Here is a 140,865-nt window from a genome sequence, read left to right as displayed (position 1 = left end):
ATGACTGACTTAATGCCATACAGGACCATTGCACAATACAACATGACTGACAATGCCATACAGGACCATTCAGCACAATACAACATGACTGACTTAACATACAGGACCATTCAGCACAATACAACATGACTTAATGCCATACAGGACCATTCAGCACAATACAACATGACTGACAATGCCATACGGGACCATTCAGGGCAATACAACATGACTGACTTAATGCCATACAGGACCATTCAGCACAATACAACATGACTGACTTAATTCATTCAGGGCAATACAACATGACTGACTTAATGCCATACAGGACCATTCAGCACAATACAACATGACTGATGACTTAATGCCATACAGGACCATTCAGCACAATACAACATGACTGACTTAATGCCATACAGGACCATTCAGCACAATACAACATGACTGATGACTTAATGCCATACAGGACCATTCAGCACAATACAACATGACTGACTTAATGCCATACAGGACCCATTCAGCACAATACAACATGACTGACTTAATGCCATACAGACCATTCAGCACAATACAACATGACTGACTTAATGCCATACAGGACCATTCAGGCAATACAACATGACTGACTTAATGCCATACAGGACCATTCAGCACAATACAACATGACTGACTTAATGCCATACAGGACCATTCAGACCATGATGATCAACATGACTGACTTAATGCCATACAGGACCATTCAGCACAATACAACATGACTGATGACTTAATGCCATACAGGACCATTCAGCACAATACAACATGACTGACTTAATGCCATACAGGACCATTCAGCACAATACAACAACGATGACTTAATGCCACAGGACCATTCAGCACATACAACATGACTGACTTAATGCCATAGGACCATTCAGCACAATACAACATGACTGACTTAATGCCACAGGACCATTCAGCACAATACAACATGACTGACCATACAGGACCATTCAGGGCAATACAACATGACTGACTAGAGACTTAACTGACTTAATGCCTACAGGACCATTCAGGGCAATACAACATGACTGACTTAATGCTCTACAGGACCATTCAGCACAATACAACATGACTGATGACTTAATGCCATACAGGACCATTCAGGGGCAATACAACATGACTGACTTAATGCCTACAGGACCATTCAGGGCAATACAACATGACTGACTTAATGCCATACAGGACCATTCAGCACAATACAACATGACTGATGACTTAATGCCTACAGGACCATTCAGCACAATACAACATGACTGATGACTTAATGCCTACAGGACCATTCAGCACAATACAACATGACTGATGACTTAATGCCATACAGGACCATTCAGCACAATACAACATGATGACTTAATTTAATGAGGGCTACAACATGACTGACTTAATACAGGACCATTCAGCACAACATGACTGACTTAATGCTATACAGGACCATTCAGCACAATACAACATGACTGATGACTTAATGCCATATACAGGACCATTCAGCACAATACAACATGACTGATGACTTAATGCCATACAGGACCATTCAGCACAATACAACATGACTGACTTAATGCTCTACAGGACCATTCACAATGTACAACATGAGGGCAATACAACATGACTGACTTAATGTCTACAGGACCATTCAGAGCAATACAAATGACTGACTTAATGCCAAGGACCATTCAATCTGTGGCAATACAACATGACTGACTTAATGCCATACAGGACCATTCAGCACAATACAACATGACTGACTTAATGACTGACTTAATGCCATACAGGACCATTCAGCACAATACAACATGACTGACTTAATGCCATACAGGACCATTCAGCACAATACAACATGACTGACTTAATGCGATACAGGACCATTCAGCACAATACAACATGACTGATGACTTAATGCCATACAGGACCATTCAGGGCAATACAACATGACTGACTTAATGCTCTACAGGACCATTCAGGGCAATACAACATGACTGATGACTTAATGCCATACAGGACCATTCAGGGCAATACAACATGACTGACTTAATGCTCTACAGGGCAATACAACATGACTGACTTAATGCCATTCAGCACAATACAACATGACTGACTTAATGCCATACAGGACCATTCAGCACAATACAACATGACTGATGACTTAATGCCATACAGGACCATTCAGCACAATACAACATGACTGACTTAATGCCATACAGGACCATTCAGGGCAATACAACATGACTGACTTAATGCCATACAGGACCATTCAGAGCAATACAACATGACTGATGACTTAATGCCATACAGGACCATTCAGGGCAATACAACATGACTGACTTAATGCCATACAGGACCATTCAGGGCAATACAACATGACTGATGACTTAATGCCATACAGGACCATTCAGGGCAATACAACATGACTGACTTAATGCCATACAGGACCATTCAGGGCAATACAACATGACTGACTTAATGCCATACAGGACCATTCAGCACAATACAACATGACTGACTTAATGCTCTACAGGACCATTCAGCACAATACAACATGACTGATGACTTAATGCCATACAGGACCATTCAGGGCAATACAACATGACTGACTTAATGCTCTACAGGGCAATACAACATGACTGACTTAATGCCATACAGGACCATTCAGCACAATACAACATGACTGACTTAATGCCATACCATTAGACAAGGACCATTCAGGGGCAATACAACATGACTGACTTAATGCCATACAGGACCATTCAGCACAATACAACATGACTGACTTAATGCTCTACAGGGCCATACAACATGACTGACTTAATGCCATACAGGACCATTCAGGGCAATACAACATGACTGACTTAATGCCATACAGGACCATTCAGGGCAATACAACATGACTGATGACTTAATGCCATACAGGACCATTCAGGCACAATACAACATGACTGATGACTTAATGCCATACAGGACCATTCAGCACAATACAACATGACTGACTTAATGCATACAGGACCATTCAGCACAATACAACATGACTGATGACTTAATGCGATACAGGACCATTCAGAACAATACAATACAACATGACTGATGACTTAATGCCATACAGGACCATTCAGCACAATACAACATGACTGATGACTTAATGCGATACAGGACCATTCAGCACAATACAACATGACTGATGACTTAATGCCATACAGGACCATTCAGCACAATACAACATGACTGACTTATTGCCATACAGGACCATTCAGCACAATACAACATGACTGATGACTTAATGCCATACAGGACCATTCAGCACAATACAACATGACTGATGACTTAATGCGATACAGGACCATTCAGCACAATACAACATGACTGATGACTTAATGCCATACAGGACCATTCAGCACAATACAACATGACTGACTTATTGCCATACAGGACCATTCAGCACAATACAACATGACTGATGACTTAATGCCATACAGGACCATTCAGCACAATACAACATGACTGATGACTTAATGCGATACAGGACCATTCAGGGCAATACAACATGACTGACTTAATGCCATACAGGACCATTCAGGGCAATACAACATGACTGATGACTTAATGCCATACAGGACCATTCAGGGCAATACAACATGACTGACTTAATGCTATACAGGACCATTCAGGGCAATACAACATGACTGATGACTTAATATATATTTGAGATCATTAGGGGTTCCACCGCACTTGTACTACAAACCACAGCACCGTCATCTTCAGTACAGCGCTACAACGAACTGGAATACCTCTAAACCACAGCACCGTCATCTTCAGTACAGGGCTACAACGAACTGGAATACCTCTAAACCACAGCACCATCATCTTCAGTACAGGGCTACAACGAACTGGAATATCTCTAAACCACAGCACCGTCATCTTCAGTACAGGGCTACAACGAACTGGAATATCTCTAAACCACAGCACCGTCATCTTCAGTACAGGGCTACAACGAACTGGAATATCTCTAAACCACAGCACCGTCATCTTCAGTACAGGGCTACAACGAACTGGAATACCTCTAAACCACAGCACCGTCATCTTCAGTACAGGGCTACAACGAACTGGAATACCTCTAAACCACAGCACCGTCATCTTCAGTACAGGGCTACAACGAACTGGAATACCTCTAAACCACAGCACCGTCATCTTCAGTACAGGGCTACAACGAACTGGAATATCTCTAAACCACAGCACCGTCATCTTCAGTACAGGGCTACAACGAACTGGAATACCTCTAAACCACAGCACCGTCATCTTCAGTACAGGGCTACAACGAACTGGAATACCTCTAAACCACAGCACCGTCATCTTCAGTACAGGGCTACAATGTCTCTAAACTGGAATATCTCTAAACCACAGCACCGTCATCTTCAGTACAGGGCTACAACGAACTGGAATACCTCTAAACCACAGCACCGTCATCTTCAGTACAGGGCTACAACGAACTGGAATATCTCTAAACCACAGCACCGTCATCTTCAGTACAGGCTACAACGAACTGGAATATCTCTAAACCACAGCACCGTCATCTTCAGTACAGGGCTACAACGAACTGGAATACCTCTAAACCACAGCACCGTCATCTTCAGTACAGGGCTACAACGAACTGGAATATCTCTAAACCACAGCACCGTCATCTTCAGTACAGGGCTACAACAGAACTGGAATACCTCTAAACCACAGCACCGTCATCTTCAGTACAGGGCTACAACGAATACTGGAATATCTCTACAGGGCTAAACCACAGCACCGTCATCTTCAGTACAGGGCTACAACGAACTGGAATACCTCTAAACCACAGCACCGTCATCTTCAGTACAGGGCTACAACGAACTGGAATATCTCTAAACCACAGCACCATCATCTTCAGTACAGGGCTACAACGAACTGGAATATCTCTAAACCACAGCACCATCATCTTCAGTACAGGGCTACAACGAACTGGAATATCTCTAAACCACAGCACCGTCATCTTCAGTACAGGGCTACAACGAACTGGAATACCTCTAAACCACAGCACCGTCATCTTCAGTACAGGGCTACAACGAACTGGAATACCTCTAAACCACAGCACCGTCATCTTCAGTACAGGGCTACATCGAACCGGAATACGTCTAAACAGTTAAACACAATGTAATACCCATAGAATTATGTACCATACACTTCTACAATTGGAGTGTAGAGCAAGATTCCGTCCGTCGTCTGGCCCGCCCCAACCGCTCACTTCACCAGTTCATGGCATGCATTTGTAGTCTACTTGTGCGCTACTAATAGCCCCCTTGAGTTCGCTAAATATTTTCATAAATAAACTGATTAAAAAATTTAAAAAACACACACACAGGTGCTAAATCAAGGTGACTTACAAGGACAAATAGCAAGAGGGTGATGTTGTGTCCATTAGAGGGTGACCGATTAATCTGAATGCCCGATTAAATAGGCAGATTTCAAGTTTTCATAACAATAGGAAATCGGTATTTTTGGGCGCCGATTTGCCGATTTTAATTTAATTTTATACCTTTATTTAACTAGGCAAGTCAGTTAAGAACACGTTCTTATTTTCAATGATGGCCTAGGAACGGTGGGTTAACTGCCTCGTTCAGGGGCAGAGCGACAATGTTCACCTTGTCAGCTCGGGGATCCAATCTTGCAACCTTACAGTTAACGAGTCCAACGCAATAACGACCTGCTTCTCTCGTTGCACTCCACAAGGAGTGTTACGCGAATGCAGTAAGCCATGGTAAGTTGCTAGCTAGCATTAAACTTATCTTATAAAAACAATCAATCACTAGTTAACTACACATGGTTGATATTACTAGATATTATCTAGCGTGTCCTGCGTTGCATATAATCTGACTGAGCATACAAGCATACAAGTATCTAAGTATCTGACTGAGCGGTGGTAGGCAGAAGCAGGCGCGTAAACATTCATTCAAACAGCACTTTTGTGCGTTTGCCAGCAACTCTTCGTTGTGCGTCAAGCATTGCGCTGTTTATGACTTCAAGCCTATCAACTCCCGAGATGAGGCTGGTGTAACCAAAGTGAAATGGCTAGCTAGTTAGCGCGCGCTAATAGCATTTCAAACATCACTCACTCTGAGCCTTCTAGTAGTTGTTCCCCTTGCTCTGCATGGGTAACGCTGCTTCGAAGGTGGCTGTTGTCGTTGTGTTGCTGGTTCGAGCCCAGGTAGGAGCGAGGAGAGGGACGGAAGCTATACTGTTACACTGGCAATACTAAAGTGCCTATAAGAACATCCAATAGTCAAAGGTTAATGAAATACAAATGGTATAGAGGGAAAGAGTCCTATAATAACTACAACCTAAAACTAATTAACTGGGAATATTGAAGACTCTTGTTAAAAGGAACCACCAGCTTTCATATGTTCTCATGTTCTGAGCAAGGAACTGAAACGTTAGCTTTCTGACATGGCACATATTGCACTTTTACTTTCTTCTCCAACACTTTGTTTTTGCATTATTTAAACCAAATTGAACATGTTTCATTATTTAAATAGATTTTATTTATATATTATATTAAGTTAAAATAAATAAAATATCGGCCGATTGATCGGTATCGGCTTTTTTGGGGTCTTCCGATAATCGGTATCGAAAAATCTTAATCGGTCGACCTCTAGTGTCCATACTACATTGCAAGTGATGTCGTGTCCACAACTAAAATAACCATTGTTGAATCTGAAAAGACACGTCTCCTGAACACATGGTGTACTTCCTACAAGCACATGCTAGAAGAACGAGGCTGGTATATAACTAAGTGTGTCATTGTAGCAAAGTATTTATAACCTTAAAAAATCAGATATCTTAAAAACGTTTATTTTCATTTTCCATTCTATTATCTATACAATATGGTATAATTGATTTTGGCCCAATTGGCCTGGCATATTCCACGTCCAAGGAACTTTTCTTTTTTGATTGAGTTATTTTGCCTAAAAACCTTTAGGCCTACCTACAGAAGATTTTTTTAAATAACTCTGCATCTCTGCCCAGCCAGACAAGCGTAGCCAAAAGGGTGTTTAGCATCCCCAGTGGGTCTACAGTCAGGAGAGGATATTCTCTGCTCTACCATCCCATGAGCCTGAAGGCACAAATTGACCAAACTCGTGTTTATAAAAATGAATTAAAATGAGCACTAAATTACATTGGTGTTTAATTTTGTATTTAATTCTAAGTAAATCACAGACTATATGCGCAATGCATAGATTATTTAATGTAACTAAGATGTTTTGTGCGCAACGGACTAGTGTGTCACACTCGCAAATGCTTCTCAATGTATTTCTTTGAAGGCTATAGCCTTGAAATAAATAAAATAATGTAGCGACCCGCACAGACAGCTGTGTGTTATGTGCTAGGCTAGGAGGTGGTTGTGTTGTACTGACCAGTACCCGGTGTTCGCGGGGTCCGACATGTCAATCAACCTGCTATCTGCCAATCACGGGAATGCCTGGAATGTTCTGATGCCGGGCATCCTGGTGGTTGGCGGAGTGGCGTGGAGGGGGGGTTGGGCATTGGAAGTTAAGACCAGGTTCAGCCTTTGTTCTCTCTCTCTTTCGTCTGGGCTTCACAAGAGAAGGTCACGATTGGCTTGTGGGTTATCTGTCATCTATTTGGCGTGTGCTACGGCCCAAACAGTAGCCTGTGTAAAGTTGGTTCAATAAACCGTCAATTCGCAAACTCAAGCCTCTGTCTGGACAATTGTTCATTTATGATCTAGTCAGGTCATTACAATAAAAATACATTTCTGCACCTGGCTTATTTCGCATCTTTATATGCTGTTTAATATTATGTACAATACAGCTCAGCTTTTAATAATTATTTGATTGTTTTCATGCTCATCTTTAAGAAGCATTATCTAACGTTTGAAAATCGCCTCATCTGACTACTGCGTTCCGTCGCCTTGGTAACGTGTCATCAACCGAATACACATTAAATGGTTAGTCTGACAGGCAGCCCAGATGCATGTACAATGCATGTCTAGTAGCCTCATTGAGAAGGTTTTCATTTTGACAACAAAATTAAAAGTGACTTTATTTTTAATTTTTAAAGGCTATCCTGTTAAGAGACTAGCCAGGTAACATGGCATGTGTACTGTGCATCTTCGCTAGCTAGCTAGTGCAAAACCATGGCAAACTTGTCTATCATTTATGGATATTTTAGTAACTAGTGGACATTAGCAGGACAGCTTGCTACAGTGCAGGATTTGACTATAGATTTCACACTGGACATTGGCAGCATCATTTGGTAAGTCTCACAACTAGCTGGGATTGATTGAATAGGAGTGGACACTTAACTCTACATGTCTGTAGCTAATGCTTTCAGAACAGACACCTTCACCTGCGGGATCGTCGAGACCAGCCACCCGGACAGCTGATCAAACTGTGGGTTTGCACGACCTTAGTCTCGGGTGCTTGTCGTCACCAAGGTCTTGACCTGACTGCAGTTCTGTGTCTTAACTGATTTCAGTGGGCAAATGCACACCTTCGATGGCCACTGGCACGCTGGAGAAGTGTGCTCTTCACAGATGAATCCTGGTTTCAAACTGTACCAACACGCACAGCTGCATTTTATTGATGGCAATTTGAATCCCGTGATGAGATCCCGAGGCCCATTGTCGTTCCATTCATCCACCGCCATCACCTCATGTTTCAGCATGATAATACACGGCCCCATGTCGCAAGGATCTGTACACAATTCCTGGAAGCTGAAAATGTCCCAGTTCTTCCGTGGCCTGCATCCTCACCAGACATGTCAACCATTGAGCATGTTTGGGATGCTCTGGATCAACGTGTACGACATTGTGTTCCAATTCCGCCAATACCCAGCTACTTCACACAGCCATTGAAGAGGACTGGGGACAACATTCCACAGGCCACAATCAACAGCCTGATCAACTCTATGCGAAGGAGATGTGTCGCGCTGCATGAGGCAAACGGTGGTCACACCAGATACTGACTGGTTTTTGTTTAAGTATACATCTGTATTCCCAGTCATGTGAAATCCATAGATTAGGATCTAATGAATTTATTTCAATTGACTGATTTCCTTACATGAACTGTAACTCAGTAAAATATTTGAAATTGTTGAATTTATATTTTTTGTTCAGTGTAAAAATGTGAGTCACACTGCCAAGTCAAACCGGGGGGGATCCGAGTGGCGCAGTGGTCTAAGGCACTGCATCTCAGTGCTATAGGCATCACTACAGACACCCTGGTTTGATTCCAAGCTGTTTCACAACCACCCGTGATTGGGAGTCCCATACATAAGGGCATCGCACAATTGGCCCAGCGTCATCTGGGTTTGGCCGGGGTAGGCCGTCATTGTAAATAAGAATTTGTTCTTAACCGACCTGCCTGGTTATATAGGGTTACGGTTCCCACTCACTGCCATGATCTTCATGTCACAGTGCTTGTTTATGGACAACAGACAGAGTGGACTACTTGTGTTAATAAGCCAATATTGCGTCTCCTAACACCTGTGTTAATAAGCCATGTGCGTCTCTCTGTGTGTAAACGGAAGACTGACACCACTGAAAAATACTGTATAAAAAAATGGGTTTCAAAACAGTGTATTTAGTTAGCATTTGTGAAATTATTTTGATGTGATATGGACAAAGTAGAGGGCTTTATGTTTTTAGAGCCGTACCGTAATTAGGAATCGATTCACGTTTAGAAATTAGTATTTGCCTCGAGACGCAACAGGTAAGAAGATCCTTGGACTATAAGCAGTAACATTAGGATCCTTCTGTCCATTATTGGACTGATTAATCAGGCTGTAATAACCAATTAATTGATATATAAAGCCCGAAAGTAAAATTGTGTATATGTTCATTACGAGCCATAATGTTTAATAAAATTACATTTTAAAAAACACACTCTACCGGTTGTCTTTGCGGTGTGTCCAACTGCTCAACACTTCTTTTTTAATATCCTCCCCTGATTCCAAATATAACATTGTCATGGCATGCTTGGTTCAATAGCTATTGATGAGAGAATATTGTATATAAAACTAACTTTACCAAATCCCTACCAGATCTCTAAAAAGGTCAGGTAAACAATACATTCCTGTGGATATTTTATGTGAAATTTCAAGCCGCTGAAGGACAAACAGTACAGACAACTGGTAGAGTACATTTGTATGTAATTTTATTCAACATTCTGGCTTGTAAGGAACATTTACAAGACTTTGCAGGCATTAGTCTGTATACCAATTAAGGCTGTATACCAATTCATTGTTTCAATTTTCGAAGTCACGTGAAATGCGGTTCTTGGAGTTTTAAACCCAATAACAATGTAATACTAAAAATAAATGTCTATTACTACAGCATGATTAATCAGATTACCACACCCAATGAGACATAGGTGAGGTTTGTTTGCAATATACAGGCCGATGGGCGAGACATTGTGTCGTCGACAACACAAAGCTGATAAAGCTTTAAAAGTTAGATAACTCAAACTGGGTTGTTACTATTTACCACAGCCACAACGTAAGAATTGGCTCTATAGTCAAAAACTCCTGTAAACAAAAATTCGTTTTGGTCTTAATTTAAGATTTTGGCATAAGGTTAGCAGTGTGGTTAAGGTTTGGTTCAAAATAAGATTGTAGTTAGATACATGTTCAATATAGGCGGAGTTTAGACATAAGTATGACTTTGTGGATGTGGTAACTAGTGACGACCCTCAAACAGCTAGCAAGCAAGAATCTTGTTAGCATGACCTGATGATTGTTACAATAACGTTAGTTTTCAGAGCTGCCACCGAAGCTACATTTGACTGTCTTACCTCTCGCATTCGCCTCAGCTGCAACCTTCTGAATATGAGTCAGAGAAAATAAAACATAAGAGGACAACAAAGCGATGTTGACAAGAGGGGACTGCATATTTGTAGCTGTGTCGGCCTTTCTTCCAACAAACTAAGAGCGCGCACGGTGAAATACACCGGAAGTGATGTTCGGTTGGATGGGAAAAAGGGTTTCCACCAGTTACCATAGCAAAAAAATCTAAATTGGCTATAAAAAAATATATTTTGTGTAGCATTTTGGCTTTTAAGGTTGGACATAAAGTCAACCGTTTGGTTGTTAAGATTAAGTTTAAAATAATATTTTAATTGTAAAAAAATAGGCGGGTTTATGACTTTGTGGCTGTGTTAACTAGTGACGAACAGGAAAAAGTGAGTTGAGGTGGAGCGGTTCGAACTTCAAAATACAAGTCCTCGTTTCTTCTTTGTACAGTCTGCAGTGCCTTCAGAAAGTATTCATTCACATTGACTTAGTCCAAAAAATGTTGTGTTATAGTCTAAATTCAAAACGGATTCAATATCTATTTTTTTCTCACCCGTCTACACACAATAACCCACAATGTTCAGGCCAAAAAAGACTCCAGTCACAAACTGTTCTCTCTGCTACCGCACGGCAAGCGGTACCGGAGCGAGTGCCCAGTTTCGGCTCAAAAGGCTCCTTCACAACTTCTACCCCAAGCCATAAAACTGCTGAACAATTAATAAATGTCCACCCGGGCTATTTACATTGACCCTCCCTCCTCCCTTTTGTTTTTACACTGCTGCTTCTCGCTGTTAATTATCTACCTCTACCTATATGTACAAATTACCTCGACTAACTTGTACCCCGCACATTGACTCGGTACCGGTATATTATAGCCTCATTATTGTTATTCTATTGTGTTACTATTTTTTTTTTTTTATTCTTCTTTAGTTTTTTTTTTCTTAACTATTGTCTAAAAACTGCATTGCTGGTTAAGGGCTTGTAAGTAACCATTGCTGGTTAAGGGCGTGTAAGTAAGCATTTCACGGTTAGGGCTACGCTTGTTGTAATTCAGCGCACGTGACAAATACAATTTGATTCGATTGGCAAAGTGAAAACATGTTTTTAGACATTTTATCTAATTTATTGAAAATAACTTACAGAAACATATAATTTAAATAACTATTCACGTTTACATTTTTACATTTTAGTCACTTGGCAGACACTCTAGTCCAGAGCGATTTACAGTTTGTATATTCATGTTAAGATATTCAGTTGAAGTCGGGAAGTTTACATACACTTAGGTTGGAGTCATTAAAACTCGTTTTTCAACCACTCCACAAATGTCTTGTTAACAAACTATAGTTTTGGCAAGTCGGTTAGAACATCTACCTTGTGCAACGACACAAGTCATTTTTACAACAATTGTTTACAGACAGATTATTTAACTTATAATTCACTGTATCACAATTCCAGTGAGTCAGAAGTTTACATACACTAAGTTGACTGTGCCTTTAAACAGCTTGGAAAATTTCAGAAAATGATATCATGGCTTTAGAAGCGTCTGATAGGCTAATTGACATAATTTGAGTCAATTGGAGGTGTGGATTTATTTCAAGGTCTACCTTCAAACTTCAAAGTACCTCTTTGCTTGACATCATGGGAAAATCAAAAGAAATCAGCCAAGACCTCAGAAAAAAAAGGTATATCTCCACAAGTCTGGTTCATCCTTGGGAGCAATTTCCAAACGCCTGAAGGTACGACGTTCATCTGTACAAACAATAGTACACAAGTATAAACACCATGGGACCACGCAGCCATCATACCGCTCAGGACGGAGACGCGTTCTGTCTCCTAGAGATGAACGTACTTTGGTGTGAAAAGTGCAAATCAATCCCAGAACAACAGCAAATGACCTTGCTGGAGGAAACCGGTACAAAAGTATCTGTATCCACAGTAAAACGAGTCCTATATTGACATAACCTGAAAGGCTGCTCAGCAAGGAAGAAGCCACTGCTCCAAAACCACCATAAAAAAGCCAGGATACGGTTTGCAACTGCACATGGGGACAAAGATTGTATTTTTTGAAGAAATGTCCTCTGGTCTGATAAAACAAAAATACAACTGTTTGGACATAATGAGCATCTTTATGTTTGGAGGAAAAAGGGGGAGGCTTGCAAGCTGAAGAACACCATCCCAACCATGAAGCACAGGGGTGGCAGCATCATGTTGTGGGGGTGCTTTGCTGCAGAAGGAACTGGTGCACTTCACAAAATAGATGGCTTCATGAGGCAGGAAAATTATGTGGATATATTGAAGCAACATCTCAAGACATCAGTCAGGAAGTTAAAGCTTGGTCGCAAATGGGTATTCCAAATGGACAATGACCCCAAGCATACTTCCAAAGTTGTGGCAAAATGGCTTAAGGACAACAAAGTCATGGTATTGGAGTGGCCATCACAAAGCCGTGACTTCAATCCCATAGAACATTTGTGGGTAGAACTTAAACCCGTGTGCGAGCAAGGAGGCTCACAAACCTGACTAAGTTACACCAGCACTGTCAGGAGGAATGGGCTAAAATTCACCTGACTTATTGTGGGAAGCTTGTGGAAGGATACCCAAAAGGTTTGACCCAAGTTAAACAATGAAAAAGCTGAAATAAATCATTCTCTCTACTATTATTCTGCCATTTCACATTCTTAATATAAAGTGGTGACCCTAACTGACCTAAAATGGAGTTTTTACTAGGATTAAATGTCAGGAATTGTGAAAAACAGTTTAAATCTAATTTTATTGGTCACATACACATGGTTAGCAGATGTTAATGCAAGTGTAGCGAAATGCTTATGCTTCTAGTTCTGACCATGCAGTAATATCTAACTAATATCTATCTAAGTAATCGAACAATTTCACAACAACTAACTTATACACACAAGTGTAAAGGAATGAATAAGAATATGTACATATAAATATATGGATGAGCGATGGCCAAACGGCAAACCTCTTCCAAGATGGCATAGCAGTTCAGACGTCTTTTGTCCTCGTCTTGTCGTGTCCCGTATATATATATATTTACAACTTTTTTCACATACATTTTATTTTTATTTTCCATCAACTCATCTTCAAAACACTCTCCTGCAACCCGCCTCACCAATTTATATTTATAAAAAAGTATTATTTACCTCAAATCTGTAATCCTCCAAGAAGCTAGCCAGAAACTCCAAGAAGCTAGCCAGAAGCTAGCCAGGAGCTAGCCAGAAGCTAGCCCAGAAGCTAATCAGAAGCTAGTTCAGAAGCTAGTTAGCTTCTTTACTGGCAAATCGTTAGTATTCAACTAACTACGGTTTGTGGTCATCATCTATCCTTTAGCTCGAAAATCTATCAGCAGTTTTGTACGGCGCAGCACGGCTCGGAACGGAACATACCGGACCAATTTTTCTCTCCATGTCCCTGGATTTCAACTGCTCTCCGGACATTCATACCTGGATCTCACAGCTAGCTAGCTAGCTGCTATCCGTGTGACTATCGGCTTTCGTCGACTCCGGAGCTAGCCAGCTCCGTCAATCACTCCTGAGTTCCATCAATCACTCCTGGGCTGCAGTCACCTATCCGGACCCGTTTTACTGCCCCACCGGGCCTTCACAACTGGACTGCCGACGTTATCTACCCGAAGGAGATCCGGCTGGCTCTTCCGTCGCAACGTTACCTGAACGCCCATCTGCAGCCTGCTAACCGTTAGCTGTCTTACCGGCTGCTATCTGAATAGACAATCGGACAATTTATTTATTTTTATTATTATTATGTTTTCTTCTTGGGCCTCTATAACTATATCTATTGTTTTTATTTTTGTTGTTGTTGTGTGATTTGGATTAATCCCCTCTACCACACGGAACCCCACTCATCTACTGACGGAACGCAAGAGGTGGCTAATAACAGACCTCTATCCTATGCTAGCTTGCTACCGATGGCCTGGCTAGCTGTCTAAATCGCCGTGACCCCCAACCAACCTCTCCACTCAATGGACCCTTTTGATCACTCGACTAAGCATGCCTCTCCTTAATGTCAATATGTCTTGTCCATTGCTGTTCTGGTTAGTGTTTATTGGCTTATTTCACTGTAGAGCCTCTAGTCCTGCTCACTATACCTTATCCAACTTATTAGTTCCACCACCCACACATGCAATGACATCTCCTGGTTTCAATGATGTTTCTAGAGACAATATCTCTCTCTTCATCACTCAATACCTAGGTTTACCTCCACTGTATTCACATCCTACCATACCTTTGTCTGTACATTATACCTTGATGCTATTTTATCGCCCCCAGAAACCTCCTTTTACTCTCTGTTCCAGACGTTCTAGACGACCAATTCTTATTGCTTTTAGCCACACCCTTATTCTACTCCTCCTATGTTCCTCTGGCGATGTAGAGGTGAATCCAGGCCCTGCAGTGCCTAGCTCCACTCCTATTCCCCAGGCGCTCTCTTTTGACGACTTCTGTAACCGTAATAGCCTTGGTTTCATGCATGTTAACATTAGAAGCCTCCTCCCTAAGTTTGTTCTATTCACTGCTTTAGCACACTCTGCCAACCCGGATGTTCTAGCTGTGTCTGAATCCTGGTTTAGGAAGACCACCAAAAATTCTGAAATTTTAATTCCAAACTACAACATTTTCAGACAAGATAGAACTGCCAAAGGGGGCGGTGTTGCAATCTACTGCAAAGATAGCCTGCAGAGTTCTGTCCTACTATCCAGGTCTGTACCCAAACAATTTGAACTTCTACTTTTAAAAATCCACCTCTCTAAAAACAAGCCTCTCACCGTTGTCGCCTGCTATAGACCACCCTCTGCCCCCAGCTGTGCTCTGGACACCATATGTGAACTGATTGCCCCCCATCTATCTTCAGAGCTCGTGCTGCTAGGCGACCTAAACTGGAACATGCTTAGCACCCCAGCCATCCTACAATCTAAACTTGATGCCCTCAATCTCACACAAATTATCAATGAACCTACCAGGTACCTCCCCAAAGCCACAAGGGCACCCTCATAGATATCATCCTAACCAACTTCCCCTCTAAATACACCTCTGCTGTCTTCAACCAAGATCTCAGCGATCACTGCCTCATTGCCTGCATCCGTAATGGGTCAGCGGTCAAACGACCTCCACTCATCAATGTAAAACGCTCCCTGAAACACTTCAGCGAGCAGGCCTTTCTAATCGACCTGGCCGGGGTATCCTGGAAGGATATTGATCTCATCCCGTCAGTAGAGGATGTCTGGATATTTTTTTTAAATGCCTTCCTAACCATCTTAAATAAACATGCCCCATTCAAGAAATTTAGAACCAGGAACAGATATAGCCCTTGGTTCTCCCCAGACCTGACTGCCCTTAACCAACACAAAAACATCCTATGGCGTTCTGCATTAGCATCGAACAGCCCCCGTGATATGCAGCTGTTCAGGGAAGCTAGAAACCATTATACACAGGCAGTTAGAAAAGCCAAGGCTAGCTTTTTCAAGCAGAAATTTGCTTCCGTGCAACACTAACTCAAAAAAGTTCTGGGACACTGTAAAGTCCATGGAGAATAAGAACACCTCCTCCCAGCTGCCCACTGCACTGAAGATAGGAAACACTGTCACCACTGATAAATCCACCATAATTGAGAATTTCAATAAGCATTTTTCTACGGCTGGCCATGCTTTCCACCTGGCTACTCCTACCCCGGTCAACAGCACCGCACCCCCAACAGCAACTCGCCCCAAGCCTTCCCCATTTCTCCTTCTCCCAAATCCGTTCAGCTGATGTTCTGAAAGAGCTGCAAAATCTGGACCCCTACAAATCAGCCGGGCTAGACAATCTGGACCCTTTCTTTCTAAAATTATCTGCCGAAATTGTTGCCACCCCTATTACTAGCCTGTTCAACCTCTCTTTCGTGTCGTCTGAGATTCCCAAAGATTGGAAAGCAGCTGCGGTCATCCCCCTCTTCAAAGGGGGGGGGCACTCTTGACCCAAACTGCTACAGCCCTATATCTATCCTACCATGCCTTTCTAAAGGTCTTCGAAAGCCAAGTCAACAAACAGATTACCGACCATTTCGAATCTCACCATACCTTCTCTGCTATGCAATCTGGTTTCAGAGCTGGTCATGGGTGCACCTCAGCCACGCTCAAGGTCCTAACGATATCTTAACCGCCATCGATAAGAAACATTACTGTGCAGCCGTATTCATTGATCTGGCCAAGGCTTTCGACTCTGTCAATCACCACATCCTCATCGGCAGACTCGACAGCCTTTGTTTCTCAAATGATTGCCTCGCCTGGTTCACCAACTACTTCTCTGATAGAGTTCAGTGTGTCAAATCGGAGGGTCTGCTGTCCGGACCTCTGGCAGTCTCTATGGGGGTGCCACAGGGTTCAATTCTTGGACCGACTCTCTTCTCTGTATACATCAATGAGGTCGCTCTTGCTGCTGGTGAGTCTCTGATCCACCTCTACGCAGACGACACCATTCTGTATACTTCCGGCCCTTCTTTGGACACTGTGTTAACTAACCTCCAGGCAAGCTTCAATGCCATACAACTCTCCTTCCGTGGCCTCCAATTGCTCTTAAATACAAGTAAAACTAAATGCATGCTCTTCAACCGATCACTACCTGCACCTACCCGCCTGTCCAACACCACTACTCTGGACGGCTCTGACTTAGAATACGTGGACAACTACAAATACCTAGGTGTCTGGTTAGACTGTAAACTCTCCTTCCAGACCCATATCAAACATCTCCAATCCAAAGTTAAATCTAGAATTGGCTTCCTATTTCGCAACAAAGCATCCTTCACTCATGCTACCCTTGTAAAACTGACCATCCTACCAATCCTCGACTTTGGCGATGTCATTTACAAAATAGCCTCCAATAACCTACTCAACAAATTGGATGCAGTCTATCACAGTGCAATCCGTTTTGTCACCAAAGACCCATATACTACCCACCATTGCGACCTGTACGCTCTCGTTGGCTGGCCCTCGCTTCATACTCGTCGCCAAACCTACTGGCTCCATGTCATCTACAAGACCCTGCTAGGTAAAGTCCCCCCTTATCTCAGCTCGCTGGTCACCATAGCATCTCCCACCTGTAGCACACGCTCCAGCAGGTATATCTCTCTAGTCACCCCCAAAACCAATTCTTTCTTTGGCCGCCTCTCCTTCCAGTTCTCTGCTGCCAATGACTGGAACGAACTACAAAAATCTCTTAAATTGGAAACACTTATCTCCCTCACTAGCTTTAAGCACCAACTGTCAGAGCAGCTCACAGATTACTGCACCTGTACATAGCCCACCTATAATTTAGCCCAAACAACTACCTCTTTCCCAACTGTATTTAATTAATTTATTTATTTTGCTCCTTTGCACCCCATTATTTTTATTTCTACTTTGCACATTCTTCCATTGAAAAACTACCATTCCAGTGTTTTACTTACTATATTGTATTTACTTTGTATTTACTTTGCCACCATGGCCTTTTTTGCCTTTACCTCCCTTCTCACCTCATTTGCTCACATTGTATATAGACTTGTTTATACTGTATTATTGACTGTATGTTTGTTTTACTCCATGTGTAACTCTGTGTAGTTGTATCTGTCGAACTGCTTTGCTTTATCTTGGCCAGGTCGCAATTGTAAATGAGAACTTGTTCTCAACTTGCCTACCTGGTTAAATAAAGGTGAAATAAAAAAATTAAAATTAAAATAAATAAATAGGCCAGATGCAGTAGATGGTTTAGAGTACAGTATATACATATGAGATGAGTAATGTAGGGTATGTAAACAAGATGCAGTAAATGGTATAGAGTACAGTATAAACGTATGAGATGAGTAATGTAGGGTATGTAAACATTATATAAAGTGACATTGTTTAAAGTGACTAGTGGTGCATTTATTACATCCAATTTTTAATTATTAAAGTGGCTATAGATTTGAGTCAGTGTGTTGGCAGCAGCCACTCAATGTTAGTGATGGCTGTTTAACAGTCTGATGGCCTTGTATTTGGCTAAGGTGCTAAGGTAAACTTCCGACTTAACTAGGTGGGACAACTGTAGCTAGGTGGGACAACTGTAGCTAGGTGGGACAACTGTAGCTTGGTGGAACAACTGTAGCTTGGTGGGACAACTGTAGCTAGGTGGGACAACTGTTGCTTGGTGGGACAACTGTAGCTTGGTGGAACAATTGTAGCTAGGTGGGACAACTGTAGCTAGGTGGGACAACTGTAGCTAGGTGGAACAACTGTAGCTAGGTGGGACACCTGTAGCTAGGTGGGACACCTGTAGCTAGGTGGGACAACTGTAGCTTGGTGGGACAACTGTAGCTAGGTGGGACACCTGTAGCTTGGTGGGACAACTGTAGCTAGGTGGGACAACTGTTGCTTGGTGGGACAACTGTAGCTTGGTGGAACAACTGTAGCTAGGTGGGACAACTGTAGCTTGGTGGGACAACTGTAGCTAGGTGGGACAACTGTTGCTAGGTGGGACAACTGTAGCTAGGTGGGACAACTGTAGCTTGGTGGGACAACTGTAGCTTGGTGGAACAACTGTAGCTTGGTGGGACAACTGTAGCTTGGTGGGACAACTGTAGCTTGGTGGAACAATTGTAGCTAGGTGGGACACCTGTAGCTAGGTGGGACAACTGTAGCTAGGTGGGACAACTGTAGCTAGGTGGAACAACTGTAGCTTGGTGGGACAACTGTAGCTAGGTGGGACACCTGTAGCTTGGTGGGACAACTGTAGCTAGGTGGGACAACTGTAGCTAGGTTGGACAACTGTAGCTAGGTGGGACACCTGTAGCTTGGTGGGACACCTGTAGCTAGGTGGGACACCTGTAGCTAGGTGGAACAACTGTAGCTAGGTGGGCAACTGTAGCTAGGTTGGACAACTGTAGCTAGGTGGGACACCTGTAGCTAGGTGGGACAACTGTAGCTTGGTGGGACAACTGTAGCTTGGTGGGACACCTGTAGCTAGGTGGGACACCTGTAGCTAGGTGGGACACCTGTAGCTTGGTGGGACAACTGTAGCTAGGTGGGACAACTGTAGCTAGGTGGGACAACTGTAGCTAGGTGGGACAACTGTAGCTAGGTGGAACAACTGTAGCTAGGTGGGACAACTGTAGCTTGGTGGAACAACTGTAGCTAGGTTGGACAACTGTAGCTAGGTGGGACAACTGTAGCTTGGTGGGACAACTGTAGCTAAGTGTGACACCTGTAGCTAAGTGGAACAACCACACATCACAGGCATAGAAAGTACATTTTTCCTCAATAAAGTAGCTATCAGTAGAGTCAGAGTTAGAAAGGGGGAGGGTCAAGTGCAAGTGCTGGTTAAGGGTGAGACAGAGGATTATTTAAGACAATGTTTGAAGAAGTAGGGTTTAAGATGTTTTCAGAAGATGGGCAGGGACTCTGTTGTCCTAGCTTCAGGGGGAAGATGGGCAGGGACTCTGTTGTCCTAGCTTCAGGGGGAAGATGGGCAGGGACTCTGCTGTCCTAGCTTCAGGGGGAAGATGGACAGGGACTCTGCTGTCCTAGCTTCAGGGGGAAGATGGGCAGGGACTCTGTTGTCCTAGCTTCAGGGGGAAGCTGGTTCCGCCATTGAAGTGCTAGAACAGAGAACAGTTTGGACTGGGCTGAGCGGGAGCTGCCCTCCGGTAGGGGAGGGAGAGTCAAGAGACCTGAGGTGGCACAACAGAGTGCTCAGGTAGGGTTTGAACATTGCCCGAAGGTAGGGAGGGGCATTCACACCTCTGAGTCAATACTTTGTTGAAGCACATTTGTCTTTCTGGGTGAGTCTCTAAGAGCTGTCCACACCTGGATTGTGCAACATTTACCCATTATTTCTTTCAAAATCCTTCAAGCTCTATCAAATTGGTTGTTGATCATTACTAGACAACCATTTTCAAGTCTTGCCATAGATTTTCAAGTAGGTTTAAGTCAAAACTGTAACTAGGCCACTCAGGAACATTCATAGTCTTCTTGGTAAGCAACTACAGTGTATATTTGACCTTTTGTTTTCGGTTATTGTCCTGCTGAAAGGTGAATTCATCTACCAGTGTCAGGTGGAAAGCAGACTGAGCCAGGTCTTTCAATAGGATTTTTGCCTGTGCTTAGCTTCATTCCATTTCTTTTTATCCTGAAAAACTCCCCAGTCCTTAACGATTACAAGCATACCCATAACATGATGTAGCCATCACTATGCTTGAAAATATGGAGAGTTGTACTCTGTAATGTGTTATGTATTCAGGACAAAAAGGTTCATTTTCTTTGCCACATTACTTGCAGTATTACTTTTGTGCCTTGTTTTGGAATATTTTTATTCTGTACGGGCTTCCTTCTTTTCCCTCTGTCAATTAGGTTAGTATTGTGGAGTAACTACAATGTTGTTGATCCATCCTCAGTTTTCTCCTATCACAGCCATTCAACTTTAGCTGTTATTAAAGTCACCATTGGCCTCATGGAAAAAATCCCTGAGTGGTTTCCTTCCTCTACAACCACTGAGTTAGGAAGGATGCCTGTATCTTTGTAGTGACAGGGTGTATTGATACGCCATCCAAAGTGTAATTAATAACTTCACCATGCTCAAAGCGATATTCAATGTCAGCCCCAAAAAAAAAAAGTGGGCTCCCCGAGTGGTGCAGCGTTCTAAGGTACTGCATCTTAGTGGTAGAGGCGTCACTACAGACACCCTGGTTCGATTCCAGGCTGTATCACAACCGGCCATGATTGGTAGTCCCATAGGGTGTCGCACAATTGGCCCAGCGTTGTCCAGGTTTGGCCGGGGTAGGCCTTCATTGTAAATAAGAATTTGTTCTTAACCTGACTTGTCTAGTTAAATAAAGGTTAAAAAAATAATAATAATAATCTACCAATAGGTGTCCTTTTTTGCAAGGCATTGGAAAAACCTTGGTCTTTGTGGTTGAATCTGTGTATTTTAAGCACATTTTTACTCATGAACGTATTTAAGCTTGCATACTTATTGACTCAAGACATTTCAGCTTTTCATTTTTTAAATCATTTAAAATCATTTTTAAACTAAAAAAAAACAAAACATGATTCCACTTTTACATTATGAGGTATTGTGTATAGGTCAGCGACAAAAATAAATCTAAATTCAATCCATTTTAAATTCAGGCTGTAACACAACTTAAATATGGAAAAAGCCAAGGGGTGTGAATCATTTCTAAAGGCACTGTATCTTACTGAAGAACTCAGAGACTTTCAACGTGGCACCATCATAGGATGCCACCTTTCCAACAAGTCAGTATATCAAATTTCTGCCCTGCTCGAGCTGCCCCGATCGACTGCATTATTATTATTATTGTTATTGTGAAGTGGAAATTTCTAGGAGCAACAACGGCTCAGCCGTGAAGTGGTAGGCCACACAAGCTCACAGAACGGGACCGAGTGCTGAAGTTTGTAGCACGTAAAAAATGGTCTGTCCTCGGTTGCAACACTCACTACAGAGTTCCAAACTGCCTCTGGAAGCAACGTCAGCACAAGAACTGTTTGTCAGGAGCTTCATGAAATGGGTTTCCATGGCCGAGCAGCCGCAAACAAGCCTAAGATCACCATGCGCAATGCTAAGTGTCTGCTGGAGTGGTGTAAATCTCGCCGCAATTGGACTCTCTGAATCACGCTTCAACATTTGTCAGTCCAATGGACAAATCTGGGTTTGGCAGATGACAGGAGGACGCTACCTGTCCCAATGCATAATGCCAACTGTAAAGTTTGGTGGAGGAGGAATAATGGTCTGGGCCGGGGTTTTTTTGTGTTTAAAAAAAAAGTTTATTTAACTCAGCAAACCCAGATGACACTGGGCCAATTGTGCACCGCCCTATGGGACTCCCAATCACGGCCAGTTGTGATACAACCTGTGTATCATGGTTCGGGCTAGTCCTCTTAGTTCCAGTGAAGGGATTATAGACAATTCTGTACTTCCAACTTTGTGGCAACAGTTCTGGGGAAGGCCCTTTCCTCTTTCAGCATGACAATACCCCCATGCACAAAGCAAGGTCCATACAGAAATGGTTTGTCGGAGATCGACGTGGAAGAACTTGACTGGCCTGCACAAAGCCCTGACCTCAACCCTATTGAACACCTTTAGGATGAATTGGAATGCTGACTGTGAGCCAGGCCTAATCGCCCAACATCAGTCCTCGATCTCACTAGTGTTCTCGAGGCTGAATGGAAGCAAGTCCCTGCAGCAATGTTCCAACATCTAGTGGAGAGCCTTCCCAGAAGAGTGGAGGCTGTTATTGCAGCAATGTTCCAACATCTAGTGGAAAGTCTTCCCAGAAGAGTGGAGGCTGTTATAGCAGCAATGTTCCAACATCTAGTGGAGAGCCTTCCCAGAAGAGTGGAGGCTGTTATTGCAGCAATGTTCCAACATCTAGTGGAAAGTCTTCCCAGAAGAGTGGAGGCTGTTATAGCAGCAATGTCCCAACATCTAGTGGAAAGCCTTCCCAGAAGAGTGGAGGCTGTTATTGCAGCAATGTTCCAACATCTAGTGGAAAGCCTTCTCAGAAGAGTGGAGGCTGTTATAGCAGCAATGTTCCATCATCTAGTGGAAAGCCTTCCCAGAAGAGTGGAGGCTGTTATAGCAGCAAAGGGGGGGGACCAACTCCATATTAATGCCCATGATTTTGGAATGAGATGTTTGACGAGTAGGTGTCCACATACTTTTGGTCATGTAGTTCAATGGTTCCCAACCAGGGGTACAAGGCCTATCAGGGAGTACTTGAGAAGACTCATGAGACCATAGACCTTCTATTAAAATGCACAAGAGGGGGTACTTCAGGGGTACTCCAGGCAGAGCAGAATTCAGTTGCTGGTACAGTAACCGGAAAAGGTTGGGAACCACTGAGTGTATTTTATTACCATGTTTCCATCCAACATTTTTATGCCAGTAAAGTTCATGTCGGATAAAAAAAAATGTCATGACAGGCTTGTGATGGAAGCAGCACATTTTGTCGGTAAACTTAACAAATATTACCAAATGTCGATTTAACAAAATACTAGGTGGGATTGAATTGAATTAATAGGTGGGATGATAATACGAGAAATGGCGGTGGAAACGCGTTTATGCGCAAATATTGATATAATAGCCATAATATTAAAGTAAACGTGGAATCATCCGGAAATCATGCAGTTTATTCGGCTACGGGTGAAATAAACTGAACTGTCAAATAACTTTACAGGATGGTGAAAGTGAAAGGTGATGAGCGAGATGCTGCTTTCCAATAAATATCGAGGGTCTTATTCTGGTGATATCATCGTGAGCACACTCGCTATTTAAAGCAACAAAAAAATTGTGAGAAAACCATCAGTAGAGTTAAATGCGATGGAAACTTGTAGCAACTGTAGTACAAATGGCGTTCATGTTGTGCCTATAAATCTGTATGTGTTTAAAGTGATCCAGCTCATACATTAAATCAATCTATTAAAATTTCATCTGCTGAAAATGACACACGCAACCAAAACGACACTGCCTGAAATTCACCCAACACTCGAGAGAAAAGACACGTGGTGAGATTCGCCATCAGCGCCAACCGCGTGGTCTCTCTTGCCGTGAGCCACTTCCTGTTCTGCTGTGAACCCGTGTGGATGTTGTGGCTTTAGGACTGATCAATCAAATTACTGACTCTCTCTTTACACAGGTAAATACTTTATTTTTTAACAACTAGAGCTATGGACTACGGTATATACGACAAAAACAAACAAAAGACCACAGCCCTAAAACAGTATCCGGTGTTTTCGGTTTGCTTTGAGCAACCTAGCCTACTGTGTTTACAATGCTAGCTAGGGAACAGTATCCACGTTGTGTTACTTAGCTGTGGCTTTATGCAGTAACATTTAGATAACTAGCTACCTCGTCAGGAATATGAAATGGTTAACTGACTAAATGACAGCTAGATAGTTAACGTGAGCTACATTTTTATGGCTAGCGTTAGACCATGTAATTAACAAAGCTAGTTAACTAGCTAACTATTCATCTGTGTGTGTTTTGGCTGACGGGCATTATTTTATTTTTGAATAGTCAGTCCTTAGGAATGTAACACCTGATATATTGCAGTGTTTTCCAGACAATTAAAAATGTGTTGTCTAGTAAACTAGATAACTCAACTGGTGTCTAGTTTATAGCTAGGTCCATTAACAGCTTCCACGGTGGTTCAGGATAAACCTGAAGCTGATTACATTCATCCAGTGAGCTTGTGTTTTTTAAATTGATTTGTTAATTGTCCGACGACAACTCATCCACGTTCATCTTTTCCAGATAAAACCATGAACCAAGAGAAACTAGCCAAACTTCAGGCCCAGGTCCGGATAGGTGGAAAGGTAACCACTATCATATCTACTGTTGAAATCTACATGTTTGTTATGACACAGGCATGACTAAATTGTAGTCCCTTCCATATCTGGGAATGTGCAGGGTTGAAGGCAGCAGTTGAGTAGCTTAACTGCCGGTCTGTTTGGTTGAAAGGCATTAGACTTATCAAAGCAACGGGCAGTCGTGTTTCCCTCTGAGCACATTACTCCTATTACGAGCAGATGCTTTAGCCCATCCGGCCTGGCTGTGGGGCCCGTGGCTTTGTCTCTTACTGTTTGGTAAGGGCCTCGTTGTGTCTCCTCTCCACAGCTAGATGGCAGTATTGGTGTGGCCTAAATTTAACACCTGCCAAATGTGTGTTGATTTTTGTCATTGGCGGCTAAGGCGCTGACTAGACCAGGCACGTATGTGCGCAATCGTGCACGTGTTGGTTTTTGTCCACCCACGTCAGACGTGATCAGGACACGCATGTTGAAATATCAAAACAAACTCTTAACCAGCAATATTAATTCGGGGACAGGTAGAAAAGCATTAAACGTTTGTGGAAATTTAGCTAGCTTGCTGTTGCTAGCTAATTTGTCCTGGGATATAAACATTGGGTTGTTACTTGACCTGAAATGCACAAGGTCCTCTTCTCTGACAATTAATCCACAAATTAAAGGGGAAACCGAATATTTTTTTCTAGTCATCTCTCCTTCCAGGCATCTCTCCTTCCAGGCTTCTACTTCAGTCTATGTGGCGGTTGACAACCACCTTTAAGGTGCATCACCACCAACTGGACTGGCGTGTGGACCTCAGTTTTGTTTTTAATTCACCCGCATGGGTAATTTGCTCCTAAAAAACGAACGAGGAGTTGAGAAAGGAGGGACTTGCAGCACGTGAACCGTCACAAATAGAAACGAGTTCTGTTTTAGTGCCTGGCTTACGCAGACGCTCCTGAGCAGTGTGGATGCAATGATTGAATAATGTATCTTGCAACACTCGCGAAGCGGTGTCAGCATGTTAGGTCTATTTCAGCAGCCACGTTGGCGGGTGGTCTGGGCGCCACAGTGTGAGTATTTCACTCATATATTTGTGAATACAAATAGTGAAGTATGATCACATTTATAGTAACATAAATGCTTCAGTAGCTGTTTTTTAAAGTATTTCTTCTTTTTTTTTTTTTCTTCTATAGCTGGTAAATTAATTGCACAAAGTCAAAAGAACTACAAATCTGTATTTGACCTTCTATTTAACAAGGCAAGTCAGTTAAGAACAAATTCTTCATTGCAATGACGGCCTAGGATATAGCCTATACCACCTCACGCTGAAATACTGCCTGGCTGTGTGTGGGCACCTGAAGAGCTGAGTGAAAGATTTGGGGGGGGGTGTATTTTGGCTGGTACAATCTGAGTGAATGGGGAAAAAGTTGTAATCTGCCTGACAGCGACTGTTGGCACTCAGCATATCACTAACATGTTGATTGATGACTTTAAGTTGGACTACTACATCCATTGTACTGGCTGGAGATGGTTAATAAGTATTTGGGTGAAGACCGAATACTTGATATGTTACCCTGGGTGCTGAGTCCAAACCAATGTGCAGGAGATTCCATCTGTTGCATTCAGAGGTTCTAACATGGCGTTTCATTGGTCACCTCCATTCCTATTCATGGTTCACAAGCAAGTCTCTTCTTCTTATTGGTGTCCTTTAGTAGTGGTTTCTTTGCACCAATTGGACCATAAAAGGCCTGATTCACACAGTCTCCTCCCAACAGTTGATGTTGATGTGTCTGTTACCTGAACTCTCAAGCATTTATTTGGGCTGAAATTGCTGAGGCTGGTAACTCTAATGAATTTATCCTCTGCAGCAGAGGTAACTCTGGGTCTTCCTTTCCAGTTTCATCATAGCACTTTATGGTTTTTGCGACTGCACTTGAAGAAACTTTAAAAGTTCTTTACATTTTCTGGATTGACTGACCTTCATGTCATAAAGTAATCATGGACTGTCATTTCTCTTTGCTTATATGAGCTGTTCTTGCCATAATATGGACTTGTTCTTTTACCAAATAGGGCTATCTTCTGTATACCACCCCTACCTTGTCACAACACAGCTGATTGGTTCAAACACATTAAGAAGGAAAGAAATTCCACAAATGTAATAACTTTTAACAAGGCACACCTGTTAATTGAAATGCATTCCAGGTGACTACCTCATGAAGCTGGTTGAGAGAATGCCAAGTGTGTGCAAAGCTGTCGTCAAGGCAAAGGGTGGCTACTTTGAAGAATCTCAAATATATAAAATATCAAATCAAATCTTTTTTGATTTGATATAAAATATGTTTTGAATTTACACTTCATTTCACACTAGTTCATAGTTTTGATGTCTTCAGTAGTATTCTACAATGTAGGAAATAGTTGAAGTAAAGGGAAAAACCCTAGAATGAGTTATAGTTGTGTTCTACCAAACCTACCACCCTTCCCTTAATTGGAATAAACTAATGAACAATAACACTTAGGCTTCTACTTCCAGCATATACATACTATATCTATTTGTTACGGACATAAGTCAAATGTATTGTTCTGTTTGCCAAATATTCTGACGATTTCTACAGTTCTGATCCCTTCTATTCATATCGTTTCTACAGATTGTAAATACATAAAATAAAAAAATGTTTTACTAAAAAATATTTATATTATTGACTACTTCAAATCACCCAGTTATCTGCAGTCCGGTCCAGGTAAATGTTTGTACTTCGTCCCACTGGACTAATAAACATGTTGACGCTGTTGTCCTCAGGGAACAGCCTTCGTCCCACTGGACTAATAAACATGTTGACGCTGTTGTCCTCAGGGAACAGCCTTCGTCCCACTGGACTAATAAATATGTTGACGCTGTTGTCCTCAGGGAACAGCCTTCGTCCCACTGGACTAATAAATATGTTGACGCTGTTGTCCTCAGGGAACAGCCTTCGTCCCACTGGACTAATAAACATGTTGACGCTGTTGTCCTCAGGGAACAGCCTTCGTCCCACTGGACTAATACACATGTTGATGCTGTTGTCCTCAGGGAACAGCCTTCGTCCCACTGGACTAATACACATGTTGACGCTGTTGTCCTCAGGGAACAGCCTTCGTCCCACTGGACTAATAAATATGTTGACGCTGTTGTCCTCAGGGAACAGCCGTCGTCCCACTGGACTAATAAATATGTTGACGCTGTTGTCCTCAGGGAACAGCCTTCGTCCCACTGGACTAATAAATATGTTGACGCTGTTGTCCTCAGGGAACAGCCTTCGTCCCACTGGACTAATAAATATGTTGACGCTGTTGTCCTCAGGGAACAGCCTTCGTCCCACTGGACTAATAAATATGTTGACGCTGTTGTCCTCAGGGAACAGCCTTCGTCCCACTGGACTAATAAATATGTTGACGCTGTTGTCCTCAGGGAACAGCCTTCGTCCCACTGGACTAATAAACATGTTGGCGCTGTTGTCCTCAGGGAACAGCCGTCGTCCCACTGGACTAATAAATATGTTGACGCTGTTGTCCTCAGGGAACAGCCGTCGTCCCACTGGACTAATACACATGTTGACGCTGTTGTCCTCAGGGAACAGCCTTCGTCCCCACTGGAAGATAAAGGTGGTTCACAGAACCGCTGTTGTCCGACAAAAACAGCTCCTTGAAGAAACTGGCGGTGAACAAACATGTTGGCGCTGTTGTTTTCAGGGAAATTGAGTTGACTGTCTTCACACTGAGACTCAATAAATCAACTGTTAGCCGCTGTTGTCCTAGGGAACAGCCTTATTTAACCAGGTAGGACTAAGAAATATTTAACCAGGTGTTGTCCTCAGGGAACACCTTTATTTAACCACTGGGAGTTAAGAAATATTTAACCAGGTGTCCCAGTTGAGAACACCTTATTTAACCACTGGACTAATAAACATGTTAACCTGGTGTCCCAGGGAACAGCCTTTATTTAACCACTGGACTAATAAATATTTAACGCAGGTTGTCCTCAGGGAACACCTATTTAACCAGGTGGGCCAGTTGAGAAACCTTTATTTAACCTGGTGTCCCAGGGAACACCTTTATTTAACCACTGGACTAATAGAACATATTTAACCTGGTGTCCCAGTTGAGAACACCTTTATTTAACCAGGTGGGCCAGTTGAGAACACCTTTATTTAACCAGGTGGGCCAGTTGAGAACACCTTTATTTAACCAGGTGGGCCAGTTGAGAACACCTTTATTTAACCAGGTGTCCCAGTTGAGAACACCTTTATTTAACCAGGTGGGCCACAGAACACCTTTATTTAACCAGGTGGGCCAGTTGAGAAAAAACCAGAGCTCCTTGAAGAACACCTTTATTGAACCAGGTGGGCCAGTTGAGAACACCTTCATTTACAATGGGCCAGTTGAGATACACCTTTTTTACCAGGTGGGCCAGTTGAGAACACCTGTATTTAACCAGGTGGGCCAGTTGAGAACAACTTTAAATTAACCAGGTGGGCCAGTTGAGAACCCCTTTTTTAACCAGGTTTATTTTAGAACACCTTTATTTAACCAGGTAGGCTAGTTGAGAACACCTTTATTTAACCAGGTGGGCCAGTTGAGAACACCTTTATTTAACCAGGTGGGCCAGTTGAGAACACCTTTATTTAACCAGGTGGGCCAGTTGAGAACACCTTTATTTAACCAGGTGGGCCAGTTGAGAACACCTTTATTTAACCAGGTGGGCCAGTTGAGAACACCTTTATTTAACCAGGTGGGCCAGTTGAGAACACCTTTATTTAACCAGGTGGGCCAGTTGAGAACACCTTTATTTAACCAGGTGGGCCAGTTGAGAACACCTTTATTTAACCAGGTGGGCCAGTTGAGAACACCTTTATTTAACCAGGTGGGCCAGTTGAGAACACCTTTATTTAACCAGGTGGGCCAGTTGAGAACACCTTTATTTAACCAGGTGGCCAGTTGAGAACACCTTTATTTAACCAGGTGGGCCAGTTGAGAACACCTTTATTTAACCAGGTGGGCCAGTTGAGAACACCTTTATTTAACCAGGTGGGCCAGTTGAGAACACCTTTATTTAACCAGGTGGCCAGTTGAGAACACCTTTATTTAACCAGGTGGGCCAGTTGAGAACAAGTTCTCATTTGCAACTGCGACCCTGGCCAAGATAAAGCAGTCAACACATAGCAGTGTGAACAGACAACACAGAGTTACACATGGAGTAAACAATTAACAAGTCAATAACACAGTAGGAAAAAAAAAAGGGGGGAGTCTATATACATTGTGTGTAAAAGGCATGAGGAGGTAGGCGAATAATTACTATAGTCCTTCGGCATCAAATGTAGATCTGAAAGTCTTGGGAATAGGGTCAACAACCGCTTGTTCTCTGAAAATGATTAGATAGGTAGACTGCTTGTCCTGTGACAATCTACGGTCAAATATCACTGACACCTTTTTTTTCTCTCTCAATCCAATCTGGGCTCTGTTCAGTTGCCATAGAAATTCCTCTAATAGAGTTGACGTGGATGGTTCTTCTTCATGTCAGAAAAAGCATGATTTGTTCTTCATAGCACATTTCTATCTGAACGTTCCGGAAACATTGTCGTGCTGTTTATACAGTACAGAGTACTTTGCTAAACCCCTGTCTCTATCCCCCACCAGGTGAACATGATAAAGTACGATGGCACGGTGATCCACTTCAACAACCCCAAGGTGCAGGCCTCTCTGTCCGCCAACACGTTTGCCATCACAGGCCATGCAGAGAACAAACAGCTGACAGAGATGCTCCCAGGCATCCTCAGTCAGCTGGGGGCAGACAGCTTCACCAGCCTTCGCAAACTGGCAGAGCAGTTCCCACGCCAAGGTGGGTGTTAGTGGGCTCACTGCATTAGGATTCAAGACCACTTGATTTTTCTCTACGTTTTTGTTAAGTTACAGACCGTTTCTTTTCCCCCTCGTGAATTTACTCAAAATACCCCATAATGACAAAGCAAAAACATGTTTTTAGAAATTGTAGCTCAAGTTGTTAAAATCTGAAATATCACATTTTTACGTAAGTGTTCAGACCCTTTTCTCAGTACTTTGTTGAAGCACCTTTGGCAGCGATTACAGCCTCCAGTCTTCTTGGGTATGATGCTACAAGCTTGGCACACCTGTATTTGGGGAGTTTCTCCCCATTCTTCTCTGCAGATCCTCTCAGGCTCTGTCAGGTTGGATCGGGAGCGTCGCTGCACAGTTATTTTCAGGTCTCTCCAGAGATGTTCAAGCGGGTTCAAGTCTGGGCTCTGGCTGGGCCGCTCAAGGACATTCAGAGACTTGTCCCAAAGCCACAAGTCATTGTCTTGGCTGAGTCCTTAGAGTTGTTGTCCTGTTGGACGGTGAACCCCCCCCCCCAATAGTCTGAGGTCCTGAGCGCTCTGATGCAGGTTTTCATCAAGGATCTCTCTGTACTTTGCTCAGTTCATCTTTCCCTCAATCCTGACTAGTCTCCCAGTCCCTGCTGCGGAAAAACATCCCCACACCATGATGCTGCCACCACCATGCTTCACTGTCGGGATGGTGCCAGGTTTCCTCCAGACATGATGCTGCCACCACCATGCTTCACCATAGTGATGCTGCCACCACCATGCTTCACTGTCGGGATGTTGCCAGGTTTCATCCAGACGTGACACTTGGCATTCAGGCCAAAGAGTTCAATCTTGGTTTCATCAGACCAGAGAATCTTGTTTCTCATGGTCTGAGAGTCCTTTAGGTGCCTTTTGGCAAACTCCAAGTGGGCTGTCATGTGCCTTTTACTGAGGGGCTTCCGTCTGGCCACTCTATCATAAAGGCCTGATTGATGGAGTGCTGCAGAGATGGTTGTCCTTCTGGAAGGTTCTCCCATCTCCTCAGAGGAACTCTGGAGCTCTGTCAGAGTGACCATCTGGTTCTTGGTCACTTCCCTGGAGTGCTGCAGAGATGGTTCTCATTCTCATTGGAAAGGGGCTGATATTCCAGTTTTATTTTTCAAACATTTCTAAACCTGTTTTCGCTTTGTCATTATGGGATATTGTGTGTAGTTTGAGGAGTAAAAATAATGATTTAATCAATTTTAGAATTGGGCTGTAACGAAAGAAAATGTGATAAAAGTCAAGGGCTCTGAATACTTCCCGAATGCCCTGCAGTTACGCAGCCTCGCGCCGGGCAGTTATAGCCTCGCGCCGGGCAGTTACAGCCTCGCGCCGGGCAGTTACAGCCTCGCGCCGGGCAGTTACAGCCTCGCGCCGGGCAGTTACAGCCTCGCGCCGGGCAGTTACAGCCTCGCGCCGGGCAGTTACGCAGCCTCGCGCCGGGCAGTTACGCATCCTCGCGCCGGGCAGTTACAGCCTCGCGCCTTGTTCAAGAATAAAATGTCTAATTTTACCCTCTTTTTTTCTTCTCCTTCCCGATTGCAGTACTTGACAACAAAGCGATGTCGATCAGCAAACCAGAAGATATTGAAGAGGAGGACGAAGTTCCAGGTATTGTTTCTGGAGACACTGCTTTGTTTGGTAAAATGACGGCATCATGCTCTCTCTGGGGTGACTATGATGCTGGTAGAGGGGCAGAACGTTGGTCTCCTGCTGTAAGTAGTGGCATCATGCTCTCTCTGGGGTGACTATGATGCTGGTAGAGGGGCAGAACGTTGGTCTCCCTGTTGGAAGTAGCTTTGAATTAAGAGTTTCTGCTAAATGACCTAATGGTACTTTCCTGAAGATTTACATGCATCTCTCTCTCTCTTTCCTCTCCTCTTCTCACTCCTCTTCTCTCTCTCCTCTTCTCTCTCTCTACAGATCTTGTAGAAAACTTTGATGAAGCGTCAAAGAATGAAGCCAACTAATGAATCCAACTTCAGGCCCTTTTTACCCAGTACCCTCTGCCCTTCCTCAGTACCATCTATTCAGAACCCACTGGGTACCCCCCCCCAATAACCTATCTTCTACCCAGCACAGACCTCTCTATTGTGTGGACTCAAAGTGGGATCTGTTCAGTAAGCTGTAGCATGACTTACAGAATCTATCATGGAGAACATATGAGTGTCAGAGCAGTCACCATTCCTATTCTCTCTCATGGCCTCAATACACCCCAGACCTTCCCCTCTCTCTGTCATGGCCTCAATACACCCCAGACCTCCCTCTCTCTCTCATGGCCTCAATACACCCCAGACCTCCCTCTCTCTCTCATGGCCTCAATACACCCCAGACCTCCCTCTCTCTCATGGCCTCATTACACCCCAGACCTCCCTCTCTCTCATGGCCTCATTACACCCCAGACCTCCCCCTCTCTCTCATGGCCTCAATACACCCCAGACCTCCCCCTCTCTCTCATGGCCTCAATACACCCCAGACCTCCCCCTTTCTCTCTCATGGCCTCAATACACCCCAGACCTCCCCCTCTCTCTCTCTCTCATGGCCTCAATACACCCCAGACCTCCCCTCTCTCACATGGCCTCATTACACCCCAGACCTCCCCCTCTCTCTCTCTCTCTCTCTCTCTCTCATGGCCTCAATACACCCCAGACCTCCCCCTCTCTCTCATGGCCTCAATACACCCCAGACCTCCCCCTCTCTCTCATGGCCTCAATACACCCCAGACCTCCCCCTCTCTCTCATGGCCTCAATACACCCCAGACCTCCCCTCCTCTCTCTCATGGCCTCAATACACCCCAGACCTCCCCCCTCTCTCTCATGGCCTCAATACACCCCCAGACCTCCCCCTCTCTCTCTCATGGCCTCAATACACCCCAGACCTCCCCCTCTCTCTCTCATGGCCTCAATACACCCCAGACCTCCCCCTCTCTCTCTCATGGCCTCAATACACCCCAAACCTCCCCCTCTCTCTCTCATGGCCTCAATACACCCCAGACCTCCCCCCTCTCTCTCATGGCCTCAATACACCCCAGACCTCCCCCCTCTCGCTCTCATGGCCTCAATACACCCCAGACCTCCCCCCTCTCGCTCTCATGGCCTCAATACACCCCAGACCTCCCGCTCTCATGGCCTCAATACACCCCAGACCTCCCCCTCTCTCTCATGGCCTCAATACACCCCAGACCTCCCCCCCTCTCTCATGGCCTCAATACACCCCAGACCTCCCCCCCTCTCTCTCTCAATACACCCCAGACCTCACTCTCTCAATACACCCCAGACCTCACTCTCTCAATACACCCCAGACCTCACTCTCTCAATACACCCCAGACCCTCTCTCTCTCAATACACCCCAGACCTCTCTCTCTCTCTCTCTCTGCACAACTGCTGTTGAAGGAACAACATCGTCCAGTATTTTAGCCTCAAGACAAATCAAACTGGTGTTGTCCCAAATGGCTCCCTCTACACTACTTTTAACCAGGCCCCATCTGGGATTTTAGTCAAAAGTAGTGTACAATGTAGTTGAGAATAGTTGACCATTTTGGTACGGCGCCAGTATACCAACCAACCACCAACTGTAACACAGCAATCCATGCCTCGTATTTTAACAGGCGATCCTATTAATGTCAACATTCACTGAATGACAAGGGCACCAAGTACTCCATCCAGAATGATCCCCTGCACTATGTTTTGATTAGAGCAAAGGGGGTCCCGTTTGGGAGACCCAATTACTATCAGTATATCTATCAGACATGAAGGTCTAGGCCCTACTCTAGGATGTCAACAGGTCCTGGTGTAGGCCTTACTGTAGGGTGTCAACAGGTCCTGGTCTAGGCCTTACTGTAGGATGTCAACAGGTCCTGGTCTAGGCCTTACTGTAGGGTGTCAACAGGTCCTGGTGTAGGCCTTACTGTAGGATGTCAACAGGTCCCGGTGTAGGCCTTACTGTAGGGTGTCAACAGGTCCTGGTGTAGGCCTTACTGTAGGGTGTCAACAGGTCCTGGTCTAGGCCTTACTCTAGGATGTCAACAGGTCCCGGTCTAGGCCTTACTGTAGGGTGTCAACAGGTCCTGGTCTAGGCCTTACTGTAGGATGTCAACAGGTCCCGGTCTAGGCCTTACTGTAGGATGTCGACAGGTCCCGGTCTAGGCCTTACTGTAGGATGTCGACAGGTCCCGGTCTAGGCCTTACTGTAGGATGTCGACAGGTCCCGGTCTAGGCCTTACTGTAGGATGTCGACAGGTCCCGGTCTAGGCCTTACTGTAGGATGTCGACAGGTCCCGGTCTAGGCCTTACTGTAGGATGTCGACAGGTCCCGGTCTAGGCCTTACTGTAGGATGTCAACAGGTCCCGGTCTAGGCCTTACTGTAGGATGTCAACAGGTCCCGGTGTAGGCCTTACTGTAGGGTGTCAACAGGTCCCGGTGTAGGCCTTACTGTAGGGTGTCAACAGGTCCTGGTGTAGGCCTTACTCTAGGATGTCAACAGGTCCTGGTGTAGGCCTTACTCTAGGATGTCAACAGGTCCCGGGCTAGGCCTTACTGTAGGATGTCAACAGGTCCCGGTCTAGGCCTTACTGTAGGATGTCAACAGGTCCCGGTCTAGGCCTTACTGTAGGATGTCAACAGGTCCCGGTCTAGGCCTTACTGTAGGATGTCAACAGGTCCCGGTCTAGGCCTTACTCTAGGATGTCAACAGGTCCTGGTGTAGGCCTTACTGTAGGATGTCAACAGGTCCTGGTGTAGGCCTTACTCTAGGATGTCAACAGGTCCCGGTGTAGGCCTTACTGTAGGGTGTCAACAGGTCCCGGTCTAGGCCTTACTGTAGGGTGTCAACAGGTCCCGGTCTAGGCCTTACTGTAGGGTGTCAACAGGTCCCGGTCTAGGCCTTACTGTAGGATGTCAACAGGTCCTGGTGTAGGCCTTACTGTAGGGTGTCAACAGGTCCTGGTGTAGGCCTTACTGTAGGATGTCAACAGGTCCTGGTGTAGGCCTTACTGTAGGATGTCAACAGGTCCTGGTGTAGGCCTTACTCTAGGATGTCAACAGGTCCCGGTCTAGGCCTTACTGTAGGGTGTCAACAGGTCCCGGTCTAGGCCTTACTGTAGGGTGTCAACAGGTCCCGGACTAGGCCTTACTGTAGGGTATCAACAGGTCCCGGTCTAGGCCTTTACTGTAGGGTGTCAACAGGTCCCAGCCCTGCCAGACATCACTCGTCTTATACAATTTTTTTTTTATTTCTCCTGTTTATTAAAAACCAAATAAATCTGTGATCATGAATAGTTTGCTTGTTGTGTTTTTATTATGTGTGGTGATCTGCTTGTTTTAAGTTAACATTGAATGGTTCAGATACTGTGTGTTTGTCTGAAATGGCACCCTATTCCCTATATAGTGACCTGTAGGGAACCCTGGTCCACTGTGGGGCACTATAGGGAAGAGTTGCCATTTGGGATCTGCATGTTTCTGTGGTCTTGCTTAAAGCGGCAATATGTAACTTTTTGGGGCGACCCTGACCAAATTCGCGTAGAAATGTGTGTTATAGATCTGCCATTCTCATTGAAAGCCAGTCTAAGAAGCGGTAGATCTGTCCTAAACTCGGCAGCAAAAGAAACGTCCCTTTTTCAGGACCCTGTCTTTCAAAGAGAATTTGTAAAAATCCAAATAACTTCAACAGATTTTCATTGTAAAGGGTTTAAACACTGTTTCCCATGCTTGTTCAATGAACCATAAACAATGAGTGAACATGCATCTGTGGAACGGTCGTTGAGACACTAACAGCTTACAGACGGTAGGCAATTAAGGTCACAGTTATGAAAGCTTAGGACACTAAAGAGGCCTTTCTACTGACTCTGAAAAGAAAGATGCCCAGGGTCCCTGCCCATCTGTGTGAACGTGCCTTAGGCATGCTGCAAGGAGGCATGAGGACTGCAGATGTGGAAAAAAAGCAGAAATATCTCTCATGAGACACCATAGCAACAAGTACACAATGGTTTGAATTAATCCAAAATAACAAAGGGGCCAGTGTTCCTGTTGCGGCACTGTTTTGACTGCTCCTATAATTTTGCTGATGCTCAACCCAGAAATACAATTTCCATACACGGTCACATTGAAAGTCAGATAAGAAAATTCCTAGTAAAACGCTTTAGTTGTCACCTTTGTGCACAAAAAAATCATTTGAAATATTCAAATAATTGTCACGAACGCCATTTTGTTATCACAGGCAAAGATATTGGCTGGGCTCTCGTGCATCAAAACTGATGTTTCATGTGCAAGTTGTGACCGGCTGACTGATCTACAAACAATATTGAGATGTTACTAATGATGCAAGATGATTTGTAGATTAGTTAGTCTCGCCTTTAAAATCGGCCATTAAAATGTTAGTGCTAGTGCGCATGTGATATTGGTGGAAACATGTTTTTTTTAACAGTCTACGGTACAAAGAAATATATAACTAACCCAATATAGTTAATCTGTGTCGTATACCCTGGGAAATAAAGGAACGATAGTGGGCAGAAAAAGCAAGGAAGTAGCCAAAGCCAAGCACGATCTAGCGTGATCCTATTGGTGCGTTGTTGCACCTATTTGCATATTTCCGTTAGGGAACGCTTCCTATTTGAGGTGCGTATGTGCACAAACTCAATTCGACTTTGCACTCCTAAACAACGGAATTAAAATGTTAAACGTCTATACAATTTAGTCCACTATGTTCGTAACATATATTTTTGGTATTTTTTATTTATTTTTATATCAGATGTTTCATCGATGAGAAAATTTGCAGAACGTCTGCCCGTTTTCACCTAGTTCCATCCACGCTCACTGCCCGTTAATGGACTTCCTCTCACTACCATATTTGGTGGTGAGAAAACGTTCTGAACGGCGGGCAGCACGATCTTTTCTATTATTATTATTTTTTTAAATAAAAGTCCCCCTAGAAAGATAATTTTACGTACTTTTTATTTTAATATAACTTAAATTGGTCTATTGGGCAGAGAAACTGGTTTAATTAAGTGACAGCCCCTCCATTCACTGCAATGCAATACACTGCATATGAATTACATATTGGCTTGTAGAGAGAAAAAAACTGTTCCAGTTGCCGATGTGAACGTGTGGTTGAGAGTACTCAGTAAGGTCTGTTGAATCTATATGGTGTTATTTCATGGGGGACTGAGGTCTAAATACCCAGCAACATTATCCACACTCAACTCTTTCAAAAAAAAACTACTAATAATTGTACCTTGGCCCCTCCATTAGGGCAAGGCAAGAGTGCATGGAAGTCTAGAATGGGATGGTTGTTTATTACATGCTGGAAATAAACAGGGAAATATATTTTTTTAAACTAAGTCTCACTCCAGTCTCCTTTTCACCTCAGTTTTACAAACTGATTTTCAATACAAAAACAGTCAATTAATCGATTCTATTGGAATGAATATAACATGCAGGATTCCATTCATATGTCAAAGAAAGGCTGAGTAATCACCAACCATTCAGAACATAATTTGGTTCGTAGAGATCCGACACTCTTTGGAGAGAAAAAAAGGGTTCTCAAAGGGTTGTATATCCCCATAGAAGAACCCTTTTTTAGGTTCCAGGTTCCCTCTAAACTGCTCTCATGCTGCGCAGTAGGCCCAAGCAGCTCCTTTGGGACTGCAGGGCAGCTCCTTTGGGACTGCCAAGCATGGGACTGCCAAGCAGCTCCTTTGGGACTGCCAATCAGCTCCTTTGGGACTGCCAAGCAGCTCCTTTGGGACTGCCAATCAGCTCCTTTGGGACTGCCGAGCAGCTCCTTTGGGACTGCCGAGCAGCTCCTTTGGGACTGCCGAGCAGCTCCTTTGGGACTGCCTTGGGACTGCCAATCAGCTCCTTTGGGACTGCCGAGCAGCTCCTTTGGGACTGCCGAGCAGCTCCTTTGGGACTGCCGAAGCAGCTCCTTTGGGACTGCCGAGCAGCTCCTTTGGGACTGCCGAGCAGCTTCTTTGGGACTGCCAAGCATGGGACTGCCAAGCAGCTCCTTTGGGACTGCCAATCAGCTCCTTTGGGACTGCCAATCAGCTCCTTTGGGACTGCCGAGCAGCTCCTTTGGGACTGCCATGCAGCTCCTTTGGGACTGCCATGCAGCTCCTTTGGGACTGCCGAGCAGCTCCTTTGGGACTGCCGAGCAGCTCCTTTGGGACTGCCATGCAGAAGAAACATGAGCCCACCGAGAGAAGCGCAATATTGAATTTAACTTTCTATAGTTTTCCCCTGTTAACGCTATCAGCGTTTCCCCTTTACTGTGGCAATTCTGAACAAATCAAATCAATATTAGCCACTTTCAATGCAACATACCAAAACAAACTATGTACAGTTGAAGTCGGAAGTTTACATACACCTTAGCCAAGTACATTTCAACTCAGTTTTTCACAATTCCGGACATTTCATCTGAGTAAAAAAATCCCTGTTTTAGGTCAGTTAGGATCACCACTTTATTTTAAGAATGTGAAATGTCGGAATAATAGTAGAGAGATAATGATTTATTTCAGCTTTTATTTCTTTCATCACATTCCCAGTGGGTCAGAAGTTTACAAACACTCAATTAGTATTTGGTAGCATTTCCTTTAAATTGTTTAACTTGGGTCAAACGTTTCGGGTAGCCTTCCACAAGCTTCTCACAATAAATTGCGTGAATTTTGGCCCATTCCTCCTGACAGAGCTGGTGTAACTGAGTCAGGGTTGTAGGCCTCCTTGCTCACACACACTTTTTCAGTTCTGCCCACAAATTTTCTATAGGATTGAGGTCAGGGCTTTGTGATGGCCACTCCAATACCTTGACTTTGTGGTCCTTAAGCCATTTTGCCACAACTTTGTAAGTATGCTTGAGGTCATTGTCGATTTGGAAGACCCATTTGCGACCAAGCTTTAACTTCCTGACTGATGTCTTGAGATGTTGCTTCAATATATTCACATAGTTTTCCGTCCTCATGATGCCATCTATTTTGTGAAGTCCACCAGCAAAGCACCCCCACAACATGATGCTGCCACCCCCGTGCTTCATGGTTGGGATGGTGTCCTTCGGCTTGCAAGTATCCCCCTTTTTCCTCCAAACATAACGATGGTCATTATGGCCAAACAGTTGTATTTTTGTTTCATCAGACCAGAGGACATTTCTCCAAAAAGTACAATCTTTGTCCCCATGTGCAGTTACAAACCGTAGTCTGGCTTTTTTATGGCAGTTTTGGAGCAGTGGCTTCTTCCTTGCTGAGCGGCCTTTCAGGTTATGTTGATATAGGACTCGTTTTACTGTGGATATCGATACCTTTGTACCTGTTTCCTCCAGCATCTTCATAAGGTCCTTTGCTGTTGTTCTGGGATTGATTTGCACTTTTCGCACCAAAGTACGTTCATCTCTAGGAGACAGAATGCGTCTCCTTCCTGAGCGGTATGATGGCTGCGTGGTCCCATGGTGTTTATACTTGCATAGTATTGTTTGTGCAGATGAAAGTGGTACCTTCAGGCATTTGGAAATTTCTCCCAAGAATGAAGCAGACTTGTGGAGGTCTACAAAAAAAATGTTCTGGGGGTCTTGGCTGACTTCTTTTGATTTTCCCATGATGTCAAGCAAAGAGGCACTGAGTTTGAAGTTAGGCCTTGAAATACATCCACAGGTCCACCTCCAATTGACTCAAATGAATTCAATTAGCCAATCAGAAGCTTCTAAAAGCCATGACATAATTTTATGCAATTTTCCAAGCTGTTTAAAGGCACAGTCAACTTAGTGTATGTAAACTTCTGACTCACTGGAATTGTGATACAGTGAATTATAAGTGATATAATCTGTCTGTAAACAATTGTTGGAAAAATTACTTATGTCATGCACAAAGTAGATGTCCTAACTGACTTGCCAAAACTATAGTTTGTTATCAAGAAATGTGTGGAGTGGTTGAAAAACGAGTTTTAATGACACCAACCTAAGTGTATGTAAACTTCCCGACTTCAACTGTATGAGATTGTGTTGTAGGCAGAACACATTGGAGTAGAATTCTATTACATTGACGCAAAACTATCCCTTACGAGGCATAGGTATCCCTCACTACCAATCAGAACTGCAGTAGGCCTATATGCAAATGAACTATTGCCATATATGGATCTGTGTCATTTCTTTGAATTGGACTGTGTTTTCGTGGTCGTGAGTAGATTAGCTTGTTTTGAGATCAAAGAGAGCTACGTGTAGCCACGTGTGAACAGTTTGTTCATATCCTTTGCTAGTCAGCAAGTTATTAGCCCAGTTATATATATACACTTTGTAGTCAGCAATAGGGGAGTGATTGCTTCCTTCAAGAGCACAAAACGTATACATTTCTAGACATCTTTGAAAAGCCAGTCAGGTAAAGAGCTTTTTTTTCTGTCTAAAAGGGGCAATGTTGTATTTTGAGATCGGCTTGAATCAACTAAATAGCCAACAGTCAGAAGGTAGCGTAATTTGTATTTCTCTGTAATAATGGTATGGGAATAATAATGCTTTTTATTTGGTCAATTGTTTTCTTGCATCAAACAACACCATTTTCAGTAGCCTACTTGGCCACTGTTAAAACTGTAACTTAAAGCAGGTACAGCCCTCCGTGTTCACAGTAAACGCGCAATGGAAGTTTCACAGAATTTTCACAACATCCAAGTTTGCGCTCAGCAGACCTTACATTTGCTCAGTGCTGAAAAAAAGAGCGAACATTGGTTCCAGGTCAAACTTTTGGGGGTTTCAGGTAGAACCCTTTGGGGGTTTCAGGTAGAAGCCTTTGGGGGTTTCAGGTAGAAGCCTTTGGGGGTTTCAGGTAGAAGCCTTTGGGGGTTTCAGGTAGAAGCCTTTGGGGGTTTCAGGTAGAAGCCTTTGGGGTTCCATGTAAGGAAAAGGGTTCAACCTGGAACAACAAAAATGTAATTTTATGGGGACAGCCGAAGAACTTCAAATTCCTTCTTGCATTTGCTTATAAACACAAATCGACACGGATTAAAAATGGTTTATTTTGATTTAGTTATTCACCTTGTAACGTGTTAAAATGTGGGCTTTTATTTTTTTAAGGTTTCTTCATTATCATTGGACAGTGACGTCATTGTTAGTGCTGCTAGCGGAATAGTAGTGAGGCGACAGAGTGATTCCTGAGTGCTGACGTACAACTACTACTTTCCGTCTTCAGCTGTTCCAAGTCTGGCGACAACTGAACTGTATGTGGTGTGTTTACCTACACGGGGAGATTTGTAAAACACAACTGAAAGGCGATTGTTATTGGACCTGTGTGTGTGAGAGAGAGAATGACCGGTACAAACGGAAGGATTTCATGGCACTACGCGTGAAGATGGGAATTCCACCAGTGAGTATAATAGTATCTAAATAGCTAATGCGGTCAGTTAGTTTTTCCATGTCATCTTAGCTCTGATGGTATAGACCCAGGCACCACGGTCATTGCGCAGGGTTCTACTGGGTTCAGTGGTGTAGAATATTCATGGGGTTCTGGAACTCCTCCAGATTCTAAGACGGACATTCTGATGATTGTCTACTTGTAATTGCGTTCCGCCCATTGGTTGGTTGGCTAAGCCATACAAACAACATTAGCCAGCAAGCTAACTGACGGGGAATAGCGGTAACTCAATTTGTCGCTGGTGGTGGACATTCGTTTCGGGTGTCAGCTTTTAGCCGTCATAACCGCACCGGGTCTATGACGATATGCCTGCAACAACACACCGGGTAGAAGTAGCTGCTATAGTACCATCGGCGCGACCACCCGCAACACTCTGCTGCTACTTATAGCTACAATTTATCCTTTGTCCAAAACCGCTACTTGTAAACGTTCTCACTCACCGTTGCCCCTATTTTACAATATTGTAGCCTACACATGATTGACTAACGTCTGTGCAGTCTGCCAAAGTGTATTTTGCATTGCGTTTAGGCTTAAGCTAGTGGCACCGCAGAAACGAATGCTGATAGTACAGTAACCCATTTATAGATGCTAACTGCTTTATCGCCCATTGACTAACTAGTTAACGTTAGTGTCTTCTGGTCAATGGGGATATTTGTTAAGATCCCCGAAGCTCGTTTTGAACATTTAAAACGCATGCCTGCTGTACAGTTTCGTAAACATAAAGAACAGTGTCTTTCATATCATCTAACAAAAAAAAAAAGTTAAGTTACTACACACTAGGATTTAGTGTTTGTACATGGCTATACCTCCATGTTACGGTGCGTGTTTACAGAAGACCAAGCTAACAGCCGATCAATACGCTGTGTTCCTCCTGTGGAAGAACTACACTTCCTCCCCGGTCTAGCATTCTCCAAACACCTGTGTGTAGGCTACCTGGGGAGGAAGTGTAGTTCAACTGGAGGCACGCGGTCATATGGATCTGTGCAGAACTCCTGCAGTTAAAGTCTATCTTTTTTTATTTGTATGAGTTATTTTGCTGATAGGTTGATTTATGCCCCTTTTCATAATGTTTCGAAAACCAATTTGAAAGCAATGATAATTGACTTTTCTAAACGTTTAAACAAAGGGTTGGAATTGTAGTTGCACATGGAGCCAACCATGGGTGAATGTAGCTGTTGAAAACCCTACTTTATTTACAGAGCAGTAGGGTTTAGAGAGCTAAGCAACCCATACTCCCTGGCCACATGTTAACCAGAAACAACCAACAAACAGGTAATGAGATGTCACTACTTTATTTACAGAGCAGTAGGGTTTAGAGAGCTAAGCAACCCATACTCCCTGGCCACATGTTAACCAGAAACAACCAACAAACAGGTAATGAGATGTCACTACTTTATTTACAGAGCAGTAGGGTTTAGAGAGCTAAGCAACCCATACTCCCTGGCCACATGTTAACCAGAAACAACCAACAAACAGGTAATGAGATGTCACTACTTTATTTACAGAGCAGTAGGGTTTAGAGAGCTAAGCAACCCATACTCCCTGGCCACATGTTAACCAGAAACAACCAACAAACAGGTAATGAGATGTCACTACTTTATTTACAGAGCAGTAGGGTTTAGAGAGCTAAGCAACCCATACTCCCTGGCCACATGTTAACCATAAACAACCCATACTCCCTGGCCACACATGAACCATAAACAGCTAATGAGATGTCACTACTTTATTGAACTAGGCAAGTCAGTTAAGAATAAATTCTTATTTACAATGACTGCCTAGGAACAGTGGGTTAACTGCCTTGTTCAGGGGGAAGAACAACATATTTGTACCTTGTCAGCTCAGGGATTTGACCCAGCAACCTTTCAGTTACTGGCCCACTAGGCTACCTGCCTCTAACCCCTAGGCTACCTGCCTCCTCTAACCCCTAGGCTACCTGCCTCCTCTAACCCCTAGGCTACCTGCCTCCTCTAACCCCTAGGCTACCTGCCTCCTCTAACCCCTAGGCTACCTGCCTCCTCTAACCCCTAGGCTACCTGCCTCCTCTAACCCCTAGGCTACCTGCCTCCTCTAACCCCTAGGCTACCTGCCTCCTCTAACCCCTAGGCTACCTGCCTCCTCTAACCCCTAGGCTACCTGCCTCCTCTAACCCCTAGGCTACCTGCCTCCTCTAACCCCTAGGCTACCTGCCTCCTCTAACCCCTAGGCTACCTGCCTCCTCTAACCCCTAGGCTACCTGCCGCCCCACTTTAATGATAGCTATGTTAATGTGTATTATAACCTGGGTGGTTCGAGCCCTGAATGCTGATTGGCTGACAGCCGTGGTATATCAGATCGTATACTACGGGTATTACTGCTCTAATTAAGTTGGAAACCAGTTTATAATGGCAATAAGACGCCTCAGGGGTTTGTAGTAATATGGCCAATATACCACGGCTAAGGACTGTATCCAGCCACTCCGTGTTGTGTCGTGCATAAGAACAGCCCTAAGCAGTGATATATTGGCCATATACCACACCCCCTCGTGCCTTATTGGTTAATTATCTCATGTAAAGACTTAGGGTACCTTTATTGTTTATTGTGGAGCTACTGAAACACAGCTGTTAACAGGTTGATGTGGAGCTACTGGAACACAGCTGTTGATGTGGAGCTACTGGAACACAGCTGTTAACAGGTTGATGTGGAGCTACTGGAACACAGCTGTTGATGTGGAGCTACTGGAACACAGCTGTTGATGATGTGGAGCTACTGGAACACAGCTGTTGATGTGGAGCTACTGGAACACAGCTGTTGATGATGTGGAGCTACTGGAACACAGCTGTTGTTGATGTGGAGCTACCGAAACACAGCTGTTGATGTGGAGCTACTGAAACACAGCTGTTAACAGGTTGATGTGGAGCTACTGGAACACAGCTGTTGTTGATGTGGAGCTACCGGAACACAGCTGTTGTTGATGTGGAGCTACTGGAACACAGCTGTTGTTGATGTGTAGCTACTGGAACACAGCTGTTGATGTGTAGCTACTGAAACACAGCTGTTGATGTGGAGCTACTGGAACACAGCTGTTAACCGGTTGACGTGGAGCTACTGGAACACAGCTGTTGTTCATGTGGAGCTACTGGAACACAGCTGTTGTTCATGTGGAGCTACTGGAACACAGCTGTTGTTCATGTGGAGCTACTGGAACACAGCTGTTGTTCATGTGGAGCTACTGGAACACAGCTGTTGTTCATGTGGAGCTACTGGAACACAGCTGTTGTTCATGTGGAGCTACTGGAACACAGCTGTTGTTCATGTGGAGCTACTGGAACACAGCTGTTGTTCATGTGGAGCTACTGGAACACAGCTGTTGTTCATGTGGAGCTACCGGAACACAGCTGTTGATGTGGAGCTACTGGAACACAGCTGTTGATGATGTGGAGCTACCGAAACACAGCTGTTGTTCATGTGGAGCTACCGGAACACAGCTGTTGTTGATGTGGAGCTACTGGAACACAGCTGTTGATGATGTGGAGCTACTGGAACACAGCTGTTGATGATGTGGAGCTACTGGAACACAGCTGTTGATGATGTGGAGCTACTGGAACACAGCTGTTGTTGATGTGGAGCTACTGGAACACAGCTGTTGATGATGTGGAGCTACTGGAACACAGCTGTATCCTATATGCATGTTATCCTATATACAGGTAGTATATACAGGTAGTGTATATACAGGTTATCCTATATACAGGTAGTATATACAGGTTATCCTATATACAGGTAGTATATACAGGTTATCCTATATACAGGTTATCCTATATACAGGTAGTATATGCAGGTAGTATATACAGGTTATACTATATACAGGTAGTATATACAGGTAGTATATACAGGTTATCCTATGTACAGGTAGTATATACAGGTTATCCTATGTACAGGTAGTATATACAGGTTATACTATATACAGGTTATCCTATATACAGGTAGTATATACAGGTTATCCTATATACAGGTAGTATATACAGGTTATCCTATATACAGGTAGTATATACAGGTAGTATATACAGGTTATCCTATATACAGGTAGTATATACAGGTTATCCTATATACAGGTTATCCTATATACAGGTTATCCTATATGCATGTTATCCTATATACAGGTAGTATATACAGGTAGTATATACAGGTTATCCTATATACAGGTAGTATATACAGGTTATCCTATATACAGGTTATCCTATATACAGGTTATCCTATATACAGGTAGTATATACAGGTTATCCTATATACAGGTAGTATATACAGGTAGTATATACAGGTAGTATATACAGGTTATCCTATATACAGGTAGTATATACAGGTAGTATATACAGGTTATCCTATATACAGGTAGTATATACAGGTTATCCTATATACAGGTAGTATATACAGGTAGTATATACAGGTTATCCTATATACAGGTAGTATATACAGGTTATCCTATATACAGGTTATCGTATATACAGGTTATCCTATATACAGGTTATCCTATATACAGGTAGTATATACAGGTTATCCTATATACAGGTAGTATATACAGGTTATCCTATATACAGGTAGTATGTACAGGTTATCCTATATACAGGTAGTATATACAGGTTATCCTATATACAGGTAGTATATACAGGTAGTATATACAGGTAGTATATACAGGTTATCCTATATACAGGTAGTATATACAGGTTATCCTATGTACAGGTAGTATATACAGGTTATCCTATGTACAGGTAGTATATACAGGTTATCCTATATACAGGTAGTATATACAGGTTATCCTATATACAGGTTATCCTATATACAGGTAGTATATACAGGTTATCCTATATACAGGTAGTATATACAGGTTATCCTATATACAGGTTATCCTATATACAGGTAGTATATACAGGTAGTATATACAGGTAGTATATACAGGTAGTATATACAGGTTATCCTATATACAGGTTATCCTATGTACAGGTAGTATATACAGGTTATCCTATATACAGGTTATCCTATATACAGGTTATCCTATGTACAGGTAGTATATACAGGTAGTATATACAGGTAGTATATACAGGTTATCCTATATACAGGTTATCCTATGTACAGGTAGTATATACAGGTTATCCTATATACAGGTAGTATATACAGGTAGTATATACAGGTAGTATATACAGGTTATCCTATATACAGGTAGTATATACAGGTTATCCTATATACAGGTTATCCTATATACAGGTAGTATATGCAGGTTATCCTATATACAGGTTATCCTATATACAGGTTATCCTATGTACAGGTAGTATATACAGGTTATCCTATATACAGGTAGTATATACAGGTTATCCTATATACAGGTAGTATATACAGGTTATCCTATATACAGGTAGTATATACAGGTTATCCTATGTACAGGTAGTATATACAGGTTATCCTATGTACAGGTAGTATATACAGGTTATCCTATATACAGGTTATCCTATATACAGGTTATCCTATATACAGGTAGTATATACAGGTTATCCTATGTACAGGTAGTATATACAGGTTATCCTATATACAGGTAGTATATACAGGTTATCCTATATACAGGTAGTATATACAGGTTATCCTATATACAGGTTATCCTATATACAGGTTATCCTATATACAGGTTATCCTATATACAGGTAGTATATACAGGTAGTATATACAGGTTATCCTATGTACAGGTTATCCTATATACAGGTAGTATATACAGGTAGTATATACAGGTTATCCTATATACAGGTAGTATATACAGGTTATCCTATATACAGGTAGTATATACAGGTTATCCTATGTACAGGTAGTATATACAGGTTATCCTATATACAGGTAGTATATACAGGTTATACTATATACAGGTTATCCTATATACAGGTTATCCTATATACAGGTAGTATATACAGGTTATCCTATATACAGGTTATCCTATATACAGGTAGTATATACAGGTTATCCTATATACAGGTAGTATATACAGGTTATCCTATATACAGGTTATCCTATATACAGGTTATCCTATATACAGGTAGTATATACAGGTTATCCTATATACAGGTTATCCTATATACAGGTAGTATATACAGGTTATCGTATATACAGGTTATCGTATATACAGGTTATCCTATATACAGGTTATCCTATATACAGGTTATCCTATATACAGGTAGTATATACAGGTTATCCTATATACAGGTTATCCTATATACAGGTAGTATATACAGGTTATCCTATATACAGGTTATCCTATATACAGGTAGTATATACAGGTTATCCTATATACAGGTAGTATATACAGGTTATCCTATATACAGGTTATCCAGGTAGTATATACAGGTTATCCTATATACAGGTAGTATATACAGGTTATCCTATATACAGGTAGTATATACAGGTTATCCTATGTACAGGTTATCCTATGTACAGGTTATCCTATATACAGGTAGTATATACAGGTTATCCTATATACAGGTAGTATATACAGGTTATCCTATATACAGGTAGTATATACAGGTAGTATATACAGGTTATCCTATATACAGGTTATCCTATATACAGGTAGTATATACAGGTTATCCTATATACAGGTTATCCTATATACAGGTAGTATATACAGGTTATCCTATATACAGGTAGTATATACAGGTTATCCTATATACAGGTTATCCTATATACAGGTAGTATATACAGGTAGTATATACAGGTTATCCTATATACAGGTAGTATATACAGGTTATCCTATATACAGGTAGTATATACAGGTTATACTATATACAGGTTATCCTATATACAGGTAGTATATACAGGTTATCCTATATACAGGTAGTATATACAGGTTATCCTATATACAGGTAGTATATACAGGTTATCCTATATACAGGTAGTATATACAGGTTATCCTATATACAGGTTATCCTATATACAGGTAGTATATACAGGTTATCCTATATACAGGTTATCCTATATACAGGTTATCCTGTATACAGGTTATCCTATATACAGGTAGTATATACAGGTAGTATATACAGGTAGTATATACAGGTTATACTACAGGTTGACACAGTGTTACGTTACAGCCTTATTCTAGAATGTATTCAATAGTTTTTTCCCCTCTCAGTCTACACACAATACACCACAATGATAAAGCATAAACGGGTTTAGATATTTTAGCACGTGTATTACAAATAAACTGATAATACATTAACAGAAGTATTCAGACCCTTTACTCAGTACATTAACAGAAGTATTCAGACCCTTTACTCAGTACATTAACAGAAGTATTCAGACCCTTTACTCAGTACATTAACAGAAGTATTCAGACCCTTTACTCAGTACATTAACAGAAGTATTCAGACCCTTTACTCAGTACATTAACAGAAGTATTCAGACCCTTTACTCAGTACATTAACAGAAGTATTCAGACCCTTTACTCAGTACATTAACAGAAGTATTCAGACCCTTTACTCAGTACATTAACAGAAGTATTCAGACCCTTTACTCAGTACATTAACAGAAGTATTCAGACCCTTTACTCAGTACATTAACAGAAGTATTCAGACCCTTTACTCAGTACATTAACAGAAGTATTCAGACCCTTTACTCAGTACATTAACAGAAGTATTCAGACCCTTTACTCAGTACATTAACAGAAGTATTCAGACCCTTTACTCAGTACATTAACAGAAGTATTCAGACCCTTTACTCAGTACATTAACAGAAGTATTCAGACCCTTTACTCAGTACATTAACAGAAGTATTCAGACCCTTTACTCAGTACACTCAGTACATTAACAGAAGTATTCAGACCCTTTACTCAGTACATTAACAGAAGTACATTATTCAGACCCTTTACTCAGTACATTAACAGAAGTATTCAGACCCTTTACTCAGTACATTAACAGAAGTATTCAGACCCTTTACTCAGTACATTAACAGAAGTATTCAGACCCTTTACTCAGTACATTAACAGAAGTATTCAGACCCTTTACTCAGTACATTAACAGAAGTATTCAGACCCTTTACTCAGTACATTAACAGAAGTATTCAGACCCTTTACTCAGTACATTAACAGAAGTATTCAGACCCTTTACTCAGTACATTAACAGAAGTATTCAGACCCTTTACTCAGTACATTAACAGAAGTATTCAGACCCTTTACTCAGTACATTAACAGAAGTATTCAGAACCTTTACTCAGTACATTAACAGAAGTATTCAGACCCTTTACTCAGTACATTAACAGAAGTATTCAGACCCTTTACTCAGTACATTAACAGAAGTATTCAGACCCTTTACTCAGTACATTAACAGAAGTATTCAGACCCTTTACTCAGTACATTTACATCAGTATTCAGACCCTTTACTCAGTACATTTACATCAGTATTCAGACCCTTTACTCAGTACATTAACAGAAGTATTCAGAGCCTTTACTCAGTACATTTACATCAGTATTCAGAGCCTTTACTCAGTACTTTTACATCAGTATTCAGAGCCTTTACTCAGTACTTTTACATCAGTATTCAGAGCCTTTACTCAGTACTTTGTCGAAGCACTTTTGGCAGTGATTACAGCCTCCAGTCTTCTTGGGTATGATGCTACAAGCTTGGCACACCTGTATTTGGGGAGTTTCTCCCATTCTTCTCTGCAGATCCTCTCAAGCTCTGTCCGGTTGGGTGGGGAGCGTTGCTGCACAGCTATTTTCAGGTCTCTCCAGAGATGTTCGATCGAGTTCAAGTCAGGGTTCTGGCTGGGCCACTCTAGGACATTCAGAGACTTGTTCCCGAAGCTACTCCTGCGTTGTCTTGACTTTGTGCTTAGGTTCGTTGACCCTGTTGAAGGTGAACCTTCGCCCCAGTCTGAGGTTGAGCGCTCTGAAGCAGGTTTTCATCAAGCGTCTCTCTGTACTTTGCTCCGTTCATCTTTCCCTTGATCCTGACTAGTCTCCCAGTCCCTGCATCTGAAAAACATCCCCACAGCATGATGCTGCCACCACCATGCTTCACCGTAGGGATTGTGTCAGGTTTCCTCCAGACGTGACACTTGGCATTCAGGCCAAAGAGTGCAATCTCGGTTGCATCAGACCAGAACATCTGGTTTCTCATGGTCAGAGTCTTTAGGTGCCTTTTGGCAAACTCCAAGTGGGCTGTCATGTGCCTTTTACTGAGGAGTGGCTTCCGTCTGGCCACACTACCATAAAGGCCTAATTTGTGGAGTGCGGCAGATGGGAGAACCTTCCAGAAGTACAACCATCTTCAGAGGTTCTCTGGAGCTCTGTCAGAGTGAACATCGGGTTATTGGCTACCTCCCTGACCAAGGCCTTTCTCACCCAATTGCTGAATTTGGCCGGGCAGCCAGCTCTAGGAAGAGACTTGGTGGTTCCAAACTTATTCCATTTAAGAATGATGGAGGCCACTGTGTTCTTGGGGACCTTCAATGCTACAGAATATTTTTGCTACCCTTCCCCAGATCTGTGCCTCGACACAATCCTGTTTCCGAGCTCTACGGACAATTCCTTTGACCTCATGGCTTGATTTTTGCTCTGACATGCACTGTCAACCTTGGGACCTTTTTATATAGACAGGTGTGTCTTTTTTCCAAATAATGTCCAATCAATTGAATTCACCACAGGTGGACTCCCAAGTTGTAGAAACATCTCAAGGATGATCAATGGAAACAGGATGCACCTGAACTCAATTTTGTGTCTCATAGCAAAGGGTAAGTTCAGGAGTGAAAATGTGCTTAACAAATCACATAAAAAGTTGCGTGGACTCACTCTGTATGCAATGTTTGACATACTATTTGTTTGTGACTGCCTGATGTCTGTACCCCACACATACAAGTATCTGTAAGGTCCCTCAGTCGAGCAGTGCATTTCAAACACAGATTAAACCACAAAGACCAGGGAGGTTTTCCTTGAAAATCTATAGCAAGACTTAAATGGTTGTCTAACAATGATCAACAACCAATTTGACAGAGCTTGAAGAATTTAGAAAATAATAATGGGCAAATGTTGCACAATCCAGGTGTGGAAATCTCTTAGAGACTCACCCAGAAAGACTCTCATCTGTAATCGCAGGGCGAAGGTGCTTCTTTTAAGTATTCGAGGTGTGAATAGTTATGTAAATGAGATTTTCTATATTTCATTTCCAACACATTTGCTAAACATTTCTCCAAATGTCTTATCACTTTGTCATTATGGGGTAATTGTGTGTAGATTGGTGAGATAAAAAAAATATATTTAATCCTTTTTGAATTCTTTCTGTAACACAAAATGTGGAATAAGTCTCGGGGTATGAATTCTTTCTGAAGGCTCTATCCATCTACCCAGAGATTCTAGACCTTTCAGATATACAAACATCAAATGTTTAGGGCCGAGGGGTAGAGAGTTTGGAACACAGAGACTGAAGTCATCTTAATTCTCGACCAAGCCAGAGTCAGCATGCCCCAGTATGACAGTGCGTTCTAGCTATCTTGCTTTGTTTTTTAAGGAGCCATCACGGTACTCTTTAAATGGAAGAATGATGACATTTAACTGACTCATATCGATGCCACAGGCTGTTTTCAAACGATGGGTTGGGTAATGTATTGGGTTGGGTAATGTAAGGGGTTGGGTAATGTTTTTTATTTATTTAACCAGGTAGGCAAGTTGAGAACAAGTTCTCATTTACAATTGCGACCTGGCCAAGATAAAGCAAAGCAGTTCGACAGATACAACTACACAGAGTTACACATGGAGTAAAACAAACATACAGTCAATAATACAGTATAAACAAGTCTATATACAATGTGAGCAAATGAGGTGAGAAGGGAGGTAAAGGCAAAAAAGGCCATGGTGGCAAAGTAAATACAAAGTAAATACAATATAGTAAGTAAAATACTGGAATGGTAGTTTTTCAATGGAAGAATGTGCAAAGTAGAAATAAAAATAATGGGGTGCAAAGGAGCAAAATAAATAAATTAATTAAATACAGTTGGGAAAGAGGTAGTTGTTTGGGCTAAATTATAGGTGGGCTATGTGCAGTAATCTGTGAGCTGCTCTGACAGTTGGTGCTTAAAGCTAGTGAGGGAGATAAGTGTTTCCAATTTAAGAGATTTTTGTAGTTCGTTCCAGTCATTGGTAGCAGAGAACTGGAAGGAGAGGCGGCCAAAGAAAGAATTGGTTTTGGGGGTGACTAGAGAGATATACCTGCTGGAGCGTGTGCTACAGGTGGGAGATGCTATGGTGACCAGCGAGCTGAGATAAGGGGGGACTTTACCTAGCAGGGTCTTGTAGATGACATGGAGCCAGTGGGTTTGGCGACGAGTATGAAGCGAGGGCCAGCCAACGAGAGCGTACAGGTCGCAATGGTGGGTAGTATATGGGGCTTTGGTGACAAAACGGATTGCACTGTGATAGACTGCATCCAATTTGTTGAGTAGGGTATTGGAGGCTATTTTGTAAATGACATCGCCAAAGTCGAGGATTGGTAGGATGGTCAGTTTTACAAGGGCAGCATGAGTGAAGGATGCTTTGTTGCGAAATAGGAAGCCAATTCTAGATTTAACTTTGGATTGGAGATGTTTGATATGGGTCTGGAAGGAGAGTTTACAGTCTAACCAGACACCTAGGTATTTGTAGTTGTCCACGTATTCTAAGTCAGAGCCGTCCAGAGTAGTGGTGTTGGACAGGCGAGTATGTGCAGGTAGCAATCGGTTGAAGAGCATGCATTTAGTTTTACTTGTATTTAAGAGCAATTGGAGGCCACGGAAGGAGAGTTGTATGGCATTGAAGCTTGCCTGGAGGGTTGTTAACACAGTGTCCAAAGAAGGGCCGGAAGTATACAGAATGGTGTCGTCTGCGTAGAGGTGGATCAGAGACTCACCAGCAGCAAGAGCGACCTCATTGATGTATACAGAGAAGAGAGTCGGTCCAAGAATTTAACCCTGTGGCACCCCCATAGACTGCCAGAGGTCCGGACAGCAGACCCTCCGATTTGACACACTGAACTCTATCAGAGAAGTAGTTGGTAAACCAGGCGAGGCAATCATTTGAGAAACCAAGGCTGTCGAGTCTGCCGATGAGGATGTGGTGATTGACAGAGTCGAAAGCCTTGGCCAGATCAATGAATACGGCTGCACAGAAATGTTTCTTATCGATGGCGGTTAAGATATCGTTTAGGACCTTGAGCGTGGCTGAGGTGCACCCATGACCAGCTCTGAAACCAGATTGCATAGCAGAGAAGGTATGGTGAGATTCAAAATGGTCGGTAATCTGTTTGTTGACTTGGCTTTCGAAGACCTTAGAAAGGCATGGTAGGATAGATATAGGGCTGTAGCAGTTTGGGTCAAGAGTGTCCCCCCCTTTGAAGAGGGGGATGACCGCAGCTGCTTTCCAATCTTTGGGAATCTCAGACGACACGAAAGAGGTTGAACAGGCTAGTAATAGGGGTGGCAACAATTTCGGCAGATAATTTTAGAAAGAAAGGGTCCAGATTGTCTAGCCCGGCTGATTTGTAGGGGTCCAGATTTTTCAGCTCTTTCAGAACATCAGCTGAACGGATTTGGGAGAAGGAGAAATGGAAGGCTTGGGCGAGTTGCTGTTGGGGGTGCAGTGCTGTTGACCGGGGTAGGAGTAGCCTGGTGGAAAGCATGGCCAGCCGTAGAAAAATGCTTATTGAAATTCTCAATTATGGTGGATTTATCAGTGGTGACAGTGTTTCCTATCTTCAGTGCAGTGGGCAGCTGGGAGGAGGTGTTCTTATTCTCCATGGACTTTACAGTGTCCCAGAACTTTTTTGAGTTAGTGTTGCAGGAAGCAAATTTCTGCTTGAAAAAGCTAGCCTTGGCTTTTCTAACTGCCTGTGTATAATGGTTTCTAGCTTCCCTGAACAGCTGCATATCACGGGGGCTGTTCGATGCTAATGCAGAACGCCATAGGATGTTTTTGCGTTGGTTAAGGGCAGTCAGGTCTGGGGAGAACCAAGGGCTATATCTGTTCCTGGTTCTAAATTTCTTGAATGGGGCATGTTTATTTAAGATGGTTAGGAAGGCATTTAAAAAAAATATCCAGGCATCCTCTACTGACGGGATGAGATCAATATCCTTCCAGGATACCCCGGCCAGGTCGATTAGAAAGGCCTGCTCGCTGAAGTGTTTCAGGGAGCGTTTTACAGTGATGAGTGGAGGTCGTTTGACCGCTGACCCATTACGGATGCAGGCAATGAGGCAGTGATCGCTGAGATCTTGGTTGAAGACAGCAGAGGTGTATTTAGAGGGGAAGTTGGTTAGGATGATATCTATGAGGGTGCCCGTGTTTAAGGCTTTGGGGAGGTACCTGGTAGGTTCATTGATAATTTGTGTGAGATTGAGGGCATCAAGTTTAGATTGTAGGATGGCTGGGGTGTTAAGCATGTTCCAGTTTAGGTCGCCTAGCAGCACGAGCTGTGAAGATAGATGGGGTGCAATCAGTTCACATATGGTGTCCAGAGCACAGCTGGGGGCAGAGGGTGGTCTATAGCAGGCGGCAACGGTGAGAGACTTGTTTTTAGAGAGGTGGATTTTTAAAAGTAGAAGTTCAAATTGTTTGGGTACAGACCTGGATAGTAGGACAGAACTCTGCAGGCTATCTTTGCAGTAGATTGCAACACCGCCCCCTTTGGCAGTTCTATCTTGTCTGAAAATGTTGTAGTTTGGAATTAAAATTTCAGAATTTTTGGTGGTCTTCCTAAACCAGGATTCAGACACAGCTAGAACATCCGGGTTGGCAGAGTGTGCTAAAGCAGTGAATAGAACAAACTTAGGGAGGAGGCTTCTAATGTTAACATGCATGAAACCAAGGCTATTACGGTTAAAGAAGTCGTCAAAAGAGAGCGCCTGGGGAATAGGAGTGGAGCTAGGCACTGCAGGGCCTGGATTCACCTCTACATCGCCAGAGGAACATAGGAGGAGTAGAATAAGGGTGCGGCTAAAAGCTACGAGAATTGGTCGTCTAGAACGCCTGGAACAGAGAGTAAAAGGAGGTTTCTGGGGGCGATAAAATAGCATCAAGGATGTGAATACAGTGGAGGTAAACCTAGGTATTGAGTGATGAAGAGAGATATTGTCTCTAGAAACATAATTGAAACCAGGAGATGTCATTGCATGTGTGGGAGGTGGAACTAATAGGTTGGATAAGGTATAGTGAGCAGGACTAGAGGCTCTACAGTGAAATAAGCCAATAAACACTAACCAGAACAGCAATGGACAAGACATATTGACATTAAGGAGAGGCATGCTTAGACGAGTGATCAAAAGGGTCCAGTGAGTGGAGAGGTTGGTTGGGGGTTACGGCGATTTAGACAGCTAGCCAGGCCATCGGTAGCAAGCTAGCATAGGATGGAGGTCTGTTATTAGCCATCTCTTGCGTTCCGTCAGTAGATTAGTGGCGTTCCGTGTGGTAGAGGGGATTAAACCAAATCACACAACAAAAACAAAAACAATAGATATAGTTATAGAGGCCCAAGAAGAAAACATGATTAAAATAAATACATTGTCCGATTGTCTATTCAGATAGCAGCCGGTAAGACAGCTAACGGTTAGCAGGCCGCAGATGGGCGTTCAGGTAACGTCGCGACGGAGGAGCCAGCCGGATCTCCTTCGGGTAGATAACGTCGGCAGTCCAGTTGTGAAGGCCCGGTGGGGCAGTAAAACGGGTCCGGATAGGTGACTGCAGCCCAAGAGTGATTGACGGAGCTGGCCAGCTCCGGAGTAATTGATGTTTGCTCCGGAATCAACGAAAGCCGATAGTCACACGGAGATTCAGGTATGAATGTCCAGAGAGCAGTTGAAATCCAGGGACATGGAGAGAAAAATTGGTCCGATATGTTCCGTTCCCGAGCCGCGCTGCGCCGTACAAAACTGGCGATAGATTTTCGAGCTAAAGGATAGCTGATGACCACAAACCGTGGTTAGCTGAATACTAACGATTTGCCAGTAAAGAAGCGAACTAGCTTCTGAACTAGCTTCTGAACTAGCTTCTGGGATAGCTTCTGGCTAGCTCCTGGCTAGCTTCTGGCTAGTTTCTGGCTAGTTTCTGGCTAGCTTCTGGCTAGTTTCTGGCTAGTTTCTGGCTAGTTTCTGGCTAGCTCCTGGCTAGCTTCTGACTAGCTTCTGGCTAGTTTCTGGCTAGCTTCTTGGAGGATTACAGATTTGAGGTAAATAATACTTATTTATAAATATAAATTGGTGAGGCGGGTTGCAGGAGAGTGTTTTGAAGATGAGTTGATGGAAAATAAAAATAAAATGTATGTGAAAAAAGTTGTAAATATATATATATATATATACGGGACACGACAAGACAAGACGAGGACAAAAGACGTCTGAACTGCTATGCCATCTTGGAACAATGTAAGGGGTTGGGTAATGTATTGGGTTGGGTAATGTATTGGGTTGGGTAATGTATTGGGTTGGGTAATGTATTGGGTTGAGTGTCATACTACATACTCACCAAGGTTAGGGTTAGATGGGTTATAGTGTCATACTACATACTCACCAAGGTTAGGGCTAGGCTAGATGGGTTATAGTGTCATACTACATACTCACCAAGGTTAGGGTTAGATGGGTTATAGTGTCATACTACATACTCACCAAGGTTAGGGTTAGGCTAGATGGGTTATAGTGTCATACTACATACTCACCAAGGTTAGGGTTAGATGGGTTATAGTGTCATACTACATACTCACCAAGGTTAGGGCTAGGCTAGATGGGTTATAGTGTCATACTACATACTCACCAAGGTTAGGGTTAGATGGGTTATAGTGTCATACTACATACTCACCAAGGTTAGGGCTAGGCTAGATGGGTTATAGTGTCATACTACATACTCACCAAGGTTAGGGTTAGGCTAGATGGGTTATAGTGTCATATTACATACTCACCAAGGTTAGGGTTAGGCTAGATGGGTTATAGTGTCATACTACATACTCACCAAGGTTAGGGCTAGGCTAGATGGGTTATAGTGTCATACTACATACTCACCAAGGTTAGGGCTAGGCTAGATGGGTTATAGTGTCATACTACATACTCACCAAGGTTAGGGTTAGATGGGTTATAGTGTCATACTACATACTCACCAAGGTTAGGGCTAGGCTAGATGGGTTATAGTGTCATACTACATACTCACCAAGGTTAGGGTTAGGCTAGATGGGTTATAGTGTCATATTACATACTCACCAAGGTTAGGGTTAGGCTAGATGGGTTATAGTGTCATACTACATACTCACCAAGGTTAGGGCTAGGCTAGATGGGTTATAGTGTCATACTACATACTCACCAAGGTTAGGGTTAGGCTAGATGGGTTATAGTGTCATACTACATACTCACCAAGGTTAGGGTTAGGCTAGATGGGTTATAGTGTCATACTACATACTCACCAAGGTTAGGGCTAGGCTAGATGGGTTATAGTGTCATACTACATACTCACCAAGGTTAGGGTTAGATGGGTTATAGTGTCATACTACATACTCACCAAGGTTAGGGTTAGATGGGTTATAGTGTCATACTACATACTCACCAAGGTTAGGGTTAGGCTAGATGGGTTATAGTGTCATACTACATACTCACCAAGGTTAGGGTTAGGCTAGATGGGTTATAGTGTCATACTACATACTCACCAAGGTTAGGGTTAGATGGGTTATAGTGTCATACTACATACTCACCAAGGTTAGGGCTAGGCTAGATGGGTTATAGTGTCATACTACATACTCACCAAGGTTAGGGTTAGATGGGTTATAGTGTCATACTACATACTCACCAAGGTTAGGCTAGATGGGTTATAGTGTCATACTACATACTCACCAAGGTTAGGGCTAGATGGGTTATAGTGTCATACTACATACTCACCAAGGTTAGGGTTAGATGGGTTATAGTGTCATACTACATACTCACCAAGGTTAGGGCTAGGCTAGATGGGTTATAGTGTCATACTACATACTCACCAAGGTTAGGGTTAGGCTAGATGGGTTATAGTGTCATACTACATACTCACCAAGGTTAGGGCTAGGCTAGATGGGTTATAGTGTCATACTACATACTCACCAAGGTTAGGGCTAGGCTAGATGGGTTATAGTGTCATACTACATACTCACCAAGGTTAGGGCTAGATGGGTTATAGTGTCATACTACATACTCACCAAGGTTAGGGCTAGGCTAGATGGGTTATAGTGTCATACTACATACTCACCAAGGTTAGGGTTAGATGGGTTATAGTGTCATACTACATACTCACCAAGGTTAGGGTTAGATGGGTTATAGTGTCATACTACATACTCACCAAGGTTAGGGTTAGATGGGTTATAGTGTCATACTACATACTCACCAAGGTTAGGGTTAGGCTAGATGGGTTATAGTGTCATACTACATACTCACCAAGGTTAGGGTTAGGCTAGATGGGTTATAGTGTCATACTACATACTCACCAAGGTTAGGGTTAGATGGGTTATAGTGTCATACTACATACTCACCAAGGTTAGGGTTAGGCTAGATGGGTTATAGTGTCATACTACATACTCACCAAGGTTAGGGTTAGGCTAGATGGGTTATAGTGTCATACTACATACTCACCAAGGTTAGGGTTAGGCTAGATGGGTTATAGTGTCATACTACATACTCACCAAGGTTAGGGTTAGGCTAGATGGGTTATAGTGTCATACTACATACTCACCAAGGTTAGGGTTAGGCTAGATGGGTTATAGTGTCATACTACATACTCACCAAGGTTAGGGTTAGGCTAGATGGGTTATAGTGTCATACTACATACTCACCAAGGTTAGGGTTAGGCTAGATGGGTTATAGTGTCATACTACATACTCACCAAGGTTAGGGTTAGGCTAGATGGGTTATAGTGTCATACTACATACTCACCAAGGTTAGGGTTAGATGGGTTATAGTGTCATACTACATACTCACCAAGGTTAGGGTTAGATGGGTTATAGTGTCATACTACATACTCACCAAGGTTAGGGTTAGGCTAGATGGGTTATAGTGTCATACTACATACTCACCAAGGTTAGGGCTAGATGGGTTATAGTGTCATACTACATACTCACCAAGGTTAGGGTTAGATGGGTTATAGTGTCAATCTAAATACTCACCAAGGTTAGGGTTAGATGGGTTATAGTGTCATACTACATACTCACCAAGGTTAGGCTAGATGGGTTATAGTGTCATACTACATACTCACCAAGGTTAGGGCTAGGCTAGATGGGTTATAGTGTCATACTACATACTCACCAAGGTTAGGGTTAGATGGGTTATAGTGTCATACTACATACTCACCAAGGTTAGGGTTAGGCTAGATGGGTTATAGTGTCATACTACATACTCACCAAGGTTAGGGTTAGATGGGTTATAGTGTCATACTACATACTCACCAAGGTTAGGGCTAGGCTAGATGGGTTATAGTGTCATACTACATACTCACCAAGGTTAGGGCTAGGCTAGATGGGTTATAGTGTCATACTACATACTCACCAAGGTTAGGGCTAGGCTAGATGGGTTATAGTGTCATACTACATACTCACCAAGGTTAGGGTTAGATGGGTTATAGTGTCATACTACATACTCACCAAGGTTAGGGCTAGATGGGTTATAGTGTCATACTACATACTCACCAAGGTTAGGGTTAGATGGGTTATAGTGTCATACTACATACTCACCAAGGTTAGGGTTAGATGGGTTATAGTGTCATACTACATACTCACCAAGGTTAGGGTTAGGCTAGATGGGTTATAGTGTCATACTACATACTCACCAAGGTTAGGGTTAGGCTAGATGGGTTATAGTGTCATACTACATACTCACCAAGGTTAGGGTTAGATGGGTTATAGTGTCATACTACATACTCACCAAGGTTAGGGTTAGGCTAGATGGGTTATAGTGTCATACTACATACTCACCAAGGTTAGGGTTAGATGGGTTATAGTGTCATACTACATACTCACCAAGGTTAGGGCTAGGCTAGATGGGTTATAGTGTCATACTACATACTCACCAAGGTTAGGGTTAGATGGGTTATAGTGTCATACTACATACTCACCAAGGTTAGGGCTAGATGGGTTATAGTGTCATACTACATACTCACCAAGGTTAGGGTTAGGCTAGATGGGTTATAGTGTCATACTACATACTCACCAAGGTTAGGGTTAGATGGGTTATAGTGTCATACTACATACTCACCAAGGTTAGGGTTAGATGGGTTATAGTGTCATACTACATACTCACCAAGGTTAGGGTTAGATGGGTTATAGTGTCATACTACATACTCACCAAGGTTAGGGTTAGATGGGTTATAGTGTCATACTACATACTCACCAAGGTTAGGGTTAGATGGGTTATAGTGTCATACTACATACTCACCAAGGTTAGGGTTAGATGGGTTATAGTGTCATACTACATACTCACCAAGGTTAGGGTTAGATGGGTTATAGTGTCATACTACATACTCACCAAGGTTAGGGTTAGATGGGTTATAGTGTCATACTACATACTCACCAAGGTTAGGGCTAGATGGGTTATAGTGTCATACTACATACTCACCAAGGTTAGGGTTAGGCTAGATGGGTTATAGTGTCATACTACATACTCACCAAGGTTAGGGTTAGATGGGTTATAGTGTCATACTACATACTCACCAAGGTTAGGGTTAGATGGGTTATAGTGTCATACTACATACTCACCAAGGTTAGGGTTAGGCTAGATGGGTTATAGTGTCATACTACATACTCACCAAGGTTAGGGTTAGATGGGTTATAGTGTCATACTACATACTCACCAAGGTTAGGGTTAGGCTAGATGGGTTATAGTGTCATACTACATACTCACCAAGGTTAGGGTTAGATGGGTTATAGTGTCATACTACATACTCACCAAGGTTAGGGTTAGGCTAGATGGGTTATAGTGTCATACTACATACTCACCAAGGTTAGGGCTAGATGGGTTATAGTGTCATACTACATACTCACCAAGGTTAGGGCTAGGCTAGATGGGTTATAGTGTCATACTACATACTCACCAAGGTTAGGGTTAGATGGGTTATAGTGTCATACTACATACTCACCAAGGTTAGGGTTAGGCTAGATGGGTTATAGTGTCATACTACATACTCACCAAGGTTAGGGTTAGATGGGTTATAGTGTCATACTACATACTCACCAAGGTTAGGGCTAGATGGGTTATAGTGTCATACTACATACTCACCAAGGTTAGGGTTAGATGGGTTATAGTGTCATACTACATACTCACCAAGGTTAGGGTTAGATGGGTTATAGTGTCATACTACATACTCACCAAGGTTAGGGTTAGATGGGTTATAGTGTCATACTACATACTCACCAAGGTTAGGGTTAGATGGGTTATAGTGTCATACTACATACTCACCAAGGTTAGGGTTAGATGGGTTATAGTGTCATACTACATACTCACCAAGGTTAGGGGCTAGATGGGTTATAGTGTCATACTACATACTCACCAAGGTTAGGGCTAGATGGGTTATAGTGTCATACTACATACTCACCAAGGTTAGGTTAGATGGGTTATAGTGTCATACTACATACTCACCAAGGTTAGGTTAGATGGGTTATAGTGTCATACTACATACTCACCAAGGTTAGGGCTAGATGGGTTATAGTGTCATACTACATACTCACCAAGGTTAGGGTTAGATGGGTTATAGTGTCATACTACATACTCACCAAGGTTAGGGTTTGGGTTATAGTGCTAGATGGGTTAGGGCTAGATGGGTTATAGTGTCATACTACATACTCACCAAGGTTAGGGTTAGATGGGTTATAGTGTCATACTACATACTCACCAAGGTTAGGGCTAGGCTAGATGGGTTATAGTGTCATACTACATACTCACCAAGGTTAGGGCTAGATGGGTTATAGTGTCATACTACATACTCACCAAGGTTAGGGTTAGGCTAGATGGGTTATAGTGTCATACTACATACTCACCAAGGTTAGGGTTAGATGGGTTATAGTGTCATACTACATACTCACCAAGGTTAGGGTTAGATGGGTTATAGTGTCATACTACATACTCACCAAGGTTAGGGCTAGATGGGTTATAGTGTCATACTACATACTCACCAAGGTTAGGGTTAGATGGGTTATAGTGTCATACTACATACTCACCAAGGTTAGGGTTAGATGGGTTATAGTGTCATACTACATACTCACCAAGGTTAGGGCTAGATGGGTTATAGTGTCATACTACATACTCACCAAGGTTAGGGTTAGATGGGTTATAGTGTCATACTACATACTCACCAAGGTTAGGGCTAGGCTAGATGGGTTATAGTGTCATACTACATACTCACCAAGGTTAGGGCTAGATGGGTTATAGTGTCATACTACATACTCACCAAGGTTAGGGCTAGGCTAGATGGGTTATAGTGTCATACTACATACTCACCAAGGTTAGGGTTAGATGGGTTATAGTGTCATACTACATACTCACCAAGGTTAGGGTTAGGCTAGATGGGTTATAGTGTCATACTACATACTCACCAAGGTTAGGGTTAGATGGGTTATAGTGTCATACTACATACTCACCAAGGTTAGGGCTAGATGGGTTATAGTGTCATACTACATACTCACCAAGGTTAGGGTTAGATGGGTTATAGTGTCATACTACATACTCACCAAGGTTAGGGTTAGATGGGTTATAGTGTCATACTACATACTCACCAAGGTTAGGGTTAGATGGGTTATAGTGTCATACTACATACTCACCAAGGTTAGGGTTAGATGGGTTATAGTGTCATACTACATACTCACCAAGGTTAGGGTTAGATGGGTTATAGTGTCATACTACATACTCACCAAGGTTAGGGCTAGATGGGTTATAGTGTCATACTACATACTCACCAAGGTTAGGGCTAGATGGGTTATAGTGTCATACTACATACTCACCAAGGTTAGGGTTAGATGGGTTATAGTGTCATACTACATACTCACCAAGGTTAGGTTAGATGGGTTATAGTGTCATACTACATACTCACCAAGGTTAGGGCTAGATGGGTTATAGTGTCATACTACATACTCACCAAGGTTAGGGTTAGATGGGTTATAGTGTCATACTACATACTCACCAAGGTTAGGGTTAGATGGGTTATAGTGTCATACTACATACTCACCAAGGTTAGGGCTAGATGGGTTATAGTGTCATACTACATACTCACCAAGGTTAGGGTTAGATGGGTTATAGTGTCATACTACATACTCACCAAGGTTAGGGCTAGGCTAGATGGGTTATAGTGTCATACTACATACTCACCAAGGTTAGGGCTAGATGGGTTATAGTGTCATACTACATACTCACCAAGGTTAGGGTTAGGCTAGATGGGTTATAGTGTCATACTACATACTCACCAAGGTTAGGGTTAGATGGGTTATAGTGTCATACTACATACTCACCAAGGTTAGGGTTAGATGGGTTATAGTGTCATACTACATACTCACCAAGGTTAGGGCTAGATGGGTTATAGTGTCATACTACATACTCACCAAGGTTAGGGTTAGATGGGTTATAGTGTCATACTACATACTCACCAAGGTTAGGGTTAGATGGGTTATAGTGTCATACTACATACTCACCAAGGTTAGGGCTAGATGGGTTATAGTGTCATACTACATACTCACCAAGGTTAGGGTTAGATGGGTTATAGTGTCATACTACTACATACTCACCAAGGTTAGGGCTAGATGGGTTATAGTGTCATACTACATACTCACCAAGGTTAGGGCTAGATGGGTTATAGTGTCATACTACATACTCACCAAGGTTAGGGTTAGATGGGTTATAGTGTCATACTACATACTCACCAAGGTTAGGGTTAGATGGGTTATAGTGTCATACTACATACTCACCAAGGTTAGGGCTAGATGGGTTATAGTGTCATACTACATACTCACCAGGTTAGGGTTAGGCTAGATGGGTTATAGTGTCATACTACATACTCACCAAGGTTAGGGCTAGATGGGTTATAGTGTCATACTACATACTCACCAAGGTTAGGGCTAGATGGGTTATAGTGTCATACTACATACTCACCAAGGTTAGGGTTAGATGGGTTATAGTGTCATACTACATACTCACCAAGGTTAGGGCTAGATGGGTTATAGTGTCATACTACATACTCACCAAGGTTAGGGCTAGATGGGTTATAGTGTCATACTACATACTCACCAAGGTTAGGGTTAGATGGGTTATAGTGTCATACTACATACTCACCAAGGTTAGGGTTAGATGGGTTATAGTGTCATACTACATACTCACCAAGGTTAGGGCTAGATGGGTTATAGTGTCATACTACATACTCACCAAGGTTAGGGTTAGGCTAGATGGGTTATAGTGTCATACTACATACTCACCAAGGTTAGGGCTAGATGGGTTATAGTGTCATACTACATACTCACCAAGGTTAGGGCTAGATGGGTTATAGTGTCATACTACATACTCACCAAGGTTAGGGTTAGATGGGTTATAGTGTCATACTACATACTCACCAAGGTTAGGGTTAGATGGGTTATAGTGTCATACTACATACTCACCAAGGTTAGGGCTAGATGGGTTATAGTGTCATACTACATACTCACCAAGGTTAGGGTTAGATGGGTTATAGTGTCATACTACATACTCACCAAGGTTAGGGTTAGATGGGTTATAGTGTAACCATTGGGTTATAGTGTCATACTACATACTCACCAAGGTTAGGGTTAGATGGGTTATAGTGTCATACTACATACTCACCAAGGTTAGGGTTAGATGGGTTATAGTGTCATACTACATACTCACCAAGGTTAGGGTTAGATGGGTTATAGTATAACCATTGGGTTATAGTGTCATACTACATACTCACCAAGGTTAGGGTTAGATGGGTTATAGTGTCATACTACATACTCACCAAGGTTAGGGTTAGATGGGTTATAGTGTCATACTACATACTCACCAAGGTTAGGGTTAGATGGGTTATAGTGTCATACTACATACTCACCAAGGTTAGGGTTAGGCTAGATGGGTTATAGTGTCATACTACATACTCACCAAGGTTAGGGTTAGGCTAGATGGGTTATAGTGTCATACTACATACTCACCAAGGTTAGGGTTAGATGGGTTATAGTGTCATACTACATACTCACCAAGGTTAGGGCTAGGCTAGATGGGTTATAGTGTCATACTACATACTCACCAAGGTTAGGCTAGATGGGTTATAGTGTCATACTACATACTCACCAAGGTTAGGGTTAGGCTAGATGGGTTATAGTGTCATACTACATACTCACCAAGGTTAGGGTTAGATGGGTTATAGTGTCATACTACATACTCACCAAGGTTAGGGTTAGATGGGTTATAGTGTCATACTACATACTCACCAAGGTTAGGGTTAGATGGGTTATAGTGTCATACTACATACTCACCAAGGTTAGGGTTAGATGGGTTATAGTGTCATACTACATACTCACCAAGGTACCAACTATGTGAACAGCCTCCTGCACATCTCTCTATCAACACATCCTGCTGTGTGAGGACAGGAGCCAGCCTGATTCAGATTTAATTACCCAGAGTGTGAATAATACATAATGCAGCTGTTGTAGACCTGTGAACTCGCATTCAAGGACAACGCCGCCACTTAACATTCGGGTTGCGTTTAAGGTTCAATGGCGTACTACACAGTTTTGGTGCCATTTTATGATTTAATGTCTGTTGACTGTTTTAGTGACGTTTTTGTCGGGAGGATCCCTGAGATGACTACAATGCAATAAATGATGGGCAGTGATTTTTCCAGAGAACTACAGACGGGTTATATAGGTTTCTGATCATGTTGGAACGTCCTGCTGTGCGTTGCTATGCGTTGCTATGCTATTGTGTTGCTATGCGTTGCTATGCTATTGTGTTGCTATGCGTTGCAATGCTATTGTGTTGCTATGCGTTGCAATGCTATTGCGTTGCTATGCGTTGCTATGCTATTGCATATCTTTAAATGGGATATGGTAGTAGGTGCCTGGTGTTTCATCAGCAACAGTTTCCCCGTGTGTATCAAGAATGGCTCAACCACTCAAAGGACATCCAGTCAACTGGACACAACTGTGGGCCAGCATCCCTGTGGAATGCTTTCGATACCTTTTTGTAGAGTCCATGAGGAATTATGGCTCAATATTAGGATGGCGTTCCTAATGTTCTGGTATACTCTGTGTAGTATACAGTAGCAATTGAGCCCGGGGACAGGGAGTCGGATGAGGCCAATTGACTGTTTACACTTGGTCCAAATGGAACCCGCTTTTACTATACTATAAATAGTGCACTACTTTAAGGGTGTTCATTTGGGACGAAGCCTTGATCTGGTCAAGGATTCCCGTTCATCTAAAAACAAGCATGTTGCCTCTTAATCAGATTGAGTCTCAGTAGTGTAAGGTTGGAGCCATGCTGTGTTGAGGCGGGGTCTGTGATAATGAGAGATTGGGTTTCCTCCCCATTTGTTCCTTAAAGGTGACATGAATTATCACCACACACACACCCCCACTCGTACACACACACACACACACACCCCCACTCGTACACACACACACCCCCACTCGTACACACACACACCCCCACTCGTACACACACACACCCCCACTCGTACACACACACACACACATTCGTACACACACTCGCACACACACACACACACAGACACACACACACACACACACAGTAGTCAGGTGGAAGAGGTTACTTTACATTATCACACGAGGCTGGAAAATGGCGTCAACAGAGAGGGCTGCCGCGCTTCGAGCTCTTAGAAACATCTAAAAACAAGTATGTTGCCTCTTAATATTAAATGGCGCCAACAGAGAGGGCTCTTAATCTAAAAACAAGTATGTTGCCTCTTAATATTAAATGGCGCCAACAGAGAGGGCTGCCGCGCTTCGAGCTCTTAGAAACATCTAAAAACAAGTATGTTGCCTCTTAATATTAAATGGCGGCAACAGAGATGGCTGCCGTGCTTCGAGCTCTTAGAAACGTCTAAAAACAAGTATGTTGCCTCTTAATATTAAATGGCGCCAACAGAGAGGGCTGCCGTGCATCTCGAGCTCTTAGAAACGTCTAAAACAAGTATGTTGCCTCTTAATATTAAATGGCGCCAACAGAGAGGGCTGCCGTGCTTCGAGCTCTTAGAAACGTCTAAAAACAAGTATGTTGCCTCTTAATATTAAATTGCTTCGAGCTCTTAGAAACGTCTAAAAACAAGTATGTTGCCTCTTAATATTAAATGGCGGCAACAGAGAGGGCTGCCGTGCTTCGAGCTCTTAGAAACGTCTAAAAACAAGTATGTTGCCTCTTAATATTAAATGGCGCCAACAGAGAGGGCTGCCGTGCTTCGAGCTCTTAGAAACGTCTAAAAACAAGTATGTTGCCTCTTAATATTAAATGGCGTCAACAGAGGGCTGCCGTGCTTCGAGCTCTTAGAAACGTCTAAAAACAAGTATGTTGCCTCTTAATATTAAATGGCGCCAACAGAGAGGGCTGCCGTGCTTCGAGCTCTTAGAAACATCTAAAAACAAGTATGTTGCCTCTTAATATTAAATGGCGCCTAACCAAATTTGGGTTTTTTTTCGCATTATTATTTGTAAATTATTTTGTACATAATGTTTCTGCCACCATCTTATGACCGGAAATAGCTTCTGGATATCAGGACGGCGATGACTCACCTCAAACCGGACGAAGATCTTTGTTTTAACGTGTCGGACGCGAAAGTTTAACTGCAGACATCCCCCGACAAGAGGCCCAAATCCACGTCATTCGCATGAAGAAAAGACTAAGACGAAGGGGGGACGTAGGTCTGGGTGTAAGAATCCGATGGCGACTGGGTAACATGCCTCTGCCTTCCATACCATTAGCCAACGTGCAATCACTGGAGAATAAACTGGATGAGCTGCGATCAAGACTATCCTACCAACGGGACATTAAAAACGGTTATCTTATGTTTCAACGAGTCGTGGCTGAACAACGACATGGATAACGCCCAGCTGGCTGGGTTTTCCGTGCATCGGCAAGATGTTCCCCCATGACTGCATGGGCAAGCACGGCTCTAACACCAAGTTTGCCGACCACGCAACTGTGGTAGGCCTGATCACCGACAACGATGAGACAGCCGGGAGGCCCTCAAAGTGATCAAGATAAAGTTACCAGCCTCAGAAATTGCAGCCAAATAAATGCTTCACAGAGTTCAAGTAACAGACACATCTCAACATCAACTGTTCAGAGGAAACTGTGTGAATCAGGTCTTCCTGGTCGAATTGCTACAAAGAAACCACTACTAAAGAACACCAATAAGAAGAGACTTGCTTGAGCCAAGAAACACGAGCAATGAACATTAGACTGGTGGAAATCTGTCCTTTGGTCTGATGAGTCCAAATTTGAGATTTTTGGTTCCAACTGCTGTGTCTTTGTGAGAGGCAGAGTAGATGAACGGATGATGTCCGCATGTGTGGTTCCTACCGTGAAGCATGGAGGAGGAGGTGTTATGGTGTGTGGTTCCTACCGTGAAGCATGGAGGAGGAGGAGGAGGTGTGCTGGAGTGGGGGTGCTTTTCTGGTGACACTGTCTGTGATTTATTTAGCATTCAAGGCACACTTAACCAGCATGGCTACCACAGCATTCTGCAGTGATACACCATCCCATCTGGTTTGGGCTTAGTGGGACTATCATTTGTTTTTCAACAGGACAATGACCCAACACACCTCCAGGCTGTGTAAGGGCTATTTGACCAAGAAGGAGAGTGATGGAGTGCTGCATCAGATGACCTGGCCTCCACAATCACCTGACATCAACCTAATTGAGATGGTTTGGGATGAGTTGGACAGCAGAGTGAAGGAAAAGCAGCCAACAAGTGCTCAGCATACAGTACCAGTGAAAAGTTTGGACACCTGCATTCAAGGGTTTTTCTTTATTTTTTTTTTGTACTATTTTCAACATTGGAGAATAATAGTGAAGACATCAAAACTACAAAATAACACATTATGGAATCATGTAGAAGCCAGAAAAGTGTTAAACAAATCTAAATATATTTGTAAAACCGTCACTCTTCAAAATCTCTGGTCCCTGGTAAAAAAAAGTAACATTTTAAAAGTTAGGTAAGAACAAATTATTATTTACAGTGACGACCTACCCCGGCCAAACCCTAACCAGGACGACACTGGGGCAATTGTGTGCCGCCCTATGGGACTCCAAATAACGGCCGGTTGTGAACCAAGGTCTGGAGTGAACGCCTCTAGCACTGAGATGCAGTGTCTTAGACCGCTGTACCACTTGGGAGCGTAATGCCTGGTCCTCTCCCCTCCCTTATACTGTCATGACCCTGAAGTTCAAACATTACAGTTTTGACCCCTGAGGTCCTGGTCAGCAAGAAGACTGGCCAGGTGTGTGTGTACTGTTCTACTCCGATTGGCCATTGCTCTTTATCCTCTATCAGACCAAGACTGCAGTCAATTCCTCTCTAGTCATTTCCCTGAAGTGTGCATTCATTCAGTAATAGGTGATCAGAATGCGCTCAACAGGTGTGGAATGAAACATTAACACCAAATAAAAGCCTATTTGATGAGCCTGAGTGTGACAGGTCCTTGTCGTTGCAGATATGGGTGCTTGGCGCTGGCCAGACTGGATGAGGAAGTGAGGCTGAGTGAGAAGGAGATCACAGCTACCCAGGACTACTGTTGGAGAGGACCTCTGGACAGGTGAGGGGAGGGAGTGAGCGAGATGATTGCCCGACGAGCGAGACATGGGGAGGGAGATGAAGAGATTGAGAGGGCGTTAACCCTTTGGCGTTAACCCAGATAACTACTTCCAGTGCTGGTACTAACCCGCTGCTAACCCGCTGCTAACCCGCTGCTAACCCGCTGCTAACCCGCTGCTAACCCGCTGCTAACCCGGTGTTAACCCGGTGTTCCCCCGTTGCCAACCTGGTGTTCCCCCGTTGCCAACCTGGTGTTCCCCCGTTGCCAACCTGGTGTTCCCCCGTTGCCAACCTGGTGTTCCCCCGTTGCCAACCTGGTGTTCCCCCGTTGCCAACCTGGTGTTCCCCCGTTGCCAACCTGGTGTTCCCCCGTTGCCAACCTGGTGTTCCCCCGTTGCCAACCTGGTGTTCCCCCGCTGCCAACCTGGTGTTCCCCGCTGCCAACCTGGTGTTCCCCGCTGCCAACCTGGTGTTCCCCGCTGCCAACCTGGTGTTCCCCGCTGCCAACCTGGTGTTCCCCGCTGCCAACCTGGTGTTCCCCGCTGCCAACCTGGTGTTCCCCGCTGCCAACCTGGTGTTCCCCGCTGCCAACCTGGTGTTCCCCGCTGCCAACCTGGTGTTCCCCGCTGCCAACCTGGTGTTCCCCGCTGCCAACCTGGTGTTCCCCGCTGCCAACCTGGTGTTCCCCGCTGCCAACCTGGTGTTCCCCGCTGCCAACCTGGTGTTCCCCGCTGCCAACCTGGTGTTCCCCGCTGCCAACCTGGTGTTCCCCGCTGCCAACCTGGTGTTCCCCCGCTGCCAACCTGGTGTTCCCCCGCTGCCAACCTGGTGTTCCCCCGCTGCCAACCTGGTGTTCCCCCGCTGCCAACCTGGTGTTCCCCCGCTGCCAACCTGGTGTTCCCCGCTGCCAACCTGGTGTTTACCCGCTGCCAACCTGGTGTTTCCCCGCTGCCAACCTGGTGTTTACCCGCTGCTAACCTGGTGTTTACCCGCTGCTAACCTGGTGTTTACCCGCTGCTAACCTGGTGTTTACCCGCTGCTAACCTGGTGTTTACCCGCTGCTAACCTGGTGTTTACCCGCTGCTAACCCGGTGTTTACCCGCTGCTAACCCGGTGTTTACCCGCTGCTAACCCGGTGTTTACCCGCTGCTAACCCGGTGTTTACCCGCTGTTTACCCGCTGCTAACCCGGTGTTAACCCGCTGCCAACCCGGTGTTAACCCGCTGCCAACCCGGTGTTAACCCGCTGCCAACCCGGTTTAGTACTAACCCGGTGTTAACCCGCTGCCAACCTGGTGTTAACCCGCTGCCAACCCGGTGTTAACCCGCTGCCAACCCGGTGTTAACCCGCTGCTAACCCGCTGCTAACCCGGTGTTAACCCGGTGTTAACCCGCTGCTAACCCGGTGTTAACCCTATATTAACAGGTTCCTGCAGCGTGTTTATGATTTATGATGCGGCATGTTGGGCCATTCTGCATATATTTTTTCCGTTTTACTAACTGAATTTCACTGCTCCTTCTTTGGCACATACACAGTCCTCAGTGTCAGAGCCTCTTGAGGGGTGAATGCAGCCTTGGCTTCGGAGAGTCTGTCTGCTATACGGGAGTTGGCTGTATCCCATAGTGAGACATTGAAACTAGTATTTGAAAGAGAACTCAAGGTAGGTTCATGCTCTACAACATCCGTAGAGTACGACCCTGCCTCACACAGGAAGCGGCGCAGGTCCTAATCCAGGCACTTGTCATCTCCCGTCTGGATTACTGCAACTCGCTGTTGGCTGGGCTCCCTGCCTGTGCCATTAAACCCCTACAACTCATCCAGAACGCCGCAGCCCGTCTGGTGTTCAACCTTCCCAAGTTCTCTCACGTCACCCCGCTCCTCCGCTCTCTCCACTGGCTTCCAGTTGAAGCTCGCATCCGCTACAAGACCATGGTGCTTGCCTACGGAGCTGTGAGGGGAACGGCACCTCAGTACCTCCAGGCTCTGATCAGGCCCTACACCCAAACAAGGGCACTGCGTTCATCCACCTCTGGCCTGCTCGCCTCCCTACCACTGAGGAAGTACAGTTCCCGCTCAGCCCAGTCAAAACTGTTCGCTGCTCTGGCCCCCCAATGGTGGAACAAACTCCCTCACGACGCCAGGACAGCGGAGTCAATCACCATCTTCCGCAGACACCTGAAACCCCACCTCTTTCAGGAATACCTAGGATAGGATAAAGTAATCCTTCTCACCCCCCCCCCTTAAAAGATTTAGATGCACTATTGTAAAGTGGCTGTTCCACTGGATGTCTTAAGGTGAACGCACCAATTTGTAAGTCGCTCTGGATAAGAGCGTCTGCTAAATGACTTAAATGTAAATGTAAATGTGTTTCAGGGTGGAGGTACCGGACTCATGGAGAACCACTTCCAGACAGAGGCCTTCAACCTGGATAAAGTGTTGGATGACTTTGAGCAGAAGCAAGGTGAGTCAATTAACACATTTAACCAATTCATCAATCAATCCATCAACCCACCAATCAGATTCGCACTTACTATGCTGTGGTCCGATTCTCTACCCTTCTCTCTATGTATGTTTAAGCAAAGCAGAGGAAATTTGTTTGTTTTAGGCAGCTCAATTCTGATTCTAGGGCTGTGTTTAAACAGGCAGCTCAATTCTGATATTTTTCCATTAATTGGTCTTTTGACCCATTGGACCAGCGCTTTTGCCAATAATTGGGAAAAAGATCAGAATCGGGCTGTCTGTGTAAACACATCCCTAGATCAGAATTGGGCTGTCTGTTTAAACAACACCCTAGATCAGAATTGGGCTGTCTGTTTAAACAACACCCTAGATCAGAATTGGGCTGTCTGTTTAAACAACACCCTAGATCAGAATTGGGCTGTCTGTTTAAACAACACCCTAGATCAGAATTGGGCTGTCTGTTTAAACAACACCCTAGATCGATCAGAATTGGGCTGTCTGTTTAAACAACACCCTAGATCAGAATTGGGCTGTCTGTTTAAACACATCCTTGGTGTGTTAAGGCAGAGTATAAGAGTGTTTTGTAAGATACACACCGAGAGGGAACAGAGGTTATTTAATGGATAATTTGTGCCTCATGTCATTTTTGTGTGTGTGTGTGTGTGTGTGTGTGTGTGTGTGTGACATTCACATGGTACGTTTTGAAAATGTTGTGGAGACGGACAGGACCTCCATAGTCATCGTACACTGTCTGTAGGACAGTTCAGTGTGTGTGTGACATTCACATGGTACGTTTTGAAAATGTTGTGGAGACGGACAGGACCTCCATAGTCATCGTACACTGTCTGTAGGACAGTTCAGTGTGTGTGTGACATTCACATGGTACGTTTTGAAAATGTTGTGGAGACGGACAGGACCTCCATAGTCATCGTACACTGTCTGTAGGACAGTTCAGTGTGTGTGTGACATTCACATGGTACGTTTTGAAAATGTTGTGAGACGGACAGGACCTCCATAGTCATCGTACACTGTCTGTAGGACAGTTCAGTGTGTGTGTGACATTCACATGGTACTTTTTGAAAATGTTGTGGAGACGGACAGGACCTCCATAGTCATCGTACACTGTCTGTAGGACAGTTCAGTGTGTGTGTGACATTCACATGGTACTTTTTGAAAATGTTGTGGAGACGGACAGGACCTCCATAGTCATCGTACACTGTCTGTAGGACAGTTCAGTGTGTGTGTGACATTCACATGGTACGTTTTGAAAATGTTGTGGAGACGGACAGGACCTCCATAGTCATGACACTGTCTGTAGGACAGTTCAGTGTGTGTGTGACATTCACATGGTACGTTTTGAAAATGTTGTGGAGACGGACAGGACCTCCATAGTCATCGTACACTGTCTGTAGGACAGTTCAGTGTGTGTGTGACATTCACATGGTACGTTTTGAAAATGTTGTGGAGACGGACAGGACCTCCATAGTCATCGTACACTGTCTGTAGGACAGTTCAGTGTGTGTGTGACATTCACATGGTACGTTTTGAAAATGTTGTGAGACGGACAGGACCTCCATAGTCATCGTACACTGTCTGTAGGACAGTTCAGTGTGTGTGTGACATTCACATGGTACGTTTTGAAAATGTTGTGGAGACGGACAGGACCTCCATAGTCAACACTGTCTGTAGGACAGTTCAGTGTGTGTGTGACATTCACATGGTACGTTTGAAAATGTTGTGGAGACGGACAGGACCTCCATAGTCATCGTACACTGTCTGTAGGACAGTTCAGTGTGTGTGTGACATTCACATGGTACGTTTTGAAAATGTTGTGGAGACGGACAGGACCTCCATAGTCATCGTACACTGTCTGTAGGACAGTTCAGTGTGTGTGTGACATTCACATGGTACGTTTTGAAAATGTTGTGGAGACGGACAGGACCTCCATAGTCATCGTACACTGTCTGTAGGACAGTTCAGTGTGTGTGTGTGTGTGTGTGTGTTTGGCTGTGTCTGTAGGACAGTTCAGTGTGTGTGTGTTTGGCTGTGTCTGTAGGACAGTTCAGTGTGTGTGTGTGTGTGTGTGTGTGTGTGTGTGTGTTTGGCTGTGTCTGTAGGACAGTTCCGTGTATGTGTTTGGCTGTGTCTATTGGAAAGTTCAGTGTGTGTGTGTGTCTATTTAAGGCTAGTGCAGAGATCAGCAGTGTAAGGTTGGAGCCATGCTGTGTTGAGGCTGGGTCTGTGATAATGAGAGATTGGGTTTCCTCCCCATTTGTTCCTTAAAGGTGACATGAATTATCACACACACACACACACACACAGTCGCTCGGCTGGTTGTGTGTGCCTGTCATGTCACGGTACAGAGAGCTCTGTGTGTTCAGGCTGTGAGTGATTATCTGGGAGTCCTCTGCCAGATCCAGCTTGGCAGATTAACTGTGTGTGTGTGGGTGTGTTCAGGAATGTGGACTCCTCCCAACATTCTAGACAGTATTCAAGTGTCAGGGAGAAACGGGGAGGAGAGGGAGAGGAAAAGGAAAAGGAGAGGGAGAGGGAGAGGAAAAGGAGAGGGAGAGGAAAAGGAGAGGGAGAGGAAAAGGAGAGGGAGAGGAAAAGGAGAGGGAGAGGGAGAGGAAAAGGAGAGGGAGAGGAAAAGGAGAGGGAGAGGAAGAGGAGAGGGAGAGGAAAAGGAGAGGGAGAGGAAAAGGAGAGGGAGAGGAAAAGGAGAGGGAGAGGAAAGGAGAGGGAGAGGAAGGGAGAGGGAGAGGAAAAGGAAAAGGACAGGGGGAGAGACAGGGGGAGAGGACGGGGAGGAGAGGACGGAGAGGACGGGGAGGAGAGGACGGGGAGGACGGGGAGGGGGGGAGGAGAGGAGAGGAGAGGGAGGGAGAGGAAGGAGAGGACTGAGAGGGAGGACAGGACAGAGGGGAGGACGGGAGAGGACAGAGAGGAGAGAGGGAGAGGACAGAGAGGGAGAGGACAGAGAGGGAGAGGACAGAGAGGGAGAGGAAAGAAAGGGAGAGGACAGAGAGGGAGAGAAGAAAGAGAGGGCGAGGACAGAGAGGGGAGGAGAGAGAAGAGAGGGCGAGGACAGAGGGGAGGAAAGGAGAGGAGGAAAGAGGGGGAGAGGAAAGAGGGAGAGAGGAAAGGGAGGGGAGGAGAGGGAGAGGGGAGGAGAGAGAGAGAGGAGTTTGTATTTGGTGGCTTAGTATTACATCCCTCTTTCCTGTTGTCTCTGGTAATGTCCTTTCCTGTTGTCTCTGGTAATGCTCTTTCCCTCTTTCCTGTTGTCTCTGGTAATGTCCTTCCCTCTTTCCTGGTAATGTCCTTCCCTCTTTCCTGGTAATGTCCTTCCCTCTTTCCTGTTTGATATCTCATGGACTCATCTATTTCCTGTCCAGTGTTTCATTCTCCTCTCCCTCCCCAGATGAGACCGACAGTCCCAGTCTGTCTGATAAGTGGATTCAGATCCTGGCCCCTCCTGCCCACCTACTATCTCCGAACCGTGCCCTGGCTTTGACCCCAGACCTCGGCCCCCTCCCCTTAAAGACCCCCCTGCCCCCTGACCCGTCATCCAGCAACCCCCAGGGGCCCAACGCCAAATGCCACCCCACCGCCGAGCCCCCACCCTGGGGAGAACTACCAGACTGCCGTGCAGACGTGCGGAGCCCTCCATTCCCCCAGCCCAACATCGGCAAGCTGGTTGGGGGTGAGGGCTCGTCTAGCCCCCCTCCGTACCACCACCACTCCTCTATCAGCCCCTCTAGTCCAGCCAGCCCTGCCCTCAACGGGCTCAGTGAAGATCCCTGCAAGGGGAACCAGGCATGGGTGACCCCTTTAGACCACCACCTGCCCCCCACACCCTCAGACCCACGTACTGATGCCCCTGTGGGGGAGAGGGGTGACGGAAGCTCCCGCGTTAGTCAAACACACTTGACCATTGAGGAGAGGCTGGGAGGTGTTGAGGCGATAGCAGAGAAGTTGAACTCCAAGCCAGAGACCGAGAGACCTGGTGCTTGGTCACCTATTCACGACAGTGGTAGGGAGGAGGCTGGAATGGCTGGGATACAGTCACATGAGGAAGGAATCCCTAAGAGGGAAAGTCATGGAAATACTGTTAAAAATGGATTGATGAAGGAGGGACCGACAGAGCGGAAGGAGTGTAGGAATTCCTCTCAGAAGCAGACGAGGTTGATAGGAGAAATGGAGAAGGAGAGCAGGGGAGGTCAGGATGGAGAGATGGTTCTTACCAGCGGCATGGCTACTGAGGAGGAGGACCGAGGGAGCAGGGAGGAGGAAGAGGAGGACCGAGGGAGCAGGGAGGAGGAAGAGGAGGACCGAGGGAGCAGGGAGGAGGGCCAGTCTCTCCCTCCTCACTCCAAGGAGGACTCCGTAACAGAGGAGAAGGAGATGGAGGAGAGCAACCTAGAGAACGGAGGAGATAGCAGTGTTCCCTCCATACTAAACACTCGTCTGCAGCTGGTAAGTGTTCCGTTCGGTGGAGCACGTCCCAAACAACCGGTCACTCTCAAACTCCAGATCCCCTGGCCGCTATCCGGACAGGACCAGAACCAACTATCACCTACCGTTAACACCACCACCACCGCCGTCTGCAAGAACAAGAACCTTGAGAACCGTGCCGGTGACATAACCATGGAAACCGGAACCGTCGTTGCCGGGGGTGACCCTGGTGGTTGTGTCGAGGTTGTTAACGGGGAGTTGATGACGACGGAGACCCGTTTAGCGTTGGGCCTGGTGCCGGAGTCCGAGAGCAGCCCGGACAATGACCTCCAGGCTGGGTGTCACCACCAGGGTGCTCTGCCCAGGAAACAGCTCTCGTCCCTGGGGGATGTGGCCCCCGTGTGGGTCCCTGACTCCCAGGCTCCAGTCTGTATGAAGTGCGAGATCCGCTTCACCTTCACCAAGAGGAGGCATCACTGCAGGGCCTGTGGAAAGGTGGGTGGAGTCTATACTGCAGGGCCTGTGGAAAGGTGGGTGGAGTCTATACTGCAGGGCCTGTGGAATGGTGGGTGGAGTCTATACTGCAGGGCCCGTGGAAAGGTGGGTGGAGTCTATACTGCAGGGCCTGTGGAAAGGTGGGTGCAAAGTCTATTATATATTGAACCTTTATTTTGACAGGGAGTCGATGCTAAGACCAAGATCTCTTTTCCAGGTGAGCCCTGTTTAACACAACAATACACATCAATAAACACATTCATATACACATTAAAATACATGTTGGTATACAGGAAAAGTAGACCCCAATCAGAAACAGACACATTCTTCAGGAAATGCCTCCCAATTTTGGAGTGCTTGGGAGATCATTCCACACGCGAGGTGCAGAAACACTGCAAAACAGATGAACTCGGTGGAGATTAAAGGGACCTCCACAGTTAGTCATCCCTGTGGGTCTGGTGACTCGTATGTCTAGAATTTAACAATGAGTGTCTGAGACTTGAGGGCCAGCCTACCTTCTGATACAGAGAGCAGTGATCTATGAGACTGAGGGCCAGCCTACCTTCTGATACAGAGAGCAGTGATCTATGAGACTGGAGGGCCAGCCTACCTTCTGATACAGAGAGCAGTGCATTGATCTATGAGACTGGAGGGCCAGCCTACCTTCTGATACAGAGAGCAGTGATCTATGAGACTGGAGGGCCAGCCTACCTTCTGATACAGAGAGCAGTGATCTATGAGACTGGAGGGCCAGCCTACCTTCTGATACAGAGAGCAGTGATCTATGAGACTGGAGGGCCAGCCTACCTTCTGATACAGAGAGCAGTGATCTATGAGACTGGAGGGCCAGCCTACCTTCTGATACAGAGAGCAGTGATCTATGAGACTTGAGGGCCAGCCTACCTTCTGATACAGAGAGCAGTGCATTGATCTATGAGACTGGAGGGCCAGCCTACCTTCTGATACAGAGAGCAGTGCATTGATCTATGAGACTTGAGGGCCAGCCTACCTTCTGATACAGAGAGCAGTGATCTATGAGACTTGAGGGCCAGCCTACCTTCTGATACAGAGAGCAGTGCATTGATCTATGAGACTTGAGGGCCAGCCTACCTTCTGATACAGAGAGCAGTGATGTGTACTGAATCCATCTCCCGTAATAAAGTGTAGGGCACTATGGGAAACAATACAGGAGCAGCTCTGTTCTCGTCGACCGCGGCTCGGTTCTCTCGTCGACCGCGGCTCGGTTCTCTCGTCGACCGCGGCTCGGTTCTCTCGTCGACTACCACTATAGTCTAAAGCCAGAAGGAATGTCGACTGAATGATTTGTTTTCTGATATTTAACTAAGTTACTTATTCCTATTAAATGAACCCATTTGAATTGTTGAAGCTGAGCTGGGTTGTTCTAGGATAGCTTGGACAGGTCTGGACTGTTGTGGACAAACACTATCTCAATTTCCCAAGGTCACACACCCTCCCTCCCCCCTCCCTCAGCGGGAAGGGAACGCTGTGAGATTTCATTACAAATGTGTGCCTGAACGGTGTGTGGATGAATTCAGTGTATGAGCTGAGTTGGGGTAGAAGCCAGGCTGGAGAGGAGGATGCTTAGCTTTTAAGGTACAGTGGAGGTCGTGACCCGATCTCTCACATGGAGACACGAGATTCTCGCACTCAGGAGCAGGGTCAGGGGGTCAAATCAGGAAGTACACTGAAATTCCATTTGCAATTCTCTTCAATGTGTCTCCAGGTGTAATATAATTGTGTGTCTCTCTCTCTCTCCAGGTGTAATATAATTGTGTCTCTCTCTCTCCAGGTGTAATATAATTGTGTCTCTCTCTCTCTCTCCAGGTGTAATATAATTGTCTCTCTCTCTCTCCAGGTGTAATATAATTCTCTCTCTCTCTCTCTCCAGGTGTAATATAATTCTCTCTCTCTCTCTCCAGGTGTAATATAATTGTGTCTCTCTCTCTCTCTCCAGGTGTAATATAATTGTGTCTCTCTCTCTCTCCAGGTGTAATATAATTGTGTCTCTCTCTCTCTCTCCAGGTGTAATATAATTGGGTCTCTCTCTCTCTCCAGGTGTAATATAATTGTGTCTCTCTCTCTCCAGGTGTAATATAATTGGGTCTCTCTCTCTCTCCAGGTGTAATATAATTGGGTCTCTCTCTCTCTCTCCAGGTGTAATATAATTGGGTCTCTCTCTCTCCAGGTGTAATATAATTGGGTCTCTCTCTCTCCAGGTGTAATATAATTGGGTCTCTCTCTCTCCAGGTGTAATATAATTGGGTCTCTCTCTCTCCAGGTGTAATATAATTGGGTCTCTCTCTCTCCAGGTGTAATATAATTGGGTCTCTCTCTCTCTCTCTCCAGGTGTAATATAATTGGGTCTCTCTCTCTCTCTCTCCAGGTGTAATATAATTGGGTCTCTCTCTCTCTCCAGGTGTAATATAATTGTGTCTCTCTCTCTCTCCAGGTGTAATATAATTGTCTCTCTCTCTCTCTCTCCAGGTGTAATATAATTGTGTCTCTCTCTCTCTCTCCAGGTGTAATATAATTGTGTGTCTCTCTCTCTCTCTCCAGGTGTAATATAATTGTGTCTCTCTCTCTCTCTCTCCAGGTGTAATATAATTGTGTGTCTCTCCAGGTGTAATATAATTGTGTGTCTCTCCAGGTGTAATATAATTGTGTCTCTCTCCAGGTGTAATATAATTGGGTCTCTCTCCAGGTGTAATATAATTCTCTCTCTCTCTCTCTCTCTCTCTCTCTCCAGGTGTAATATAATTGTGTCTCTCTCTCTCTCTCTCCAGGTGTAATATAATTGTGTGTCTCTCTCTCTCTCTCTCTCTCCAGGTGTAATATAATTGTGTGTCTCTCTCTCTCTCTCTCTCTCCAGGTGTAATATAATTGTGTGTCTCTCTCTCTCTCTCCAGGTGTAATATAATTGTGTCTCTCTCTCTCTCTCTCCAGGTGTAATATAATTGTGTCTCTCTCTCTCTCTCTCCAGGTGTAATATAATTGTGTGTCTCTCTCTCTCTCTCCAGGTGTAATATAATTGTGTGTCTCTCTCTCTCTCCAGGTGTAATATAATTGTGTGTCTCTCTCTCTCTCTCTCCAGGTGTAATATAATTGTGTCTCTCTCTCTCTCTCTCCAGGTGTAATATAATTGTGTCTCTCTCTCTCTCCAGGTGTAATATAATTGTGTGTCTCTCTCTCTCTCTCTCTCCAGGTGTAATATAATTGTGTGTCTCTCTCTCTCTCTCTCTCCAGGTGTAATATAATTGTGTGTCTCTCTCTCTCTCCAGGTGTAATATAATTGTGTGTCTCTCTCTCTCTCTCTCTCCAGGTGTAATATAATTGTGTCTCTCTCTCTCCAGGTGTAATATAATTGTGTCTCTCTCTCTCCAGGTGTAATATAATTGTGTGTCTCTCTCTCTCTCTCTCTCTCCAGGTGTAATATAATTGTGTCTCTCTCTCTCTCTCTCTCTCTCTCCAGGTGTAATATAATTGTGTGTCTCTCTCTCTCTCTCTCTCTCCAGGTGTAATATAATTGTGTGTCTCTCTCTCTCTCTCTCCAGGTGTAATATAATTGTGTGTCTCTCTCTCTCTCTCCAGGTGTAATATAATTGTGTGTCTCTCTCTCTCTCCAGGTGTAATATAATTGTGTGTCTCTCTCTCTCTCTCCAGGTGTAATATAATTGTGTCTCTCTCTCTCTCTCCAGGTGTAATATAATTGTGTGTCTCTCTCTCTCTCCAGGTGTAATATAATTGTGTGTCTCTCTCTCTCCAGGTGTAATATAATTGTGTGTCTCTCTCTCTCCAGGTGTAATATAATTGTGTCTCTCTCTCTCCAGGTGTAATATAATTGTGTGTCTCTCTCTCTCTCTCCAGGTGTAATATAATTGTGTGTCTCTCTCTCTCCAGGTGTAATATAATTGTGTCTCTCTCTCTCTCTCCAGGTGTAATATAATTGTGTGTCTCTCTCTCTCTCTCTCTCTCCAGGTGGCCCTCTCTCTCTCTCCAGGTGTAATATAATTGTGTGTCTCTCTCTCTCTCCAGGTGTAATATAATTGTGTGTCTCTCTCTCCAGGTGTAATATAATTGTGTCTCTCTCTCTCCAGGTGTAATATAATTGTGTGTCTCTCTCTCCAGGTGTAATATAATTGTGTGTCTCTCTCTCTCTCTCCAGGTGTAATATAATTGTGTGTGTGTCTCTACAGGTGTAATATAATTGTGTGTCTCTCTCCAGGTGTAATATAATTGTGTGTGTGTCTCTACAGGTGTAATATAATTGTGTGTGTGTGTGTGTCTCTCTACAGGTGTAATATAATTGTGTGTCTCTCTCTCCAGGTGTTCTGTGCTGCCTGCTGCAGCTTGAGGAGCAGACTGATTTACATGGACAGGAAGGAGGCCAGAGTCTGTATCACCTGTCACTCTGCCCTACTGAGTGGTGAGTCACTATTACTACAGATCTAGGATCAGCTAACTCCATCCCTGACCTGAATCATGAGATACTGACTTAACTACAGATCTAGGATCAGCTAACTACATCCCATTCCTGACCTTAACCAATAGGATATTAACACAATACTGATCCTAGATCTGCGTCTAGAATCCACTTCATCTCTACGTCCTACTTCAATATCTTTGCAGTCACTTTGGTTTGGTCTAATTACATTTTTAGGTAAAACTCCTGGCCCTAGTTGTAAGGTATGGAAAAACTCCTGGCCCTAGTTAGTCTACTACTTAATTTCCTGTCAGTTAAATTCCTATACATATCCTCATCATAAATATCTCAAATCAAATTGGGGTTTAATTGAATCGTGTATTTCACTATATCAATCTTCATTCAATATCTCACTATATCAGTCCTGAATCTATATATATAAATATATATATATCCTTATACTGATCCTATATCGCCATGTATTGATCCTACATCTCCCTGTATTGATTCTGTATCTCTATTGATCCTATATTGATCATGTATATCACCCTATATTGATTATATATACATCTCCCTGTATTGATTCTGTATCTCTATTGATCCTATATTGATCATGTATATCACCCTATATTGATTATATATACATCTCCCTGTATTGATCTTGGTCCTATATTGCTCTATATTGATCCTATATCACCCTATATTGATTATATATACATCTCCCTGTATTGATCTTGGTCCTGATCCTATATCACCCTATATTGATTTTATATATCTATATCTCTCCATGTATTGATCGTGGTCCTATATTGATCCTATATCGCCGTCTCCATTTTCCCTCAGCTCATTCGTGGGGGGGTATGTGTGGTGGGTCTAACCAGAGTCCTAACCCCAACAACCCAGCAGAGTACTGCAGTGCCATCCCACCTCTGCAGCCGATCCGCTCAGAGGGTAATAACCTTCTCCGTTCCCCACCTAAACACCAGGGACCTGTTCATTAGGCACCGAACGGGGAAAAACAACTGACTGCAACAGGGAGGCAGAACCTGACCTTTACCCAATAAGAAATGTTCCGTTGTAAAAACGTTTTGTTGTGGTGCGCACTAATGAATACCACCCTGTTTAACCTCTCCCATAGAACATCTGGCACATCTTTCTGTCTCCTTTCCTCTTAATGACCTCCTTTTTCACATATAGGACTAGTTTTCATTCTAGTTGCGTTCTTTTTTGATAATAGTTTTGTTTTCTGTAACCTGTATGTGTGTGTGTCACAGGGTCCACAGGTTTCCACCCGCGGGAGCGGAGGAGGGTGCGGTTTGCAGATGGAATCCTGCCCAATGGGGAAGCAGCGGAATCCCCCAAACGCCTTGCTACCAGCCCCGCCCCCTCGCAAACATTGGCTGTCTCACAGTGTTCCAACAAATCCTTCACTTCTGATTTGCGAGAGGTACAGTTGGCACCAAAGGTCAAAAAATGACATCTTACAGTTTGTTAAAGAGGAATTTTAATATATAAAATTTTAATTTATAATTGATATTCTGAGGTTGGTTTATAGTCCTGCTTGTCAGGTGCTGGGTGAGCAATGACTAACTGACTAGGAGGAAACACGCCTGGACAAGTTGAGCCTGGATCGACTTTAGCATTTCTAGAATGAAACGCCTTTTCTCATACAGACGGCTTCCCCATCATCATCAGTGAAGTGTAACCATGTTGTTTAGTTGTTGCCGTTTGTCTGGACTCGGCCTGGTAGAGTAGCAGCAGGTTAGGAGGTGACTCACCACTCAGCTTGTCTGTAAGTTGAGCCTTTTTAATGCCTTTCTGTCTGTACTGATCTGACTCATCCAAAATGGCTGTAACTTATAACACACACCTCTCTGATTTGTTCAACGTGAATATGAAGGGTTGTCTGCCAATTACACATTTAATCAGCCTTCTACAATTCTCCACACCTGTTTTTCTGTACTTAAACCCTCTCCTCCTCCCTCCAGGCGTTGTCCCCTGCCCCTGCGTCCACCGTGGGAAGCCCTGTAGGCAGCTCCATCAGTCTAATTCCGGAGGACGGACTTCCTCCCATCCTCATCTCAACCGGAGTTAAAGGAGGTGTGAGGGGACACAGCACAGGTGCTTAACCCCCCCCATCCTCACTGTCGATCGCACCTCAACCCCCCATCCTCTGTCGATCGCACCTTAACCCCCCATCCTCACTGTCGATCGCACCTTAACCCCCCATCCTCTGTCGATCGCACCTAACCCCCCATCCTCTGTCGATCGCACCTTAACCCCCCATCCTCTGTCGATCGCACCTTAACCCCCATCCTCTGTCGATCGCACCTTAACCCCCATCCTCTGTCGATCGCACCTTAACCCCCATCCTCTGTCGATCGCACCTTAACCCCCATCCTCTGTCGATCGCACCTTAACCCCCCATCCTCACTGTCGATCGCACCTTAACCCCCCATCCTCTGTCGATCGCACCTTAACCCCCATCCTCACTGTCGATCGCACCTTAACCCCCATCCTCTGTCGATCGCACCTTAACCCCCCATCCTCACTGTCGATCGCACCTTAACCCCCCCATCCTCTGTCGATCGCACCTTAACCCCCATCCTCTGTCGATCGCACCTTAACCCCCATCCTCTGTCGATCGCACCTTAACCCCCATCCTCTGTCGATCGCACCTTAACCCCCATCCTCTGTCGATCGCACCTTAACCTCCCATCCTCTGTCGATCGCACCTTAACCCCCATCCTCTGTCGATCGCACCTTAACCTCCCATCCTCTCTGTCGATCGCACCTTAACCCCCATCCTCTCTGTCGATCGCACCTTAACCCCCCATCCTCTCTGTCGATCGCACCTTAACCCCCCATCCTCTCCCCACCTTAACCCCCCATCCTCTCTGTCGATCGCACCTTAACCCCCATCCTCTCTGTCGATCGCACCTTAACCCCCATCCTCTCTGTCGATCGCACCTTAACCCCCATCCTCTCTGTCGATCGCACCTTAACCCCCATCCTCTCTGTCCGCACCTTAACCCCCATCCTCTCTGTCGATCGACCCCCCCATCCTCTCTGTCGACCGCGCCCCCATCCTCTCTGTCGACCGCCCCCCCCATCCTCTCTGTCGACCGCGCCCCCATCCTCTCTGTCGACCGCCCCCTCCCCATCCTCACTGAATGGGGAAAGGAACCTAGTGTGTTGTTTCTCCATCAGCATCACCACCCTCAGACTATGCGGTGGAGGAGCGTCCCTCTGAGATGGTTCTGATACAGCAGCTGGAGGAGGGAGGTCCTGACCCCTTGGTGTTTGTGCTCAACGCTAACCTGCTGGCTATGGTCAAACTGGTCAACTGTGAGTGTCTCCATAACTCCTTCCAGCTCCAACTAGCTACACATGTATCGTTTCATATATTGTAGATGTCATAATGCCAGTTTATTCTGACATCACTGAGGATCTTGTCTGGTTTGTTTTTCCTCACACTAGTAGAGAAGTAAATATATCATTGAGAGAATATATTTAACCCCCCCCCCCCCCCCCCATATCATCCCACAGTACTATCACTCATTACCTGAATCACATTCTACGATCTATTGCAGAATTATTTTGTTTTCTAACCTTTCCCGGCTCTCCCTTCCTGTAGACGTAAACAGGAAGTGTTGGTATGTGACCACTAAGGGGATGCATGCAGTGGGCCAGGCTGAGGTGGTGGTGCTTCTGCAGTGTCTACCTGACGAGAAGAGCATCCCCAAAGACCTCTTCAGCCACTTTGTACAGCTCTACCAGGAGGCCCTCACAGGTTAGTTTAACCTACCTCCACCAGGAGGCCCTCACAGGTTAGTTTAACCTACCTCCACCAGGAGGCCCTCACAGGTTAGTTTAACCTACCTCCACCAGGAGGCCCTCACAGGTTAGTTTAACCTACCTCCACCAGGAGGCCCTCACAGGTTAGTTTAACCTACCTCCACCAGGAGGCCCTCACAGGTTAGTTTAAACCTCCACCAGGAGGCCCTCACAGGTTAGTTTCCACCAGGAGGCCCTCACAGGTTAGTTTAACCTACCTCCACCAGGAGGCCCTCACAGGTTAGTTTAACCTCCACCAGGAGGCCCTCCACCAGGAGGCCCTCACAGGTTAGTTTAACCTACCTCCACCAGGAGGCCCTCACAGGTTAGTTTAACCTACCTCCACCAGGAGGCCCTCACAGGTTAGTTTAACCTACCTCCACCAGGAGGCCCTCACAGGTTAGTTTAACCTACCTCCACCAGGAGGCCCTCACAGGTTAGTTTAACCTACCTCCACCAGGAGGCCCTCACAGGTTAGTTTAACACCTACTCATTCAAGGGTTTTTCTTTGTTTTTACTATATTCTACATTGTAGAATAATAGTTGAGACATCAACACTATGAAATAACACATATGGAATCATGTACTAACCAAAATGGTGTAAAACAAATCAAAATATATTTGAGATTCTTCAAAGTAGCCACCCTTTGCCTTGATGACAGCTTTGCACACTCTTGGCATTCTCTCAACCAGCTTCACCTGGAATGCTTTTCAAACTGTCTTGAAGGAGTTCCCACATATGCTGAGCACTTGTTGGCTGCTTTTCCTTCACTTGCGGCCCAACTCATCCCAAACCATCTCAAATGGGTTGATGTTGGGTGATTGTGGAGGCCAGGTCACCTGATGCAGCACTCCATCACTCTCCTTCTTGGTAAAATAGCCCCTTACATGCTGACCAGACCGGACACGAGCGTTGCAAAATAAATGTAGAAATCTATGTTATTTATTACACCCACATTGCTCGCGCCAACGAGCGTCTGCGTTGCAAAGGGCTAAAATAGAAGTCAGTTCTATTTCTGATCATGCTGCAAGTCCTGCCTCTCCCATCTCCTTATTAGTTTATAGAAGCAGGTACCCACGTGCCATCTCCTCATTGGTAATACCCATGTGGGTGACTGAAAGACTTAACTGTTTTGCCGGTAGTTGTGGTAATACAATGAAAGGAGGAAGGAAGAGTGATGACTAGAAACGATTCGGTTGGCCGTTTTATGTGTGGATTAATTGTCTGAGTAGAGGACCTTGTGCATTTCAGGTAAAATAACAACTCAATGTTTATATCCCAGCAAGCAAGCTAGCTAAGTCGGACAACTTAACGTTAGCTAGCAGGTGCAAGCTAACTAGCTAAATTGCCATGCATGTTTAATGCTTTTCGACCTGTCCCCAAATTAATGACATTGGTTCAGAGTTTGTTTTGATATTTTACTCTGCGTGTCGTGATCGCGTTTGGTGTGGGGGGGGCAAAATAAATTTAGGCACGTTAGCGCACAATGGCGCACGCGCAGCCGGTTTGGGTACCGTGTTACACAGCCTGGAGGTGTGTTGGGTCATTGTCCTGTTGAAAAACAAATGCTAGTCCCACTAAGCCCAAACCAGATGGGATGGCTTAAGTGTGCCTTGAGTTCTAAATAAATCACAGACAGTGTCACCAGCAAATCACCCCCACAATTTGGACTCATCAGACCAAAGGACACATTTCCACCGGTCTAATGTCCATTGCTCATGTTTCTTGGCCCAAGCAAGACTCTTCTTATTATTGGTTTCCTTTAATAGTGGTTTCTTTGCAGCAATTCAACCATGAAGGCCTGATTCACACAGTCTCCTCTGAACAGTTGATGTTGAGATGTGTCTGTTACTTGAACTCTGAAGCATTTATTTGGGCTGCAATTTCTGAGGCTGGTAACTCCTAATGAACTTCTCCTCTGCAGCAGAGGTAACTCTGGGTCTTCCTTTCCTGTGGCGGTCCTCATGAGAGCCAGTTTCACCCCCCCAATCCTCACTGTCGATCGCGTCTTGATGGTTTTTGAAGAAACTTTCAAAGTTCTAGAAATGTTCAGGCTTGACTGACTCATGTCTTAAAGTAATGGACTGTCGTTTCCCTTTGCTTACTTGAACTTTTCTTGCCATAATATGGACTTGGTCTTTTAACAAATAGGGATATCTTCTGTCCCTACCTCGTCACAACACAACTGATTGGCTCAAACGCATGAAGAAGGAAGGAAATTCCACAAATTAACTTAACAAGTGTGGTGGTTCATTTCTTTACTGTGAAATGAGGAGAGACAAACTTATCACGCAAGTCAGTTATATGTAAACTAAATCTTTATTCACTTATATAAGGTAGCAGATCAATACAACACACACATATATAAAGTGAATCGATTGAGTCTCTACGATAATGATGGCTGGTCAATGAATCACCCTCAGATGATTCGTTGAGAGCCCCGAGACAAAAGTACCAAAGGTCTTTTAGAGCAAATATACACCCCCTTCAGTCTACATGACAAACAACAGATGTATGGAATGAGTCACAATGTTAAGATTTTGTATGAAAGATACTTATAATTCACAGCAGACTGCTGTAAAAACTGTTATCTTTGTGTAGAGACCAAGGTCTGGCCCTGGGGTCATCTCTCCCTGGTACCATATAGAACAGAAACATTAACTCATGCTCTGGAATACGGTCTCTTTAGGTTTTATCACCCAAAAGACATCAGAAATATCCTGTCAGTGTTCTCCCAGAGGTCCATCCTCGGTAGAGTTCACACAGATGAGCGTTCTAACAACCATTTGATGCAATAAAAGTATTCTAACATAATCTTGTAATTGCCCCCATACAAGGTGCACCTGTTAATTGAAATGCATTCCAGGTGACTACCTCATGAAGCTGGTTGAGAGAATGAAAACGGTGTGCAAAGCTGTCATCAAGGCAAAGGGTGGCTTTTTGAAAAATCTCAAATATATTTGTGTTTAACACTTTCTGGGTTACTACATGATTCCATATGTGTTATTTCATAGTTGTGATGTCTTCACTATTATTCTACAATGTAGACAATAGTAAAAAATAAATAAAAACCCTTGAATGAGTAGATGTGTTCTAGAACCTTTGACTGATACTGTATATACATCTCTACTGGAGTGGTTGAGATGGATTTGTACGTCAAGTGACTAGTGGTAGGAGATTAAAATGTGTTTTTAAAAAAAACTTTTATTTAGCTAGGAAACTCCGTTAAGAACAAATTCTTATTCATGACTGCCTACCCCGGTCAAACCCTTCCCCAACCCGGACGACGCTGGGCCCCATGCACTGCCCCATGGGACTCCCGATTATGTCCGGTTGTGATACAGCCCGTGATCGAACCCGGGTCTGTAGTGACGCCGTTAGCACTGCGGCGCAGTGCCTTAGACCGCTGCACCTCTCATATAAACGGGGCTGAAAAGTGACTGGTAGTAGGATATGCAGTGGCCGGTAGGTGGATATGCAGTGGCCGGTAGGTGGATATGCAGTGGCCGGTAGGTGGATATGCAGTGGCCGGTAGGTGGATATGCAGTGGCCGGTAGGTGGATATGCAGTGGCCGGTAGGTGGATATGCAGTGGCGGTAGGTGGCAGTGGCGGTAGTGGGAGTATGCAGTGGCCGGTAGGTGGATATGCAGTATGCAGTGGCCGGTAGGTGGATATGCAGTGGCCGGTAGGTGGATATGCAGTATGCAGTGGCCGGTAGGTGGATATGCAGTATGCAGTGGCCGGTAGGTGGATATGCAGTGGCCGGTAGGAGGATATGCAGTATGCAGTGGCCGGTAGGTGGATGCAGTGGCGGTAGGTGGATATGCAGTGGCCGGTAGGTGGATATGCAGTATGCAGTGGCGGTAGGTGGATATGCAGTATGGGCGGTAGGTGGAGTATGCAGTGGCCGGTAGGTGGATATGCAGTATGCAGTGGCCGGTAGGTGGGCAGTATGCAGTGGCGGTAGGTGTGGTGGCCGGTAGGTGGATATGCAGTATGCAGTGGCCGGTAGGTGGATATGCAGTATGCAGTGGCCGGTAGGTGGATATGCAGTATGCAGTGGCCGGTAGGTGGATATGCAGTATGCAGTGGCCGGTAGGTGGATATGCAGTATGCAGTGGCCGGTAGGTGGATATGCAGTATGCAGGTGGATATGCAGTATGCAGTGGAGTATGCAGTGGGTAGGTGGATATGCAGTGGCCGGTAGGTGGATATGCAGTGGCCGGTAGGTGGATATGCAGTGGCAGTAGGTGGAGGTATGCAGTGGCAGTATGCAGTGGCCGGTAGGTGGATATATGCAGTGGCGGTAGGTGGGAGTATGCAGTGGCCGGTAGGTGGATATGCAGTGGCCGGTAGGTGGATATGCAGTATGCAGTGGCCGGTAGGTGGAGTATGCAGTGGCGGTAGGTGGAGTATGCAGTGGCCGGTAGGTGGAGTATGCAGTGGCCGGTAGGTGGATATGCAGTGTGGCCGGTAGGTGGATATGCAGTGGCCGGTAGGTGGGCAGTATGCAGTGGCCGGTAGTGGATATGGCAGTGGCGGTAGGTGGAGTATGCAGTGGCCGGTAGGTGGCGGTAGGTGGATATGCAGTGGCCGGTAGGTGGATATGCAGTGGCGGTAGGTGGATATGCAGTGGCCGGTAGGTGGATATAGTGGGGTAGGTGGATAGTGGCAGGTGGATATGCAGTGGCCGGTAGGTGGATATGCAGTGGCCGGTAGGTGGATATGCAGTATGCAGTGGCCGGTAGGTGGATATGCAGTATGCAGTGGCCGGTAGGTGGATATGCAGTATGCAGTGGCCGGTAGGAGGATATGCAGTGCCGGTAGGTGGATATGCAGTGGCCGGTATGCAGTGGCCGGTGCAGTGGCCGGTAGGGTGGATATGCAGTGGCCGGTAGGAGGGTATGCAGTGGCGGTGTATGCAGTGGCCGGTAGGAGGGTATGCAGTGGCCGGTAGGTGGGTATGCAGTGGCCGGTAGGTGGGTATGCAGTGGCCGGTAGGTGGGTATGCAGTGGCCGGTAGGTGGGTATGCAGTGGCCGGTAGGAGGGTATGCAGTATGCAGTGGCCGGTAGGTGGATATGCAGTGGCCGGTAGGTGGGTATGCAGTGGCCGGTAGGTGGATATGCAGTATGCAGTGGCCGGTAGGTGGGTATGCAGTGGCCGGTAGGTGGGTATGCAGTGGCCGGTAGGAGGGTATGCAGTATGCAGTGGCCGGTAGGTGGGTATGCAGTGGCCGGTAGGTGGATATGCAGTATGCAGTGGCCGGTAGGTGGATATGCAGTGGCCGGTAGGTGGATATGCAGTGGCCGGTAGGAGGATATGCAGTGGCCGGTAGGTGGATATGCAGTATGCAGTGGCCGGTAGGTGGATATGCATGTAAAATGTCCTCTTTACTGCCTGCTGCTGTAGTGATGGTGAGGCTCGACCTCGTCACTAAATGTAGGTCAAACATTTAGTGTCCTGTTTTCAGGCTCGCTGAGGCGAACGCCTCTGGGAGTCCCTTGTGCCTTAATTATAACAGTTCTAGTGTTGTGTATGATCAAAAGCAGGGCTGTCCAACCCTGTTCCTGGAGAGAGACCCTCCTGTATGTTTTCTGTCCAACCCTGTTCCTGGAGAGAGACCCTCCTGTAGGTTTTTACTCCAACCCTGTTCCTGGAGAGACACCCTCCTGTATGTTTTCTGTCCAACCCTGTTCCTGGAGAGAGACCCTCCTGTAGGTTTTTACTCCAACCCTGTTCCTGGAGAGAGACCCTCCTGTAGGTTTTCTGTCCAACCCTGTTCCTGGAGAGAGACCCTCCTGTATGTTTTCTGTCCAACCCTTACGGAACATACCTGATTCAGCTAGTTAACATTTTGGCGAGCAGCACTAAATTAAGGTTGGACTGAACCTACAGGATGGAAGCTCTTCAGTTGGGCAGCCATGACCTGTAGCTTTTCTTCGATATTTTACAACTGGGAAGATGAAAGCTGTATGTTGGTGGCATTATACTGTATGTGGGCTGGCTTGAATATCTCGGAGATGAGAGGGCTAGTCAATAGGTTGATGAAGACTGCTAGTTGGTACTAGATACTGTACGTCTGTAATGTACAGTCAGTTGGTGACTTGCCGTTATATTTGAAATGTTTTGAGTAAAAGCAGAGTCCTCTGTCTTGCCGTTTGAGTGTATTAAGCTCTAAGCTTCTCACATGGAATTATGCTGAGGAACCGAGTTAGTTTTCATCACATCTACTGCCTGCAGGGAATTCAAAAGAACAGTTGATACCCTTCCTCTTCCTCTCCTCTTCACTGATCCTCTCTCCCGCCTATCCTCTCTGCTCTTCTCCTCCATTGAAGCTGTGAGCTCTGTATTCACTCCTTAATTGCTAAATATAAGATTTTATTTAAAAAATATATTTTACCCATTTTTTTTTTTTTTCTCTCCCCAATTTCGTGTTGTCCAATCGGAAGTTACGATCTTGTCTCATCGCTGCAACTCCCCCAACGGACTCAGGAGAGGCGAACGTCAAGAGCCGTGACCTGCCAAGCAGCACTGCTTCTTGACACAATGCCCACTTAACCCGGAAGCCAGCCGCACCAATGTGTCGGAGGAAACATCTTCCAAGCTGAAGTCAGCTTGCAGGCACCCGGCCCACCACAAGGAGTCGCTAGTGCACGATGATCCAAGAAAAACCCTCCCCTAACTCAGACAATGCTGTGCCAAATAAATGTGTTTAACACTTACTCTTCTAGCCCCACCTCTCCTCTCCAATTGGGTCATTCGTTCTTCACCTCTCCTCCTTCGCTTCTTCTCCTCCTTCGCTTCTTCTCCTCCTTCGCTTCTTCTCCTGCTTCGCTTCTTCTCCTGCTTCGCTTCTTCTCCTGCTTCGCTTCTTCTCCTCCTTCGCTTCTTCCCTCCCTTTCCTCTCCTCCTTCGCTTCTTCTCCTTCTCCTCCCTTTCTTCTCCTCCTTCGCTTCTTCTCCTTCTCCTCCCTTTCCTCTTCTCCTCCTTCGCTTCTTCTCCTTCTCCTTCTTCCCTCCCTTTCCTCCTCCTCCACCCATATTCTCCTCCTCTCCCTCCAGGTAATGTTCTGACCCACCTGGGCCATTCGTTCTTCACCCAGAGTTTCCTGGGCAGCAGGGAGCATGGAGGGTTCCTCTACGTCTCCCCGTCTTTCCAGTCCCTCCAGGACCTGATGCTCCCCAACCCCCCCTACCTGTTTGGGGTGTTGCTACAGAAGTGGGAGACCCCCTGGGCCAAGATGTTCCCCATCAGACTCATGCTGCGGCTGGGCGCCGAGTACAGATGTGAGTACGGAGGGATGGGTTAGCTTTGGGATGGGTTGGTTTGGGTTAGCTTTGGGATGGGTTGGTTTGGGTTAGCTTTGGGATGGGTTAGCTTTGGGATGGGTTAGTTTGGGGTTGAATTTATTTTAAAAAATTGAGCGGCTGGGCACAATTTAATGTCCTGGCAACTCTGTAATTGTTCAGTTTCTAAAAGGTTTTCTGTTTCATGCCCTACTGAACCTGCTGGTTGTGTGTTTCAGTCTACCCCTGCCCTCTGTTCAGTGTGCGGTTCAGGAAACCCCTGTTTGGAGAGGCAGGTCACACCATCATGACCCTGCTAGTGGTAAGAATCATGGCGTAACTTCTTCTGTATCACACATACAGATCTGGGACCAGGCGTACAGAATGTGAACTGTTTATGTGCTATAATGTTATGCATCTACAGGACTTCTGTAACTACCAGTACACATTGTCCATGGTGAAGGGTCTATATAATATAATGTACCTACAGGACTTCCGTAACTACCAGTACACGTTGTCCATGGTGAAGGGTCTATATAATATAATATAATATACCTACAGGACTTCTGTAACTACCAGTACACGTTGTCCCTGGTGAAGGGTCTATATAATATAATATAATGTATCTACAGGACTTCTGTAACTACCAGTACATTTTGTCCCTGGTGAAGGGTCTATATAATATAATATAATATAATATATCTACAGGACTTCTGTAACTACCAGTACACGTTGTCCATGGTGAAGGGTCTATATAATATAATATAATGTACCTACAGGACTTCTGTAACTACCAGTACACGTTGTCCCTGGTGAAGGGTCTATATAATATAATATAATGTATCTACAGGACTTCTGTAACTACCAGTACATTTTGTCCCTGGTGAAGGGTCTATATAATATAATATATCTACAGGACTTCTGTAACTACCAGTACACGTTGTCCATGGTGAAGGGTCTATATAATATAATATAATGTACCTACAGGACTTCCGTAACTACCAGTACACGTTGTCCATGGTGAAGGGTCTGGTGGTGGACATGGAGGTGAAGAAGACCTGCATCAAGATCCCCAGCAACCGATACAACGAGGTGAGGCTGTCAACCATTCATATTGCTTCCTAGTGAGGTGTTCTGCCAATCACTAGACACCACGGTCCTAAAACCAGAGAAGACCAACATCATGTACAGTCGCCTGGAATCCACACTGAATATGGTTCCTTTTCCCTTTAACTGCCTTCATTGGTATGTAGTAGCTGTAGTATAGCCAAGTAGTATAGTATGTAGTAGCTGTAGTATAGTATGTAGTAGCTGTAGTATAGTATGTAGTAGCTGTAGTATAGTATGTAGTAGCTGTAGTATAGTATGTAGTAGCTGTAGTATAGTATGTAGTAGCTGTAATGTAGTAGCTGTAATGTAGTAGCTGTAGTGTAGTATAGTATAGTATGTAGTAGCTGTAGTGTAGTATAGTATGTAGTAGCTGTAGTGTAGTATAGTATGTAGTAGCTGTAGTATAGCCAAGATGTGTGTTACAGCGGCCTCCTGAGCCTCCTGACCACAACTAGCGGCCTCCTGAGCACAACTAGCGACCACAACTAGCGGCCTCCTGAGCACAACTAGCGGCCTCCTGAGCACAACTAGCGGCCTCCTGACCACAACTAGCGGCCTCCTGACCACAACTAGTGGCCTCCTGGCCACAACTAGCGACCACAACTAGCGGCCTCCTGACCACAACTAGCGGCCTCCTGACCACAACTAGCGGCCTCCTGGCCACAACTAGCGACCACAACCACAACTAGCGGCCTCCTGGCCACAACTAGTGGCCTCCTGGCCACAACTAGCGACCACAACTAGCCTCCTGACCACAACTAGCGGCCTCCTGACCACAACTAGCGACCACAACTAGCGGCCTCCTGGCCACAACTAGCGACCACAACTAGCGGCCTCCTGACCACAACTAGCGACCACAACTAGCGGCCTCCTGACCACAACTAGCGACCACAACTAGCGGCCTCCTGGCCACAACTAGCGACCACAACTAGCGGCCTCCTGGCCACAACTAGCGACCACAACTAGCGGCCTCCTGGCCACAACTAGCGACCACAACTAGCGGCCTCCTGACCACAACTAGCGGCCTCCTGACCACAACTAGCGGCCTCCTGACCACAACTAGCGGCCGCCTGACCACAACTAGCGGCCGCCTGACCACAACTCTTCAGACCCTGGTTTCCCCAAAGCAACTTAAGGCTAGTTAGTTAATCGTTAAACTTTTGTAGTGAGCATCGTTAAATCTCCCCAGCTGTTTCCCAATCCTATAGTTGTTAACGTGTCACTTGAAAACGCTCGTAATCGAACTCCCCTCTAATCTAACTCTACCAGACTGAACAGACTAGGTTACCAGACTAGGTTACCAGACTAGGTTACCAGACTAGGTTACCAGGCTATTACCAGACTGAACAGACTATTGCGAGACTATACAGTCTTTATATTCCCTGCAGCTGATGAAGGCGATGAACAAGTCCAATGAACACGTCTTGGCCATGGGGGCGTGTTTCAACGAGCTGGCCGACTCCCACCTGGTGTGTATTCAGAACGACGACGGAAACTACCAGACACAGGCCATCAGTATCCACCACCAACCACGCAAAGGTATACACACACACACACACACACACACACGACATGGGGAGTCAAGTCATAGTTTATCAAATGGACTACCAAAACCATGGCTGCAATCAATATCAATATTTCATGTTTTTTCTTCCAGTGACTGGAGCCTGCTTCTTTGTGTTCAGTGGTTCTCTGAAGGCATCTTCTGGATACCTGGCCAAGACCAGCATTGTGGAGGGTACAACATCCTACAATATCTCCAAATTAGAGACTGCATTTTCAATATCCCGTCATGGGGAATTAAGGACCTCTTATTGACTAATGTCAGAGCACACACACAGTGTATGTGTGCTAGATTAGGTTTTTTCAAACTCTGGACGGACGGGAAAATAGACTACGTTTATTAAGGTGAGGCACATTTGTGTCAAAACAAAAAGATACACGTCTAATAACACAATTCTATTATAGAACGTTGTGTGTTCTGAATGTGCATATGCAAACGAAGCGCCACCACTACTATCAGTAGTCAAAGCTGTACGAGCGCAAGTAGCCAAACGAGCCGGGCCATGTGTTTACAATACCGCGTTGGTGAAAATGGCACATGGGCTACTAACAGCTTACTACACAACAAACACTTATGTATACTGTAGCTAAGGAAGTAATGCTGTAGCTAAGGAAGTAATGCTGTAGCTAAGGAAGTAATGCTGTAGCTAAGGAAGTAATGCTGTAGCTAAGGAAGTAATGCTGTAGTTAAGGAAGTAGTACTATCTCCCTGGTATATCATTTATGCAGCACCATACAAGACATTTTTGGACTCATTTTTGTTAAGGTGGTGCAGCGGTCCTTTGTTGGCAAATTTTGTCTTCCAAACTTTGATCCAAGTCTGGCATTCGCTGGATTTATGGTGGGAACTCGGAACCAAAAAACACAGCCAGTCCACTGAATAAGCAGGCTAACGTTAGCGGTTTCTTTGCAACGCTTGCAGTTAGCCACCGATTCCATTCCAAACGACTCGTTGTTGATTTTGCGATTTCCAACTTGTGTCAACTTTATGTGCAATGGCCGATGAGTACCGATACCCTTTTTTATCTATAATTTCTCTTCTTGTGAGAAGGATAAAAAAAGGATTTGCCAGTAGATTGTCGACTGCTAGCTAAGACATTGAAAGTCAGTCCAATCAAAGCTACTGTAGATATGTGATGTCATTCTATCTGTGGCCAATGACCTTGAGCCTTCTTGGATGGGCACTTCTAATAGAACTCTATGGGAGAAGCCAAGGGGAAAACCATTTTCGAGCTCTGACCTTAGAATTGGGGATGACGTAATGTCCCATGAGTTACATAAAGCAGAGCCAATCAGGCGCAACGCTCTGTATTTTCAGCTTGCTAGCCCCAACACCACAGAAAGCGACCATGTTTGATTGCGGCTTTATTAACTCAATTACTACTTTTTAAACGTTTTTTAAAAACATTTCTTGCAAACTGATATGTGACACGTATTAACGCCAAAACCATTTTTTCACCTAAGTGTGGTGCTCAAAACAGGTGGGGCTGCCACTGCCTATTTACATTGATCATCTTTGAGACGTTTCTACAACTTGGAGTCCACCTGTGGTCAATTGATTGGACATGATTTGGAAAGGCACACACCTGTCTATATAAGGTCCCACAGTTGACAGTGCAGGTCAGAGCAAAAACCATGAGGTCGAAGAGATACTTAATGAGAACCTGCTCCATTGCACTCAGGACCTCAGACTGGGGGGGGTTCACAAGGACAACGACCCTAAGCACACAGCCAAGACAACGCAGGAGTAACATCGGGACAAGCCTCTGAATGTCCTTGAGTGGCCCAGCCAGAGCCCGGACTTAAATCTGATCGAACATCTCTGGAGAGACCTGAAAATAGCTGTGCTGTGACGCTCCGCATCCAACCTGACAGAGCTTGAGAGGATCTGCAGAGAAGAATGGGAGAAACACCCCAAATACATGTGTACCAAGCTTGTACGTCATACCCAAGAAGACTTAATGGAGGCTATAATCGCTGCCAAATATGCTTCAACAAAGTACTGAGTAAAGGGTCTGAATACTTACGTAAATGTGATATTTCAGTGTTTAATTTGGTATAAATTAGCAAAAATGTAATGACAAAAATGCTTTGTCATTATGGGGTATTGTGATGTCATTATGGGGTATTGTGTGTAGATTGATGAGGGGGAAAAAAACAATTGAATCCATGTTAGAATAAAGCTGTAACATAACAACATGTAGAAAAAGTCTGAATACTTTCCAAAGGCATTGTGTCTGTTGTTCACCTGTAGATGGTGTGATGGTGCAGATCACAGCAGAGACCATGGATGCTCTACGGCAAGCCCTCAGGGACATGAAGGACTTTAGTATCACCTGTGGCTGGGCAGACCAGGAGTGCAGCCGGGAACACGTTCACATACAGTGGATAGATGACGATCGTAACTTTTTCAATAAGGGGTGAGGAAGGGGACTGGGGAATCTCTATACTCTAGTTTCTCTTCTGTGATGTCGTGTCCTAGTGTTCCCTGCCCCTTAATATCCATCTAAAGATGTTTAGAATACTTTTTTAAAGTAAGTGTCTTATCTAAAACACCCCCCCCCCCCCCCCCCCCCGTTCCCTGCCAGGGTAATTAGTCCTATTGATGGGAAGTCTATGGAGTTCATCACCAGTGTGAAAATCTTCCAGGGTTCAGAGTTCAAGGCTAATGGGAAGGTCATCCGCTGGACAGAGGTATGTGATGTCACCCTCCTAAGCAACAACTAGGTTCAGTAAACACAAAGCCAGACAAACATTTTGAAACAGGGAGGCACTACCTGATCTTGTTTTTACTAAGGTGTGAATACGACCTCAAGTTTCCGCTCAAGACAATCTGCAGCGTGTAATAAAACGATATAAAACCATAAAAAATAAACAACATTTACTCCTTTTTAGGTGTTTTTCCTACAGAGTGAGGACCAGCCCAACGGTCTGAGTGACCCTGCTGACCACAGTCGCCTGACGGAGAACGTGGCGAGGGCATTCTGCGTGGCGCTCTGCCCACACCTCAAACTGCTGAAGGAGGAAGGCATGGCTAAGCTGGGCCTACGGGTCACCCTCGAGTCTGACCAGGTACGGACTCGGTTCATCACTCTCTGGCCACACCAGAAATTAATCAAAATCGCAAATCAGAAATGCGCAGGGGCAGACATCGACCAGAAATCGGCGCTGGCATTTCAAACACACTAGCCTGTTTTTTTTCTTCCCTCAAGGCACCCCCACCCCCTCCTCAAGGCACCCACACCACCTCAAGGCACCCCCCCACCACCCCCTCCTCAAGGCACCCACACCACCCCCACCGTGGGAAATAACAGGCCCTACTCCCACCGGTACCTGGTTAGATAAAGGATAACAACGTCCCTTCCCTGTTCTCTTTTCTCCCAGGTGGGTTACCTAGCAGGAAGTAATGGCCAGCCTCTCCTCTCCCATTACCTGAGGGACCTGGACAGTACTCTGATCCCTGTCATCCACAGAGGGGCGTGTCAACTCAGCGAGGGACCTGTCGTCATGGAGCTGGTCTTCTACATCCTGGAAATCCTCTCCTAGGAGACGGATGCACCGCTTAGCAACGGACCAACACCCCGATCTCCTAGTTCTCTCTCTCCCTCTCGTCCTCATCCTCTATTTTTCCTTGCCTCTCCTGTTTTTCAGAGAGAGGCTGTGAGGGGCAGCTAGCTGATGTTGCCATCCCTTCAACAGACAGCTGTGGGGATGGTTACCAGCTAGCTGATGTTGCTATCCCTTCACCAGACTGTTTTCAGAGAGCTATCCCTTCACCAGGCTGTGGGGATGGTTACCAGCTAGCTGATGTTGCCATCCCTTCAACAGACAGCTGTGGGGATGGTTACCAGCTAGCTGATGTTGCTATCCCTTCACCAGACAGACAGCTGTGGGGATGGTTACCAGCTAGCTGATGTTGCTATCCCTTCACCAGCTAGCTGATGTTGCTATCCCTTCACCAGACAGCTGTGGGGATGGTTACCAGCTAGCTGATGTTGCTATCCCTTCAACAGACAGCTGTGGGGATGGTTACCAGCTAGCTGATGTTGCCATCCCTTCACCAGACAGACAGCTGTGGGGATGGTTACCAGCTAGCTGATGTTGCCATCCCTTCACCAGACAGCTGTGGGGATGGTTACCAGCTAGCTGATGTTGCCATCCCTTCAGACAGCAGACTGATGTTGCCATCCCTTCAACAGACAGCTGTGGGGATGGTTACCAGCTAGCTGATGTTGCCATCCCTTCAACAGACAGCTGTGGGGATGGTTACCAGCTAGCTGATGTTGCTATCCCTTCAACAGACAGCTGTGGGGATGGTTACCAGCTAGCTGATGTTGCTATCCCTTCAACAGATGGGGTTACCAGCTAGCTGATGTTGCTATCCCTTCACCAGATGGGGATGGTTGCCAGCTAGCTGATGTTGCTATCCCTTCAACAGACAGCTGTGGGGATGGTTAACAGCTAGCTGATGTTGCCATCCCTTCAACAGACAGCTGTGGGGATGTTGCCATCCCTTCAGCTGTGGGGAGACAGCTGTGGGGATGGTTACCCAGCTGATGTTGCCATACCTTCACCAGACAGCTGTGGGGATGGTTACCAGTTGCCATCCCTTCACCAGACAGCTGTGGGGATGGTTACCAGCTGATGTTGCTATCCCTTGATGTTGTTATCCCTTCACCAGACAGACAGCTGTGGGGATGGTTACCATGTTGCCATCCCTTCACCAGACAGCTGTGGGGATGGATGTTGTTGCCATCCCTTCACCAGACAGCTGTGGGGATGGTTACCAGCTAGCTGATGTTGCTATCCCTTCACCAGACAGCTGTGGGGATGGTTACCAGCTAGCTGATGTTGCTATCCCTTCAACAGACAGCTGTGGGGATGGTTACCAGCTAGCTGATGTTGCTATCCCTTCAACAGACAGCTGTGGGGATGGTTACCAGCTAGCTGATGTTGCTATCCCTTCACCAGACAGCTAGGGCCTCTCCAGTCCACCTATGCATCATGTCCACCCTGATCACATGGAATTACATTTTTTCCTCAAAACACAACTTTATATATTGGAGTGCCTTTGCTTTTTTTCACGACCGTTAGAAACAATGTCGTGTTTCTACATATGTGAATTTAGCTAGCCAAGTCGCCATGACAACGCCTACAAGTGTGATCGAGGATTTCTATTGGAGAAGCAGTTCCTGTCGATCTTCATACTGTACACTGTCTTTGCTGTGGGAGCTAGCCAACCTAGAGGACAAAGCAGAAGCACTGCACTCTGGGAAACGTAGTCTCCGAAGGCCATGTTGTAGCATGGGCGCTTTGAGGACCCCATGTAGAGGTGTCCCAAGCTCTGCCTGATGGGACTTCACACGGTCCGGTGGCTGGGAAGATTAAAAACTTGGAGAGGGGTTAGAGCGAGAACAAGAGGATTTGGTGATGCTGTTTCATTTGCATCCTGGTGCTCAGTTCCAGCAGTCGCAACTCTTTACAGTGGAAGGAACAACTTACCTGTCGTTTTCAGCCTGGCTTTTAGCCAATGATCACCAAATGCTTCATTTCCTGACATTGATGGACTACAGTTTTCGTTTTGCTTGTTATTTTGTTTAGGCAGGGCTGCGATTGGCTCAATAGCTCATCCAGAGATCCAACACCAAGATTGTCTGTCTCACTAGAACTGCTAAGCAGTTGGACTACTTAGTCGAAGGCACAATGTCTTAAGAGAGGTGGTGTTTACTGATTTTACCGTCAGACTGAACAGGTCAAAGATCCTCAACCGTGGAGATCAACCAAGCTTTATATGGCTTCAAGTCTTCTGAGAACCACCCTTCTGTTTAAAACAGGTTTCCAATGCTTTACCAGAACATTCTAACAGGAAGCCTAACAAACTGTCTCTGGCCTCTCATTGGCCACCCGAGGGGATTGGTTGGAGTCTTGGGATGAGAAATGCATTGTGGTCTGATCCTTCACCACCGACTCAACAGCCCCATCCTTCCACCGTTGACCAGCCCCATCCTTCCACCGTTGACCAGCCCCATCCTTCCACCGTTGACCAGCCCCATCCTCTATCCAGAGCCCACAGCATCCTCCACCCACAGAATTTTTGTACGATTCAAAATAAAAACTGCCTAAATGATTTTGAATGTGTCATTATACAAATAACATTTTTGCAGATGCACTGGAGTCTAAGCCATTTAACCGTTCAGCTGAGAACTTGGTCAAAGACTGGCCATACTTCTCAACACCCATTATGTGTGAGCTGGTCAAAAGTAGTGCACTATGGGAAGGGACCTGAAGAATATACTACCCTATTGTTTTTTGTGCTAAATTTGGCAGCAAGCCATATCTCATTTATGAACTGCTAAATCTGAATAAGGAGGTAAACATACTATCAGGGGGTGGCAGGTTAGCCAGTAACCAAAAGGTTGCTAGATCAAATCCCCGAGCTGACCAGGTAAGAATGTCGTTCTGCCCCTGAACAAGGCAGTTTAACCCACAGTTCCTAGGTCATCATTGTAAATAAGAATTTGTTAAATCAACTTTGACCATTGTGGTTTTGCAAAGGGTTTTATTGATCAAACAATGACACTCAACTGTATGTAAAGAACATTGTGGGTTTCACAGTATTGAAGGTGAACAGTGGTGATTGGAGGATCAGAACCACCTGCCCAATAAGGACACTTGTTTTGCACACAACCTTGTGTCTGCCTAGTCAACAAGGTTGTGACCATGCTGACTTGTCCAATAAACAGAAATGAAATGTGCCCTAATGAACAGGACCCACATTTCTGGAGAGAAGCTTCCAAGATAAACAACCTAAAACGTCGAGGCCATTCAGAGCTTTGTAACGGGGAGGGACCTACCTGAATTTGTCCAATAGAAACCTGGTGAGACAGTGTGAATACACTCCATTACTTTTTCTTTGGCACCATTGCAGCTGTGCAATAATCTTATCAAAAAAAGGTAGAATTGTTTATCTTGATGGTAGCATTTTGTTATTCAATTGACCAGACTTACCAGAAGTCCATTGCATAAAGACCGAAACAAACCAACTACTCGGCTTTGTGACCATATTCTACTGTCCTGTGTATCAGTCAGGCCGGACCAAGGAAAGTGTCTAACATGATCAACAAAAACATGAAAAAGCCCCACAATCATTTTTTCCTTTATTGAATCTTACAAATGTCAAAAGCAGTCTATTAAAAATGTATGCTTAGTTTATGCCACAAATACACATTTCGGGACTTTTTTTTTTTAAAGGTACCTTTTAGGTCCTATAAAAGTGTACAGTTTTAGTCTCATTATGATAAACTTGCCAATATACATAAACACATATTGGAGCAGAGGAAGCATTTTTGTTAAATGAAAATTAATAAAATATATTTTGAATTGATGGGACCACATTGATGCAGCATTGTGGGATATAATTGGCTCTCAAGAGAATGGGTGGATATAATTGGCTCTCAGTAGAGAATGGGTGGGATATAATTGGCTCTCAGTAGAGAATGGGTGGGATATAATTGGCTCTCAGTAGAGAATGGGTGGGATATAATTGGCTCTCAGTAGAGAATGGGTGGATATAATTGGCTCTCAGTAGAGAATGGGTGGATATAATTGGCTCTCAGTAGAGAATGGGTGGATATAATTGGCTCTCAGTAGAGAATGGGTGGATATAATTGGCTCTCAGTAGAGAATGGGTGGATATAATTGGCTCTCAGTAGAGAATGGGTGGATATAATTGGCTCTCAGTGGGTGGATATAATTGGCTCTCAATGGGTGGATATAATTGGCTCTCAGTAGAGAATGGGTGGATATAATTGGCTCTCAGTAGAGAATGGGTGGATATAATTGGCTATCAGTAGAGAATGGGTGGATATAATTGGCTCAGACCGTGGGACAGTTACCCAAACACACTGTCCTGGACCCCCCCCCCAAAGATTCTCCATTGAAAAGCATCTGTGTCCGTGTAACCATAATGGCTTTGCTGTTAAGCATTTTTAAATGACCACTGATTTACACGCAGACAAAAAAAATATGTTCTTGGCTAAAAGCTCAGCTGAACCCAAGAGATAATTTCTATGTACGGAGGATCACAGCTATAAAGTGTAAACTTACGAGTCTCTTTAGTTTTAAAACACGAAACAACCCCAACATAAATGACATCTTTTCTCAAACAGCACCATAATCCCGATTTAGTGCACTAGTTTTGACCAGGGCCCCATAGGGAACAGAGGGTCAAGATCAGATCTATACTATCCACCTCAAAAGTGACACGGTCACAAGAGCTATGTAGCCTTATGACACCTTAGAGAGTACCTATGACATGCTGATGTCAGTTGACCAATTTGCCTTTCAACATCCAGTAGCAGTGGTAGCCTAGACATCTGTAAATTCAGTCATGTCCACCTGTGGTGTGAGCGTCAACATTATCCCGTTCTGGTATTAGAGCCGGGATTCAAAACCCCCCCCCCCCCTCCGCTCTAGTCGATAATGCAGCTTAATTTTTTAAATTTTATTTTAAAAAGGCAATGTTACCACATATGTGGAGATCGCATTCCCTTTAAAAAAAAAATGTCAAGCTGCTATAAAACGGGGGGGGGTCTAAATCAGGATTGAATCCTGGCCTATAACTGCTCCAGTGAATAGAAACAAAACAGTCCTGGGAACAACAACCAACAATGTAGCAAATAATTACTTTTTGAGCGATGCAAGTTCTTATGACACATTATTGTGATCATCAACAGTAGGGCAGATATTCAAGGCAATTGAAATATGCAGCATCGTACAGCAACAGTGATTACTTTGGTAGAATAAGTGCAATAGGTGAATAATATATTAGAGAGAGACTAACTACGTCGCTGTCTTTCAAAATCAGCAGGGTATAGAACTAGGACTCTGAAATCAGCTCGGGGGGGGGGGGAATAATGACCTGTCAAAGTCTCCTTTTGAATCCCAGCCAATGTCATCTTACGGTTAGCTAAACATGGAGCCCATTTCTCCCTCCCCCAGAGTGAAGAGAAGCTCCATCGCTCTGTGTGCAAAATGTTTACAAGCTAAAAGACCCGTGTTGACTGTTGTCGGACTGCCAGAACCCTGGAAGACTAAACAGGCCAGCCACGACAACATCCTCCTCTTCATCATCCCGTCATAATCTTCATCAGAGGACAACGGGAGCGTTTATCATCTGTGAGATAGAAAAGGTCATTGTGTCGATGATTTGGTTTCTATTTTAACTTGTTGTGGAGAGGAAGAGTTCACCTACCTTTTGTAAGTGTCCCCAGCTGAGCAGCAGTTAGAGAAGAACCTGGGAGGACCAACCAGAGGTTGAGGGCCACAATCACACTACAACTCCAGGGCCTGACAGAGGAACCCACACGTTTTCCTTGAAGGGCCAAACTCCTTGCTACAAATAGAACAGTTACTACAAATGTGTGTGTACCTGTGATTGGTCCAGAACTAACCAGCGTTCTGTGGTTGTCTGAAGGTCCTGTCCACTCAGAGGCTCTCTCAGGCGAACCCTGACCTCCACACGTCCTCCGGTAGGCTTACGGCCATCGATCACCTGTAGTACAAAACATAGTATCACTAAAAACACACAACCAAAACAGTTCACTCATATTCCTTTTCAAGCCAACGTGAAAAAGGAAAAAAAAAACGTTACATTTAACATCTTTGTTCTGCCTTTCCTTTATATCTGAAGGGTATTGCTGGTAACTAAGCTTGATCTAGTCATGAATGTGTCTAATAATTCAGCTAACCTCAAAACTCAAAACACCCTGCTTTCATCTTACCGTCTTTGGCATTAAAATCATGAACATTCTACTGTTGTCTGAAAGCAAACTACGGGGGAAAAGTATCGACTCAAAAAAACGGCCTGGCCGGCCTTGGTCTCCACGGTTACGCTCTTGGGCTTGCCCCGCATGTGCAGCTGGATGGCCAGGCAGCAAACCTTCACCAGGAGATGCGGAAGCGGCATTGGCACACATTTTTACATGAATTATATACACTGCTCAAAAAAAATAAAAGGGGACACTTAAACAACACAATGAAACTCCCAAGTCAATCACACTTCTGTGAAATCAAACTGTCCACTTAGGAAGCAACACTGATTGACAATAAATTTCACATGCTGTTGTGCAAATGGAATAGACAACAGGTGGAAATTATAGGCATTTAGCAAGACACCTCCAATAAAGGAGTGGTTCTGCAGGTGGTGACCACAGACCACTTCTCAGTTCCTATGCTTCCTGGCTGATGTTTTGGTCACTTTTGAATGCTGGCGGTGCTTTCACTCTAGTGGTAGCATGAGACGGAGTCTACAACCCACACAAGTGGCTCAGGTAGTGCAGCTCATCCAGGATGGGACATCAATGCGAGCTGTGGCAAGAAGGGTTGCTGTGTCTGTCAGCGTAGTGTCCAGAGCATGGAGGCGCTACCAGGAGACAGGCCAGTACATCAGGAGACGTGGAGGAGGCCGTAGGAGGGCAACAACACAGCAGTAGGACCTCTACCTCCGCCTTTGTGCAAGGAGGAGCACTGCCAGAGCCCTGCAAAATGACCTCCAGCAGGCCACAAATGTGCATGTGTCTGCTCAGACGGTCAGAAACAGACTCCATGAGGGTGGTATGAGGGCCCGACATCCACAGGTGGGGGTTGTGCTTACAGCCCAACACCGTGCAGGACGTTTGGCATTTGCCAGAGAACACAAAGATTGGCAAATTCGCCACTGGCGCCCTGTGCTCTTCACAGATGAAAGCAGGTTCACACTGAGCACATGTGATAGACATGACAGTCTGGAGACGCCGTGGAGAACGTTCTGCTGCCTGCAACATCCTCCAGCATGACCGGTTTGGCAGTGGGTCAGTCATGGTGTGGGGTGGCATTTCTTTGGGGGGCCGCACAGCCCTCCATGTGCTCGCCAGATGTAGCCTGACTGCCATTAGGTACCGAGATGAGATCCTCAGACCCCTTGTGAGACCATATGCTGGTGCGGTTGACCCTGGGTTCCTCCTAATGCAAGACAATGCTGGACCTCATGTGGCTGGAGTGTGTCAGCAGTTCCTGCAAGAGGAAGGCATTGATGCTATGGACTGGCCCGCCCGTTCCCCAGACCTGAATCCAATTGAGCACATCTGGGACATCATGTCTCGCTCCATCCACCAAACGCCATGTTGCACCACAGACTGTCCAGGAGTTGGCGGATGCTTTAGTCCAGGTCTGGGAGGAGATCCCTCAGGAGACCATCCGCCACCTCATCAGGAGCATGCCCAGGCGTTGTAGGGAGGTCATACAGGCACGTGGAGGCCAAACACACTTACTGAGCCTCATTTTGACTTGTTTTAAGGACATTACATCAAAGTTGGATCAGCCTGTAGTGTGGGTTTCCACTTTAATTTTGAGTGTGACTCCAAATCCAGACCTCCATGGGTTGATACATTTGATTTCCATTGATCATTTTGTGTGATTTTGTTGTCAGCACATTCAACTATGTAAAGAAAAAGTATTTAATAAGAATATTTCATTCATTCAGATCTAGGATGTGTTATTTTTTAGTGTTCCCTTTATTATTTTGAACAGTGTATATAGTTAATTCTCTGGCTGGTGGAGCCTGCGGAGGTTGTGAAATATGAACATGACTCACATACTTTTGAAAATATATGATTTTCTTTCAGTATCATGATGAAGACACTCCTGTTCCAGAACCACAGAGGAAACGTGGATGAAAAAAAAGGGTTTGATCCAAAATATACAGTTTCACAAGTTCCCATGACTCAAGTTGTGTGAAAAATATTACTTGTATTTTATTATTTTATATTCTTACTATAAATGTGTGTTGACTGATCAGGGGAATGTAAGTGTGTGTTGACTGATCAGGGGAATGTAAGTGTGTGTTGACTGATCAGGGGAATGTAAGTGTGTGTTGACTGATCAGGGGAATGTAAGTGTGTGTTGACAGATCAGGGGAATGTAAGTGTGTGTTGACAGATCAGGGGAATGTAAGTGTGTGTTGACAGATCAGGGGAATGTAAGTGTGTGTTGACAGATCAGGGGAATGTAAGTGTTAACCTTGCGCAATACCTAGATGTGACAGATCAGATCAGGGGAATGTAAGTGTGTGTTGACAGATCAGGGGAATGTAAGTGTGTGTTGACTGATCAGGGGAATGTAAGTGTGTGTTGACTGATCAGGGGAATGTAAGTGTGTGTTGACTGATCAGGGGAATGTAAGTGTGTGTTGACTGATCAGGGGAATGTAAGTGTGTGTTGACTGATCAGGGGAATGTAAGTGTGTGTTGACTGATCAGGGGAATGTAAGTGTGTGTTGACTGATCAGGGGAATGTAAGGAAAATAAGTGAAATTCCTTTTTGTTGACTGATTCATGACTTTCACTTTAGGGAATGAACTTCTTTGAGGAAAAGATTAGTATTGTGTTGACTTTAAAGATCAGTTGGGGAATGTGCCAGACCTAGGTGTGTCTTTTGATCTCTTGACTGATGAAAATAATCATGGGGAATAAACTACTGAAAAGCTGTGTGTGTTGACTGATCACTGGGGAATGTAAAGTGAAAAAGCCAAACCTTGACCCAGTGTTGACTGATCAGGGAATGTAAGACAAACAATGTATACGAAATGTGTTGACTGATCAGGGGAATGTAAGGCTCTGCATCTGTCCTCGTGTTGACTGATCAGGGAATGTAAGACATGTTCTGGTGTTGACTGATCATGGGGAATGTAAGTGTGTGTTGACTGATCATGGTGAAGCTTTCTCCATAGAGCTCCCATTTTTATGGAGGAAGTTTGCAAAGGGAAACAAAGAATGTGAAGGACCTCGGCGTTACTCTGGACCCTGATCTCTCTTTTGAAGAACATATCAAGACCATTTCGAGGACAGTACGTAACATTGCAAAAATCAGAAACTTTCTGTCCAAAAATGTGTTGACTGATCAGGGGAATGTACCCATGTCAGAGACGCAAAACTCGGTCTCACCTTTAAGTCTTTACTGAAGACTCATCTCTTCAGTGGGTCATATGATTGAGTGTAGTCTGGCCCAGGAGTGGGAAGGTGTGTTGACTGATCAGGGAATGTAGGAGTGTGTGTTGACAGATCAGGGGAATGTATATCCTTCCTGTTTGGCCCTGTGTGTGTTGACTGATCAGGGCAATGTAAGTGTGTGTTGACTGATCAGGGAATGTAAGTGTGTGTTGACTGATCAGGGCATGGGGAATGTAAGTGTGTGTTGACTGATCAGGCAGGGGAATGTGAACAGTGTGTGTTGACTGATCAGGGCAGGGGAATGTGATGACTCCTTGTGTGTTGACTGATCAGGGCAGGGGAATGTAAGTGTGTGTTGACTGATCAGGGCAGGGGAATGTAAGTGTGTGTTGACTGATCAGGGCAGGGGAATGTAAGTGTGTGTTGACTGATCAGGGCAGGGGAATGTAAGTGTGTGTTGACTGATCAGGGCAGGGGAATGTAAGTGTGTGTTGACAGATCAGGGCAGGGGAATGTAAGTGTGTTGACTGATCAGGGGAATGTAAGTGTGTGTTGACTGATCAGGGCAGGGGAATGTAAGTGTGTGTTGACTGATCAGGGCAGGGGAATGTAAGTGTGTGTTGACTGATCAGGGCAGGGGAATGTAAGTGTGTGTTGACTGATCAGGGCAGGGGAATGTAAGTGTGTGTTGACTGATCAGGGCAGGGGAATGTAAGTGTGTGTTGACTGATCAGGGCAGGGGAATGTAAGTGTGTGTTGACTGATCAGGGCAGGGGAATGTAAGTGTGTGTTGACAGATCAGGGCAGGGGAATGTAAGTGTGTTGACTGATCAGGGGAATGTAAGTGTGTGTTGACTGATCAGGGGAATGTAAGTGTGTGTTGTCTAAAGCGTCGGTCTGAAAAAAATGCAAATCGGTTTATAAAATTTTTGAAATGCGTTTTTCTGGATTTTTTGTTGTTATTCTGTCTCTCACTGTTCAAATAAACCTTCCATTAAAATTATAGACTGATCATTTCTTTGTCAGTGGGCAAACGTACCCAATCAGCAGGGGATCAAATACTTTCCCCCCCTCACTGTAGACGACATCAATCAAGTGCACAAGGCTACATGTGTGCAAAATTAACATTCACTCAGTAAAATATGTAATAACCCCCCCGACTCACACTCACACGTGCTACTGTCAAGTTCAACACAACAAAAGCATTATCTTTGGGCTACACTGCAGGTTATTACATCGCACACTTTCTGCCCGTGGACATCTGTTCTACAATGTGCCAGCAGAGCTTTTATCTTTCAGGCAGAGTGCCCATTTTTTATCTTTCAGGCAGTGTAATTGATCTCTTTATCTTTTATCTTTAAGGCAGAGTGTAACTCCCGGCATACCCCTTTTATCTTTCAGGCAGAGAGTACTCCTGGCATACCCCTGTTATCCACTGATCTCGTTCAGGCAGAGAGTAACTCCCGGCATACCCCTTTTATCTTTCAGGCAGAGTGTAACTCCCGGCATACCCCTTTTATCTTTCAGGCAGAGTAACTCCCGGCATACCCCTTTTATCTTTCAGGCAGTGTAACTCCCGGCATACCCCTTTTATCTTTCAGGCAGAGTAACTCTTTCCAGAGTGTAACTCCCGGCATACCCCTTTTATTTTATCTTTCAGGCAGAGTAACTCCCGGTAACTCCCGGCATACCCCTTTTATCTTTCAGGCAGAGTGTAACTCCCGGCATACCCCTTTTATCTTTCAGGCAGAGTGTAACTCCCGGCATACCCCTTTTATCTTTCAGGCAGAGTGTAACTCCCGGCATACCCCTTTTATCTTTCAGGCAGAGTAACTCCCGGCATACCCCTTTTATCTTTCAGGCAGAGTGTAACTCCCGGCATACCCCTTTTATCTTTCAGGCAGAGTGTAACTCCCGGCATACCCCTTTTGAGCGTGTGTGGTGTTCCTTTCACCTCTATAGTGACAACCAGCTGAAACCAGCTCCACTTCATCACTGGGACGCGCTGCTGTAACTGGGAAGCTGCACCCTACCGCCGTCTTCCCAGAGCGCACGCCGATTCTGTAACTAGCAAATTGGTCGTCTCTTCTCTCTTCAGTCGGGTTGCTGCATTCTGTTGTTTTGTGAACGATTGGCGGAGGCAAATCGTACCGCCACCGTCTCTCTCCACGTTATCCTTACCTCCACTATCTCTCGTACTTCACTCTCGGTCTCCAGTTTCTCCAGTTTGATGTGGGCCGTCCCGATAGGCTTGTCGCTCCGCAGGAAACCCCTGTCACATGACACACACACACAAAGACCTCGCTCATCACTTACACTCGAAAAGGATCAAAACGACTTCCACTTGTCTTGGGGTCACAAGGTCGTGTTCCAGTTTGGACGTGTGTGTGTGTGTGTGTGTGCCAGACGTACCCTTTGTGCAGCAGTTCCAGTTTGAGTCCTTTCGATTGGACCACTCTCCTGAAGCCTCTGTGGTTCCGGTTGATGTTCAGAGTGAAGCCCTGGTTGAACTCTGGAGCACAGAGAGACGACAGGAAATGGGGTAAGCTATTTCACAGACACACCACAGACATCATGGTCCTGGGCGTTACCTGGGGAGTTGGTGTTCTTGACCACGGCCGTTCTGTGTTTCTGGGGTTGTTCCTGAGATCAACACAGAGAGACAGTTCAAATAGAGAGGATGACTTCTGCTACTACACAGGCCTTCTCAGACCAACCATCCACAGGCAGACTATAGCTGGAGCACAGCTGTGCTTGACCATTAGTGGACTATGGTGAATATGGTGTGTTCGTGTTGGATTAGAACAAATACTGAACAGTGGCCCACTAACTCACCGTACTGGGATAGGGGAAGTCAAACTTGACATATGCATCCAGATCATTGGTAGCTATACCTGGGGAGAGACAAGGGGGCGGGGAGACATTAAGAGAGGACCGACCACTGACTCAATACCTGGGGAGAGACAAGGGGGCGGGGAGACATTAAGAGAGGACCGACCACTGACTCAATACCTGGGGAGAGACGAGGAGCAGAGAGACATTAAGAGAGGACCGACCACTGACTCAATACCTGGGGAGAGACGAGGAGCAGAGAGACATTAAGAGAGGACCGACCACTGACTCAATACCTGGGGAGAGACGAGGAGCAGAGAGACATTAAGAGAGGACCGACCACTGACTCAGTACCTGGGGAGAGACGAGGAGCAGAGAGACATTAAGAGAGGACCGACCACTGACTCAATACCTGGGGAGAGACGAGGAGCAGAGAGACATTAAGAGAGGACCGACCACTGACTCAATACCTGGGGAGAGACGAGGAGCAGAGAGACATTAAGAGAGGACCGACCACTGACTCAATACCTGGGGAGAGACGAGGAGCAGAGAGACATTAAGAGAGGACCGACCACTGACTCAGTACCTGGGGAGAGACGAGGGGGCGGGGAGACATTAAGAGAGGACCGACCACTGACTCAGTACCTGGGGAGAGACGAGGAGCAGAGAGACATTAAGAGAGGACCGACCACTGACTCAATACCTGGGGGATCCACCACCACAGGGAGACACAGAGACTACAGGAAGGAGGAAGGACCACTGACTCAGTACCTGGGGAGAGACGAGGGGGCGGGGAGACATTAAGAGGACCGACCACTGACTAAATACCTGGGAGCTGATCCACCACCACAGGGAGACACAGGGGACTACAGGAAGGATACGGGAAGGATACGGGTGGATACGGGAAGGATACGGGAAGGATACAGGAAGGATACGGGAAGGATACGGGTGGATACAGGAAGGATACGGGAAGGATACAGGAAGGATACGGGAAGGATACAGGAAGGATACGGGTGGATACAGGAAGGATACAGGAAGGATACGGGTGGATACAGGTGGATACAGGAAGGATACAGGAAGGATACAGGAAGGATACAGGGAAGGATACAGGAAGGATACAGGAAGGATACAGGAAGGATACAGGAAGGATACGGGAAGGATACGGGAAGGATACAGGAAGGATACAGGAAGGATACAGGAAGGATACAGGAAGGATACAGAGGGGTCAATGTTACCTGAAGGAGCAGGCAGATTCATCCCTCTGACGACCACCACCACCATCTCTGTACTACTGAGCTCTGGGAAGATCCTAGAGAGAGAGAGCGAGAGACCGGTCTTTTAGAGAGAGAGAGCGAGAGACCGGTCTTTTAGAGAGAGAGAGCGAGAGACCGGTCTTTTAGAGAGAGAGAGCGAGAGACCGGTCTTTTAGAGAGAGAGAGAGCGAGAGACCGGTCTTTTAGAGAGAGAGAGCGAGAGAGAGACCGGTCTTTTAGAGAGAGAGAGCGAGAGACCGGTCTTTTAGAGAGAGAGAGCGAGAGACCGGTCTTTTAGAGAGAGAGAGCGAGAGACCGGTCTTTTAGAGAGAGAGCGAGAGACCGGTCTTTTAGAGAGAGAGCGAGAGACCGGTCTTTTAGAGAGAGAGCGAGAGACCGGTCTTTTAGAGAGAGAGCGAGAGACCGGTCTTTTAGAGAGAGAGCGAGAGACCGGTCTTTTATATTGTGAATATCCAAAATAAGCTTTGGCAATATGTACATTGTTACGCCATGCCAATAAAGTGAATTGAATTGATAGGAGAACACAGAAGAGTGAGATGAAGAACGAGAGAGCGATATATACTGATAGAAAGAGAGATGACAACCTGACGGTGTGGTATGTCCTCTCCTCAAAGTGATGTTTAGGAGGGTCCAGTCTCTTCGACTGGGACAGCTTCAACATCTCCAGACTCTTCTTACAACTCTCTGCCATCTTCTCAAACCTCGACACACACACAACGGGCAGAACATCAGTACCACAACGCCAGAATGATGCGTGTTGAAGTGTGTGTGTGTGTATCAGTTGGTGTTGTATAATGCATGTTAATTAGTTCACAGGGACAGGCTAGGGACAGGCTAGGTGTGTACAGGATGCTACGATGAAGACGGTCTCTTACTTGGTGGTCTCAGCGATGTTACCCAGATGAGTGAACTGCTTGGAATAAGTCATGCACTTCTACAGGAGACAAGAGAGAAAAATAAAATGATTCATTGTTGGTGGCTGCAACCTGTCATGGGTATGCTTGTTATCGTTAAGGACGGGGGAGTTTTTCAGGATAAAAAGAAAATGGAATGGAGCTAAGTACAGTCAAAATCCTAGAGAATGACATGGTTCAGTCTGCTTTCTACCAGACACTGGGAGATGAATTCAACCTTCAGCAGGACAATAATCTAAAAGGTCAAATCTACATGAGTTTACATACCAAGAAGACAGTGAATGCTTGAGTGGCCGAGAAAGTTGAACTATATAAAATATATAGCAACACATGAAAATCGTTGAATAGCAATGATCAACAATCATGTTGACAAAGTATGAAGAATTTAAAAAAAAATGTATTATGGGCAAATATGGTACAATCCAGGTTTGCACAGCTCTTGGAGACTTACCCAGAAAAACTCCGCTGTTATCGCTGCCAAAAGTGAATCTTTGTTTTATAATTGTTTTCTTTGGTACTTTTTACCCTTTTTTAGTGATTGGTAGTTACAGTCTTGTCCCATTGCTGCAACTCCCCTACGAACTTGGGAGACGCAAAAGGTCGAGGGACAAGCGTCCTCTGAAACACGACCCACTGCTCGTTTAACTCGGAAGCCATCCGCACCAATGTGTTGGAAACACAGTACAGCTGGCGATGTCAGCGTGCATGTGCCTGGCCCGCAACAAGGCCAAACCCTCCTCTAACCCGGGCGACGCTGGGCCAAACCCTCCTCTAACCCGGACGACACTGGGCTGGCCAAACCCTCCTCTAACCCGGACGACGCTGGGCCAAACCCTCCTCTAACCCGGGCGACGCTGGGCCAAACCCTCCTCTAACCCGGGACGACGCTGGGCCAAACCCTCCTCTAACCCGGGACGACGCTGGGCCAAACCCTCCTCTAACCCGGGACGACGCTGGGCCAAACCCTCCTCCCTAACCCGGGACGACGCTGGGCCAAACCCTCCCTAACCCGGGCCACGCTGGGCCAAAGCCCTCCTCTAACCCGGGACGACGCTGGGCCAAACCCTCCTCTAACCCGGGACGACGCTGGGCCAAACCCTCCCCTAACCCGGGCGACGCTGGGCCAAACCCTCCCCTAACCCGAGACGACGCTGGGCCAAACCCTCCTCTAACCGAGACGACGCTGGGCCAAACCCTCCTCTAACCCAGACGACGCTGGGCCAAACCCTCCTCTAACCCGGACGACGCTGGGCCAAACCCTCCTCTAACCCAGACGACGCTGGGCCAAACCTTCCTTTGGCTAGCCTTTGAGTTTGGAGGCATGTGAAAAAACCCTATCCTTTCATTATCCAACAAGCAGTTGATAATTAGTACCTCGTACTGTTCCTTGAGCATCTTGGCCAGTTGAGTGTAGACCTCATCTGCCTTCTCTGAGATCTGGACTTCACTGTGATGAACCAGGATGAAGTCCTCATCCTCGTCACCAGGGGGCGATGGCACCTAGAGAAAAACACAGACAGACAAGGTGTTACACCACAGAGGTAGAGGATTGTAGTTCCTTCTTACTAAAAGGTAAGTCTGGAATGACCCACCTTCCCAGCATAACATTGTTGATATACAATAGTATTGTCAATTTTTTTAATACCAGAACTATGATCTGCTGCACAAATGACATTTAAATTGTTACAAAGCCACAAACAACCTGAATAAATCATTTCTCAAAACAGAACAGTGTCAGGCCTAGTTATGTTCTCATCTAGGCAGCAGAACATTTTTTCAAATTGGCCTACCCTTTAAAACTAAACAGAAATATAAAAACCAAAAAGTGTTTGTTCAATGTTTCATGAGCTGAAATAAAATCTCTCAGAAATGTTCCATAACACACAAAAAGCTCATCTCTAAAATGTTGTGCACAAATTTGTTTCCATCCCTGTTAGTGAGTATGTTTTTCTTTTGTCAAGATAATCCATCCACCTGATATCAAGAAGCTAATTAAAGAGCATCATCATTACACAGGGGCACCTTGTGCTGGGGACAATAAAAGGCCACTGTAAAATGGGCAGTTGTGTCACACAACACCACAGATGTCTCAAGTTGAGGGTTTGTGCAATTGGCATGTCCACCAGAGCTGTTGTCAGGTATTTAAATGTTAATTTCTCTACCATAAGCTGCCTCCAACTTTGTTTTTGAGAATTTGGCAGTACATCCAACCCGGCCTCACAACCGCAGACCACAGTGCCGCCAGGCTCCGGCTGCACAGTAAAGTTCAAATATTTAAAAAAAAAACATTTGTGACATCACGATGTTGTCGAACATCGTGAACAGACGATGCAATCAATAAAATTCACCCGACTCTACTTCGTACAGTACAACAGGCAAAGACCGTAAGACGATATGCAGAAACTGCTTCTAGGTGATGTCATGGCGACGTTGCCTAGCTAAAGGTCGGCAGCGTAGCCTAGTGGTTAGAGCGTTGGACTAGTAACCGGAAGGTTGCGAGTTCAAACCCCCCGAGCTGACAAGGTACAAAATCTGTCGTTCTGCCCCTGAACAGGCAGTTAACCCACTGTTCCTAGGCCGTCATTGTAAAATAAGAATTTGTTCTTAACTGACTTGCCTGGTTAAATAAAGGTTAAATAAATAAAAAATTAAAAATGCGCGGAAACACGTCGTGTAGCGCCGAACTGCCCCCTGCTTCAATATAAAGTCGTTTCTCGACAAAAAAAGGTAAACGTGTCAGTTTGTAACTTTCACCAGGTTGGATGTAAATGACAGGTCGAGCTACTTAAAAGACAAAAAAATGGTTCCGATCCAAGTCGCGAAAATTCACCTTGCTGATGTCGACGTGTTTTCCTGCCTTGGCGGCGTCGATGAGCGGCTCCAGTCCCTTGGCGGTACGGAGCAGGGTTCTGGCTGCGTCCATGTCGTTCTTCTGTTTGGCCTGCAACGCTGCCTTCACGTACTGCTGCCTGCGTCCCTCCACAAAGTCCAACTGCTGTAGCGCTGTAGGGAGGAGAGGAACAACGTGCTTCTGAAATGACTTCCTATTCCCTATATTAGAACACCGCTTTCGACCACAGTAGTACACAATGTTGGGGTATAGCGGATAATCTGTGGTGATTTGCTCAAGACTTTCAGAACTGTTTATGACAGTTGTCCTGTTAAAGTAGTGACAGGGACTGGGGTTGTCATCTCTTCTCTTGATTGGCCGTAGTCGGGGAGTTGACCGGTAAGTATGCTAGTCTGTTTTTCACCCAATAGTATTTGTCACATGCTTGGTAAACAGGTCACGACATTTAGAGCACCAGCTAGGACCGTGGAGGTCACGACATTTAGAGCACCAGCTAGGACCGTGGAGGTCACGACATTTAGAGCACCAGCTAGGGTAGGGGGCTAGAGAGGGGCTAGAGGCTAGAGACGGGGCTAGAGCTGGGACTAGACGCAAGGGGGCTAGAGATGGGGCTAGAGGCCTAGAGGCTAGAGCTAAAGGCTAAGGGGCTAGAGGTGGGGCTAGAGGCTAGAGATGGGGCTATAGATGGGGCTAGAGGCTAGGGGGCTAGAGATGGGGCTAGAGTCTAGGGGGCTAGAGGCTAGAGAAGGGGCTAGAGGCTAGGGGGCTAGAGGTGGGGCTAGAGGCTAGGGGGCTAGAGATGGGGCTAGAGGCTAGGGTGCTAGAGATGGGGCTAGAGGCTAGAGATGGGGCTAGAGGCTAGGGGGCTAGATATGACTAGGGGGCTAGAGATGGGGCTAGGGTCTGACCTGTAGCAGACAGGCTCTCTCTCTGGTGGGTCCTGTCTGCAGAGGGAGAGGTGCTCCTCTTGGGCCTCTGGGTCGTGGGCGGAACAGCCAACACGGGCCTATTTAACTTCTCAGGAACAGGAGGCTTGCTCTGTGGATAGGAGCACAGTCAAACAACACACTAACCCTATGGTCTCAAATCACACCCTATTCCCCATACTGTAGTACACTACTTACTTTAATCCCACCCTAATTCCCCATACTGTAGTACACTACTTACTCTAATCCCACCCTATTCCCCATACTGTAGTACACTACTTACTTTAATCCCACCCTATTTACTACTTTTGCCCCAAAGGTTGCTGGATCGAATCCCCGAGCTGACAAGGTAAATATATTTCATTCTGCCCCTGAACAAGGCAGTTAACCCACTGTTCCCCAGGCACTGATGACGTGGATGTCGATTAAGGCAGCCCCCCTACACCTCTCCGATTCACGGGGGTTGGGTTAAATGTGGAAGACACATTTCAGTTGTACAACTGACTAGGTATCCTAACCCTTTCCCACACAGAGGCCTGGGTTGTGCTCTATATGACAATAAGGTGGTTTCTAGTGCACAATATTGGAAGGAAAGAAATAGTTTACCTCCTCATTCTCTCCTTCTTCCTCTCCTGTCACTACGGTTTCCTCAGATGCCAGCTTATTGGCTGCCTCAAGCATGGCAGCGAATCCCTGCTCAGCTCCCGCCCCCCCCTCCTGGCCAGGGATTGGATGAAACCCTGTTGGATGCAGATACATCATTCTGATTGGATCACACAAACATAACTACAAAAAAAAAAATATATATATATATATATATATATATATATATATATATATATATATATATTGTTTATACACAATTAATGCTACAACTACAATAAATTATCTGTTTTTACATTCAGTATCTATCATTACTAATGGTACAAGAGCTTGTCTCCTGTTTCTGATGTACAGGACACCCCCTGGACAGGACACTAGTCTATATCCTGTTTCTGATGTACAGTACACCCCCTGGACAGGACACTAGTCTATATCCTGTTTCTGTAGTGAGACAGCGTGATGTACCAGTACACCCCCTGGACAGGACACTAGTCTATATCCTGTTTCTGATGTACAGTACACCCCCTGGACAGGACACTAGTCTATATCCTGTTTCTGTAGTGAGACAGCGTGATGTACAGTACACCCCCTGGACAGGACACTAGTCTATATCCTGTTTCTGATGTACCAGGACACCCCCTAGACAGGACACTAGTCTATATCCTGTTTCTGTAGTGAGACAGCTTGATGTACCAGTACACCCCCTGGACAGGACACTAGTCTATATCCTGTTTCTGATGTACCAGTACACCCCCTGGACAGGACACTAGTCTATATCCTGTTCCTGTAGAGAGACAGCGTGATGTACAGGACTCACCTGGGGGGACAGGCAGCTCAGCATAGTTGACAGCTCGTCCTGCTTTGTGGGTACGGATGGCACTCTGGTATTGCTGTGGGAATAGGTCAAGGGTCATATCATAGTCCTCTAATAACCAGAGGTCAAAGGTGATAAGGATTTTAGGCATGGATTGAGTCCCATCGTAACGCTGCCACGTTTTGGACTTTGACCCCCTTTTTTAAAAAACATTGTGTTTGAGCTACATTGGATTGGTTTATTTATTATTATTATTTTAGTTTATTTCTTCTGCATCTGCAGACGCCAGCCATCTGCAGACTCCAGCCATCTGCAGACTCCAGCCATCTGCAGTCTCCAGCCATCTGCAGACTCCAGCCATCTGCAGACGCCAGCCATCTGCAGACGCCAGCCATCTGCAGACGCCAGCCATCTGCAGACGCCAGCCATCTGCAGACTCCAGCCATCTGCAGACTCCAGCCATCTGCAGACGCCAGCCATCTGCAGACGCCAGCCATCTGCAGACGCCAGCCATCTGCAGACGCCAGCCATTAACGGGGGCTGCGCTAGAGATAATGGCTGATCCTGAAGGGGACCGGGATTGGGTCTTTTTTTTTTAACAAAAATGTCAGAATGATTTGAGCTACAAAACGATTAAAAAGCCATCTCTGAAAAGCTGAGACACGTAGCATGTTTTGGTCTATGACTTCACACAAGCTACACAAGAGTCATTAGAAGGGGGTCTTCTACATGGAAGATCATAGGAGACCCCAGGACAGTGTCAGTTTTTTTGATTGGGCATGTTGTTGTTGTTGTTGCCATTTGTCAATTTAAAAAAACTCATGAATGAAACAGTTTATGTCAAACTTGTACTACTTCTACTTGTAGTCCTGAACAGAACATGGTACAACACCTCATTATGAGGATAAACATAAGGGCCATGCAGACAGACAAATGAAAAGGCGATTCTCGGGACAAAGGGTTTTAAGTACTTTGTGATAAACATTTTTTTGACCCCTTTTTCTCCCCAATTTCGTGGTGTCCAATTGTTTTTAGTAGCTACTATCTTGTCTCATCGCTACAACTCACGTACCGGGCTCGGGAGAGACGAAGTTTGAAAGTCATGCGTCCTCCGATACACAACCCAACCAAGCCGCACTGCTTCTTAAAACCTCTTCAACCTATGGGGGCGCTATGTTATTATTGGATAAAAAAACGTGCCCGTTTTAAGCGCAATATTTTGGCACGAAAAGATGCTCGACTATGCATATAATTGCCAGCGTTGGAAAGAAAACACTGACGTTTTCAAAACTGCAAAGATATTATCTGTGAGTGCCCCAGAACTGATCTTACAGGCGAAACCAAGATGAAACTTCAAACAGGAAATGAGCAGGATTTTTGAAGCTCCGTTTTACTATTGTCTCCTTATATGGCTGTGAATGTGCTGTGAACGAGCTTATGCGCTCTGCCGTTCGTCCAAGATGTCTGCAGCATTGTGTCGTATTTGTAGGCATATCATTGGAAGATTGGCCATAAGAGACTACATTTGCCAGGGGGCCGTCCGGTGTCCTTTGTCTAAGTTGGTGCGTAATTCTCAGTGGCAATCATTTTACCATGCGATACAGAGGGAGAAGCACACTTCCAGGAACGGATATATCATTGAAGAGATATGTAGAAAAACACCTTGAGGATTGGTTCTAAACAACGTTTGCCATGTTTCAGTCGATATTAATGGAGTTATTTTGGAGAAAGTTCGGCGTTTTTATAACTGAATTTGTTTTTTTTGGTAGCCAAACATGACGCAGAAAACGGACCGATTTCTCCTGCACAAATAATCTTTCAGGAAAAACTGAACATTTGCTATCTAACTGAGAGTCTCCTCATTGAAAACATCCGATGTTCTTCAAAGGTAAATGATTTATTGAATGTTTTTGCTGGTTTTTGTGAAAATGTTGCCTGGTGATGCTAACGCTAAATGCTAACGCTAAATGCTAACGCTAAATGCTAACGCTAAATGCTAACGCTAAATGCCAAATGCTAGTTTTGCTATGGTAGAGAAGCATATTTTTGAAAATCTGAGATGACAGTGTTGTTAACAAAAGGCTAAGCTTGAGAGCAAATAGATTTATTGCATTTAATTTGCGATTTTCATGAATGTTAACGTTGCGTTATGCTAATGAGCTTGCGGATAGATTTACACAATCCTGGATACAGGTTTCTTTCGTAGCTAAACGTGACGCAGAATACGGAGCGATTTGTCCTAAACAAATAATATTTTTGTAAAAACTGAAAATTTGCTATCTAACAGAGTCTCCTCATTGAAAACATCCGAAGTTCTTCAAAGGTAAATGATTTTATTTTAATGTTTTTCTGTGAAAATGTTGCCTGCTGAATGCTAACGCTAAATGCTACGCTAGCTATCAATAGTGTTCCACAAATGCTTGTTTTGCTATGGTTGAGAAGCATATTTTGAAAATCTGAGATGACAGTGTTGTTAACAAAAATCTAAGCTTGAGAGCTAGCATATTGATTTCATTTCATTTGCGATTTTCATGAATAGTTAACGTTGCGTTATGGTAATGAGCTTGAGGCTGTATTCACGATCCCGGATCCAGGATGGCTCGTCGCAACAGGTTAACACAGCGCGCATCCAACCCGGAAGCCAGCCGCACCAATGTGTCTGAGGAAACACCGTGCACCTGGCAACCTTGGTTAGCGCGCACTGCGCCCGGCCCGCCACAGGAGTCGCTGGTGCGCGTTGAGACAAGAATATCCCTACCGACCAAGCCCTCCCTAACCCGGACGACGCTAGGCCAATTGTGCGTCGCCCCACGGACCTCCCGGTCGGTTACGACAGAGCCTGGGCGCGAACCCAGAGTCTCTGGTGGCGAGACAGAGTACAACTAGAAAGTTATTGGTTGTTCCACACGGTTAAGGTTAGATCTTAGGAGGCGTTACCTTGGCGATGCGCTCGTGCATGCGGGCCTTGCGGTCGTCTCCGCTGGCTTGGGCCTGGGCGCAGGCCTCCTGATACCGGTCTCTCCGTTGCTCCAGAGCCTCCAGGACGTCTTTAGGCTGGGCCGGGACAGCAGAGGGGGCTGGAGGTGTGGAGGCAGGGGGATTGGGGCTTGACGTCTGTCCAGGACCGGGTTCTTTTTCTGGGACAGATAAGGCCGAGATGACCCCTAAAGACAGAGCAAAGGATTATAAATTGTGACGAAACAAATATAAAAAAAATATATAACATCTTCGAGACGGACAACTTTGACTCCATCTTTCTCCAAAACGGCTCCATTCCCTATAATAACGCAGTGGTTCTGATAGGGCTCTGGCCTAAAGTAGTGCACTACATAGGGAATAGGGTGTCATTTCAGATCAGCCCTGTGGTCACTCCTTACCCGAGGATAGTGAGGGTGGCAGGCAACTCAGGTCCACCTCTTGCCCCTTCTCCAACGCTTCGATCACCGCGTCAAACCTCTGCAACCACAGACAACAACAAGATATCACAATGGCAGTCTTTGTTGACCTCCTACATGTTTTGCATGCCTCAGATAGCTCCAGGGCCTCAGTGAGGAACAGGACAAAGAGAAAGGAAGCAGAAGAGACACAGATACAGATGGACTCAAACAACTCCTCCAGCTGCTCTAGTTTAACACACAGAGAACATCTCTCTCCTCCAGCTGCCCTAGTGAAACACACAGAGAACATCTCTCCTCCAGCTGCCCTAGTGAACAGAGAACATCTCTCTCCCCCAGCTGCCCTAGTTTAACACACAGAGAACATCTCTCTCCCCCAGCTGCCCTAGTGAACACAGTGAACATCTCTCTCCTCCAGCTGCCCTAGTGAACACACAGAGAACATCTCTCTCCCCCAGCTGCCCTAGTGAACACAGTGAACATCTCTCTCCTCCAGCTGCCCTAGTGAACACACAGAGAACATCTCTCTCCTCCAGCTGCCCTAGTGAACATCTCTCTCCTCCAGCTGCCCTAGTGAACACAGAGAACATCTCTCTCCTCCAGCTGCCCTAGTGAACACAGAGAACATCTCTCTCCCCAGCTGCCCTAGTGAAACACACAGAGAACATCTCTCTCCTCCAGCTGCCCTAGTTTAACACACAGAGAACATCTCTCCTCCAGCTGCCCTAGTGAACACACAGAGAACATCTCTCTCCTCCAGCTGCCCTAGTGAACACACAGAGAACATCTCTCTCCTCCAGCTGCCCTAGTGAACATCTCTCTCCTCCAGCTGCCCTAGTGAACACAGAGAACATCTCTCTCCTCCAGCTGCCCTAGTTTAACACACAGAGAACATCTCTCTCCTCCAGCTGCCCTAGTGAACACAGAGAACATCTCTCTCCTCCAGCTGCTCTAGTTTAACACACAGAGAACATCTCTCTCCTCCAGCTGCCCTAGTTTAACACACAGAGAACATCTCTCCTCCAGCTGCCCTAGTGAACATCTCTCTCCTCCAGCTGCCCTAGTTTAACACACAGAGAACATCTCTCTCCTCCAGCTGCCCTAGTGAACATCTCTCTCCTCCAGCTGCCCTAGTTTAACACACAGAGAACATCTCTCTCCTCCAGCTGCCCTAGTGAACACAGAGAACATCTCTCTCCTCCAGCTGCCCTAGTGAACACACAGAGAACATCTCTCTCCTCCAGCTGCCCTAGTTTAACACACAGAGAACATCTCTCTCCTCCAGCTGCCCTAGTGAACATCTCTCTCCCCCAGCTGCCCTAGTTTAAGACACAGAGAACATCTCTCTCCTCCAGCTGCCCTAGTTTAACACACAGAGAACATCTCTCTCCTCCAGCTGCCCTAGTTTAACACACAGATAACATCTCTCTCCTCCAGCTGCCCTAGTGAACACACAGAGAACATCTCTCTCCTCCAGCTGCCCTAGTTTAACACACAGAGAACATCTCTCTCCTCCAGCTGCCCTAGAACATCTCTCTCCTCCAGCTGCCCTAGTGAACAGAGAACATCTCTCTCCTCCAGCTGCCCTAGTGAACACACAGAACATCTCTCCTCCAGCTGCCCTAGTGAACACAGAGAACATCTCTCCTCCAGCTGCCCTAGTGAACACACAGAGAACATCTCTCCTCCAGCTGCCCTAGTGAGCATCTCTCTCCTCCAGCTGCCCTAGTGAACACAGAGAACATCTCTCCTCCAGCTGCCCTAGTGAACACAGAGAACATCTCTCTCCTCCAGCTGCCCTAGTTTAACACACAGAGAACATCTCTCTCCTCCAGCTGCCCTAGTGAACACACAGAGAACATCTCTCTCCTCCAGCTGCCCTAGTTTAACACACAGAGAACATCTCTCTCCTCCAGCTGCCCTAGTTTAACACAAAGAACATCTCTCTCCTCCAGCTGCCCTAGTTTAACACACAGAGAACATCTCTCTCCTCCAGCTGCCCTAGTGAACAGAGAACATCTCTCTCCTCCAGCTGCCCTAGTGAACACACAGAACATCTCTCCTCCAGCTGCCCTAGTGAACACAGAGAACATCTCTCCTCCAGCTGCCCTAGTGAGCATCTCTCTCCTCCAGCTGCCCTAGTGAACACACAGAGAACATCTCTCCTCCAGCTGCCCTAGTGAGCATCTCTCTCCTCCAGCTGCCCTAGTGAACACACAGAGAACATCTCTCCTCCAGCTGCCCTAGTGAACACACAGAGAACATCTCTCCTCCAGCTGCCCTAGTGAACACAGAACATCTCTCCTCCAAATTCTATAGTAGGCAACAAGGCTGCTGTTAAGAATCTCCATGCATCACTTAGTCAGATAACTGCCAGAGTTGTACATAGAGGATGGACCACAAAACCTTGACCAGGCTCATCCCCAAGAGATCATACATTACCCCCCTAGCTTATTCCTGGAAGAGCCTAAGATCACACATTACCCCCCTAGCTTATTCCTGGAAGAGCCTAAGATCACACATTACCCTCCTAGCTTATTCCTGGAAGAGCCTAAGATCACTACTTATTCCTGGAAGAGCCTAAAATCATACCTCCTAAGCTTATTCCTGGAAGAGCCTAAGATCATACATTACCCCCTAGCTTATTCCTGGAAGAGCCTAAAATCACATTACATTATTCCTGGAAGAGCCTAAGATAACATTACCCCCTACTTATTCCTGGAAGAGCCTAAGATCATACATTACCCCCCTAGCTTATTCCTGGAAGAGCCTAAAATCATACATTACCCCCCTAACTTATTCCTGGAAGAGCCTAAGATCATACATTACCCCCCTAGCTTATTCCTGGAAGAGCCTAAAATCATACATTACCCCCCTAACTTATTCCTGGAAGAGCCTAAAATCATACATTTAACTTATTCCCCTAGCTTATTCCTGGAAGAGCCTAAAATCATACATTACCCCCTAACTTATTCCTGGAAAGAGCCTTAAAGATCATACATTACATTACCCCCCCTAGCTTATTCCTGGAAGAGCCTAAAATCATACATTACCCCCTAACTTATTCCTGGAAGAGCCTAAAATCATACATTACCCCCCTAACTTATTCCTGGAAGAGCCTAAAATCATACATTACCCCCTAACTTATTCCTGGAAGAGCCCTAAGATCATTCCTGGAAGACATTACCCCCTAGCTTATTCCTGGAAGAGCCTAAAATCATACATTACCCCCTAACTTATTCCTGGAAGGAAGATTACCCCCTAGCTTATTCCTGGAAGAGATCATACATTACCCCCTAACTTATTCCTGGAAGAGCCTAAGATCATACATTACCCCCTAACTTATTCCTGGAAGAGCCTAAAATCATTACCCCCTAACTTATTCCTGGAAGAGCCTAAGATCACACATTACCCCCCTAACTTATTCCTGGAAGAGCCTAAGATCATACATTACCCCCTAACTTATTCCTGGAAGAGCCTAAGATCATACATTACCCCCTAGCTTATTCCTGGAAGAGCCTAAGATCAAATACCCCCTAGCTTATTCCTGGAAGAGCCTAAAATACATTACCCCTAACTTATTCCTGGAAGAGCCTAAATCATCATTACCCCCTAGCTTATTCCTTAAAATCATACCCCTAACTTATTCCTGGAAGAGAAAATCATACATTACCCCCTAGCCTGGAAGAGCCTAAAAGCTCACACATTACCCCCTAGCTTATTTCTGGAAGAGCCTAAAATCATACATTACTCCCCTAGCTTATTCCTGGAAGAGCCTAAAATCATACATTACCCCCCTAACTTATTCCTGGAAGAGCCTAAGCTCACACATTACCCCCCCTAGCTTATTCCTGGAAGAGCCTAAGCTATAGACCTATTCTTTAAAAATGTCAACACTTTTTAATCCCCAAAAACATAAAAACAGTGACCTTGCTGGTCCTGAAGTAGAGTTTGACTTGTTCCATGTCTCCTTGCTGCTTGGCTTTCAGAGCCGCCACTTTATACTCTCTCTGTCTCAGAGCCGCCATCGTGGCCTCGCCTTTGGGATACAAAGAAACACAGCAATCACAACCACTCTGTCTGAAACACAGCAATCACAACCACATCCCTAACAGCATGAGAAAACACAGCACATCCCGTGGCCTCCCGCCTCACAACCACTGTGGGATCAGAGGAGAACACACACGCAGAGAAACACAGCAATCACAACCACATCCCAGGAGGTGTAGAGAAACACAGCAACCACATCCCAGGAGGTGTAGAGAAACACAGCAACCACATCCCAGGAGGTGTAGAGAAACACAGCAACCACATCCCAGGAGGTGTAGAGAAACACAGCAACCACATCCCAGGAGGTGTAGAGAAACACAGCAATCACAACCACATCCCAGGAGGTGTAGAGAAACACAGCAATCACAACCACATCCCAGGAGGTGTAGAGAAACACAGCAATCACATCCCAGGAGGTGTAGAGAAACACAGCAATCACATCCCAGGAGGTGTAGAGAAACACAGCAACCACATCCCAGAAACACAGCAACCACATCCCAGGATAGAGAAACACAGCAACCACATCCCAGGAGGAGGTGTCCCAGGAGAAACACAGCAACCACATCCCAGGAGGTGTAGAGAAACACAGCAACCACATCCCAGGAGGTGTAGAGAAACACACACCACATCCCAGGATAGAGAAACACAGCAACCACATCCCAGGAGGTGTAGAGAACACAGCAACCACATCCCAGGAGGTGTGAAACACAGCAACCACATCCCAGGATCACATCCCAGGAGGTGTAGAGAAACACAGCAACCACATCCCAGGAGTGTGCAACCACATCCCAGGAGGTGTAGAGAAACACAGCAACCACATCCCAGGAGGTGTAGAGAAACACAGCAACCACATCCCAGGAGGTGTAGAGAAACACAGCAACCACATCCCAGGAGGTGTAGAGAAACACAGCAACCACATCCCAGGAGGTGTAGAGAAACACAGCAACCACATCCCAGAAACACAGCACCACATCCCAGGAGGTGTAGAGAAACACAGCAACATCCCAGGAGGTGTAGAGAAACACAACAACCACATCCCAGGATAGAGAAACACAGCAACCACATCCCAGGAGGTGTAGAGAAACACAGCCACCACATCCCAGGAGGTGTAGAGAAACACAGCAATCACAACCACATCCCAGGAGGTGTAGAGAAACACAGCAACCACATCCCAGGAGGTGTAGAGAAACACAGCAACCACATCCCATCCCAGGAGGTGCAACCACATCCCAGGAGAGAAACACAGCAACCACATCCCAGGAGGTGTAGAGAAACACAGCAACCACATCCCAGGAGGTGTAGAGAAACACAGCAACCACATCCCAGGAGGTGTAGAGAAACACAGCAACCACATCCCAGGAGGTGTAGAGAAACACAGCAACCACATCCCAGGAGGTGTAGAGAAACACAGCAACCACATCCCAGGAGGTGTAGAGAACCTCCTGTAGACAAACAAAATGTAACATTCATTTGTTTGGAGGCAGGTGATTCTTGTTTACTGTTCTCATTTATCTGATCTGTGGTAAATTTCAGGAGCCTACATGGAAAAAAAAAAACAAGTTGATCGAAATGATTGACTAAGTAACAGCAACAATCATTAAATGATTGACTTCCTGTGTGACCTGTGCTGGCCTGTCCGGTCTCTTCCTCTCCCTCAGTGCTAGGACGGCTGCTGACAGTGGCCAGGGTGGAGATAGACAGCTCCTTCTCACTGCTGGGTGATACTGCCTCAGGTGAGACAGGTACGGGTAACATTTCAGCAGGAGCAGCAGCCTCTGGCTCCCCCTGCTGTTGTGGAGGTGTCGGTTCAGGTTCAAGACCAGAGGGTGGAGGGGGAGGAGCACGTCGTGGGGGGGCGGTGGAGGTTGGGGCTCCACCGGCTACAGGTGGGGGGATGTCAGCCTCATCCACCTTCCTCCCCTTCTTCAATGAGACCAGCATGGACTCCAGGCTCTGTGGAGAAGCACAGAGATAAGGAGACGGGACAAAAAAGGTTTTCGGACTTCAAATCCTCCTGCTAGAACCATTAGCAAATTGTGTCAGCGTAGTAGACCGTGCTGATCTTGGATCAGGTCCTTCCTGATCATATGATCTTATTAATTATGATTTTTTATTTTATTTTTTATTAAAAAAAAGGGCAAACTGATTCTAGATCAGTGTTTACTCTGAGAAGCTTTGTGAATATAGGCTCTGGAAAGCAACAAGGAGTACATGCTTTTGCTCCAGCTCTACACTAAAACACAACAGGACATGAGAGAGAGAGTTCATCGCCACCTGGATCCCTCTGTCGTATCTCCGCGCTTTAGACGATTCCCCTGAGGCCTTGGCGTGGGCGACAGCTGTCCGGTACATACTCAGTCTCTCCTCCAAGGTGTGCTGCAGACTGCCAGGTAGCGCAGGAGGAGGAGCTAACTGATGAGAAGAACGACAACCAAGTTTGATTCATTCAAGTGTTCATGTGTACTGTGAAGTATCGTAAATGCAGGTTACAGTGCCGTCTTCAAGAAGTATTCATACCCCTTGACTTATTGCAAATTTTTTATTGTGTAATAGACCATTCAAATTGTATTACATTTATTTTCTCTCATCAGTCTATACAAAATACACCATAAATGAGTGAAAACTTGGGATTCCTTCTTCTACAGCAAGTTAGGAAGGACGCCTGTAGTGACTGGGTGTATTGATACACCAACCAAAGCGTAAAATAATAACTTAATCAAAGGGATATTCAATTAATGCTCTGTTTTTTTTTTTGGTTTGTTAAACCCCATCGACCAATAGGTGCCCGTCTTTGGGAGGCGTTGGAAAACCTCCCTGGTCTTTGTGGTTGAATCTGTATTTAAAATGACTGCTCCACTGAGGGACCTGACAGATAATTGTATGTGTGGAGGTACAGAGATGAGGTAGTCATGTTAAACACGATGAGTGCACACAGAGTCCATGCAACTTATTAGGCACATTTTTAAATCATTAACTTATGTTGGCTTGACAAATCATTTTCATTAATAAAAAAATAATAATAAAAAAACATAATTCCACTTTGACATTATGGGGTGTGCAGGCCAATAACATGTAATACATCTTAAATTCAGGCTGTAACACAAAATGTGGAAAAAGTCCAGGAGCGTGAATACTTTCTGAAGGCACTGCATGTGACCTTCCGAGTTGCCAAGACTACGCCCCGGCCGTAAGCCCGGTTGCCAAGACTACGTCCCGGCCGTAAGCCCGGTTGCCAAGACTACGTCCCAGCCGTAAACCCGGGTGGCCAAGACTACGTCCCGGCCGTAAGCCCGGTTGCCAAGACTACGTCCCAGCCGTAAACCCGGGTGGCCAAGACTACGTCCCAACGTAAGCCCGGGTTGCCAAGACTACGTCCCAACGTAAGCCCGGGTTGCCAAGACTACGTCCCAACGTAAGCCCGGGTTGCCAAGACTACGTCCCAACGTAAGCCCGGGTTGCCAAGACTACGTCCCAACGTAAGCCCGGGTTGCCAAGACTACGTCCCAACAGAGGCCCGGGTTGCCAAGACTACGTCCCAACAGAGGCCCGGGTTGCCAAGACTACGTCCCAACAGAGGCCCGGGTTGCCAAGACTACGTCCCAACAGAGGCCCGGGTTGCCAAGACTACGTCCCAACAGAGCCCGGGTTGCCAAGACTACGTCCCAACAGAGGCCCGGGTTGCCAAGACTACGTCCGAATGTTGCAGCACATTATCACAGCATAGGCATCAACATTATACCTGTACACAATCTAACACAAGCAGTCCATTTCATGTGCTACTATTAACTTGAGCCATTTCAAACGGACACAAAAACAGTAGTCGCATAAAGGGAAAGAGGATTCATTTACACATTTCAGTATTGTAAAAATAGTATTTCACTCCACTTGGTTTGCCAGAGTCTGTTGAGAACGGAAATGTAAGTGCTGTTTGCATGTAGTTGACAATGCTCTGATTAGAGACGTGAGTAACAAGCCCATTAACGCTTCAGTATTTCACACACACACAGGTAACACCGTCAAAACTAAAAAAAGTCACACGCTGGAATTGCAGGATACAACACTCGGTGTATACGTTTGTATAGGCAGGTGATGTCATGTTAGTTTACCTGGGGTGGTGATTGCGGAGGCTCTTCCGTGGAGGTGGGTGTCACACGATCCTCCGTTTCCTCGTCACCCACCACTTCCTGCAGCTCAGCCTGGTAACATAGTAACAGTCAGGATCAAACAGAACATGTTTACCATAGGTTCAACGCAACACTAACACAGCGCAGTGACACACACAATAAGTAAAAGATGATCAAAAATAGACTGAAATAAACCCAAACAGTTACCAGTAAATCTTCATCATCTTCCAGGTTATCATCATCATCATCATCATCATCGTATATATCCTTCATACACTCCTCTGCCATTCTGGCTATATTCTCCATAGGTAAGGGGGCTAGGACAGAGACACATATCAATTAGTGAGACATATCAGCGGTGTAATCAGTGGGAGAAATATTATAAATTAACATGGGGGGGGAGGTTTCATCTTGTGATTTTTTTTTTTTTTTAAAGACGTGATCAGAAGGATGACCTATGACCCTCAAAGAGTAATGTTTTTACCACACTGCTGGACGCTCCTCACCTCCGTTCATCAACAAAAACAAGGAAGTCAGTGGGGGCGAACAGTGGCGTTGTTCCCTAATGCGGATTTCATCGCAAATTTTAAAAAAATGAAAAATAATTTTGAAATTGGTATCTCATTAAATTAAAGTAGAGATACAGTGCCTTTGAAAAAGCATTCATACCCCTTGACTTATTACACATTCTCTCGTGTTTACAATCCGGAATCAAAATGGATTAAATTTTTAAAAAAAAACGAATTCTGTCACCCATCTATACACAATACCTCATCTCCATCCTGTTGCCAATTCAATCGTTTGAACATGAATGAAAAAAAAAAAAAAAAAAACACTTGTCTATATATATATATATATATATATATATATATATATATATATATATATATATAAATATAAAAATAAAAAAAGTCCCACAGTTGACAGTGTATGTCAGACACAAAACCATGAAGTCCAAGGAACTGTCCGTAGATCACAGAGATAGAAGTGCGATTCGGCAAACAGTATATCTGGGGAAGGGTATAAAACAGTTTCTGTTGAAATGTTGAAAGTTTCCAAACAGCACAGCGGTCACCTTTACTGGGAAAAGGGAAAAATATGGAACTACTCAGACTCTGCCTAGAGCTGGCTGTCTGACCAAACTGAACAACCGGGCAAGAAGGGCCTTGGCCAGGGAGGTGACCAAGAACCCAATGATCACTGAGAGGAACTACAGAGTTCCTTGGCTGAGATGGGAGAAACTTCCAGAAGGACAACAGTCTCTACAGCACTTCACCAATCTGGGCTTTATGGGGGGAGTGGTCAGACTGAAGACACTCCTGAGAAAAAAGGCACATGACAGCATGTCAGGAGTTTGCAAAAAGGCACGTGAAAAACTCAGCGCATAAGGCAAAAATATTCTGTGGTCTGATGAGACAAATTGAACTCTGGAGCCTGAATGAAAAGTGCTGTCTGGCACAGCTCATCACCCGTTTAACACCATCCCTACCGTGAAGCATGGTGGTGGCAGAACCATGCAATGGGGATGCTTTTCAGCAGCAGGTTCTGGGACACAAGTAAGGATAGAAGGGGAACAATGAATGGAGCCAAATACAGCCAAATGCATGATGAGAACCTGCTTTAGAAGGCACAACAATCTTACACTGGGGCAAAGATTTACATTCCAACAGAACAATGACCACAAGCATACAGCCAAAGCAATGCTGGAATTTCTACAGAACTAGAATGTATAAATCATTGAGTGGCCCAGCCACAGCCAAGACATACATCCCATTGAAAATCTATGGGAAGACTTGAAGATTGCTATTCACTGCCTCTCCCATCTAACTTAACAGAGCTTGAGAAATATGCAAAGAAGAATGGAATAAAAAAAAAACTAATCCAGATGTGCAAAGCCGATAGACATACCCAAGAAGACTCAAAGCTTTAAAATCGGCACCAAAGGTGTGAATACTTAGGAGAGATATTTCCGTATTTATTTTAAAATAAATTTGCTACAATTTCTACAGACATGTTTTCACTGTGTCATTATGGGGTATTGTGGGTAGATGGGTGAGAAAGTCAAGTGGTATGAATACTTCCTGAAAGCTGTATAGTTCTTGTATTTTTATTTATTTTACCTTTATTTAACTGGGCAAGTCATTTAAGAACAAATTCTTATTTACAATGAAGGGCTACCGAGGAACAGTGGGCTAACTGCCTTGTCCAGGGGCAGAACGATAGATTTTTACCTTGTCAGCTCTGGGATTCGATCTTGCAACCTTTCGGTTACTAGGCCACCCGCCGCCCCTCTAACCACTAGGCCCCGCCCCTCTAACCACTAGGCCGCCCCTCTAACCACTAGGCCGCCCCTCTAACCACTAGGCCGCCCCTCTAACCACTAGGCCGCCCCCTCTAACCACTAGGCCGCCCCTCTAACCACTAGGCCACCCGCCGCCCCTCTAACCACTAGGCCACCCGCCGCCCCTCTAACCACTAGGCCGCCCCCCCTCTAACCACTAGGCCGCCCCTCTAACCACTAGGCCACCCGCCGCCCCTCTAACCACTAGGCCACCCGCCGCCCCTCTAACCACTAGGCCACCCGCCGCCCCTCTAACCACTAGGCCAGGCCCCCTAACCACTAGGCCACCCGCCCCTCTAACCACTAGGCCACCCACTAGGCCACCCGCCCCTCTAACCACTAGGCCACCCGCCGCCCCTCTAACCACGCCCCTCTAACCACTAGGCCGCCCCTCTAACCACTAGGCCGCCCCTCTAACCACTAGGCCACCCGCCGCCCCTCTAACCACTAGGCCACCCGCCGCCCCTCTAACCACTAGGCCACCCGCCGCCCCTCTAACCACTAGGCCACCCGCCGCCCCTCTAACCACCGCCGCCCCTCTAACCACTAGGCCACCCGCCGCCCTCTAACCACTAGGCTCTAACCACTAGGCCACCCGCCGCCCCTCTAACCACTAGGCCACCCGCCGCCCCTCTAACCACTAGGCCACCCGCCGCCCCCTCTAACCACTAGGCCACCCGCCGCCCCTCTAACCACTAGGCCACCCGCCGCCCCTCTAACCACTAGGCCACCCGCCGCCCCTCTAACCACTAGGCCACCCGCCGCCCCTCTAACCACTAGGCCACCCGCCGCCCCTCTAACCACTAGGCCACCCGCCGCCCCTCTAACCACTAGGCTACCCGCCACCCCTCTAACCACTAGGCTACCCGCCACCCCTCTAACCACTAGGCTACCTGCCGCCCCGTCTAACCACTAGGCTACCCAGTGTGTGAATACTTACCTTTCTGCTTTCGTCTCCCTCCAGCAGGCTTGCCCCCAGTGAGAGCTGATAACTCTGCTTCTAGATCAGCATCAGCCACGGTCGGATCATCCATGTCCTGCGTCATCTCCTCTGGGTTGAAGTCCACAAACAAACCCATCTGGAACCAAGGAAGGTGAATGGTGATATAGGATAGCTAGTGTGTATGTGTGTGAGAGAGAGAGGTTAGCCAGCCAGCCTCCTCGTTGTCATTTTACGTTGTGACACACACACACAGGTGATGTGTCCCTCTCACCTGTTTGGCTGCAGCTGCGCCCTGGCCCTTTGGCAAAGGAGCCCTCTTCTTCTTCCCGAACATACCGCTAGTTGTAAAACACCCCTAACCGGAGGAATTAAACCGTCCCAAGAGATCTGGGGGAAAACAGAAGACGACAGACTAACGTTAGCTAGATAGCTAGCTAGTGATGTTGCTACGCTAAACGTCAGCTAGTTAACACTACTAACCAGCGTTAGTAAGTTCAACTTAAAGTTGCTAACTTAAAACAGTTGCAGGTGCAGCAGGTCATGTGAGCTAACGTAGTTAAAAAAATATATTGAAACGGCAGAGGCTAGTAGTGAACTAGTTAGTTGTTACCACTATATTTTTTTACTAAAATAGCTAACATTACACAGACAGTGGATTTGCTTGCTAGGGTATGCGGCAACCATTTCGTGACAAGCATAAACCGCCTCCCTTGAGGTAGCTAACGCTACTTCGGTGTTTTTAAGCCAGCTAGCAAACCATTAACATTCGCTAGTAGCAAAACTATCTGTGGGTAGTTAGTTAGCTAACGACGCTTATAGTACGACCATTGTCCTTTACCTACTCATTCACCACGAATGCAACGTCTTTTCCTTCAAGGATAAACGTGAAATCTCCAGCCAGCGACCAGTTGACGGTTATTTACTCTCAGACTGACAACCAACTTCTTCTTCTTCGTGTGAATTTCCCCGGCGGACTGAATGCTGTGTTGTATATTGCTGCCCATCGCAGGTCAGAGTGCAGATTGCATATTTTGTAAAAAAAAAAAAAATAATAATTAAAAAAATATATATATATATATATATATATTTTAAAAATGAGGGAACATTTTTTATTGTACCTCCGTCTAACACTGCACCTTGCCTATATACACCCCCCCTTACAATTTATTTGGGCCTAAACGAGCCTACACGAGCCTAAACGAGGCCGTCAGCATGTCAGGGTTGAACCCCTTCTCTCAACTTCCTGTAGATCTTCTGCACTGAAATCTTTCACATCCAAATATTTATCTGCTGCTGCAACTACCACATCTATCTTCTGTGATTTCCGTTCCATCAATGCAGTGCAGTTGATTACCATGGTTATAAATGCATGAAATTCAACCTTACTAAAATTCATTTTCTCTGGATCTCTCTCTTCGGGCCTCAATGGGGGGCTCCCAATCAAATCCCTCATCCTTGAGCTATCCTCTACTTGCCTTACTGCCTCAGCATATGAAACCTTCTTCCTCACTCGAACTCTGGCAATCTCAACTTGTCTCTCTCTCTAGTACAGGGCACTTCAGACCCCCAGCTGCATTAGGCGATTCACAGTTTACACACAGTGCTTTCTTAACCCCAACTTCACACTCCCTCTGACTATGACCTCCTGCACACTTTCCACATCCTGGGACCTCCCTTCTACATACTGTTGCTACATGTCCAAATCCTTGGCACCTAAAGCCCCGTAGCGGGTTCGGAACAAACACCCTCACCAAATAGCTAATATACCCTAGCCTGACCTTACCAGGTAGAAACTCCATGTCGAAGCTCAACAAGACAGACAGGGTATACTCCCTTTCCCCATTTCTCCCGGGTCTGTGTCTCACCAAATGGTGGGTGTCACAAACACCAGGAATATCTTTTCTCATCTTATCCACCTCTACACTCAATGATACCCCAGAGGGCATGACATAACCTATTCCCCCTCAGGAGACTGAAAAGATTTGGCATGGGTCCTCAGATCCTCAAAAAGTTCTACAGCTGCACACCATCGAGCGAGATTAAAGAGACAGTACGGTGATGCCAGAAAACATAACCGCATCAACAAGATATCTTCATGATATACTGCTACAAAAATACGCAAAAATAATAATTGAAGCTCTCAACCTGCTCCACTACAGCCCCATCGATGAGAATGGGGGGCGTGCTCGGTCCTCTTTTTCCTGTAGTCCACAATCATCTCCTTTGTCTTGATCACGTTGAGGGAGAGGTTGTTGTCCTGGCACCACACGGCCAGGTTTCTGACCTCCTGCCTATAGGCTGTCTCATCGTTGTCGGTGATCAGGCCTAAGTTCATCGTTGTCGGTGATCAGGCCTAAGTTTGCCGATGACACAAACTTAATGATGGTGTTGGAGTCGTGCCTGGCAGTTCAGTCATGAGTGAACAGGGAGTACAGGAGAGGACTGAGTACGCACCCCTGAGGGGCCCCTGTTTTGAGGATCAGCGTGGTGGATGTGTTGTTACCTACCCTTACCACCTGGGGGCGGCCCGTCAGGAAGTCCAGGATCCAGTTGCAGAGGGAGGTGTTTAGTCCCAGGGTCCTTAGCTTAGTGATGAGTTTTGAGGACAAAATGGTGTTGAACGCTGAGCTGTAGTCAATTAAAAGCATTCTCACATAGGTGTTCCTTTTGTCCAGGTGGGAAAGGGCAGTGTGGAGTGCAATAGAGATGGCATCATCTGTGGATCTATTGGGGCGGTATGCAAATTATTGGGTCTAACGTTCTGGGAAAATGGTGTTGATGTAAGCCATGACCAGCCTTTCAAAGCACTTCATCGCTACAGAAGTGAGTGCTACGGGTCGGTAGTCATTTAGGCAGATTACCTTAGTGTTTTTGGGCACAGGGACTATGGTGGTCTTTTAAAAACATGTTGGTATTACAGACTAGGTCAGGGAGAGGTTGAAAATGTCAGTGAAGACACTTGCCAGTTGGTCAGCGCATGCTCGCAGTACACATTGTGGTAATTCATCAGGCCCTGTGGCGAGCAATAGCTCGAGACTTCCTTAGATATCGTGTACCAGATGTTATTTACAAAAATACATAGTCCGCCATCCCTGTTTAAAGGGCTTACTCACATCGGCTGCAGAGAGTGTGATCACACAGTCTTCTGGAACAGCTGGTGCTCTCATGTATGTTTCAGTGTTATTTGCCTCGAAGCGAGCATAGAAGTAGTTTAGCTCGTCTGGTAGGCTCATGTCACTGGGCAGCTCTCGGCCGTGCTTCTCTTTGTATTCTGCAATGGTTTGCAAGCCCTGCCACATCCGACGAGCGTCAGAGCCGGTGTAGTACGATTCGATCTTAGTCTTGTATTGATGCTTTACCTGTTTGATGGTTCGTCAGGAGGGCATAGCGGGATTTCTTATCAGCTTCCTGCTCCTTGAAAGTGGCAGCTCTAGCCGTTAGCTCAGTGCGGATGTTGCCTGTAATCCATGGCTTCTGGTTGGGATATGTACGTACGGTCATCGATGCACTTGATGAAGCCAATGACAGATGTGGTGTACTCCTCAATGCCATCGGAGGAATCCCAGAACATATTCCAGTCTGTGACAGCAAAACAGTCCTGTAGCTTAGCGTCTGCTTCATCTGACCACTTTTTTTATTGATCTAGTCACTGGTGCTTCCTGCTTTAATTTGAGCCTGTAACCAGGAATCAGGAGGATACAATTAAGGTCAGATTTGCCAAATGGAGGGTGAGGGAGAGCTTTGTACACATCTCTGTGTGGAGTAAAGGTGGTCTAGAATTCCTTTTCCTCTGGTTGCACATTTAACATGCTGAAAGAAATTTGGTAAAATGGATTTAAGTTTCCCTGCATTAAAGTCCCCGGCCACTAGGAGCGCCGCCTCTGGATGAGCGTTTTCTTGTTTGCTTATGGCGGTATACAGCTCATTCAATGCCGTGTTAGTGCCTCTGAATGTGGTGGCATGTAAACAGCTACAAATAATACAGCTGAAAACTCTAGGTAGATAGTGTGGTCTACAGCTTATCATGAGATACTCTACCTCAGGCGAGGAATAGCTCATATTCCACCGTTCCTGGTCTTACCATATGCCACTGTTCTATCCTGCCGGTACAGCGGATAACCAGCCAGCTGTATGTTGATAGTGTCGTCGTTCTGCCACGTCTCCGTGAAGCATAAGATATTACAGTTTTGAATGTCATTTTGGTAGTTTTATATTCTGCGTAGGTCATCTATTTTATTTTCCAAAGATTGCATGTTTCCTAGTAGAATGGAAGGAAGTAGGGGTTTATTCGATCGCCTAAAAATTCTCAGAAGGCATCCCGCCCTCCAGCCCCTTTTTCTCCACCTCCTCTTCACGCAAAACACGGGGATCTGGGCCTGTTCCCGGGAAAGCAGTATATCATTCACGTTGGGCTCGTCAGACTCGTTTAAAGGAAAAAAAGGATTCCGCCAGTCCGTGGTGAGTAATCGCAGTCCTGATGTCCAGAAGTTATTTTTGGTCATAAGAGATGGTAGTGGCAACATTATGTACAAAATACGTTTTTTAAAAATTGATTGGGGACACATACAACATCAGTCTTCTTCTCCGGCGTCTTAAGACAATTCACAATGGGTACAATCTAGGAATTTCAATGTTTTATATTCACTGTTTACGTATTTTATATACACAGTAATTTGATGCCAGAATTGACATTCATGTAAAGAAACACTGACAAATGAAACCTCTCTAGACAAGCATATCCATGTATGAAAATACCCATATTCATGAAAGTTTGTCTCAGTGTGACGTGTCTGTCCAGAGAATGATTCACTGTTGTTCTTTGTCAATGTACTACATTTAAATAGTTATTAATTTTGAAAGATTACACATAAAAAAAATATTTAAAAAAATCATCAACATTTTATACGACTATAAATCTAAATCATATACGGAAAAGTATTCAGCAAGAGAAAACACCGATAAGAACTTTTATCGAAGATTTTTTCCTCAAGAAATGTCCAGACCAAGCTTTTTTTTTTGGCACTTTTTTTTAATGAACAAAACTTATATTTGATATACAGACAAATGTTACTTTACAGAAAATAAGTATGTATAACTTGAACTCATTGGCTGCTTCAGTAGTAAAATAATACTTTTATTTTTAGTCAACTCTCACCTAAAATCTAGAAAAATAATAACGAACATGTATTGAAGGTAATGCTGAAATATTGTACAGTACACCGACTGGAACGATGCTAGCTAGCTACATGACAACAGTTGACATCACATCCTGTAGTCCCAAATGGAACCCTTTATAGTCCAACCTATTTTTTTACCCTTTATTTAACTAGGCAAGTCAGTTAAGAACAAATTCTTATTTTCAATGACGGCCTAGGAACAGTGGGTTAACTGCCTGTTCAGGGGCAGAATGACAGATTTGTACCTTGTCAGCTGCAACCTTCCGGTTACTAGTCCAACGCTCTAACCACTAGCCTACCCTGCCTCCCCTATGACCAGAGCCCTATAGGGAAGAGGGTACCATTTAGGACACAGCCAGAGACTCAGGCTAACAGACTAGAATGATGCTGTGTGTACACAACACAGCCAGAGACTCAGGCTAACAGACTAGAATGATGCTGTGTGTACACAACACAGCCAGGAAACAGTCCCTCTTCTCTCTAGTTGGAGTGTCCCTCCGCTCACGGTGCTCTGCAGGAAACAGTCCCTCTTCTCTCTAGTTGGTGTCCCTCCGCTCACGGTGCTCTGCAGGAAATAGTCCCCCTTCTCTCTAGTTGGAGTGTCCCTCCGCTCACGGTGCTCTGCAGGAAACAGTCCCTCTTCTCTCTAGTTGGAGTGCCCCTCCGCTCACGGTGCTCTGCAGGAAACAGTCCCTCTTCTCTCTAGTTGGAGTGTCCCTCCGCTCACGGTGCTCTGCAGGAAACAGTCCCTCTTCTCTCTAGTTGGAGTGTTCCTCCGCTCACGG

General features: G+C 45.2%; 3 protein-coding genes and 1 long non-coding RNA gene across 22 annotated transcripts; 3 read left to right on the top strand and 1 right to left on the bottom strand.

The window, feature by feature from the left end:
• The first annotated feature begins 30,797 nt into the window (after positions 1-30,797).
• LOC115103397 (transcription factor BTF3 homolog 4-like) lies at positions 30,798-33,339 on the top strand. Its single transcript, XM_065005993.1, has 3 exons — positions 30,798-31,034; positions 32,605-32,670; positions 32,983-33,339. The coding sequence occupies exons 1-3, from the start codon at positions 30,839-30,841 to the stop codon at positions 33,027-33,029; spliced, it is 309 nt and encodes a 102-aa protein (XP_064862065.1). The 5' UTR covers positions 30,798-30,838; the 3' UTR covers positions 33,030-33,339.
• Positions 33,340-34,895: 1,556 nt separating this feature from the next.
• Positions 34,896-36,280, top strand: LOC135563078 (uncharacterized). Of its 15 annotated transcripts, none has more exons than XR_010460290.1 (3): positions 34,896-34,983; positions 35,019-35,053; positions 35,404-36,280. It is a non-coding gene; the product is annotated as an uncharacterized LOC135563078 (long non-coding RNA). The 15 variants fall into 15 exon arrangements; XR_010460287.1 differs by having other exon boundaries at positions 35,369-36,280; XR_010460278.1 differs by having other exon boundaries at positions 35,089-36,280.
• Positions 36,281-41,222: 4,942 nt separating this feature from the next.
• LOC115122246 (zinc finger FYVE domain-containing protein 9-like) lies at positions 41,223-100,597 on the top strand. Of its 2 annotated transcripts, none has more exons than XM_065005991.1 (19): positions 41,223-41,415; positions 71,097-71,198; positions 73,571-73,658; positions 77,082-78,610; positions 82,955-83,054; positions 83,895-84,002; positions 84,326-84,498; positions 85,040-85,172; positions 86,262-86,399; positions 86,689-86,844; positions 93,954-94,178; positions 94,418-94,500; positions 95,166-95,270; positions 96,677-96,827; positions 96,946-97,026; positions 99,106-99,271; positions 99,440-99,545; positions 99,747-99,923; positions 100,236-100,597. In XM_065005991.1, exons 3-19 carry the CDS (start codon positions 73,589-73,591, stop codon positions 100,395-100,397), a joined length of 3,663 nt encoding a protein of 1,220 aa, XP_064862063.1. In that variant the 5' UTR covers positions 41,223-41,415; positions 71,097-71,198; positions 73,571-73,588; the 3' UTR covers positions 100,398-100,597. The 2 variants fall into 2 exon arrangements, with proteins under 2 accessions (XP_064862063.1, XP_064862064.1); XM_065005992.1 differs by lacking the exon at positions 41,223-41,415 and adding an exon at positions 42,180-42,393.
• A 4,025-nt stretch (positions 100,598-104,622) lies between these two features.
• On the bottom strand, positions 104,623-135,863 carry cc2d1b (coiled-coil and C2 domain containing 1B). 4 transcript variants are annotated; one of them, XM_065005990.1, is made up of 25 exons: positions 135,742-135,863; positions 135,175-135,290; positions 134,901-135,039; positions 131,827-131,936; positions 131,602-131,691; positions 129,770-129,907; positions 129,118-129,448; positions 127,375-127,484; positions 123,428-123,506; positions 122,988-123,214; positions 120,054-120,126; positions 119,240-119,373; positions 118,616-118,745; positions 117,687-117,859; positions 116,231-116,356; positions 114,818-114,876; positions 114,527-114,643; positions 113,904-113,977; positions 112,672-112,730; positions 112,428-112,479; positions 112,249-112,348; positions 112,018-112,108; positions 106,282-106,404; positions 106,105-106,146; positions 104,623-106,026 (listed from the first exon to the last, which is right to left on the bottom strand). In XM_065005990.1, the coding sequence occupies exons 2-24, from the start codon at positions 135,235-135,237 to the stop codon at positions 106,135-106,137; spliced, it is 2,610 nt and encodes an 869-aa protein (XP_064862062.1). In that variant the 5' UTR covers positions 135,238-135,290; positions 135,742-135,863; the 3' UTR covers positions 104,623-106,026; positions 106,105-106,134. The 4 variants fall into 4 exon arrangements, with proteins under 4 accessions (XP_064862062.1, XP_029507303.2, XP_064862060.1 ...); XM_029651443.2 differs by lacking the exon at positions 106,105-106,146; XM_065005988.1 differs by lacking the exon at positions 106,105-106,146 and having other exon boundaries at positions 135,746-135,863.
• Positions 135,864-140,865: the final 5,002 nt, after the last annotated feature.

Source organism: Oncorhynchus nerka, linkage group LG20 (genome assembly GCF_034236695.1).
Source record: "Oncorhynchus nerka isolate Pitt River linkage group LG20, Oner_Uvic_2.0, whole genome shotgun sequence".
Taxonomy (NCBI): Eukaryota; Metazoa; Chordata; class Actinopteri; order Salmoniformes; family Salmonidae; genus Oncorhynchus; species Oncorhynchus nerka.
This window is presented reverse-complemented; position numbering and strand designations above follow the sequence as displayed.

Bases quoted from the DNA above. Each gene is read 5' to 3' on its own strand.
- LOC115122246 (XM_065005991.1), top strand. From the start codon at position 73,589: ATGGAGAACCACTTCCAGACAGAGGCCTTCAACCTGGATAAAGTGTTG. The intron at 83,055-83,894 runs GTGAGTCACTAT...ATTTTCCCTCAG, and splicing joins TCACTCTGCCCTACTGAGTG to CTCATTCGTGGGGGGGTATG. The intron at 84,003-84,325 runs GTAATAACCTTC...TGTGTGTCACAG, and splicing joins GCAGCCGATCCGCTCAGAGG to GGTCCACAGGTTTCCACCCG.
- cc2d1b (XM_029651443.2), bottom strand. From the start codon at position 135,237: ATGTTCGGGAAGAAGAAGAGGGCTCCTTTGCCAAAGGGCCAGGGCGCA. The intron at 131,937-134,900 runs GTAAGTATTCAC...TCTCTGTCCTAG, and splicing joins AGGGAGACGAAAGCAGAAAG to CCCCCTTACCTATGGAGAAT. The intron at 131,692-131,826 runs GTAACTGTTTGG...CTATGTTACCAG, and splicing joins AAGATGATGAAGATTTACTG to GCTGAGCTGCAGGAAGTGGT.
- LOC115103397 (XM_065005993.1), top strand. From the start codon at position 30,839: ATGATAAAGTACGATGGCACGGTGATCCACTTCAACAACCCCAAGGTG. The intron at 31,035-32,604 runs GTGGGTGTTAGT...TCCCGATTGCAG, and splicing joins AGAGCAGTTCCCACGCCAAG to TACTTGACAACAAAGCGATG. The intron at 32,671-32,982 runs GTATTGTTTCTG...CTCTCTCTACAG, and splicing joins AGAGGAGGACGAAGTTCCAG to ATCTTGTAGAAAACTTTGAT.